This window comes from Anopheles cruzii, chromosome 2 (assembly GCF_943734635.1).
Source record: "Anopheles cruzii chromosome 2, idAnoCruzAS_RS32_06, whole genome shotgun sequence".
Taxonomy (NCBI): domain Eukaryota; kingdom Metazoa; phylum Arthropoda; class Insecta; order Diptera; family Culicidae; genus Anopheles; species Anopheles cruzii.
In genome coordinates this window covers 23,374,918-23,482,806 of record NC_069144.1, presented here as the reverse complement: position 1 = coordinate 23,482,806, position 107,889 = coordinate 23,374,918, and the positions used below count along the sequence as shown (strand labels likewise).

The 107,889-nt window shown below is 47.2% G+C and overlaps 9 protein-coding genes across 10 annotated transcripts; 6 read left to right on the top strand and 3 right to left on the bottom strand.

The window, feature by feature from the left end:
- The first annotated feature begins 1,754 nt into the window (after nt 1-1,754).
- Nucleotides 1,755-2,989, top strand: LOC128278699 (serine protease Hayan-like). The gene is made up of 5 exons (XM_053017430.1): nt 1,755-1,923; nt 2,024-2,052; nt 2,124-2,389; nt 2,460-2,569; nt 2,643-2,989. Exons 1-5 carry the CDS (start codon nt 1,755-1,757, stop codon nt 2,987-2,989), a joined length of 921 nt encoding a protein of 306 aa, XP_052873390.1.
- A 13,259-nt stretch (nt 2,990-16,248) lies between these two features.
- On the top strand, nt 16,249-44,931 carry LOC128278698 (uncharacterized). The gene is made up of 21 exons (XM_053017429.1): nt 16,249-16,338; nt 19,107-20,736; nt 20,875-21,109; nt 23,844-23,898; nt 23,970-24,902; nt 33,359-33,538; nt 33,619-33,777; nt 33,869-34,078; nt 34,155-34,308; nt 34,402-34,572; nt 34,650-34,827; nt 34,992-35,157; nt 39,334-39,720; nt 40,109-41,123; nt 41,213-41,562; nt 41,706-41,821; nt 42,464-42,551; nt 43,102-43,759; nt 44,424-44,562; nt 44,642-44,774; nt 44,854-44,931. The coding sequence occupies exons 1-21, from the start codon at nt 16,249-16,251 to the stop codon at nt 44,929-44,931; spliced, it is 7,125 nt and encodes a 2,374-aa protein (XP_052873389.1).
- A 3,676-nt stretch (nt 44,932-48,607) lies between these two features.
- Nucleotides 48,608-55,606, bottom strand: LOC128268191 (barH-like 2 homeobox protein). The gene is made up of 4 exons (XM_053005225.1): nt 55,540-55,606; nt 50,285-50,594; nt 48,995-49,090; nt 48,608-48,899 (listed from the first exon to the last, which is right to left on the bottom strand). Exons 1-4 carry the CDS (start codon nt 55,604-55,606, stop codon nt 48,608-48,610), a joined length of 765 nt encoding a protein of 254 aa, XP_052861185.1.
- A 2,525-nt stretch (nt 55,607-58,131) lies between these two features.
- LOC128277434 (box C/D snoRNA protein 1) lies at nt 58,132-59,507 on the top strand. Its single transcript, XM_053015887.1, has 2 exons — nt 58,132-58,246; nt 58,306-59,507. Exons 1-2 carry the CDS (start codon nt 58,230-58,232, stop codon nt 59,390-59,392), a joined length of 1,104 nt encoding a protein of 367 aa, XP_052871847.1. The 5' UTR covers nt 58,132-58,229; the 3' UTR covers nt 59,393-59,507.
- Nucleotides 59,508-59,619: 112 nt separating this feature from the next.
- LOC128277435 (vesicle-trafficking protein SEC22b) lies at nt 59,620-61,040 on the bottom strand. Of its 2 annotated transcripts, none has more exons than XM_053015890.1 (4): nt 60,863-61,040; nt 60,677-60,786; nt 60,323-60,578; nt 59,620-60,255 (listed from the first exon to the last, which is right to left on the bottom strand). In XM_053015890.1, exons 1-4 carry the CDS (start codon nt 60,938-60,940, stop codon nt 60,061-60,063), a joined length of 639 nt encoding a protein of 212 aa, XP_052871850.1. In that variant the 5' UTR covers nt 60,941-61,040; the 3' UTR covers nt 59,620-60,060. The 2 variants fall into 2 exon arrangements, with proteins under 2 accessions (XP_052871850.1, XP_052871849.1); XM_053015889.1 differs by having other exon boundaries at nt 60,866-61,040.
- A 441-nt stretch (nt 61,041-61,481) lies between these two features.
- Nucleotides 61,482-63,483, top strand: LOC128278697 (uncharacterized). Its single transcript, XM_053017428.1, has 6 exons — nt 61,482-61,511; nt 61,589-61,704; nt 61,769-62,641; nt 62,711-62,977; nt 63,036-63,188; nt 63,301-63,483. The coding sequence occupies exons 2-6, from the start codon at nt 61,615-61,617 to the stop codon at nt 63,481-63,483; spliced, it is 1,566 nt and encodes a 521-aa protein (XP_052873388.1). The 5' UTR covers nt 61,482-61,511; nt 61,589-61,614.
- A 963-nt stretch (nt 63,484-64,446) lies between these two features.
- On the bottom strand, nt 64,447-78,835 carry LOC128278696 (Ig-like and fibronectin type-III domain-containing protein 1). The gene is made up of 11 exons (XM_053017426.1): nt 78,820-78,835; nt 77,858-78,031; nt 72,796-72,930; nt 71,335-72,258; nt 68,708-69,822; nt 68,175-68,633; nt 67,172-67,418; nt 66,930-67,108; nt 66,363-66,859; nt 65,843-66,293; nt 64,447-65,626 (listed from the first exon to the last, which is right to left on the bottom strand). Exons 1-11 carry the CDS (start codon nt 78,833-78,835, stop codon nt 65,423-65,425), a joined length of 4,401 nt encoding a protein of 1,466 aa, XP_052873386.1. The 3' UTR covers nt 64,447-65,422.
- Nucleotides 78,836-79,486: 651 nt separating this feature from the next.
- Nucleotides 79,487-80,749, top strand: LOC128267282 (high mobility group protein DSP1-like). The gene has a single exon (XM_053004088.1). The coding sequence runs from the start codon at nt 79,487-79,489 to the stop codon at nt 80,747-80,749; it is 1,263 nt and encodes a 420-aa protein (XP_052860048.1).
- Nucleotides 80,750-93,430: 12,681 nt separating this feature from the next.
- Nucleotides 93,431-95,464, top strand: LOC128269426 (amyloid protein-binding protein 2-like). The gene has a single exon (XM_053006885.1). It carries the CDS (start codon nt 93,614-93,616, stop codon nt 95,105-95,107), a length of 1,494 nt encoding a protein of 497 aa, XP_052862845.1. The 5' UTR covers nt 93,431-93,613; the 3' UTR covers nt 95,108-95,464.
- The last annotated feature ends 12,425 nt before the right edge of the window (nt 95,465-107,889 follow it).

The following is a 107,889-nucleotide window of genomic DNA, read 5'->3' as shown; positions in this document are numbered from 1 at the left end:
TGGTGTTTCGGTATAAAAAATGTCCATGTTGTTTATTTTATAAGTAAACCGTAAACACAAAACTATGAATTAATTTATTTAAAATTAATTGCCAGACGATTGCAAGAAGTGGGTCAGATGTCATCCGATCTCGTTGGGGCTCGGGCGCGAAGAGTGAAGCGGCTCGCTTCAACGGTCAACGTTACCATATTCCTCATACAAAAAAGAGTACCCCTTTGCACACTAATTCAAGGGTTATGCCCAATAATGCACGGCTGCTGTTTCGTAATAGCGACAAGGACTATGTGGGGCACATCAAGGACGCTCGCTTTCGTGTGTTTCGCTTTGTTTCGAATAATGCTGTTGATGAATACCGAAAGGATGCATCGAGATAGAGAATAATAATTTTAAGGGCACGTGTCCCGGTTAAATACAATTTAATGACAACAGCAACACCCGGCGTAGAGAGGCCACCATGCATTATCGGATGGGAGAGTAAAACAAAAATTGATAAGCGCGTCCGCGAAGGTAGAGCAATTATCGGACGCGATCCGTACACGACACGACAATAGTTTCGCTCGAGGCATAGCAGCAGGATATGCCATATGCCGTTTATTTTTTCCACCGAGCTAGGCGCAGAGAGCTTACACGCTGCAGACAATTTACAGGTATAACGGCCACGGGGTCACAGCTAAAATTAACATAAACTCAAACGAAAGTTCGGCCGATCGGGACGTTGACTGAATAAAAGTCTCCTTTACATTACAATATCGTTACATGCCACATCTCATATTGGCGCGGGGAAGTTAATGTGGAAATTTCTCCTCATGGCAACGGTTTGGCCCTGGTAATTGCATAGTGGCGATCGCGAAACCTTTTGCGTGTTGCTGGACTATGGGAATCGGCGATGTCAAAAATTAGAAATATTTGTTTTCGATGATAATGTTTAAAAATCTTCGACCGATAGTACGACGGCAGTTCAATCGCTGCATTGCATGTATCCAATTGCAGCGAGTATCCAATTGCATTTAATATGCAATTATTTAATTTATTTTAAGTTAATAATGTATGCTTCTTCCGAGCCCACAAAGGATTACTTTGGCCATTTGACCATGAAGGTACCCTGTTGTGCGTTGGTCAACGTGTTTTCGGTAGCGTATGTAGCTGTCAGCTGCGTGGCCAAACGGCCTAACTAACCCTCGCAGGTTCAGCCACGAAGCAATAGCGGCGGCGGAATTGCATCGGAGCTGAACAATTGGCACAACCTGCTGTACGGTAAGCCACGGATTGAAGAAAGGTTCACGGGTAAATTACAGACGTGACAACCGGAGAAATGATTAATGATTAATGACCGTCTAGAAGGGTTTCTGATGATATGGCTTTATAATATATGATAATAGGCCTGTGGATGCATTTACCTTGGGTTGATACACAATTTAGAGATCAATCGTATCATTCAACCGTGTTAAAATTTTCTCGCGACGGTTTTAGCAAAAGGTTAACTTTTCTTATATAATTTTACAGTAGAAATGAAACACTATTTTGTAGCAAATATTGAAACATTACATCTGGCAGGCACCGTGGAATGTACCGATCTGACCAACAAGCTTGGATTGATAAGGATCAGCTGGTGATGAGCATTAACCTGTTGCAAAAAATGATAACAAGTTCACTGGCTTCCCGTGGCATCTGATGAAAATGGCTCGAGACTGGCAACGATCGTTTCAGTTCAATTTCAACTGTGCCGGAGGAAACCACAATCCTATTGCTTTAAAATGAGTCTGTTTTACACGGTAATAGTGTGCCTAGTGGCATCGGTATGCGGTGCCGATCCTCGGAAGACGTTCAACATTAGCCAAGTGAGTTCGGTCGATCCAACGCGTTACCATGCACTGCGATTGTTCAACAACGATCATCCCAACCATCTGAGACCGGCCTTGAAAAGTAAGTATCGCTCTCAGTCTGTGGTGTTAGTAGTACCAGAAGTTTACCCAGTAACCCAGCGGTGATTTTCAAATAATGCCCCATTTTCTCGGATACACAGAGTGCCCTCAGTCAAACTACATGTTCCCGGTAAGTCATGTGTATGGTCTGGTTCTTTCCTCTTGCATCCTGAATGCTAAACCCCAACGGGACCGTCGTAGGTGAAAATATTTTCTACCGAAGAGCCGTTCTTCTGTCCTGCTGTCTTCGTCAGTGCCGATTCCTTGCTGGCTTCTGCGCTGTGCCTTAAGCAAATGCAACCGTCAGACGATCACCCGTCGAGCCATATGTTTGTGATCATGGAAGAGGAACAAGTGTTCTTCTATGAAAACGGTCGCCGGTATGTGAGCAAGATCTTCTATCATCCCAAGCTGGACGACCAGCCGGCGTACTACAACATGGCCATCGTGAAGCTACGCAACTCAATGTGAGACGCTTTATACTATTGCAGGGGACTCGTCAATATGCTTACTAACCTTGAGCTTTCTCCTCTTAAGCCGTGACACTGTGTCAGCCAACGGGCAGAGCATGATTGCGTGTCTCTGGTCCGAACCCAAGCTGCGAAGTGATCAGCTGTACCTGGGCGAGTGGTTCAGATATCAGCCCGGTAAGCTGGAATTGGACCTTGTGATCTGAGTTCATCCATCTGAGACTGTTTGTGTTATGTGATGTCCTTGCAGAGCAAAATGCGGCATTCCGGTGGCTCGAATTACCGACGGTGACCCGGAAGGAGTGTCGGGAAGAATTGGCAAACGCCAAGACGGCGGTGCAGGAGCTGGATCGCGGTGTGACGGAGTCGCAGGTGTGTGTGAAGGATCGGCAAAATCGAACGCTTATCGACTTTTGCGAAGCTCGATCCTCCGGGCCACTGTTTATGGTGCTGGGCAACACGGTCTACGTGGTCGGTATGCCAACGGTCCACATCGATGACTGTAATGTACAGGTGGAGGTGTTCAACCGAGTGGCCTCCTTTCTGGACTGGATCGAAGCTATCGTTTGGCCGCGACTGGAGTCGACCATGCCGTGAAGCTGCTTTCCAACATCTGGGGCACTTTATTTGAGCTCGCAACAAGTAATGCTAAATAAAATCTACAGTGTAACAACATCTACAGTGTGAATCAAATTTTGTTGTTTAATTCGTTGCTTCTCGAATCGTTTGGTTTTGCCGTTAGAGAGTAGTATAGGGGATTCCAAAACCTTCCAGCAGTTGTAAGAAAAAGTATGTCAGTTGTGGATAAACAGTAGTCCGTCAAATAAACAATCTGAAATTCTCTAAAAACCATCCAGTGGTTGTGTTGTGTAAAGATTTTTGTCAAAAGTGTAAAATTAAAAGTGTAAAGTTGGGTTAAAGGAAAATCTTGAATCATACAAAAAGCTTAACGAGAAGCTTTTCGAAATAAAAAAACGTAAGGTGAAAGCTTTTTCGAAAGTATTTTTTAACAGTATACACTAAATTTTTATGCTACTCTTTTCTAGTCCTGCCTTTCCTTTCTGATCACAACGGAATTCAATAAAAAATACTTTTTTTGGTCATGGAATATCGATTTTTTCACTGCTGATTGCATGACGAGCGATGGTCCTAAATTAGATGTTCTCGATGGACTCCGTCACAGAAACGTCTATAATTAACATTTTCATTTTGGAATGAAATGATGAACGGAAGAATGGTTTGTCGGTACATTTCCTGAGAAGGTTATTTTTTGCTCTCAGGATAGTTTCGTCGATTTTAACGTTTAACGGATCGTTCGGATCGGACTCAAAGGCAATGAATCGCGAAATGGCATAGTAGCTGTACGGTTGGGTTGTTCTTCCTCGCAGGATCAACTAGGATCACCCGAAACGTTTACCAAAACCTATTAAAACTGGCCAAGTCGATTGGCAAGCTTAATTAGGCTCAAATTATTTTCACAACTTCACAACCACACATTCCATTCCATTTGGCCCGGTTTAAGCTGTGATCGTTGCGTAATTTTGCGCCTTTTTAAGTAGCCACTTGAAATATATTAATAAAATTAAACATCAAATAGCACAAGCCCATCCTCCACACTTCACCGGTGTAGCGGATGTGCTGCGGATAGTGCGGAAGTTGCTCCTTCCGTCGGTGGCGCGAATAGGGAGCCCGTTACGGCCCGGTGCGCATAATTGTTCTAATTGGTCTCTCCTTAATGAGACTTTCGCTACAGGTCCACATGGGAAAGATACACACACACACACAGGTCGACCGTTCGGTTCTGAAATCATGAACCTAAAACAAACGGTCATTAGCGGTAGCAGTAGCAGCCCCGGTTCGGTCCCCTAGAAGCAAGCGATTGATAAGGCGCGAGGAATCCGTTCAACCATTGCCACAGGTACCATTAGCCAGAGGGTCCTCCGAGAATGATCAACATTTTTTTAACACTTTCCACCGACTTTTCGCTAAGGATCGCGGAGGTGTCTAGCTGATGGGGGAGCCGTCCCGGGGTTTCCCTCGCTAGACGAACTAGCTCGGAGGGAAAGGTTCACCGCCTGGCAGGAAGGAGTGCTTGTTTCGTTTAAAATTATTGTACAGATTGGGGTCGATGAATTCTTTTTGTCGAAAAATAATAGACTAATGGTAGTGTTTGTACTCGAGCATTCGAATAAACGTTCTGCAGATTAGGACCGTTTGAGTGCTTAACATTTAAGCAATTTTATACATATGTTATTTGCACTAACATTTTACAAACAATTTCACACAAACGAATGATATCGCGGACAAATCCTCTATCGAACGCAGTCGAGCAGTCTAAAATCGCGTGAATTTAATAAACATGAAAGGCAACGAAGGGCAACCTATGAAAGTCTGAAGTGGACATTATCCTCTATTTCCCCTTTTTCCAAACATAAATTGTCCTTTTTCGGGAATCTGCCCTTTTTACTATGTTACAATTCTGCGATTGTATCCAAAGTCTGAGACAAAAGTTAGCTCTTTTCTAACCAACTATTCAACCTCGCTAGGCTTTGTGCGATCAGAGACCTAGGACTTTTGCAAACCGAATTTGAATAAAAACTTAAAGGATGTTATCTGTCCGACATTATTAGGTTTTTCTTAATCTTAGAAGAACGGACCGGTCCGTATCGATGGACATTATTAGGTATCCGCTTCCAAATTGTTTACCGCAGATGGTGGCGGCTTCTGGAACCAAGATCCTTAGATTCCAGAACACAATAACACGTAAACACAATATGTACCTAAATCTGCTGACCATAAATAACGTAGCCAACAGGAATTCGATTGCGCTTTAGCGCTTGATGCAGAAGAAGGAAAGTTCCGGCATGGAGCTTGTTTATTCTGGTGGTCGGTGTATGTAAAACGGTGGTTGTCATCGAATGGTGTCCTTGGTACCCAACAACTGTCCCCCTGGGTTCGAAAGCTGCTTCGAAGCTCGTTTCAAAGAATGTAGACAAGTTCAAATCAAATCCTTTGCTCGGGTTATTCCTCTTTACATCATTATCCTTATTTTGCATTTCGATACCATCGAAGATCTGATCGCTGCCATCTGGGGTTCTGCAGTTGCAAAGTGCACATCGGCCGCGGCGGCCAGGATCACCGACGTGCCAACGCTCTCCATTCTCTCTGAGTGCTCGCGGTTGAAGTAGCGGCCCTTGTCCCTTGTCCGGCTGTCCGATCGCGCTGTCCTCTTATCACGCGCCGCGGCAGCATTTTGACTGCTGCTGCTGCTGCGGTGCTGTACACCACACCTCTGGCTCCTTTCTGTATCCCCCCCGGTCGCGTTTGGTGCGCGTCCCGCACCGGTGAGCAGCGTTGCTTCCCCGTGGAACCCCTGTCCGTCCAGTCGTCGTCGTCGAGCTGATCACTTCCTGAAGCACACACACGCTGGTGGGCACAGCAGCACCTTTTGCCGTCCTTGTTCCGGGTGCCTGGGAACGCGGGTCGAGGTCCAAAGGGCCCCGAGCCGAAGAAAGGAAGGAAAAAGGAACCAACCGAACGTCGGAGAGCGGGTAGCGTGTGTGTTACGCACACCAGCGAGCCCACGGACGCAGCGCAGCCTTGCACGTGCGTGCGTGTGAGGAACCCCACTGAGGTGCGGTTGATAGACAGCAGCAGCAGCAGCAGCAGCAGCAGCAGCAGCAGGGCCAGCAGACTGGAGAAGGGTCACACACGGGAACCACCGGAACCGGCTGGCTGTCGGGACCTCGAGCGAAGGTAGCCGGTAGCCCCGTGGCTGCGCTCATACGAGTCCGGGCTGTCAGACCGTGCTGACGTGTGTTGCGGCGGCATTCAGTTCCTCTGGCTCTGGCACACATGGCTCTCGACGTACATTCGGTGGTTCGACAGTGAAAATGCAGGCAAAAACCGCCCAGCTGTGGAAGTACAACGCGAACCGTGAACCCAGAAACTGCGCCCGTGAGATCTGCACCAATCTGCTGGGGGTTGTGACTACTGACTGAACGTGCGTGGACATTACAATAAACCACCAGGCCAGGCCAGGCAGGGCTCCAGGCAAATTGCGGAAGATTCTGGAATCTAGTGTTTGGTGGCGCGCAGTGTTGGTATTAATCATTTCGGATCCGGGAAGGTGTCCGCGAGTCCGAAGCGGTGTGCATGGTTCTAAAAGTGAGCAGGACAACAGCACCAGCCTACGGTAAGTACCCCCGTGAGCAGTGGTGCGTGCCGGATAGTTCCGGGGCCCGTCGAGGCCAACCTATCCGCGTTCCGTTTTATCAATTATCCTTCCAAGCGCGAGTTGACGTGCGCTTCAAGACGTAACCGCGGCGGGGCAATGCGAAGTACGTGAAGTACGGGTCGGGCGTTAATGACGTGCAGAAAACTGCAGTGTTTGTGAGGAGGCCGCAGCAAATATTTGCCGTAGACAAGAAGGGGGAGCAAGTGATCCGCAAGAGTTCCACATGGTTGGAAGCGCGACAGGCGCGACCAGCACCAATGTTCACTGCAGAAACGCGAGTCGGTGGAAAGCGAGAGTCCGAGAAGAAAGGTTCCTCCGACAGGAAGAACGCCATTTTTGCCCGCTTATTTCTGCGCTCGGCGCTAAACCAGCAGCCAGGCGGGTTAGCAGCACGGCAACATACGGGTGACTCATATTAAAATGCCGCTGCCACCCCTGGAGGGCCGCGGCATGCGTGCGTGTCAGAGTGACCGGATGTTATAAACATGCACACGCACACACACACACACACACGTTGGTCATTTGGGTGATTGGTTCGGGGTGCGCAAGGTGGCGAGTAGGTGACTTTACTCAAGTAGATCGAGGTACAATCGTCATTATCCTAACTAATCCGTAGCCAGTCACTACGTAACAGTCACCACTGGGCCGTTAGGTGACCCTCTTTCGATAAACCTTTTTTTTCCAACGCAATGCTTAAGAAGGATTGGCAATAGCCAATCCTCCGCCGTCCGCAATAGCGGAAGGGAGATTCAGCTGAGTTTGAAGTTAAATGAAATAACAGTAACTGATCACATAGACTTTTTGCCTACAATTGAAAATTGTAACGTTCGGGGTTGTAATTTATTGGTCCGTGTCATCCTGGTGCTCATCTTTTTGGCCATACACGAAGGATGCTGCTGAATCGTTACTTTTGATGCTAATGAAGTACCAATTTATTCCATTGCCCTGTGTAGCCTACGATGGTCCGAAGACTTGGGTCTCCCTTCGGTCGGAAGTGATCCTATCGCCTGGGGTACGTCCCGGGTTGGGTCTAGAAAAGTAACGACCATGTCATTATTCGCTTCCAGATCACGTATGAGGTGATGTTCGACTCAGTAAATTTTGTAGATAGCGATTTTTATATCACTAGTCAATCAATATCTTTGGACCGTCTAACTAGAGTGTGACCTCTTTGGTCAACTTCGTTCGCAGACCCTTCGAAACATGGTTGTGTAGGGTGAGAAATTGACGTAAGCTTCTCTCTGCCACGGCACGGAATCTACTTGACGTTCCCGAGTTTCCGGTGACCACCGTAAGACCTTGAAAAAGAGACATCAATGCCGGCGAAGGAACGAATTCGGGACCATTAATTAAATGTCGCGGCACGGAAATATTTCCCCTCGTTTGTCACACGCTACCGCAAACGGCAGTCGCTACGCGTGGAGTGGCCTCTCAGGTACACACGCTACCCGTGAACCGTTGCTCTCGAGTGCGCGCGTCGCGCGGTCAGCGTGCTCTATAATTTGAAGGACCTCTAAACAGAGAGGTTACCACACTGTCTGGAAGAAAGTTGTCCCGCGCGCCGCGACCTACCCGGGGGTCGCGGTCGCGGCCGCGGAAACACAAATGAGGCACATTCACAGAAAGGGGTGCGTCGCGGGCTAGGCGTGAATTGAACAAATAAACCAAGACAAAAAAAACGGCCGCGGAAAACCGAGCCTCCGAGAGAGCCCATTAAGCGGATTAGCTGCTGGTTACACACTTACTTCGCTGACCTCAGGGATAACCGCGGCGGACTCTCGACTGGGCCCGCGACCCGCAAAGTGGGCTGGAATCTGGTGCCCAGACCCAATGGGTTTGACCTTTCCGGCGGAAGAGGGAGAGTGAAGCGCAAGGTGTACCGTTTCGGAGCCTCAGTTGGCAAGTGGCATTTAAATAGTGATAAAAACAAATTATCCGTAACAACGTCCGCCGTGAATGAATATGACGAGTGTAAAGTCTTGAAGTTTTGCTATAGCTCGACCTTTTCGGAGTGTCTTAAGCTATTTGTTTGAATATTTGTATGAACATAACGAATGCTGGCAATTAATTTAGTATCGAAGTTTGACATTGCAAAATTCGGCTTTTCGTTTGTTTTATCCTGTTTATCAAATGAATTAAATTGAAAACAGCGAATGTTAATTGAGACAAACAAAAGGTCTACAAAAGTCGCTTTTCGAATTGTACGAATGAATTGACTGTCCTATGCTAAAATAGCTAGGACATTTCTTTGGTTCTATACTACGTACAAAATAATTGTCATTCCTCAAGGCCAACCAGACATTAAAACCACGCCATCTGCAACGCGATTCACCATTTGAGGGAAAATAAATTTGATACTTAAACTTAGAAAACTGTAAAAATTAAAATAAAACAATTAATCGATTGCTGGCTGGCTTCCTGTGATACAAAGTGTATCAAAATGCTGAACCTAGATTAATTCAGACCTAGATTAGTTTGAGACCTAGATTATTTAAATTGTATTTTCAAAAGAGGCAACTCCGCGTGTTTGGCTGTCCGACTCTCGCGCGCAGTAATAAAACGAACGTGATTGTTAGAACTAATTCGATTTATTGCATCAATTCAATCGGCCGTGCGTGCAACGGTGAAGAAGAGAGGTGTGCCCCTTCTGGTGAAAGCTTGTTAATATGCCTCGGGGCCTCGTAAAATGGAAAAATTAGTTCAAGCTCGTGGGAAAACATCACGAACCGATCATCATCATCATCTCCGACGCCTCTAGAACGGGCCGGCCGCTTGAGTGTTCGTCCCTTCCAGGACATGTGGATACGCATACACCACCGGAGGCACCGTGTCCCGTTTGCGCCCGTCCCTTGGGCGGGCGCGCGCGCGCGCGCACGTCCTTGCATAACGGTGTGCCCCTTATCATCCCGAAAAGGGTAACTCCCAGATCAGCCGCTCGGCCCGAAAACCCGTCCCGGGAATGCCGGGAAAGAATTAAGAAAAAATAAAGATGATATTGAACACATTGTGTTGGGTGTGTTGGGTCTTCGTCCTGGTGCTCCGTCTTCGCTCCGAGAGGATGGAAGTGATACGGAGGGCGAACGACCCGGAGGCCTCCGTTTTTCTTCCGCGTTCGTCCGAGTTTGGCTACAAAACGCCCCGTCGACAGAGCGAGGGCACAGCCTGCCTTGATCGGTCTGGACCCGGCCGGCCGGCCGGCCGGAACTTCTCCGAGAAGGGTGCCGGCGACGACGGCGCCGACGACTCCGTATGAAGGGTTTGATTTGAGAGTGTACAGTTACACGTCAAACAACCGTCAGTTGGAAGGAGAGTTGTGAGAGACAGGCCCAAGCTGCCGATCGGGATGCAGGATCCTCCTATGGGTCGTCGCCCGGTTTCAAATATACATTTCGCCAGAAGCGCTGAAAAAAGCGTGTGCCGGTGTTGGATGTTATTTTTAATTACCTAAACATGATACGGATAAAATGAAGAGTAACGATCTCGCCCGGGTCCCAGGCGAGGACGTCCTACGAACGTTGACGCACCGATTGAAGAAGGTATCGCTGAGGTATCGCTTAAATCGAACGTTCCGGGAGCCGCCTGATGGTACCAAACCTGAATACCAAAAAGGTAAAAATACGGGCCCGATTCAATGCAACGTTTAACGCCTTTTCGTGACTTATTTGTAGCACAACAAGGATTCCTCTAATTTCTGCTTCAAAGCTAGTCGAACACATAATTCGTGAAGCCATTATGACAAGTGTGAATAGATTTTAAACAATTCCAGAGGATGCTACAACATTCTCTACAGATCTGGCACTTTCTGGCCAGCACTGGTCTAGCATTTTGTGTTTAGACGCAGGCATAACCAACAGTGTCACTTCGATACCAGGCAAATCATCATTAGTAAAACGTCATGTTTTGGGTCTTATTTTAAACGTGGACAGAACTTTTCAGTAGTTGTGCCATTGGCATAACGGTTTCGCTGGGCTGGGACGGTTGTACTCGCTTATGAAACTAAAACTGAGGAACCTCATCAGGACTTTCTCTTTGATAGCCTTGGGAGAGAAAAATAATGGCAGAACGTTTTATTAATTTCCATCTAATCCTGCGCCATATGTTGTTGGATTTTATGCGCGTTTTTCCATGAACGAGCTAAAAAAATTGTTGCTCACTGTTTTATGAACTAACACTATCCATGGGATCGTGGGGTCTCTCTGACGGGTGCGTTCATCGAATAATTTAAACTTTTTCTGTTCCGTTGTTTTTTCGCTTTTCACTGTCTTACGGTTGTTACTTTAATCTGAAGACTTTTTTCGATATTGTTTCCGTTTTTTTTGTTGCTTCACATATCATCGTGAGTTAGGGGTATCTAGCGTTTGTAAATTTATCTACAAGCAAAGCAAAAAAGAGGTCATGAAGAAGGAACCTCCCAGGGTAGGGAACAGCCAGTTAAATCAAGGACACGGCTCGGCTCACCCGTGAGTTAATATGAAGCCACCGCAGGACAAGACACTGCCAACACACAAAAAACTTGAACACATCGCGCTACAAGGTTTAAGCAATTTTTTCAGACGATCCGATGTTTCTATTGCTGACATTATTTTTTGGGGTGTCGTTTTTTTTTATTTTGGTGTAAAGTACCTAATTCAAATTACGAGGAGTAAACGGAGAGGTGCGCGGCAGACGCACAGCAGGACACGGCCCAAAGGTGCACTTGGTTTCGTTTCCTTTCTTATTCAAAGTAATTATAGGGACGTAAATTTTCGTCAATCCCCGCGGGATAATGGGCCAGAAATCGGAATCGTGCATTAAGGAACACATACCGGCGTAACTTTGGTCTTCTCGGGTGGCCCTCGGCTGGCTGGTAGCTTAGTTTTGTGTTTTGCACAGAAACGTTTTTCTCTCATTTCTTTTTTAAATTTAATCTCAGTAAAAGACGAGCGTTTTGTAGACATGGGCTGATCACAGAAATTAGGAAAACAGATACATTTGGGTAACCTCTTGATTTACAATATTAAGTTCTAATATTACTAAGATTGAAGGCTGAACATGAAGGCTTTGATTTGAAGAATGATTTGAAGGCTTAACATGATTTGAAGGACTAATCAGCTAGTACCACTCAGTACTACCAACGCAACCTGCTTCAAGAGTAATACAGTCTCTTTAACGCTCCCTGTCAAATTTTTCACAAACACAGTTCCTTCCAGTGGCGGTTAGTTTGATTTTAAGGTGATCTGCACCAAAAAGAACAACTAGCACACGAGACTAATCTCTGATGTAACCGTTAAATTTGAATCAACTGTTTAAAATCAAATGAAGCGTCACATCATAGTAAAGCATGTTATCGGAGTAACGTGAAATGTAGGTAACTATTGCCCGCAAGTGGAAACTCAACGCTCAGTTGCAGTTTTCTTGACAAAACAAAAACCAAGGCGCGCCATTGCCACCGGAACCGTAGCTTCCTTGGGCTCTCGGTTTTTAAGAAGTTCGCGTCCGCCAGTTTTCGGCGAACCAGCTGCTACAGAGCGGGCTGCGAATCTAATTGCCACTTCAATCTCGTCCGCTCGTGTGTGTGTGAGACAGCTTTTTGCGTGTGAGAATTTACATGCCTGCAGATAATACCATTTTAATAAGAGATTCCTTCAGCCGAGCGGACCGTAATTTTGTAAACGATCTCGCTGGCGCCGGCTATTGCCCTTTGTTAATTTCGCACATCTATTAGGATTCCGCTCGGAGGGCCCTGCCGATGGCTTGGGATTCAGAAGACCCGGTCGCCAACCGGTTGATCGGGTTCGCACAAAGCTTCGCGACGAAGTTGTCTGGTCTGGTGTCTTCTATTCGTTTCAGAAACCCTTTTCGGCGCAGACCCAAAGTTGTAGCTAGTATGCCAAAGAGACAAAAATGCTAATGTGAGTGTTGCATGCCAGCCGGGGAAACCAACCAGTTTCTTTTGAAAATGTACACGCCTGGGAGCGATCTGCGAATCTGGCAGAGTGCGCGTTGCGGATTCAGCGTTGTGTTTCGTGACGGACGGAACCGAGACTAAACAGGATTCCGCATCAACGCAAATTCAAGGTATATTCATGACCGTCGAGTCTCTGTATCCCCGGCTGCGTGCACAAAACCGTTTCCCAATTCAGATCCTATTCAATTTATATCCTAGTCTTCTCCGATTCCCCAGAGATCGATGGCTATCTTTGTATCATATTGCCATCCGCTCGCTCAAAACTACTGCAAAAAAAAAATCGTAATTTCCTTGTGTGGAATTCAATTTTATTGGCTCAAATGACCAAAACGTGATGAAACTATCTAAGATCCATAAAAAATGTCTTTCGCTCGATGTGACCTTATTTTGTACTGGAGTGTGATTTTCCGAACGGTCATAAAATGAGTTACACGTTGCACAAATGTGATCATGTGGTACTTTGGCCCGCTTTCACATCTAACTACTTTCTTCAGGGGGTCCATACTGGAATGATTTGAAGGCTTAACATTTTTTCTTGAAAATAAAAAAAATAAAAAAATGGGATCGGATCGGATCTATCTCGCGAAATGGACAGGCATTGTGTGGACGAAAAGAAACGATGGTTACTTATCCATTCGTGTCTTTTTACGTGTCTTTTTACGTGTTCCAAGAATGACGGGTACCAAATCACACTGATTTTGAGTATGTGTCGAATGCTTCAGTCGGACATGTTCAGTTCGATTTGCGCTACGTCCAGGATTGCATTCGAGCTGTCACTTTCTGAACCTTTTCATGTGATGCAGTTTGTTTTCGGTGAGAAGTCGGATTCGATGTAGCATTGCTTTCAGTGAAATTAGTTGGAAAAGGGTTTGGGCTCTAGTAGTTCGTACAATAAACTTTCCTCGCTGTTTGATAGGTACGATTATCAGAAGTTATCGGGCAGTTATTGTGTTGAATCCTGTACTTGCGAATCCTTTCTTTTGTAGTTGGCTGATGGACCTAAGCTTTTCTTACTACAACTGATCGAATCGTACCAAATGAAGCGTGGCCTAAAGAGATAAACGATCTTTATGGACTTGGACTCGGATATTAGAGAGTTCACATTCGCACAAATCACATCACTCGCGATCGCACGGTAGTCGTATATAGCGACAAACGATCACCTGGCTGTCAGAAAAACGGGCGCCCAAAAGCCAGGTCAAGCCAGACCAAGCCGCAAATTAATTGTCTCCCATTCGTTAACTTCGCTTCCCGTTTCCCGGGTTTCCGTTTCCCGATTCGTTTGCTCCAATTCATCCGGCGCACTGCAGTGTTGTGCCCCTCTTCCTTCAACTCCGGCTCCGTGCGTGTCCTTGCACCGAAAGTAACGCCGCCGCGCGTCTCGGACTTAAATGACGCCAAATTAGAGCACAATCGAAGTTCCCTCGTCTCCTCGTCTGTTGCGGTGAAAGCAGGCGTGACAGGGATCCGGCCAGCCGGCAGCGGCCGCCGTCAAATCAGTCGCTGTCGTGGAATCTCTGGGAAAAAAGGATCGCTTCCGTGTTCTCCAGCTCCGTGGTGACGCGCACACTGGGCCACGATACATTTCTCTTTCGTTGCGGGTTCCGTGTGCTTCTCGGTGCAGCGGTGGTTTCCCTCGGTTTTTAATTTTCTTCCGATTCTGCTGCTCTCCCGGTTCATCTGCGTGCGCGATTCCGTCCGAAGGCCTTAATCCGAAATATTTGTAGAGCGCGCGCGCGCGTACTTCTCCGAGAGGTCTGCCGGGAGCCCCCTTTTCCCAATTGTCCTCACACGCTTAGGTATCGGGCCATCTTGCTGTTTGCCATTTTTCCTTAGCTCATCCCATTTATCAGCAAGCTGTTTAAAAACCAGAGCAAGGCAACGCAACTGGCATGTTGGCTGGCTGCAAGGATGAAGGATGATTGCGAAAAATGGGTCCGTTCGCTTTTGGCACGCACACCCTTCTAAGAAACGGTGACCTTCGAACCGGAGCCGGAGCTGCTGCTGCTGCCTTTGATTACTGGCTGGCTGGGCGCGGGGATTGTGTAGTATAAATCATGCCGTTGTTCTCTTTCTTTTTCTCGATGGATCTCTCAGGGAGCCGGGGCTGGCGGCTGGGTCTGGTTTGCCCGGCCTGCAGCTGCAGCAAGGACCCCGACATGAAAGCAAAAGTAAAGTGAGATTAGTAATGGGACTTCCTGTCCGGAGCGCATTCGCAGTCCGCCACAACGGTCGAAAGTAGACACCGGTAGATAATATCGTGTAATTTCGGCCGGCCTCGCTCTCACCTTTCCTTTGATTGTTGTTGCGGTGACAAATTGCATCCGACCATTGTTTCATGGTTCAACCAAGGAATGCCAAAGTTCGACATTTCTACGCAACTCCGTTCCGTTAGACTTCCGTTCTTCTGTACTTTCAACGTTTCAAATTTTGAAATAGCAACCAGCAAAGGCCGTCACTAAAGAGAATGCCAAATCAAATGTGCGATACGTTCATTTCACAATTTTTGGCGAACGGAACGGGCTAGTATGGTCTGAGTTGGATAATTGGGCCTGGTCATGTTCTTATAAGAAGGTTTTCTTAATTAGTTCACAAACACTTTTAGTCTGTCACCGGTCCGAAAATTCACTTTCCATGAATGGTTCCACGTAATCGCTGCGATCGGGTTAGCGAAATTGGGGCTAGCGACAGCTGGAAAGGCCAAGGATAGGAAAGGAATCAATAACTCGAAGAAAATCGGCTCGGTAATTTCCCATTTGGTTCGGTACGGTAAACGTTCCAATCTGCACACATTGCGTAGACCATTTCTCGCGAAGGGAAATGTCTTTAACTACCCGTCACAAATGCATCCTGCGGGAAATGCGTTCCGGCCGGGTGGGAAGGTCACAAAAAAACCGAGTGAAATCGGATCCGAATCAGACGGCAATGGCGACGGCGACGAAGCGATGCAATTTACCGTTCATTATGCGCATTGTGTTCCGATTTTTGCGTCCCGTGCCTTCTGCGTTTATTGGAAAAAACAGCGTTTTCGGTCCCACGATGTGTCAAGGTCTTGGCAGAAGTTTCTCGAACAGTTTTAAATAGCACAATTTATTCGAGGCATTGAAGGTTTTGCGGCGCGGGCACAACAACCCCGCCACCGGTAAAAACACAACGGTACAGAAAACAACAGAGACTAACATTGTCTCTGGTACAGGCCAAGACCGCTCAGCGGTTGTTGCCGGATAAGACGAAGACAATTTTTTAGGTTTTTCATACCTCCTTATATTTTCGATAGGTACACGAGTTCAATGGTTCAATGGTTCGAAGTTCAATAAGTACACAATTAATAGTTTAGCCTTTATCACCGGTTGTGGGAAGTAGACATTAAAAAGGATATAGTTTTCCGATGCGCAAACGTTTCAGAGGAGTTGACTTAGGTGTTTATTGAACGTCTCGTATTGCTTCACTAAACTTTTTAAAGGATAACCTTGTTATCCTTTAGCTAAAGCTAGCGTCGTCGGATGCTGAAGTTCTCTCAATATCTGGAAACTAATAAGAGAAAACAGACCTTAAGGAACTACAGGACTACTACCTGTAGGAACGATAGTTTTTGCCAAAGAAGATATAAGTGAAATACCATAAAATCTATCTATGAAGAAATCAATTACAAAGTATATAAAATATGTAGAAATGTCGGATCTACGTTTTGGGCGCCACCCGGAAAGCAACATCCTGCGTAGCGGTTCCGTGAGCCAGCAGCAGGTGAAATCGATCGCAACAGTTCGTTAACGGTTTTGTTTATTTTGTGTCTGTTTTTGTTTCGCTCCTTTCCGATCCGTTTTGGTGCTGTTTATTGTGTAGGCGTTCCGACCAACCTGACATCCGTGCTCAGAGAGCAACGTGTTAAGTGATACATCACGCCTTAACGCGTCCTATCTATCGTTTGCCGCTTGTCATCTGGTTGATGGCGGTCCGACAGATCGTTTGATTCCTCCCGCAACGGCTCGGTTTATTGAATTAAAAATTAACACATTCGCTTCAGCCACTCGAAGACGCGCGCGCCTGCCCGTAACACGGAACCGCGACTCATTCCCGACAGCTGCTATGCTGTCATGGATGGATCTTGAACTACCTGAAGCGGTCCAAAAACGAGGGGGCGCGTGCGATAGATTATTTATTGACTGGTCGCCAAAGTCATTCGCTCGTCTGTTCGCAGTGCAAACATGGTCGTCCTTGCCCTGGACGTCCAACAGCCGCTCGTGTTAATCGATTAATCGCTCGCTCCTTGCCGGCCCGGCCGTATTTCTCCGAGAAATGGTTGCTCTGAACGATGGTTTCCTTCTCGGAGAACAGGTGTGCGCCACTTTTTGTTCTGCCTTCGAAGTATAGCATCTGTGTGTTTTGGGACCACATGAAAGGAAGTCGAAAAAACTCTCTTTTGTCAGGATGCTTTTTGAATGTTCAATGGTTTTCTGTTCTGGATTCTGGTCGATGGAACCAATAATAAAATGGAACCATCTGTAAAAGCTCGAACAGTGGGTAAATGCTTTTAGCAAAGGGTCATCATGGTTAGATTTCCACCAATTATATGACTTCAATAGTGTGCAGCTCGTTCGTAGATCATCCGTCTCGCTGCACCGATTAAACGGTGTCGATGTGAAAGACGTCAGTTCGAACCCTGTGACAGACCATCAACTTGAGTGCAAAACTTTAAGTGGGTGCTCTGCCCGTTCTAATAATAATAAAGAAATAACAATTGTGTGCAGCTACTTTCTTGGTCATAGGTCATATTTTGTTCAATCATTGAGGACCAGGCTGTATGATCTTCTTTATGTTTTAGTCACTCGAGAAAGATCTATCGGCCCAACCATTGATCAGTATGACTCTGTAAAAAGTAAAAAGAAGTTAAATAAAAGAAACATAACATGCAAAAGATAAAATGTACAACTGAAAGTGAACACCTTAAGAGGATCTATTTGAAGTTTTATTTTTCCTTTCACGTTTCAGAATGTTGTTCTGCTTGTCTGCCAATTACAACCACCGAGCGCATTCTTGGCCTGCACCAGAGACAATGTTAATCTCTGTTGCTTTCTGTAACGTTGTGTTTTATGAGCTGAATTGTTGGGCTCGCACAAACCCACTGTCACACTGCAACATTTTAGTATGTTAACATCGCTAACATTCCTCCACCCCCGATGATATTATAAAATCGGGCAATGAGGGTCGTCACATGCCATATGCAAAAAAATGAACTTGAATTGTTGTTTATTTTGTAGAACTATTTATTTTTGCATCAAAAAATAATCAACCAGCTGACTGCTGCCAACGACAAATGTATAATGCTCTTCGGGCGACTGTGTGGTAATCAGAGGCCAATGAATATTTAATGGATATTCTAATCGACGAGTAACATCTGTCATCGAAAGCCATATTTCATGCGATTCCCTCAGATCGGCCTCGCGCACATGGTTGTTTGGGCCAAGTCCATACCATCGTTGTGAATAAATTTGTTTTCCAAAAATCCACTTCTTGAGCAATAATTGTCTCCGGTTTCCATTCAAGGAATCACTAGCGTCGTCTGCGGTTTTGGAATTAGCATCAAGCCACCAGCGCAGGGCAGCGTCGAATAGGGGTGTCCCGTGTTACGGAGCCATGAAAATACTGAGCGTGAGGGTGCTGCTCTCACCTTCTGGAAAGGCATCATAAAAAAACAAGATCTTATCGCAGATCTTCGTTGTGTGCTTTCGCTTGTCGGTATGTAAAAAGTTGAACCAAGCGAAGCCGTTCGTGTCCGCGATCGGGCCCTGAGCTGAGCGAACGTCCATATGGTGGATCCGTTTGTTAACGAAAGCGTGACCTATCGGTTACGTGGCTTACCACAACCCCTACACTTAAACCACGATCAGCGGGCTAAATAATTCATAAAGGGCTCGAAAGGACATGTGGTGTTCGTGGTTAGGGGAGTCTACAGGCATTTCGCGCGGGCGCCACGATCGTTCGTATTCGTTAAATTTTGTTTTTTAAGTTTTTTGTTTATGCAACATACTCTTCTGTCCATATAGTTCAGAACGAGTATTAAACGGAGGAGCAGCCCTATTCTTCACTGTATAAATTTAAATAACAAAACGTATTACTGGATTCCAGTTTTTTTCACGACATTATTCTAACGATACGATCGTTAAGCGGGGCGGCATCGTACACGATCCGCGGCGGTCTCCTTTCGCAACTAGCAACAGATGATTCGTTCAACTGTCAACCAACCGCTCTGAAAACTCCATTTGAAGCAGAAAAAAAGGATTATAGATCTAACACGTGTTGACTGGCAAAAAATAAGTCTTTCGCTCGCCATGCAGCGAATGCGTAAGAGTTTCGGTAGGTAGCTTCATCTACGCTTGGCTAAATCTTCACACTGTTCTTCCAGACTATTCGGGGACACTATGGTAACAATGAGTTATTTGAAACGGGAACAACTAATGTCATACATAAGGACTTCTTCAAATGTTGGCTCCATTCTAACCTTCGCTACTCTTCGAATGCCTCATTTACAGATCATGTTAAAGTGGACGGTAACAAAACGTTCGGATGCGAGCGATCGAGGTAGCCTACCGCCGAAGCAACGTCGGCATTCGTTGCGGTCCGTTGAAACTCTGGGCGCCGACAGACATTCTGGGGCGACCACTACGGCCGCCCGGGCGGCAACCCACTACAAGGCGAGGGCTCGCCGATCTCTTGGACACGCCGTCCTCGCAAACTATGATAAGGAAAACCAGTGCATTACCTCGACACCGCATCCTCTGACGGGCCGTCTGACAGCTTCGCCCTACGCCATGGTCCTGCGGGATGTTAGCAATATTACGCCGAACGGCACGACACCGTCCCGAGCGGCGAATGTCACACCGTCTAGCCGCAAGCGCTCCCTCCCGGACGCATCGATGCTCTCGTCCGAGTCAAAGCCGGCAGCCGGCGGTAAGAAGGTGGCCGATGTGCACGAATCTTACGCCTCGACCCTGCCGACCTTCGACATCGAGTACTCGCCGTGTGGCGTGAAGAACGTTCCTTTCCTAGCGCTCCGTGGTCTGGGAGTGTCCGAGTTCCCGGACCGAAAGCCCGGTCGATACTTTGAGGCTGAGGGCACTGACCACGCACACGGACCAGCTGTCAAGCGGGCGAAAGCAGGCGACGGCGCGACGTTCGGGCTGCCGGAACCTCGGAGCCTAGAAGAGCCGTGCGTAACACCCCTGTCGTCACGGTTGTCCGAGTTGCGGTTCAACAAGATGAGCCAAACGAAGAAGCGGATCAACATTAGCCTTTCGTCCGCGTCGGTCGCACTGGAGGAGCACGACTCGTCGCCCAACTCGTCCGAGATGGGGGACATCACGCTCGATAAGATGATCGATGCGATTCTGGAGAGCGCCAAAAAGGACACGCGCTGGATTCGGCATGGACCGAAGCGCTCGTCCAGCGTCAAATCGAAGCAATCGCACGCGGCCTCTCCGACGTACACGCCGGCCTACGACCCGGCCGCAGATCTGTACCCACCGGAGCAGCACGGCCGACCGAAACGCCACGGTGCCAAGGAGACAACGATCATCCTGGAAGAAAGTGGAGGTCACGTTAATGAGCGCGAGGTGAAGACTCCGGAGGTGAAGAGGGGAGACCGACCGGTTGCCCGGCATTCGCTCGGTGGCAAGGTAGTGATAGCAGCTAGTCCTCTGGAGGCCGCATGTCATCTGCGGCGCCAGAAAGCGGTACGACGAAAAGCTAAGAACGAAGTGGCCTGCGAGCCGGCGCCACTCGCCAGTTTGACCACTCCACCGGTGCTGGTGTGCAGCCGATCGACAATGGATCAGATGGTGCTACTGCAAACACCAGTAGGCCAACAGTCTCCATTGCCACCAACAACACAGCAGCAGCTACAGGAGGAAGTATTGACCAATGCAGCGGCCACGAGCCTACGGTCGGTGTTCCTCCAGGATACCTCTACACCGACGATGCTGGGCCCGGGTCGCAAATTCTTGGCCTTCTCCCCAGCATCCAGCGAGGACTCGCTTGAAACGCGTCGCTCCAGCACGTCGCGCTGCTCCGGACGGGTCGATCCGGCCGCTGTCACTGCAAACGTGCGCGGTGTGCTCGAGCTCCGGGTAGCCTTCGAGTCGAGCAGACGTTTGCAAGTTCACGGTGAGTGGTGTATGGTATGCCATCGTTAGTGCCGGTTTTTTTTTGTGGGCTTGTGGAAAACTGTGTGGCCAGAGCACCTGTCATCGTAACGCTTATTTTGTTGTGATTTTGTCTCTTTCTCGGATGTGTCTGGTCCAGTGGTCCGTTGTAAGGATCTGCAGCGCGCCACTGTTGGCTCCATCAATGCGTACGTGAAAGTGGCACTAGTAGGCGCGACCCATCATCCGCCACACTCGGACCAGGGATTCCAGCGGACCGCCGTGCACCGGAACTCCAGCAATCCCCAGTTCGATCACCGGTTCTTCTTCGATGCAGTGCCGAACGACGAGTGCCGGGTGCAGCTGGCCGTGTGGCACCGCGATCGGGACAGCAAGTAAGTGATTTGTGGTCCTGATACTTCACCTAACGACTGAACTACTGTGTGGAATTCACAACCGGCAGCGGAATGAAGCAACACTTTCGCTGCCTCCAGGCACCAGCGCGAGGCCACTGTGTTTAGAGAGTAGAGACCAGCAGACACACTGGGACGGCTCGTTGTCTCTCTGTTGTCCTTTCTCTCTCTCACTCTCCGGGGGTTCCCTCAACCGGTTCGAAGGAGTAGGACTGGACCGCGCATGTGTCCCGCCGTGAGCGGTGAGCACGCACGGGGCGACGGTCCAACGAATGTGGTGCAATTTTCGGGCCGACACTCGTGCTCCTGATTGCTGCGTGGCAGGGTATCGAGGCTACAGTGTTGTGCTTTAGGAGTTTTTTTGAAATTCTGGAGTTTTTTTTCGGAAAGTGTTCCCACTGCGCGTTCCTTCTCAACACCAACGTCGTCCGTGCTGTGAAACTGTGAAACCAATAGGAAAGTAAAGTCACACAATGAATTGATGAACAGCACGCACTCGCGTACTCACCCGGATTAGGGCTTTTTCAGTAGCTCCCACTGTCAAAGTGGAGTCAAGCCATCACGATGCCTACTGCTAGTGGGCTGACCTTTTTTTCCTCCCGCACGTCCTTTGTATGTCTGCATTCGTCCGTGTACATCGTCTCCATCGTCTGGTGGTGAGCCTTCCCAAGGATGTCTTTCTGTGAGCATGGCCACCACTCATACATCGGGGTTGGAGTAGCTGGCCAGTAGCTGATGATAGGTACAGTGTGTGTCCTAGTGTAACAGGTTTACTGTGGAGAACTACAACATTTAAAGAGTGTTGAGCCGTTGACCAATCTGTTACCCTACCGCTTCTCCGGGTGCCGAGCATACTCCGAGTGCTGTACTACTGGCACGGTACTCCATCGTAAGATTCTTTCTAGGATAACGACCAAGGATAATCAACCGATTCGACACCGTAACACACATTTGTGTGTGATGCAGCCCAATACGCGGGCAGAGCGCCGAAACGGCACACAACACATGCGCGTGCTTGCGTTCGTGACGGTATGGCGTAAATGTGATGGACCCTTTTTTCTCCGTTTCCGTTGGGCTGGATGGTGAAGTGAGCTTCGGGTTTATATAACCTCTTTACGAAGCGCAAATGATAAAGACGGTGATTAAAAATTAGATAAGTGCCAGTGCTGGGTTAAGTAGCGTGCCTCACTCCTGCTGCCAGTTCCAACAGAGCGGCATCCTTAAGGAGAAAAACAATGCAGGCTTTTAACATAAGTAGCGAAGGTGTCAACCAACAGCCAGAACGACGTGAAAGGGTGCTACCAACAACTATAACTGTAATGCATCACAACGTGAAATCTTCGGTCTACGAGTATTAAGGTCATTTTTTGCATTCAGTTCGGGCCCATTTGCTTGATAAAGAGCACAGTACAGGCGTGCGTGACGTACTGTAAGCACACGATTCTGTCCGGTTCAGTGAGATAATTCCAAGTTGAAACCATGCACAGTCGTAACATCCTGTTACTCCGTAGCTAAAGTGTTACCTTCTGGTCGTGGAACTCACTATAGGCCGCTCTATTGATGGTTAACATCGGGGCACAGGGCCACACGCACCCCGTCTAACTGTTTTCTATGCGTTGTGTTTGTTGAACGGAGTAGTGTACGGTTCGAGATATCTGGTCACCAGATCTGAGCCCTCGGAGCTTACAGTAACATCCCCGTTGCGAAAAAATCCGATGCCGACAGAACTGGCTTGACAAAAAAGAAAATACAACAGGTGTCAACAGAGCAAAAGAGTTATTGTGTGTGCCATCGAGGTCGTGCTATTTCTCATTGGAATGGCACATTCGGGATTCGATCGAAAGCTCTCCATCCTAAGCTCGGCAGCGACCGCCTAAGCGGAGGTAACTTCTTTTGTAAAGACGACAGCAAACATAGGTTCGGCGGGTAGTGAAATGCAAGCATTATACTAACGAATAATTGGGACCCGGGGACTGGTCGGGCTGTTAGGGCTACGGAATCATAAAACTAATGATTGTGATGAGTTGGTTGCGTACTACCTCATGCTGTGAGTCGACGATGCCCTACTCCCTTATATCTTGATATACGTAAGGTGTTCCTCCATTTCTTCTCATCAAGTCTCATCAAGAATGATAAATGATAAATGGAAAAATTTCATTTGAAATCAATACCAGTGGTTGGCTGAGTGTTCTGCGTAATCAACCTAGAGCCTTGTTCCCGAAAGCACGATATCTTTTCCTCGTAGTTCCTCGTAGTGTATACTTTATGTTGTTGACTCGAAGAGGATCCTAAATATATACTCCTCTTTCATTGACTTCATTGACCTAAAGCAGATGGAACTTGGATCAGTAGATTTGAGTTGGCACCGAGACATAGTGATAACAGGAGTAACTTACAACAGACTTGGTTCGGGGGTATGCTATAGACTAGAGTCAAACATAACAGACAACTCACAAGGGAGGTGCTGTGCAGCCTTGATTGATAAAATTCGACAGCTGGGGACACAGTCTGGAGCGAGCTGATTAAATGTTGTACCGTTCCAAGACAACCGTGGACACGTGATCTTCAGTATCAAATCAAGATTCGGAATGCTTGATAAGTTGGACAACCCAACATTCTTGCTGAAAGACGCTGAATTTTTTGCTAACAGTTTCACCACATTTCGACTCTTGAACGATGTTTTGTTGACCGAAGATTTTTTCCTTTCTTGTTGCAGGCGAAGTGAATTCCTAGGATGCATCTCGTTCCCGGTAAAGAATGCAACTAAACAGGTAACGTACCGCAAGTCGTAATTGGCTTCCTCGTTTCGTCGATTACTGATTTTGTGGGTCTGTTGTTTTAGGATATTGAAGGATCGTACCGACTGCAGCCGCAAGCGTGTCTGACCAATCCTACCGCACCGATAGCAGATACCATGTGCGATAACTCCCGATCGAGTGCTGACGATATCGTGAGCATGGAAAACACCAGCACCAGTACTACGATGGCGACGACGATGAGCGCAGTGACAGGTCCTTCGGCTACCGAAACGGGGGCGGGGGCCGCACCCGAGCAGATCAGTCTGAGCAAGAAAGCGCTCCATCAGCGCGATGCCGATGAGAACCTCTTTCTCCGATTCCTCGAACTGGACCCGTCGCCCGATGCGACGGCAACCAGCGGCAGCGTAAGCGGCCTGCCCGTTCCGGCGACACCACGGCGTAGTTCCGTTTGCTCCGGCAAGCCCGCGAACTCGGCAGGGCGTACGCCGTTCACGATCACGAAGCGCTTAGCGCGGTCCGGTGACCGTGGGTTCGGGTTTTCCATCGTCTGGACACATCCGCCGCGGGTGGAGAAGATTGAGCAGGGCCTGTCGGCGGACAAGGCGGGCATTCTGCCCGGCGACTATGTGGTGTTTGTGGAGAAGCACAACGTCGTCACGATGCCCGAGCAGGACGTACTGAATCTGATCCGAACGCAAGGGAATACGCTGCTGCTGGAGATATTTCGTCGTCCACAACAGATACCGGGCCAGACCCCGGCAAGAATCGGTAATGGGCTGCGCCAGTCCACGGCGCCGGACATGCTGGGGAACACCACCTCGGCCCTCGTCACCGGTAGTCGAAACTTGATGAACCTCACCCAGTGCAGCGTGGCGACCAAGAATGTGGACGATCCGGACTCTTCGCTGAAGGCCAATCCGTTCAGTGTGGCCCTTTCGTCGACGGCCTGTTCGAACATTTCAATTGAAACCGCCAAACGGAAACTGCACCTACCGCAAGTGACGTTCAGCAAAGAGGTAGGTAAGGGCGTTCTCGTTTGAGCTTACTCGTTCGCCGTGGGGCCGTGTATCGAGATGTCGAATGTGGAGAGCCAAGCTCTCTCGGGCAGGGCCTTCTGGCCTAGGACGAGGACTTTGCAAAAATATTAGTTAAGAAAGCGTACTAGGATTAGAGAGCTAAGCTCGTCTCGCCGATGTGCTCAAGTTCATCCACTCCACCATGGCCCCCGTGCTGTACATTCTTATAGGACGCTGGAGCTCAAGATGATAGTCAATGTTGCGATCATATAGCCGTTCTTCAAATTGGCTACATGTAGTCTTGGCCGTTTTTAGATAGTTTTTGTTAAAACCTTTCTGAACTGTTCTAGGGGACCAGCGATGACGGCATTTTGTTCTATGTGAAAATAACTTATCTTCGTGAGTAATCCAATTTTAAGTGTTTGCGCCGTGTCACGTGAAAAGTCTTTATGGTGCCCTTTCCATTTTTTCAAACATTTTTAATGGTTTTTTGTTTAATGAGTTATTTGATAACTCCGGGTCGAAGCAGAACGTCTGTATTTGGTTTAACTTGTACGGCATTGAAATATCGAGCTGGTTGGTAAACTGCCATTAATGCCTTTCAAACTACATAGTAATCGTAACTGAATCAATCGCTTACGACTTTGGAAGTACACACCTCGAATCAACCTGTTTGAGCTTGGGCAACATATTTTATTTCTTTTAGAGTAACACTGTCTTTGTATGGAGGAAAATGTTGCCTCTCCAATGGGCTTTCGTTAGCCGAAAGCGGAGCAGCGCTGGTCGGTATTGAGGGCTCGCCAGAAACTAAGAGCCGCAAAGACTTTTTACAAGACCTACTTCAGCAACGGAGTCCTCCCCTCCATTGCTTCTGTTGGAGGGCGCCTCCAGCGAAACGTAGAAAATTATGGAAACATCACACGAGTAGCAGTGAAGACCTGAGAAGACTGATTTTGTTGTGGAAAAATGCAATAATATTATGTCCTGCTTGAGCACTCTGGCAGTGCCTGCATCGGTTTGAAGTACCGATTGAACTAATAGTTTTCGTAGAGATTTTGTTATAAGTTATTGTGCGAGACTGTTTGACGGGGTTTCTCTTCTACTTCGGCTTAGACCATTTGGGTTGACTTGGCTCTAACAAACTTGGGACTGATTGGCAAGCTTTATTTCGAAAACAATCAAAATTTAATTTATTGCGGGTGGGGTTTCGCGGTTATCGCCTTTAGTTGCTTTTAATGAAAAGAAATGGTTTGTTTTTTATTCGTTCCACAAACATGAGATAGGTGTCGGAGTGGAAGAGTTAGTAAATCGGGCATACCCGCTTTCTGTTTGTATGTTTGTAATTATCTTGCGTTTCTTTTATGTTTCTCCAACACACACCGAATATTTATTTTGTACTTATCAATTATGTCGTCTTATCATCTTCAGTTAAGTAATATTATTGTAAATAAAATTAAAAACAAAACATTGTTATATAATTAGACGTTTATTATTTTTGGTGCTTAATTTTCGGTTTCAACGACAGCTATTGGCGCAGTTTTTCCATTGATTAAGCTTATAAATTTTCGTTTTCAGCCAATTTTATCGATTGTGAATAGTGTGAAAAACAGAAAAGACTTATATGGTGTCTATACATCACCGATCACAGGCATGGATTACTTTTATTGCGTAAGTCTGAATAAAGTTTCACTTAGTCGTTGGATGGGTCTAGTTGGCCATAGTATGCAATCCTGGACATAAAGTCTACTTGCCCAGCTTTAACCCACCTCCGATACCTGCCTGAAGTACGCCCCCGAGAGGTCCTTGAACGCGCAGACCTGCCCCTGCTCCAAGACCGTTGCCCAGTCCTGCCCCGAATCCGGCCTGAAGGCTGCCACCCAGTGGTCCCTGAATGGAAAGACCTCCTCCGATACCGCCACCAAAAGCGGGCATGGGCATGGGCGCTGGGCCGGCCGGCAGGTTACCACCCATTGGTTTCGGAATTGCAAGACCTCCTCCGATACCGCCACCAAAAGCGGGCATCGGCGGAAGACCTATCGGCGGAAGACCAATCGGCGGAAGACCAATCGGCGGGCCCATCCCTAAGCCTCGCTGGGAGGGAATGCCGGGTGGACCTTGAAGGCCAAGCCCGAACCCAAGCCCGAATCCGAGACCCGTGTGCTGGCCACTGCATCCACCGTGACCAATGGGCTGCGGTTGCGGTTGCGGCTGGGGTGGCAGCTGGGCGGCCTTGGTAGTTTGAACAATCACTGCCGGTGGCTGCGTCGGGGCTGAAGTGGTGGTGGAAGTGATTGCCTCCTGAAGCACGCTCTGGAGCAACTGTACCATGTCCTGGCTGGATGCTCCAATGTTTATAATCTGTCCACTGATGTTGATGTTGATATAAATGGAGATATTGAGCGAGCCAGTGCTGGAGCCGCTGCCGGAGCTGCTGACGGAGCCGCTGCCGGAGCCAGTGCCGGAGCCAGTGCCGGAACTAGAAACTGTGGTTGGGGCCGCCGTAGTGGTGGTGGTGGTCGTGGTGCTCACTGTTGAAGTGCTAGGAGCTGCGGTTGGGGCTGCCGTACTCGTAGTAGCCACTGTTGAAGTCATCCCGGTGAGGGTTGCCAGAATGGCACTGATTGTAGCCTGATCGGCAGCGTCGACGTTGATGACGGCTGTATGGTAATCGACAAAAATGATGGATTCATTGCGTTTCAGTTTCAGATCACACTCTAGGCTGTCAGATAACATTACATAATTGAATTCGCAAGGGAGACCACACCCGGGTTTTTGAACGGGATGTTTTTTTACTGGCTTTTCAAACGCTGGTCAGCTAAAAAGCACAAAACGCGGCAGTGCGCATAGAAACGGGAGTAGTAACTAGGATCCTGTCAAGTTCTTGCGATGAAACAATGCTGGGCAGTAATAACCGCGTCAGCACAAGGCGCAGGTGGCCGGCTTACTGATGGACAGAAGAAATAGCGAAGCTGTCAGGAGCTAGCGGATTCGGTTGAGGACAACCCATGGTGAGATACGTACAGAGTCGTCATGAGAAGCATCAAATAGCCGAAGCTACACCCCAGAGGGAAATGATCACGAGGATCTGGGAAAGGTGGTGGACGAACTGTTTACCCAATATCTACCTGGGAACTGGCCAGACACGTGTCTATATGTGTGTCTAAATATGACACGTGTTGAACGTGTCATATATGTTAGCCCACAGAATAATCAGGCCGAGCAATGAAGGACGAAGAGATATTAGTTATCGAAGAGCGGCTAAACCTACGGAAAGCACCGGGGTTGAAAAACTCAGAGATGGACGTTGCATCGTCCCAAGTATCATCTTGAAAATAGCCCGGAGGATCCGCGTCTTTCCCCGAAGCAGTTCAGGTTCCGCTGGATGTCCGCTACGCGTTCAATTCAGCTAGCTGGATAGTTATCGGAGGAGGCCCTTCGGAGGAAGGGTATACCACTGGGTCTCCTACATATGATAGGCCAGTTCTACAGTGAGCGTAAGCAGATAACATCGTTTGCCGATGACATCGCATTTTTAGTCCCAGCGACTTCTCCGAGAAACGTAATGAAATGTAGACAGAGCCCTAGTCTTCAGCCCTGACCCTGAAGCCCTGATCCTCAGCAGTCTCAGAAGAGGACTGGAAGACTATGAGGTTGAACGCATTCATCTCCAAGTCAAGAGGGTAATCCGCTACCTCGGAGTAGTGCTCCAAGACCACTCTTCTTGGAACTCGAATGTCCCCTATATCGCGGACAAGGCGACCCTGGCAGTTAGGTCACTCCTCACTCTGATGAGGAACCAAAATGGCCTGACTGACGAGAATGTGACAGTCTCCACGATATGGTTCCAGTATGGGGAACTGCACTTAAGCATTAGCCCAAAGTAAACAGACTAAACAGAGTCCAACGCGTCTGGGTTCAGGAAGTGGCATCACCTTTCCGTTTGGTCTCAACCATCTGCATGTTGGTGACTGAAGACTAACGGCGCGTACATCCGGAAGAAGGTGCGTCAAACCACCATCTTTCCTAACGCTTGTAGAAAGCAATATATTCGTGAGGGGAGGTTACAAAACCTAGTCCAAGGAGAGTTTTTAGAGAGAAGGGCCCATGAAATTGCGGCGTTTGTGCGTGTTCTAACGTGTTATGCACGAACACCGTGCGACAAAAACATTCTAGGCTGAAGTTACTTACACCCATCAATATTGAACGAAACGGTAGATCCAGTCGGAGCTTTAGTAGTGGTGGTCGGCGCTGTTGTAGTCGTCGTTAACGCAACTGTGGTCGTCGCTGCTGCAATCGCTGCATTGATCGAATTAATGGTCGCTTGATCGGCAGCATCCACGTTGATGACGCCTGCACGAAAGATTGTAGAAATTGGACATTAGAATTGTAAAAATTAGACAAAGGAATTTGTAGGTAGGTAGGTATTTTGATTATAGAGACTTTGAGTTACAATAGCCTAACATTCGTCTCTTTCTACAACTACTTTAATTTAATTTTAATACTAATTTAAATCCCGGGGTACCCGGGTAAGTCAAACCCTGGCCTTTCCGAAAGACTTCTTGTGGCAGGGAGGTCGGAAGTATAAGAGCCCCGAATCAGAAGGAGTCGACAACTATGGGTCGTCAAGGCAAGGGCTCACAAAGGAAGTGACTGTATTCTGAAGTTAATGAGCCCTGGCTCTGAGGAGTGTGCGACTATGGATCGTCGGCAAAGGTTCGCAAAGTGAAGGGTAACTCTGAAAGAGTTTTTTACTCTTTTGGGGTAAAGTCTCTAAAAGAGTCTTATGCCCCGCTGGAGAAGGCCGCCTCTTGATGACTCAAACTTGGGTGTCCACGTCCTCCGCAGTTGGCCGCACCATCGCCGCCACAGGAAAATTGTTGGTCCGAAAACGGAGGATGGCATTTCACTAGAAGTAATCTTCTTCTTCTGTATATATAAAAATGGATGTTTGTGGGTGTGTACCGCATTTTCTTCAAAACTACTAAACCAATCCGCGTGAAATTTTGCACAGCGTAGTTTTGTGACCCCGGATTGTGAATAGGAAAGTTTGACCCTCCAACATCTCCGGCGAGAGGGGGCTCCCATGCAAACGTAACGTAACGTAACGTCCCATATGTAACGTTCCATACAAACGTTTTCGAGCAAATCGAACCAAATTCGGCAGATGGGAGTTTTGGGGAAGGTGAAATGTTCTGGTGAATGTTTGAAACCCCTCCCCTCTTTACAAAGGGGGGCTCCCATACAAAATCTGGGTTATGGTAGCAAAGCGCGGATAATTTTCAAGCAATTTGAGTCAAACTTAGGTGGTGCGAGTTTTGTCATGTATCCAACGGGAAGCGAAAATGGAAGCCGATCGGATACGTCACCAAGAAGTCCTCTGAAACGCCTCCCAATCGAAAAAAAGGATGAAATGAGGCGCAGCGACGCGCACCGAGAACAGCTAGTAAAATAATAAAAAAGGGGCGAAAATAACTTACTTCCATCGATGATGAAAGTCACCGTGGCAGTGGCAACAGTGGTCGTCGCCGCTTTAGTTGTCGTCGTAGTCGGTGCAACTGTGGTTGTCGGCGCAACTGTGGTTGTCGGCGCAACAGTGGTCGTCGCCGCTTTAGTTGTCGATGTAGTCGGCGCAACTGTGGTTGTCGGCGCAACTGTGGTTGTCGTCGTAGTCGGTGCAATTGTCGTCGTAGTCGGCGCAACTGTGGTTGTCGTCGTAGTCGGTGCAACTGTGGTTGTCGTCGTAGTCGGTGCAACTGTGGTTGTCGTCGTAGTCGGTGCAATTGTTGTCGTAGTCGGCGCAACAGTTGTTGTGGCAGAGCCCAGAAGTCCCGTTCCCAGCAGGCCGCTAGTTTGGCCAATTCCTGCGAACAACAAAGTAGCAAATATATAAAAATGAAGTTTGGTTTTGGTGGCCTCTAAATCGGATCGATTTCACTTTAAAGCCTTTTCCTTCCTTCTTGACCCTCACACACCTCCCGACAAACTGGCTCCCGTACAAACGTACAAGTAATCCCTCCCATACAAGCGTAATTCGGGTTGTTTTTAAGGTAGAGTTTTTGAGAAGGGGAAATGTTGTGGAGAATGTTTAAAACCCCTCGCCTCTTTCTCATACAAAATCTAGGTTAATTTCACTTTAACTAGGATAGCTTTCAAGCAATTTGAGCCAATTCAGCTGGTGCGAGTTTTGACATGTATTCAACAGGAAGCGGGAAAGGAAGCCGATCGGATACATCACCGGGAAGCTCTATCATTTGGAACAGAAAAATGGGAGGCGGAAAGAGAAACTGAACAAACAAATGCAAAGGGAAGCTGATCGGATACGTTACCAGGAAGTCCTTTGAAACGTCGGATAATCGAGAAATGATGATTAAATGAGGCGTGGCAACGCGCGCCGGGAACAGCTAGTGGTATGAACGTACTATGAACTATGAATGTAATAAATACATACCGGTACCGAGTAAGCCGCCGCTACCTAGTAGCCCGCCACTAGCAGTTGTGGCAGCTGCACTTGATGTGCCGGAGCTTCCGGAAGAAAGAAGGCCCGTTCCCAACAGACCGCTAGATTGGCCCACTCCTGCGAACAACAACAACAACAATAACAAATGTACCGATATTATGGTATTAAATACTATGAATGTATTATGTACATACCAGTACCGAGTAAGCCACCGCTACCAAGAAGGCCACTGTTAACAGTTGTGGCAGCTGCAGTTGTTGTGGCGCCAGCAACTGTTGTGCCAACAGTTGTTGTTGCAGAGCTTCCGGAAAGAAGTCCCGTTCCCAACAGGCCGCTAGTTTGGCCAATTCCTGCGAACAACAAATGTACCGATATTAAAAAAACATAGCCACCTTCGTTTTGCAGACGATATTGTTTGGATGGGAAATGATTCAGACAAAGCCCAAAGAATGCTGTAACAATTAAACGAAGAAGCATGCAAAGTAGGACTTAAAATGAATTTAACAAAAACGAAAATCATGACAATCAACTATTTGGGAAACTCAGGCTAATCTTCAAAAGTAAAATGAATTATAGCCTGAAACGCAAAGTGTTTGACTCGTGTGTCCTTCCGGTGCTCACATACGGAGCTGAAACTCTAACTCTAAGTAAAGCATCTGAAAAAAAGTTAAAAACTACGCAAAGAGAAATGGAAAGAAGTATGCTCGGAATGTTGCTCAGGGATAAAAAGACAAATTAATGGACCCAACAACAGACTAATGTCGTAGATGTCCTTGAATAGCGTCCTTGAAGTGGAACTGGGCAGAGCACATCACAAGAATGTCAGATGAACGTTGGACCAAGACAATAATGGACTGGAAACCTCCTACAACACGACCGACGGGCAGACCGCCAGAACGATGGACAAATGGTATTAAAAGAGTAGCTGGAAATAATTGGCAACAAAGAGCAACAGACCGCATGAGGTGGAAGAAGTTGTGGGAGGCCTACATCCAGCAGTGGATATTATAGGCTGAATAAGAAGAAAAAGAATATTGTTAATATACTATGTACATACCGGTACCGAGTAAGCCACTGCTACCGAGTAGCCCACCGCTAGCAGTTGTGGCAGCTGCACTTGATGTGCCGGAGCTTCCGGAAGAAAGAAGGCCCGTTCCCAACAGACCGCTAGATTGGCCAACTCCTGCGAACAACAACAACAATAATAAATGTACCGATATTGCCTGTACTATGAATTTACTATGTACGCACCGGTGCCGAGTAAGCCACCGCTACCGAGCAGGCCACTCGATGGCTTCCCACGTATTGGGATCACTATCCCCAGTACCACAATCCCGACGATTAAAGTTAGTCGCATGTTTCCTAAGTCCGTGTGTTCGTGGGGCAGTAACGTTTAACGGGGTACAAGGAAACGAAGTAGTTTTTGTACTGAGTGCTTTGCGAGCAGTGTGGCGCGGTTTTTATACTCGCTGCCAAAACCTGCGCATAACGTCATTGCGCACAATCCTTTGATCATGCCTTTCCACAAAAGTGCCATTCAGCCGCTTGATAACAGTGGGACCATTCACACAGTGGCTTCCAGGCACTAAACGTGTCCCTTGTCTAATTCGCCAAGCGGATGTTGAGGGAAATGAAAAATATGAAAAAGATCACAGAAAAAATGATCGATGAAACGCTGTAGACACACTCATCATTACATGCCGCACACGAAATGTAGATTATACGAAAAGCTGTGTCTCAATATCTTATGGCGTATCCAATCCTAGTGGAGAAATTTTACGTGAGCATTGCTCAGTTTCTACACCTTTTCTTGTCTAGCTATGCGATTTTTATGTACATGTTCTGTTTAGATGAGCCACTAGGACCGCAGCTTCTGTATTAAATCAGATTGGGAGATATTGATAGTCAGATATTGGGAGTTGCTCATTAAATGTCTTTGTCAGCATCATCTAGGTGCGTTCAATAAGTTTAAGCATTTTCTATCACACTTCTCCCACAGTCAACTGTCCACCAGTTCCCTGACCATCGCCGAAAGTTCCTGTACCAACTAATCAGTCGCGAGCAGCATTTCATCAATGCTATTAACTTTGGCATTGAGCGGTTTGTCAATCCACTTCGCGAAAGAAAAGACCTGATCTCGTCCAACGATCACAAAACCCTGTTCCAGAACATCGACGAGGTAAGTCTGGGCTGACGATCGTCCGTCACCTTATCTGATGTTTACTTGCTTGCTTCGGCATCTCTCTTGCTCCACCCTAGTTGTCTCGCATATCGGAAGACATCTTGGAGCAAATCGTACAGGACGAAACGGAACTGCAGATCCACTTCGCGTCGCGTGTTTATCTGTCCAAAAGTACGGCACTGTGTGCGGCCTATAGAAAGTACTGTAATGGTCTGAAGAAGGCCGATTGCGTGCTGGTGAGTAACCCCATTAGCGTTTCATGGACCATGAAGCGGGTTGAAGCTAAGGACAGTCCAATGATGCTCGCTCGTTCACGCTTTCTGATAGGTCAACAAATCGAGAAATTCAAACTGTGATTTTATGAAATTCATTACGGAGCCACCGGTACCACGGAAACGTCCAGACCTAACATCCTTCATACATCGACCTCTTCAGCATTTTAGGGAGCTACTCAAACTAGTCCAAATGATCGCTTCCCATTGTCGTGTAGATAGCGAAGAACAAAACAATTTTAACAGTATCATAAGCGAACTGCAGGTGAGCCTATCCCGGTACTGGCATCGCCCAAAGAGGTTATGTCTCTAAGATGATATCCCTTCATTCCAATGTGTAGATATCGTATCGTGAGATCACTGTCGGTGGAGGGCTCATGGAGCCGGTCGGAGAAGGTCGGCCACTGTTGACGTTGCAGGACCTCGAGGCAAGGATGGTGTTCACTAAATGCAAACCCTTCCAGCTGGCATCTCACGGGCGGCAGTGGATTTTCGGTTCGTTTTCAACCGATTAGCATTGGGGCAGTTGGGCAGTGGGGCAGACAGCAGCAACCTAAGTAACGTTTTGTCTTGGTCCACACGCTGCAGGTGGTGATTTGTCGCGCGTCGAGGGTAGGTCAGTGAAGCCCTATTGGACGTTGCTGTTTAGTGATATACTGCTGTTTGCGAAAGTTAGCCGAGACCGGGTTCTGTTCATTACCGAGGAACCGATAAGTCTCTCCACTATAACCGATTCCTGTTTTAACATTCGGAAAAAGAGTAAGTATAGAGGAGTTAGAGCTACACACCAGTATGTGCCTCACTATCGCTTCTATTCGCCTTACCTTTTGTCACAGATACCGAGTTTCGCATAACGATCGACCCGAATGGCCGTCAGATAGAGAGTCCTACGGTCCACTGCGCACCGGACTTAACCCGCACACCGAAGAAAAACTCGAAAAAACGCTACATCATACTCCGGGCACCGTCCACCGAGCTCAAAGCGGTTTGGCAGAACTTATTGACTCGGCAAATGTAAGAAAACGAACCACTAGTGTAATGTAGACTTCCTGTTTTATGTTACAAAACCCAGTACCAATGTTTGGAGCAAACATCTTCAAAGCAGCATGCAGTCTTTCGGATTCAGCCAACAACAATCTGCTGATGTGCCTTTGTTTTTCCGTCCTTTCAATTCGCAGCTTTCTGGTCAATGCAACGCTCGGCTCTACCCCGCTCAGTAGTCCACTGGATTCGCCGGACATTCTGCAATCGCTGGTACCTGCAATCGACATTGGCCCCACCAGCAGCTCGATGGCCTCGGTAAAGGTACCGTCGCTGGATAACCTTCATCTTAAGAACCCCCAGGTGTGTGTCCTAGGCTCTCTTACACCATCTATACCTAGTTATAGCAATGCGGGTAGCTCGAGCTTCCACAATGCGGCCACGACAATATTGAGTGGAATAGGCCTAAGTGCAGGGAGAAAGCATTCGGTGATGAGCGGTCGCAGCAACACGGTAGATACCCGAAGTTACCGTTCGCTGACAACCGTGCACGGTTCCATATCCGAGTTACCGGAATTGATACTGCTACACCAAAGTACAAACAATTCAGAAGTAGCCGCTCCGTCGGCGCGTTCCGGTGCAACGAACAGAACGACCCAGCTGAGGTCTGCAGGAGGGGATGAGCCTAGTCGAGGTCAGGGCCACTATACGTGTAGGGATGGTGGTGGCACGAACGAGTCCATCGAAGAATTATCGAAAAGCAATAGAACATACGGTGTTAATGGTAATACCCAGGGTGGCCAAGTAGTTTCGTCCCGGGATCGTATCGTGAACAGCTTTTCGCGCGGTTCCCGCGAAAACATGCGCTCGATTGTGGAGTTTAGCCTCAGTTCGGTCGGTCGATCGTTCATCGACAATGCGGACGATTCCGATTTGGACCAGGGCCAGGCGGGGACCGTGGAAGAGTGTTTCCCCAGGCCTGAGACGCCGTCGGCGAACATTTCTCCGTCGTCTTCGAACAGGATGGGGTCTGACACGCTGTCGAACGATTTCGAAGAACCGGCCAGTCCACCGAGTGCACTCGTGTCGCCGGAAAATAACAATCTGGAAGACTGCAGCAAGTACCTGCTGGCCAGTGGATACGGCGGCTCGTGGGACTTGCTGGAGCTCGACCTGGAGTTCCACCAGGTGAACTGCGATCCATCGTTTGAGAACGATGTGACCGAATCGGAGTTTCTAGGTGATGACGACCCGTTTGGGATGCTTCCGACGCAACCGACGCCGCCCAATCTGCTGGACTTGTAGTCCGAAGCGGATGAGTTGGTCTTCCGCGAGTACAGTCACTATCACCGTCGGTCGCAGGGCGAATCGGACCGTGCAAAATTGGGGGAACATGTCTGGCCTAGTAGCTTCGGTGTGGCCGATAAGTAAGGTCGGTCGGAAGATGGGTTGACTCAAGCCCGTGCGAATGAAGGACGAATTTGCTATAGGGAATCAGGTGTTCCAGTTCTCCAGTGACCTCACGGATATAATGTAAATAACTACAATCTATCAATCCATCAATTATTCAATCAATTAGTCGATCAATCAACTTGATATTAATTCCATCCAGTAGTTGGTGAGGCGAGAAACAGAACGCAGGATACTGTAGCTAGAGAGAAAATATAAGTTCATCATAGCAATAAGAAGAAAATGGAAACCCATCATGTTTATGCACCTTGTTTTGTGGCTCACATTACTATGAGGAGGTTAGATAGTATTGCTTAAAGCCATCAAAGCACACTGGTAAGACAGTGAAAGATTGTTAGGCGGGAACGGTGTGCAATCTGTGGTGCCCCGCTGGAAAACAAACGTTCTACATGAAGTGATAGCGCATCGATTTACTATCTGTGCTTATGGTGATTTAATTGCGCACGATTTATTTACTCGAAGTTTCTCAAACTTTGATTTTCTGCAACTCTCATTACGTTAAATACCTTTAAAGCATTGAAAAAAGAAAACTTAGAAAACATTAAGAATATCTGCTAGCACTTACTCACCATCGCGCGAAAACCTACTATGAATGTTATTAATTGATGCTATTGTGTGTTTGTGTGTGAATTGCAAGGATAAAATAAGGAACATACTTCCAAAAATATTGACACCGTTGAACCGATCCATCCTACCGTCAGACGAACGAAGATTTTAATGTATTTGCAATAACAAAATTAGTGTTTAAAATATCGCGAAAAGGTACATTCCCATGCACGCTTGCTAATGTAACACACCATCACCAAGATTGAATGCTAACGCCTCGTCTAGGATAGGATAGATTTTATATACCCACATCAAGGGACACGCCATCCATAACGTACCCACAAAGCTGGAGGACTCGAATGAATTGTTTGGTAGTTAATCGATATTATCGGTTTGAGTATTTGTACCATCGAACGTGTTATGAAAGTAAATTACAAATTTCGGATTTGTTTTACAAAAACAACAAATAGTTTCCAATACGATAAATACGATTTCTCAATTGACCGGTATGCGAACCATCGATTGGATAACAGAACAAATTGATGGAGCATTTTGAGTCGATTCAAAACTCCACCTATTTACAAATAGTAAGAAGACATTCTGCGTTTGTTAAGCCACGGAAAGATCCGACGTTGTTATACCTGATACAGTTCTATTTCTAGCCCTTTTAGCACGCTCGTACGAGAATGAGCGAAACGAGTAGCCAAACAGTATTATTTAAAACAATTAGGTACAGCATTTATATAAGTAACGAAAATAGTTAAAATACTCCGGTATAAAACGGAGCCTATTCGCAAAGTTATGTCAAAGACATACGATATTCGCGATATTTTATATCGCTTTTCCTTCTTGTTGAAGTGACTGTTCTGCTTCGTGCGGGGAGTTTTTGATCTTGCGGCATGTCAGAACTTTCGATACGAATTCGCTCAGGGGTTACCGAGTGGTTAAGTAGGGCTGTAACAGCTACTTTGGCTAACTCTTTTACATACGGTAGATTCTTCGAACGAAACTTGTGAACATTTAATAAAAATCCGGTAATCTGTAACAGAAGAATCTCCAAGGAATATTTCGATTGACGGATGTTTAAAATAGGTTATGATCTACTGAAAAGAAAAAAAAGTTTAGACATTGAAAGATATTAAAAATAGCGTGTGAAAAAACTGTTGCCAAAAAGGTGGAGAGGAATATGTAGTAGACGTTTCAAACGTTCTATGTGCGAAAAAGTACATCGGTGTTTGATTTAAAAACTTAACTTAACCAACTGAATGACCTACGGAAATGCTTATATTTTTTGGCTGCATGTCCGAAATTCCCTAAACTACCGATTAGGATTCAATTCCGAGCCTGTAACTGTATCTTGTTAGTTGAGACAATCGAAGCACTCGGAGCGTTTCCAACCCTGTTCAGTATTCCTACTAACTTGTGCGTAACTCGTGAAGAAAGTTCTGACACCTACTAAAACTGTAGCAGACAAACCATCCGCGGCAGATCAAAAACACAAAAAAGACAAACTAGAGATAAGGTGCACCCAAACAGGGATTTTGTTACACAGCGGGGAGACCCGTCAAGGTTAGGTTAATATCAGTTCAGCCATGCGTACAAACGTCAATCATCAGAAAACAAAACAACAGCATAAGATAACCAAGCAGGCGAAAAAAAATAAATGCAATTTTGTTTGAAAAATTAAACGCTTGTTAATTTTATTGCATCAAACCAAACCAACCAAAAAAAAAAAATAACCCAAAGTGATCAGGAAAATTCATGCTGACCTACATAGACTGCTATCCGAGATCACCAACAGAAAAAAGTGCCGCAAGTGCCCAAAAAGTAAAGCCCAAAACCGGACAAGTCCCGGGAATCGGAGCCGTATCGGAAGCCATTCGATCTAAGCAGCCTGGCTCGTTGTAAGGGAGGAGTAAAGGCCCTCTAGGGCGAGGCCAAGCGAAAAGCGCCAACTTTAAGAGACCGAACGAGTTATATACCTAATGGCAGCCAGACCGACAAGCGTTCAATTTTTCTTGCGAAATTTTTTGCTTTCACTACGTTTTGTTTTATTGAACTTCCTGTCTAGAGTTATGTTCCCAGTGTTTAGACGAAGAGGAAGCGAAAGGATGAAGAAAAATGCAACCAAGCTGCCAGTGAGGCTAGGTTGAAGAACTTACTAATTTAGAGCATAAGTTGACAGTAGTTTCGAACCGGTAGGTAGCGTAATCGAACTGTGGGACCGTGAGCCACAATTAGCGTTAGTTCCGTGCACTAGAAGCAACTAGAGCGTCTTCTACGGAAGATTCGACACTTGTTTTTGTTTGTCGCGTACGTCATTTTTCTTATTTTTAAATCTATGTCTCTTTTCTCTTTCTCTCTACCGGTTTTGATTTGCTATGTCGGATCTACTACTCATATGTGCTGCCCGCGCTACTGTTACGTGACCTCCGATTCCTGGCCGGATTGGGGTTTTTGTTATCTTTTTGGCGGCGCTCGATGGCCGGCAAGGGCGGCTCCACGCTCTCCTACGGCACACAGCCCAGATTGATTAGAGTCTCGAGGCAGGTCGAGGAGCTTATTGACGAGAAGTGTAGGAAGCTCAATAAGACGGGCGTTCCGCAAGGCAGTGCGCTTCACCTGGCGCAGTGGATGAAGGGTCAGTTGGACAAGCAGGTCATCGAGTCGGACCCGATCGACTCCGATCCCGAGCAGATCATCGAAGAGTGGTCCGTCGAGCAGGTTACCAACCGCTCGAAGGAGCTCAATCTGGTCGACTCGAACGGCACCGTGCAGATGCTAGCAACCAACAGCAACGGCAACGAAGAGCCGGTGGGCGACGCGCTACCTCCAGCCGACGATAGTTCAACCTTCGAGGAGGGCGATGATAACAAGAGTGTGTCCAAGAGTACGACATCCGATAGTCAGGTAAGTCGAGCACGAGCATTGGCAATGAATGGTTCAGTTGTTTGGCGTACAATTTGTTTGTCATGTTCAGCAATTCGTGTTGAACCGACGCTCCGTTCCAGGAACTAGAACGTGGGAATGTGAGCCTGAGTGGATATAGTGTTTTTGTCTCTTAATTTGCTTCACCTGAAAAGTGTTTTGTATCCGGGTAAGGTCGACGTCAATCTCATGATAACATGGCGCAGGCCTTGAACTTAAACCGGATTTAGAACCAGCTGCCCGAGGCGCAGAATGCGTAGAACTTAAACCCCTTTTGTAGAATATTACGTATCAAAATTGCTATCAATTATTAAAGGTGTTTCTTTTAGTTAATCATTTCTATCAAACCCCAACGATATTATTCTTGCAGATAACGGTACGATCGAGCCCCTTGAGCAATAAGGTAGACACCATATCCGTGTGTCGGCAGTGTCACAAAACCTGCAAAAATAGGCTTAGTTCCCTAAGCAACAACTCACTGACGGTACAACACAGCCAGAGCACAGTGACGAACCGGTGCTGTGTGTCGACCTCCACCACGGACAGCAGTCTGAACAAGAGTCCCAACTATTCGTCCAGCATCTCCTCTTCTAGCACACTAACCACTCACGGCGAATCCGAGGGGCAAGACCAAAGCGCTCCCAAGCAAATGGCTCCATCTCCCGACGCAACTCCGAACTTTGATGTGGCGAAAGAATCCCAAAAACTAAAACGAAGTCTGCAGCTGACGAGTAAAGGCTATAGGGCCATGTGCCGGACGGCCTGCAACTGCAAGTGTACGCCAAAAGACTTCGAAAAAAGTACTCTCAGTCCGGACGAGTTGCTGCACGAGCAAGTGAAGATACTGCAGAGCATCAGCGAGGTCAATGCGAACGGTGTCACGGTGCATGGGAAAATCGAGACGTACAAGATGAATGGGCGTCTGCCGAACAGCACGACAGGTCACGTCGAAGCAGCAGCGGACATCACCGACAACGCCAACGGTGACGATTGGGCACTGATGGAGTTGATAGGGCTAGCCCAGATCAACTCAGCTGCGTCGCTGGCTGGACTGGATCCGTTCGAAGCGCTCCCGACGATTGCCGTCGTGCCGCCTACACCGGATCTAGTAGGCCAACAGTTCGTCCAGCTGTCACCGTGGCCGTGCGAGAAGGGCAGACAGCAGTTAAAGCTGGATATGGGGGCTCCTCGTTCCGTGGACGACGTGAGTGATGAGTATTCTCCCGACAACTCGCCCGAGGACGAAGTTAACGAACCACCGTACCGTGCCCTGAACGCTGGCCTGAAGCGGTACGGTACCATATCGAGCCTGGAGCGTGTACCGTCCGAGGATACCGATGATAACCTGCCGACCTACAACTCTTCGGAGGAGGACTCAGAAAGTGGTACGGACCCCTTGTTTTGAACCTGCGGACCCGAAGTAAAGCAGTTTGAACTTGGTTTTGGCTTTTTTTGTCCGTTACTATTTCGTAAGATATCAAAATAGTTACCAAGGAAGTGTACGACAGCAACGCACAAACGATCTTCAACTGGACCACCAGGGCGGGCAACTTTATCGAAGAATCGCGCGCATTCATCGATCGCTACCTGGGACATGCTACTGCGCGCGGCACCAGCAACGCGGATGATGGGGATGTCAATAAAAGTGGAGCGGAGGGACACTCGAGGGACAAGACAATCGGATCCGGCGGCGGAGGCGATGAGGAGGAAATGATCGAAGCTGAAACGTCGGCAACCTCCGGCGAGGAAGTCTGGGGCACCCCGACGAGCGGTGGCGAGAATGACGATCTGCAACTCTTCGGCAGCATCGAACCAACACACTCGGTAGGTTTGGCACTTTAGTCGTGGCCTTTGAATTAAGAATTGTAGATCGAGCTCTAGGGCTTTGGTGTTACTTTAAGTAGTTGCTGTGCTTCATTACGATGGAGTTTGATGTTTTTGCGACTCTCTCTGGAATTTCTCGACAGTCCCCAACCAAATCATCTTCCTCGTACACGTGCGACGACGACACCGAGCTGATGATGGATGAACTGCTGATGGCACCGCCTATGACCGCCAGCGCAGTTCGGGGATTACTACCAAGGTACACAATCTAGCCTATTCTATGTAGCAAACCACCGTCTAGAAATAGCTAAGTTAAAACTGGGGTGTTACTTCCATTCATTAGTGATAGCCATGGTTGAAAGAGTGTTAAATAACTCGTCTAACTAGTCAGATTCATAGAGGTTCCAATGCGGAGCTAGAAATTAGATTATGAACCGCAACGCGCGTTTCTAGAACTTGTTTAGTGCCCAATTAGTTAATTAATTATAGTGATTAGAGCGTTTTATAGCAAGTATACGCCAGAGGTTTTAATCGTTTCATAACCGGGTCTAATGTTGGTCGTTTACTTTGCAATTTCTAAGAGCAGCTCAGATGCAGTTAGATTGACCTGAACTTGGAAACATGGTGGAGATCTCTAACAATTATATATATGGTATGCATATGCTCTACGAATCGCACATCTCAGATATTTTGTGGGAATATTTCGAGTAGGTCCACATATCCGCCGTCTAATCTATCTAATTACTTGCTAAATTCTTCCTTACAACCGGTTATGTGAGAATGACACACTTTTCTGACTGTTCCTGTGCTTAACGAACTATTCAATTTCATACTTTGCCTGATTGTGGGCCTGTGGATCGGCTTTGTGTCTCGTGTGATTAACTTTGTTAACGATACGCAGGCGAAAGCTAGAACCACTGTTCGAGGAGGAAACGGAGAGTTATGAGTCGGATGACGACAGCAAACCGCTGAGTGGTAGAGATAATCAGGTAGGACATGGACGGTGAACTAGGTACTATGCTGTTAACTTACATTGTTATCGATAATTAGAAATTAGTCATTAGTTCTTGTAGTTTGTTTGATAGACTTTGCGTTTATTCTGATTGCCTTCTTACCTTCTTGCTTCTGGTTGTTTCATAGTACTTGCTCGTTTAGTTATGTTTTATGGCGTAGCGATTCGTAATCGATGTATTACAGCACGTTAGCTAATTTATTTATTTGAATTAATCGATTATCTGAACCACACTACCTTTGATTTAACTTTTTTTGTTTCATTTGGTAGCCTTTCTCACATTTCTGTGCATGCTTCGGAATAAGAAAATCGTAGTAAAACTACTAGAAAAAGAAGAAAGGAAAAAAGACTACTTAAAATGATTGAATGAATTGTTGGATGAACCCACGGAATTGGTGAATGATCGTGTTCTGTAGCCAACACTAGTCGCACACCCGTTCTGTTCGTTGTACGTTTTGCTCGGTCGCTCGTTCGGTTAATTAGATATCTTATAATTAGCGGATAATTTACTTCCGATAAATTGGCAGGGGCAAGCTACGGAAAGAAATCGTCCGGCTTATGCGGATTTAAGAGGTTCCACTGGATCCGGGTCGGTAAGTACGACTCCGTCGTCGACGCCGCAAGTCGAACCGAGCGAAGCGATAAAGACTACCACTCCCGACGAAAACTATGGGAGTGCTGCTGACAGATGCTATGCGTCTGTACAGCTGCCGAGCAGGACGCGCTGTGCAAACGGTACCGAAAGATCCACGGACAGGACCGACTTGCTGATCGGGCTCAGTCCGAGGCAAGAGATGCGTCTGGCGCTCAGTCACGACATTCTCGGCGACGACGACCTGCGCACCTACAGTGCACCTGGGCCGGACCTGATGGCACTTCTCGGGCGCGACCTCTCCACATACCGTCCGGCGAGCGGGAAGGAGATTATCATGAATCGTATCGTGACTCATGTGAGCAGCTTCAGCAGCAATATCCAGGTGGTGGCGAACGCCTCGCCCAAACTGACCGAACCCAGAACGGAGCAGCCGCACACGTCGGCGATAACCGACTCGCCCCTGCCCACCCTGAGAAACGAAACGAGCTCATCATATCAACAAAACAATTCAAAGATGGATACTCCTACACCGAATCGGCGAAAAGCTATCGCTCAAGCTACCTGGAACAGTTTTGGGTATGTGGATCGAGGTGAGTGTGGGGCATTAGCGCCAGAATCGCGGCTTCTTTTATTGCCTACCGCTGCTTTGCTTTGGTTGCATAAATACCTCCGACTGGATGGCATCTTTTTGCATCTTATTGCTGGCGTATGTCGGATGAAACAATGTTTCTTCAACACGAAACAAAAAAGTACCGGGAGAACATTTGAGCTAGAGCAATGACATCCTGTACTCCGGTTTGCATACATTAGGGCGTATTTGGGAAAAGGACTTCAACACTCCTGCAAGACGAGAACTTAGCGTCGAGAACAAGCAAAGCGTTAGCACGCATTGCTGCTAAACGCCAGAACGTAGGCCAGAGCAAGGTGCAGATGGTGTTATCTCTTGTTTTACGTATTTTGCTAATATTTTTGTTTGCAAGTTTTTATTATACACATTCTGAGATGACATATTTGCAACACATCGTTTGTTTTGTTTACAAAAGTCCATCGTTGTGTTTTCACTTGCCACGATTGGCTTAACTCTCTTCATGGATGTACTGTATGCTATTTCGTAGCTTTGGTTTTGCGTATCTAGTCGATTATAAGTCTGGTATCTGGCATCGTCTGTTTCAAAGTTGGCCATCTTTAGTACAACTCAACAAATCAAACAATGCAACCTCACCTACGCTGCCATACGTTTGTATATTGTTGCAGACGAAAAGACTCTGTCGGACCTGGAACGTTTAGCAAGGCGGGAGAAAATCTACTGCATGACCCAGCTGAACCCAACCAGTTCAACCCATCTGAAACATACAGCTAGTTTCAACAGCAAATCGAAACATTCGAGCAGATTGTGAGTATCTGGCGAATGTCATCTTGAAGAAACCTGCCCCGAACGGATGATAGAAACTGATTTTTCCAATACGGTGCAGGTTCCATTTCTTATCACGGCGAAATTCGGAAAATCAGTTGGTACGTCTTTTAAGTACAAAAGATAGCACATCGCACGACGGTTCCACCTGCACGTCGGATTCAACCCGCCAGAGCTCGACACGAAAGGAAAGTGTAAGTAATTTCAATTGCCACTGATTAGTAATAAATTAAAAGAGTAGAGTAAACTCTCTTTTTTGTTCAACTGTCTTAGGATAAACCACTTGATCGGAGGTTTTGGAAGCAGTTGAGTCGACGACGCCGAGCCAGCTTTCATGAAGTTTCTTCATAAATTGGCGGTAGTGATCTGTGATTAGACACCATACACACACAAGCACGTCCTCATGCATACGAACCAGTAAACAAGCAGTTGATAGTGTAAGCTTTTGCTATTTGGCTCTCTTTTAACTCTGACGACTTTAGATTAGGACATAATTACCGTGTTACTGAGTTCAACCAGAGAGTTCACAAAGTCTTAGTGATTAATGGACTCAAATGAGAAGAAAGTGGATAGCTCTAAGCCCTATGACTAGGTAATCAAAACTTATTTCACCTCACTTTGCATCGATTTACGCTATGGTTTTGTAGAAGTAAATGATGGTGGGGCAACTCGCCACGCCAAGACGGTTATTGCGATATCCGGAACCACGAAAACAGAAAAGTATTGTATCCGTCGGAGGTGACAGTTTCGGGATGCTCCGTCGACAACAGTCCGGAAATTGCCTCCCTCTCTCTCTCTCACTCTCACTCAACAATATCGTAACAGCACTTGGACAACTAACACAGGAGAACGATTGTGCTAAACATTATGTTGTGACCCTAGGCTATATCACTATTTTGTTATTCAGGTTTTATCAAAGCAGAATGAGATTTTTTCTATACTGTATTTTATAATCACTCACACAGGGCGGCCGCCACCTGAAGATGGATCTACTGAAATAATTACTTTGATATAGCAGCAGCCGAATGCTGCTTCTTGTTTCCGTGATATACTTAGTACTCTACCGAAAGTACCCGTCCGGATCGCTTGTGATCGATTTCTTATCATAGGAAACTTTACAGTCCCCAAACCGATGCCGTTCATTCTGTTTCTTTACATGTTGGAACTGTGCATAAGGGCTTACTGCGCCACTATGCACTAGATTTACTATTTACTACTATTAAATTATGTTTATCCAATTGGCTCACAAAATAGGTAAAGTAAACGTATAAGAAATATGCAGTGCAAAACCGCACATTGCTGTACAATAAAACCGATTTTAGAGAATTCGTTTTGAAGTTTTGAAACTTTTTTTTAAATGGATTTCCCAGAGGTTTTCTCGCGGAAAAACGCAAAATGTGCTTGTAATCGGAAAAGCTTTCACCGCATTCGCCAAACAAGACAAGAAAAAACTAAACAGAAATAGTAGAAGCTAGCCGTAGCCGGCTCGCGTACCACTCGCGTTTTAATTCAAAAGAAAGAAGCAAACAAATAGTATTATAAAACTACTAACCGCAATAAGTATACAACAAAGGAAAGTCAACTACAACGCCAATTAAAAGCTTTATTAAAGAAAATTTGAAGAGAGAGGAAAACAGCCATCGATTGAAATAATACTATCAAAATAGTCTTTTGAGCTATGAAAATAACTAACTCAAATACACTAAAGGAGAAGCGAACGGGGTGATGCCTCAAGCGCAAACGCAGGGCAGTATAGTAAGAAAGTCCATTTTTTTAAAAACATCGTTCAATAGCATTTTCATTCGAAAAGTAAAATGACATAGAAGAAAAATAAAAAAAGACAGGCAGAGAATGTAGCGTAGAGTCGCCGCCAGTGATCGACGCAGTTACCTAATTGAATTCAATATTTCAACACCGTTATCTCGAATCCAGAAGCAAAGCATTCCATTGTTGTCCCGTCGCTTGATAGCGGCGGGAATGGAAAAGTCACACAAATTCAAATTCAGCATTTTAGATCAATCTTCCTAACAATTAGTAGAGCAGCCACCAGAAAAGGAATAAAAAAAATTGTTACATAAGGTTAGATAATCGTTTGTAAATAGAAGCAACACAGGGACAAAGAGTTAATAAATCCCTTTACGTACGGAGAAAGTTCGTAACAGTGTACAGGGTACACGTTTGTCCAATCGAAAAAACAGACGAGAAAATTAGGCCGGATGCTCCGGTTACGAGAGGGTGAATTAAACGAAAAGAAACGTAAAAATCAAACACTAGATTGCTTGAATTCGAACCGAATCAAATGCGTACATCCTAAATGTATTTTAAACTAAATTCTCTGTTTTACTCACATTCGAAACATGTACTTTGCCTTAAAACTATGACGAAACGAACGAAAAGTTGGTAGCGAATGTAAGTAAACCGATTGACTACTGACTCGAAGCACATTTGCCAAATCCTTCATTAACGATATGGACATAATGATTGATTCACGGAAGATATATTGATCGAATTTGTTTTCAATAAAAACTTACTCTAGCAAGACTTTCTTCTTTTCTACGTAATCGAAGTTCGTTGGGTTAATGTTTTGTGTACCATTGAAAAGCGTAAAGATGTTGTGGTGCATAGCTTTTATTCCAATCCATCTCCTTTTAGTAACGACGTACGTGGTGTGTTCAGAAAGGTTTGATAATTCTGACAAAATTGTCAGAACTTTTTGAACTCACCACGTATATGATTTTAGTGACATCTAGTGAGTCTGTCGAATAGTCGTCGCTAGAAACGAAGGTAAAACCTCCGACAAATCGCAATGAAGTAGCTCAGTTTCGTGAAGAAGCAATACTCCGTTGATCAGAGTTACTTTTTTGAAATCTCTGTCATCTCTGATTTGTATCGATGGCACGAATTTTACATCGTTGACCAGCATGCGATCAACTCATTTGGACCTACTCAATAGCAACTGAAAGACCCAGTATTATAGACAAGTAATTGTTTTCAACCATTTGTACCTTGATTCCACAGTGCGCGATGTGCATCTAATCCTTTCAGGCCTTTCTTCCAGTTTATCATACTTCCTTTACCGAGCTAGCAACGCTTGAAATCAATCACAGAAAACGATTCTCTAGATTCCTGTGAAGTCTGATAACGGAGGTGAATCTTTAACGGAAAGTATACGCCAGCCCACCGATGGTGGTTCGCTGATATCACCGGAGCGGGGCAGGTCAAGCACTGCACGGAAGATTACCCAGTCCGCCACGCCGCAGTGCGGTGTCAAAATCGTTGATCAGCCAAGTTAAAAGTGTTTCAATTCCCTATTTGACGGAAATTGACAATCAACATATACACAATTTGCACACCGCACACCGACCCGGTAGCAGAACAAACGTAAGCGGGGATTACACGCCCGGCGGCATGTAATCAAGGGTAATTTGGTGGTTGAGGAGCCAGACCCCGGAAAGAGGTACCCACTCCCACCCTGGCCGCAAACTTAAAGAATAGCTGTTTGCCCACGGCCACCGCTCGGCTGATTGTTCATTAGCGTGCTTATGCGAAGGAGGGTGTGCCGTTGCATGCTGTACGCGGGGCGGTAGAGTCCTTAAAAAAGGAAGTCACATTCGGATCGGCCACAAACACTTAGCGCACTGATTGATCCGTGATGCTGTCACGGCGAACATGATAGGGGACCCGACTCGAGGACGAAAGTCAAGCGCGTTATGAGAGATTGTGGCCATTGTGTGGGTTACTCTCTCGCTATCTCTCTCGGCGGGAGGCTAATTAGATAATTTGTTGTTATTTTTGTGGGGGCACATCGTCGGCGATGGGCCCGGCGGGCGTTTATCGTCAAATCAGGGCGAATCCGGAAAAGCCGTCGGGCCGTCCTATTCATCGACGTGCGTGTTCGGTAATTGATGGCGATGATTTATTTGTCACTAAGAGTCTGTAATCAACACTACCATTTACAAATTTACAATGTATACACGGCGTTTGTCTCGCGGCCGTTGCGATCGATGGCGGCATGTGGCCACCGAGACTACATGGGACAGCCGTGGGCGTAGCTCACGTTGCGAAAGATGGCCGCTGCTGCGGCCGCGGACGTCAGGAAGTTGCACGGATTTGAGGCGACGAACGCCGACGAGACGGACAGGGCCGACTGGGGCGGGCAGCACTGCAGCGTGGCGCTCCCCACGCCAGCGTCGGACTGTTGCTGGTGCTGGTGGGTCTGGATGCCGGCACCGGTCGCGGCATTGATGATGTCCTTTTCCAGCGACGCCTGGTGCCGGAGCTGCTCGAGGCGGAGCTGATTTTGGCGCTTCCATTTGGTCCTGTGTTGGGATTGGGACAATTCAGCGGAATAGTAGGGCTGTCTAGCTTCGGTTAGCGAAGCTGCTTACAGTTACTCGTGGCGATACCGACTTACCGACGATTCTGATACCATGTTTTTACCTGTGTTTCGGACAGATTCAACGCATCGGCCACATCGCTACGGTCTGCCACCGACAAATACTTCTGACACCTGTGGGGATGGGATTGCCGAAAAGAGTTGCTGTTTAACAATTTGATAATGGTTCCTGTTTCCTGCAGTATGTGCGTGGTTAAAAGACGCAGTGATTATGATAATACGTTGCTGATCGTAAACACTTGAATCCGCCAGTTAAATGTCGCTTTGGGGATGCCATTTTCAGGCGGTAACGTACAAAACAATAATTCCAAATTCGTCCCAAACCCCTAGGTAAGGTTGAAAAATGAGACGAGAAACCTGTGCATGCATAAACATCATTTTGCATGAATCATTCGTTCTGAGAATGCTTGCCACGTTTCATCATAATTTCAGCATATTATTCGAGTGAATGTGGAAGGTCTTATTGAATCGGTGCCCCCAATTAGAACTCCCGCTTTAGCAGCGTTTTCCTGGAATCTAGGTCTATTAAAATGACTTTCGATGTCAAATATCATTTAAAAATAACAAGACATTATCCTTAAAGGGAAACTGGGGTTTTCTTTTTACAAAATAGGGTTGGATATTATTGGGTAGTTAGGTAGGCAGATTACTGCTTTAGGTAGATAGATTACCGGTCATTTACTTGCAACATCCAAATATGTTTTTAGAATTTTTAAACCATTTTGAATTGTTATTAGTACCGGAAGTACTACATTAGTTTGAGAATGAACATCAAAAGAACATCAAAGTCAAAATCGGTGTGTAGAAGTTGACTGGAAGAACTAGACGCCGAAGTTGAAACAGATAAAAAACCCAATAATAGAACTATAGCATAGCGTTTGAATTCGAAACAATCGATTATTCTTTCGTTATTTTTGTCTGAAGTTTGATACTTTTATTTAGCATAGGTATAGTTATCCTATTTCCGGTCCATTTCCATTGTGCGATTCAAATATGCACCATTTCGCACGTTAACTAATCGTGTCTTCAAAGATAGCTTTATTATCCGTAAACGCGTCAAAAGACGAAAAAATGTTCAGCAACTTGGGATTGCCCACATCGGATGAAGCCACCGAAAATATGTTTTCTTTTCGCATATGTTTTTCGGTTTTTTTTTTCTTAAAGTATTCCTCCTTGGAGCGACTGATGAGAATCAATTGCTTAGTCAATAAAAAGCAATAAATAATGGTAAGCTGGTATGATGGTAATTTGATTTGTGTGTACGCATACATATAAACCAATCGGAATCATAGTGAAATTCTACTTTACCTAAATTTCCGCTCCAAATACGCCAGCTGGGCATGTGTGAAGGCCGTCCGGCGGCGCCTGGGTTTGCGACCGTTTTTGATGATTAATCCTGTGTGGAGGTTTGAAGTGGCGGGACCTAATAAATTACTCGCGCTGCACACCTGTCGGATTGATTCGTGCAACGTTTCGGGCGGAACATCGATGCCGGGGTCGTCCATGAAAGGTTGGTACGCTCTCATTACGCTCGAGTCCGGCGAGGATCGATCTTCGATATCGATGTCACTGTTTTCTTCATCCTCCGATTCGGACGTAATAAGGCGAATCGTGGGGTCTGTAAAAGAAAACAAGACTTCAACAAGTTGCCCGACGGTCTATGGAAAAGACATATTTTGTGTAGGAGTTTATTCAGTTCTCTTTTGTGACCTCAGACGAGCTTTTATTTTTATTACTGCTAGCGGAAAAAAGGCTTTCGAATAATTTACAATCAAAGCACGAGGCTTGACGTGTGAACAACTGCTATTTCAAAAAGGACAAATCAATGGGACAATGTACGAGTTAAAAGATAACTTGTGTTTCAGTTCATTTAAAACAGTATATTAAGCGCATATTGCCTACATTTAGGCGCCGTTGGATTTTCAGTCTAAATTTATATTTTTATCAAAACTGTGTATGTAAAGTGATCTGAATTTTTCGCATTTTAATTCAATTTGATTTGGTTTCTGATAGTTTAGGAAACGTTGGTTGATAAACACCATGGAATTCGATGCACAAGCTCCTGAAGCTGAATGTTTAAATCTAAATATTCATTAACTCTTTTTCAAGGCGGCCTCCAATGAAAACTCGGGCGGTTCTATATCAAAGATTTCGGAATAGCATTAATTGCCCTTCAATAACGAGCTGCACTTTTGGAGTACACGGCACGGCAGCGGCATTCTTTAACGATTCGCGGATCATCTAACTCTCCGGAGTGCTCGAATCACTGCTTCTAAGAGCCCCGAAGATGTTCGTTACTATTGCGCGCCATGGAAGAGGAGCACGTGGCACGAACCAATTTGTGTCCCACACACACGCACCCACCCACAGAAGGACTTTATCTCTTTCCCATTCTATGGTTCTACATATCTCTGGACCCTTTTTGTTTGCCAGTCTATTCGCCTACGTGTTATATCCTGTACGCAGCTTGTAGTTCGCTCTTGTCTGCATACGGTTCGGATCCACTTGCGGGAGGTTACCACTAAAAGTAGCACTTCCGATCGGATCGGAAATTGGCAAAATCGGTTGTTGATACGATAATCGTCGGATAACGGAAGTCACGGAAGGAATACCTGATTTGTCGAATCCCTCAGTCGTCCCCAGAATCTGAAGTACCAACACGCTCCTTCGCGGTGCTGCTGGGAACAGAACAATGGGCTAGTCTTATTAACGGGGCGAGTGGAAAGAACAGACACTAAACAGGTCCATGTGTGTGCTTGTGTGCAAGGACAAGTGTCAGGGATAGTCTTTACGATTCACGAAAGTCACGAATGGAAGGACCTCAATAAACCCGTCCATTATGTTTTTTTCTCGATTGTACTTGAACAGATCTTCCAACACAACTGTACGCCATTCGGGGGAAGGGATGCCTACTTCTTCACCGCTAATGAGACACCCCATGGCGGTGGGTTCCTTGCGAAAGTGAAGAAAAAAAATATATCCGTTTCAAATGGTGCAGGACGAGGCCATGTTCACCTCATTATATTCGATATAGTACGCTTTATCGGCAATACGTGTTAAATTGTATGTCCTGAGTGAGTTATTTAAACTTATATACCCCATTCAGTCTGACGGTGGAACAAAAAACTGTTAATTTATATACAGTCACGGAGCACCACTTAGCCTCGCGGAGAGTCCTTGCTCCGCTGGATGGTGCCAGTGAAACTATGAGTCCCAACATTCTGAACCCATCCGTGGTGCGCTTTGGCGTAAATGAATCCCCATTAAAACCCGCGCCAGCAGAGAGCAGGAGCCCAATGCAACTCTCGTTGCTTTCTGTGTGACGCTGAAAACTGCCAAGATGTTTTAATCAGACTTTAAGATGTTTTTTTATAATTTTAATCATCAACTTTTTAACATCACAACCGGGAAAAGGCCCTCGGCACTCGGCACTGCCTGTAATTTGAAAGTGTGTGCTTTTTTGTCCGACCTAACCATACAGCACACGCGTACTTAAAAACTAAGGAGCACACGGCTAAGCGTGAGTTTGCATCCCGCTTGGCCTTAGCAGGTGGTGAAAGGTGTCTGCCATCAGACTTAAAAGTTCCGACGGGCGATGTTAACAAAAGTGTACGGTAGCGTGATACTCTCGAAATCATCTTCATTATTTTGAATTTTAGAGTGAACATAATGCAGGACTCAAAGAGTGCACGAATGTGCACAGGTATCCTTATGTGTATTGAATGTTTATAAAATGTTTTCATGTTTATGTTCAAACATGTTTCAGAGAGAAACGGGACGGATTTTTTAAAGAAAGACAGCATAGATAAAAATGTTATTAATGATATTATGAGATGAAAACGAAGAAAAGGCTCAGAGTGCTAGAAAAATAAGTTCTTATGGCATGGATAAGCATGTTCTAGCATGTTTATAAGAAGCCATAAGAAGCCATAAGAACATAAGAACCTAATTTAATTTAAACAAGAAACAAAGCGTTAAGCAAGAAATAAAAATTCAAACTACAATTGTTTGATTAGTTATTTACTAATTGTTAAAAAGTTGAACAACTATTGTTTGTAAGATTTTTTTTTCTGATTCCAAATTTTCTTTCATTGATTAAAAAATCATTGTTGAGCCATATTTAGTATAGTTTAGTTAGTATAGAATGATTATAATACTTTTCAAAGATAACGCAAACCACCGTCCAACTGTTACATCATTGTGTAATTCTTCTATTCTTAATTCTAGGTCGATGCGTCGAGATTCGGAATTGGTTTGACACACAAAAATGTTTATAAAATTTGAATGCGATTTTCTACATTGTTCAAAGTATGTGCCATTGCTAGCTATACATTTCTCCTATCTCTCTGCTAAATCATGGATTCCCAGAGGAAAGAATTCTTCGACTTTTTAAGTAAACTAATTAGTCTTCCCATTTCGACTTCCTCGTAGAAAACGAAGAGCTGCTCAGCCAATACGTGTCCCATCGATGAAAATGAATGATATTCGGAAAGAACCATGTCTGGTGAGTAACGCGGGGAGGGATAGCAATTCCCATCCAAGTGATTTGATAGTATCCTGAAACAGTTTTGTTTTTTGGGGCGCATGGTGCTTGATTCCACGGGCCACCAGGCGCCCCCATTGCAACCCACTAGAATTGCATTTTGGTCGTTTTTCGATCAATGCATGGTTCAAATTGATCATTTGTTGTCAGTAGCGATCGGAATTAACGTTTCCATCAGGTTTTAGGAGCTTGTGAAACACCACACCTTTCTGTCCCATCAGAAAGTCCGTTTTTTGGAGTCCTTTGACGCTTTGTTTTGTTAAGTCAAAATCGCCATTTTGAAGTTTTTTAAACCACTTAAAGCACTGCGATCTTCCAAACACAAGTCCCGACAAGCATTTGGTGCGATTCCGAAGCAGTTTTCTTCAACAGGGGCTGAAAAATAATAATCCCCGCAAAACGTCATTTTGAGGCACAAATGTTGGCATGGTCTAACCCTTTCAAAGATGGGTTGCAAACCGAAATATTTTTTTCTTCGACCTGAAATCATTTACCGGATATCAACACAATCGACCTAGTAAATAATCGTTTTTCCAAAATATAATGCTCCGTTAATGACAGCAAAGGTTGATAAATGATAAACCAGCAGGTAGCTAAAATGAGGGTTTCAAATAAATAAATAATTTACTTTTGAAAACAACAAACCTTTTTAAATATATGTCAAACTGTTTGTTATACTTTGAATTATGTAGTGCCAGAAAAATATAATTTCATTTTACTATGCTGGCGGCATTTTGATATGGTAGGCGCTTCAATTACTGATTTATATTGAAATAGACGTGTAGGTGTAGGAATGTTTTAGAAATACTGTTTATTATCTTGAGTGAGCCTAAAAAAAAAAAAAATGATAAAAAATGTTATTTAATATTTAATATTTAATATTTAATATTTATTAAACCTGGTTGCTTAAAGCTATACAGGAATTGCTTAAAAACTAAGGAGTAGAGTGGAAACAGTTGAGAGGAAGGGAGAGCAAAACGGACAACAATGTCGAGCGAAACCCGTGTGAGGCAGAATTAACAACACCTAGACGGGGTAAAGGGATTGTAGAAGGGCGCGTCTAAAGGACTTTAGAGGAAGGTGAAAGTCAAAGAAAGTCAAGTGTTATGTTTTATTAAGTTAATTTTTTGAAAATTATGATACATTAACAAAATTATCAAAAAAAAAATCACTGACCTTGTGCAGAATAAGCATAAGAAAACTAAGAAACCAATTAGTTGTTTTCTCTGCTATTTCAGAAACAGTACCTTGGACTGACGTAATATTTCATAACAGGGCTCAGTATCGTCACAAAAACAACGCACCACGATCGTTAATTGTACAACGCTTTATGTTTTATTTCCACGACAAATGGCTACTGACTTCTTCGGATACAAACCCTTTCGAACTGTGCTGTTGAAAATAAACCCGAATGGCGCAATAAAAATACCACAGTTTCGACATGCTCAATTGTCACACGCACGATGTCACAATTCATCAATCAATACTTGGCCTAATAACATTAATCAACTAATAAAGAAAATGTGACAATCCAAATCGGACAACCATGTTTAATTGGATCGATAATGTATTCTGCATGAGCGTTAGCTCAGCCCAAATGTGTGCCACCTGTTTTGAATTACGGATTGAATTGCATTCCCTTAGACAAAGGGAACATGCTTCGGCACAGGTATTGACCATTCGGATCACAATTGAAGACACTTCCCATCCCCTAATGGAAGAAGCTGATGATGCTCCTGTTTAAGCCCTATTAGAGCCCTATTGAATCAAAATGACAAATTATAAGAACAAAAACTAGACAATTGCTAGACACAAGGCCAAATGCTAGACCGAAAGGACACAATTTTTCTTTTTTCACCAATTATTCATTTATAATACTCGCAAATATAGTTTAGTTTTAGTTGTTTTCAATTTTTTCTTCAAAACTTTCAACAAACACTATTTCAACACTCGCACTCAAATTCCTTTGCGGTGATACACCTTCAAAGAACGAATTATTTTGAACTCGTGATAACTTTACCAGTATCGCGGCCGTTGATCAAGTCGCCCAGTATGTCCCGTATGAGAAACGATTTGCTGGAATCCATGTTTAACACAATATCTTAGCCCTTAGCCTGGTTGGTTACTAGAAGCAAAGCAGACTTCCGTGTTTGCTATTCTCGCCATTCAAACTACAGATAGCACCACTTGACTGTAAGTGTGATTTCTTATGTTGCCCAAAGTAGAACATGTTGCGTTTAGTTTTCTGTTTTAATTTGCGGTCAAATTGGAATATCGGATTCCGTTCACAGGGCCCACGTTCACATTAATCCTTTAATCGTTCCTAAATATTCTCGACACTAAACTCGTCCAGTCTCGTGTGTGTGCGACGAAAGCATTTATGTTACTAAGTGAATGTTGAACCGCGATCACCGGCCGTTTTGCGCGTGGTACATAGTCCGCACTGATACCACCCTCCCGAAAACACGCCCCTTTGGGTGGTGTGGGTGGTCAGGCTGCAATCAATGCCTCCAGCATCCTGCATTTAAATACACGTTCTTCCTTGGGCCAGGACGAGCCATACCTATTGGCTCGACAAGGAGGCAACACGTATGCGAGAAAGAGCCAAGCAGAATGAAGCAATATTAATGCAGACGACGTAGAAATGGCGAGAGCAACCTAGTAAGATAAACAAAAATTGGAAATTAAGGATAAATATGGGGACTTGGGGACCTGGCGCCACATGCACATAAGTACGCAGATTTGAGATGAAAAACTGATTTACAGACTTCAAGAACAGCTTTGGGCCGGCACAAGCGGCCTCAATCTGCTTTCAAACAGCTTTCAGATAGATAGTGAAAGCCTCACAAAATGTTGTCACTGTACCATGCAATCGTTTGCCAAACTGCAAAAGATGTTGTAAGTGTTGTAGGAGAGCGAGCGTTAAATTTTTACAGCGAAATTAGGCTTGTAATAAATACATGGATAATGGAAAAGTATAATCTTAAGGCAGCATTGGAAAAACTGTGATTGTGAATACTCGTGTCTCGAATACCTTACAGTATTGAATGGACATAAATCGAATTGATTTAGGCTCTTGAAGCGATTGAATTGATTAGATTTAGCACAAATTATTGTAGATATGCCCACTCCTTGGGAATAAGCCAGGTAATTATGCAAATTTATCATGTTTGATTGCATCGAATCTTTCGAAGAAAACACTAAATCTGGTGCATAAACATAAAATAAGAAGATCCTGTTCATGTTCGATATTTGTCCAGTAAATATTTCGATATCAGTTTGGAGAAATCGTACGAAGTAGGCAAATAACTTGAGCAATTAAGGTACAGTTTTGACAAAAGGAGTTTCCTTTTTTATGGTAAACAGCAGGTCAGAATAATCCAAATCAGCCGTAAGAGAATGAGCCTCTTAACGGATTTTATTGTTGGGTAGTCACCAGATGGTCGTTAAAATTATTCGGACCAATGAATCTGTTACGCTTAACGTTGTGGCGCTTAAAGTCGCCTTAGCCAACCTTGTCAGACTATACTTCTGGATCTACTTCCATCCGCAATTTATCGCCGGCCGGACCTTTTTGTGCCCATTTCAGTCCGCAAATAGTTATCGTCTTTATCAAACGCAATTAAAAATAGAATTTGCCTTCGCCACTACATAGTGCAACAAAAGGTAGTAATCTCGGCAACGTACTCCCCGAAAAAGCGAATGCATCCTTACAAAGCCACCCCTTTCACAGGGAAAAGTAGGCGTGGTAAATTGTTGCGGTGCGCCTGCGCTCGTTGTGTCACAAGCAATAGAGACCTTTGTCTGTACTCGAAACGGAACCCCGCAAAAGCGCTACAGTCAGTATTGAATCCTGTCCTAGACCTCGCCACAGTGAGTGGAAATTTTAAACCATCAATTACATTTCACAATATTACAATCCCCTTTCAGAGGAATTAAAAGGCAAACGTTTCATTTTCTACGAATCTGAAGTCGAAATTTTGCATTCTTCAGAAAAGCTTCTGATGACGAGCATTTCTAAGCAGGTTTGCTGGCCGCATAATGGATGGTTGCGATATAGCTTTTCCGCCACGAAAAAGTTAGTTTTGTTCAAACATGCGATTTTTGTTCAAACACACTTCAGACGCGATTTCGACTCTCTAATTTTTCAGATACTTTGATAGCCTTTATTAACTTTCAGAATAAAAAGATTGACTGGGTTCAGTGCCGATATTCAAATTTTTGCTTTGGTTATTATTGGTGGGCTTCCTCTTTGCTTTGCAAACTTTCGGTGAACATTTGTTTTCATGTTTGCAAAGAGTCAGAAGATATAAATCGATCGAAAACATAATATTGTAAAAATTGATCATTTTATCGCAACATTCGGTGTGTTTGTTTCGTTGGCGGCAAAGAATACAGCATATTGACAGTGTTGTACAATAAACCATACCCGGGTAGTGTTTATATTTGAATTTTGCTTGGATTGATGTTTTACTTTATTGAAGGTGCTGAAAATTTTAGGTAGCTATCAGTGATCCACTGTGGCAATAACGGTTTTGTGAGTACCTTGGGCATTTTTAAAGCGCCAGCAAAGAATCAAATATCATAGCTGTCATTACTTCTGCCGGGCCATGCTTTGTTTACGTTCCGTTTGGCAACATTTTCAAGAGACGTATCGTTGACCGGTGCGCGGTTTTTTGTTTCTTAAAAAGTAGATGTTGGATTATTGCGATGTCATCGGATCAAAGGTGATTGCTACTTCTCGACTCATCGTTTTTCAATAACACTAATAAGCGTATCCCCACAGGTTGGGAAACTGTGAGGCATGCAATGCGCACCCAGCAAAGTACACCTGTCCCCGCTGTGAGGTTAGAACATGTGGTGTGCAGTGTCTCAACATTCACAAGCGTGAGCTCAAATGCAACGGCATACGGGACCGTACGAAGTACATTCCGTTAATAAAAATGACAAAGACGGAACTGATGAATGATTATTGCTTTTTGGAGGAGTGTACGCGTTTTGTCGAGGATCGAAAGCGGGACAGCAACAAACGTTTTACGCGTTACAACAAACTGCTGCCCACTCCATTGTTCCGTCTGCGCAAAGCTGCCCAGGAGCGAGGTACCACCTTGAGGTTTTTGCTGCAGAACTTTACCAAGCACCAAAAGAATTCCAGTCAACTGGACTTTCGCAGTTCCGTCATCTTCTGGCGCGTGGAATGGTGCTTCCCGGACGGAACCGGTGCACACATGTTCGTCGACGAACGGGTCAGCGAAAACTGCAAGCTGTATGAGGCGGTCAGCAAGTATTTACAAGCAGGCAACGATACCAACGTTCCTGAGTCTGCAACGCTCACCTATTACCAAGCGTCCGGCATAAATGGAGTCCGATTGCTTTTAAAAGCAGAAGGAATTAAACAGTGTAGGAATCGGTTTTTCCCACTGGATGTGAACAGCACCATTCGTGAATGCCTGGCTGGCAAGACGGTCGTGGAATATCCTACTATTTACGTTGTGTTCAAAGATCGACTCGACGAATTCAATGTGGTCGACAGCGACGACGATGTGGAAGGCGAAATGCGACAGTACCAAAATTATATAAATCAAACATACGTATCTACGAACGCGGAGCCGATGCGGAACATCTCTACCGAGATTATCGAGAACAAACTAGATCGCATGGGAATAGACAAAGGCACGCTACTAAACGATAGCAGAACTCGGGAACAAAGTGGACAACCGTCGAAGCTAAACTATCTTTTCAGTACTGAAAGTGCGCTAAATTGTTCTTCCTCCGACACGGAAGATGGTGAATTGACAGAGGAAGAAGTTGAAATGGTTTCTCCGAAGCGTACTCGAATGCTGGATGTAGAAACTCCTGCGCCTGGAAACTGAATCTGATTCTATTAGTTTGCAGCAACTGTTTGCAACGATTGGCTGAAACTGTGTTCTAGACCTATGCTTGTCCGAAAAAGGCCTTTTCACTTTGGTTATTTCAAATTGTATAATGGAGAAGCTGATGTTAAGATGAAATGAAATATGGAAGAAATAAAGCGATGAACTACTTTATTTTGCAATCACTCCGGCTTATTAAATACTGATTGCAACTACTGGACCCACTGCTGTCCTCTGTCACCATGCCAGACCAACTATATAACCGGAAAATTTTCGACAGACAGAATGATTATTTATCGTTACGTATTGTCTGCCAAAACTGTCTTAAGATTATAATAATCACAGCTACGATTCCAAGTTGTAGACAAATATATTGCGTAAAAAGTCAAACAAGGAAGTACGGTAATACGTGCTGCAATCAATGTTCCATCAAAAACGCTTACACTAAAAACATAGGTAAAAAAGCAATTTTGTTTTGTTCTCGTTGGGCCTAGTCTAAGACAAAGTGGTTCCCTGTTTTTGCTGTGTGTTAGCCGATTTGTAAGGAAAAGTAGAATATAAACTCAAACTCATAACAGTTCCGAAATGTGTGGCAAAGATTGACGATTTGCCTGTTCTGAATCCACTGCCAATGGTATAGTGATGGTATTCCTTCATCTAAGAGCTTATTAAATAACCCAAAAATAAAGAACAAACACAATCAACACGATGCTAGCGACGGCTCCTTTTACGTAGAGTGATTTCCGGTTCAAGTAAGTGGCATCCTTCTTATACTTTTGCGATAGCATTGACAGATTTTGTGTTTTCGTGTCCAACTCCGACAGCACCGTGCCTCGTTGTAGAACGTCGTCGATGTTTTGAACCTGCAGAGAAGGAATATAGCGAATCAGCAGGTAGAGACAAGTGACTATCAGCCAGCAGTCCACGCACCATTATTCTTTGCACGTCCTGCAGTTGGGTGTTGATCGTGTTGATGTTTCTCCTCCGGTCGGTGAGAGATTTTTTGGCCTTCTGAATGTAAATATCGAACTCGATGAACGCGTATGGTCGCGTTACCGAGTTTACCCTGCGACCGTAGTTGTTGTTGAACTCTTGAGCGATGTCTTCTAGGTAGTTGAATGCATTACGTTTGGAGAATAACTTATCACACATGACCAAATAACACACATCATTCTCAATTAGGTAACTAAAAAGAAAATTATGACAACGTGTTTACCAAATCTCTGGCTTCCTCCAACGGATAAAATAAGGAAACTGAGCTGAGAGGACGGGATAAATACTCACTGGAATAGGTACGGACCCGTTTCTATGCTACACCGGCTAGGCGAATTGTGGCTCAGCTTGCGAAACAGCATCTTGGCTTGGTTCTGGTACTCCAGCACGCTTCTCCCGGACTAGAAAAAGCAGAGTCCAACGGTCACTGAAACTGTCTTGCAATCCTTAATTTATACTTAATCCCGCGGTATACGCTACCTGTTCATCTTCCTGCATCGTCCCCACCAAAGGAAGACCGTCGACGACCCGGGCTATCATCGTCATAAGAGCCATTTTTGTCTTTCAGTGGCTTCGTTTCACTTATAATATAGCTAAACACCACGGCTTAAGTCTGCGATTCTGTACACCTAATTTAAGGAATAGAAATCAACACGTCATGTACACAAATGCCTAGCGAATGTCGAGCAAACGAAAATACGAATTCGCCCAGCCATGAACCTCACACGTCATCTGCGGCGCGACATCGGATGTCTTCTCGCAATCTTGCTTTGAGTTTGTTTTCTCGTTCGAAAACGTATCTGCCTGGTGGCGGTTCTCCGATTCGGGATCTCTATACGTGTGCAAACACGCAACGGAGATTAAAAACGTAAACTCTGAAGTTATCTGTAGTAAGGATCGATTAATATATCTATTGTTATTTATTTAGCCATGTTACAGAGGTTTTAAGCCGGTCTTTTATATTTCTTTGTTCACCAAGTGTATAAATATTGTAGATATTTTTGGTCACATACACGATGGAACAAGCTCATAGTCCAGATGTCAAAAATGCGGCTTTTGTATTGTCATTCATGACGGTCTTTAATCAGGCGATGCAAAAATACACTGATCGTCGACAAAATACACTGTTGGTTTGAACTGTTCTTTAAATTGTGGAAAGCTATTTATAATCTGTATTTTCTCGTTATTATTTATGTTTTTCAGGGTCTTCAGTCAATGAGTGTAGTTAAATGCCGTCGCAATTCGATGGAACAATGCAACAATTGGCCAGCAAAGCACATGTGCCGGCGAAGGCTCAGTTCTGGGATCTGCCCGATGAGGTGAGAATGTTGAAATTTGAAACAAATTCGGTTCGATAGCTTAAATAAGTGTTGCGTTTTACAGATATTGGGCATCGTGTTCGACAATCTCGATGTGTACGAGATGAAGACCATGTCGCTCGTATGTAAACGATGGTGTAAAGTAGTGTTTTGTGGCCCAAGAATGGACAAGGTGTGCATTACAGTGCGCTGTGATATCAACGATCAGTATTATAAAATATTGCTTAAAACAACGAGAATTTATCGTCACATTAACCTATCACCTGGCAGTGAAAGAATGGTCTTTGATGATTTGATACAGTTTTTGCGGAAATTAAAGAATTCAGTACATTCGCTGAAAATATGCCCAACTTTTCATGTCACATTGAATCAGTTGCGCCTAATCTTGCTTGAAGTTTCTAATTTGCAGCAGCTGTCGGTACACACCATTGCTCCCTATGCCAACTTTGAGCAAATGAATGAACGACACGAACCGTTTCCTAGCTTGTCGAAGCTTACGTACCTTTGCATCGGTAAAGAAAGCAGTGAGTTACCTTTTGATGAATTCAGTATACGCACGATTGCCTTCCACTTGAAATGTCTCGACATGCACTGTGACTCAAAAGACCAGCTGAACGTTTTCCGGCATTTTAGCGGTCAACTAAAATTTGTTCGAGTGGTTTTTGCCACCAAGGACTACTTCGATCGCTTTTTTGAGTTAATCTTTGCCGATTTGAATGAGTTGGAAATCCTGGACAATTGCTACGAGAAGAAACCGGATTGTGAGTTTTTTCGTAGCCTCACCAGTCTCCGGAGGTTGACTCTTCGATGCCACCTATCCAAACGTGCAATTCAGATAATCACGTCATGCTGCCCCGAACTAACGTTCTTGCATATCCACACGCAAATGTTAGATGAAAAATCACTGACATCCCTCGCAGAACTAACCAAGCTTCAAGTAAGTCAGAAGAGAGTAGGTTTCTGCCGCTAAATGGGTTGTGTATTACGACGAGTGTCTTTCTTTCAGACTGTTAAATTGGAAGGATGGTTCCCGAAGGACACGTTCTATGGCTGCAAATTGATTGCATCCCTTGAATCGCTCCATTTGCACGATGGTGTATTTATGTTTAGATACATTCCGAAAGACTTGAATTTCTTCAACGATCTGTTAAAGGTGGCTCCACAACTATCGCACCTGGAAATCGGGTGTCCATTGAGCGACGATTCACTGCTTCTCTTTATCTGCGATAAGTTTAAGCATCTTAGGTGTTTGAAGCTGCGGTTTCGTTTCGGCGTAAGATTAGTTATTGAGCCTTTTTCCACTTGGAAATTACATTGGAATCGTATTACAGATCACCACAGATGGCCTTACAAGAATCGATCAACTGCCACTGCTAAAGGAACTGCAACTAGGCCCGTGGGATGTGTCGGTAGCTTCGAGAAATTTATTCGTTCGTATTCCTTTGAATAATGTCCAACGCTTATCACTTGTTGAGAGTACTGATGTAAGTATGTCGTGAGTATGTTTAGAAAAGCAAGGACATTTCAACGAACTCTTTATTTTGAACTGTTTATTGTTCTCTTTATCACAACATCTTTCATTATCATTGACTGAAGCTAATGGATGATGACCTTCTCAAGATACCTGAAGTTTTCCCGAAGCTCCAAAAATTGTGCGTTGCACGTTGCCGCTCGATATCAGAGGCTGTCGTCGTCAGGCTACGAACATTGCGCCTAACATGTCGAATTGATATAAACGGAAAGCGGTTTTACCCAGATCATGCTAGTATAACGGAATAAATTTTTCAAACTGAGTCCTTTTTGTGTCTGAATAGAAAACACTTTGTTTTCATTTAATTTATTTTTGCTCTAGTGCTTTATAATAAAAAGTTTATAACCGTTTGATGTTATTTAAGTTTACTTCTATTCGACACATTCAGGAGGTTCGATTGTGTTCGCCGATAATAAAGGGTTGTCTTGTGCGAATAGCTTTGACTGCAATATAACAGACAATGTTCGCATGTTAAATATAAGGCTGGAGAAAAAGTCATTCGTTATTTTTGGGTGAAATTCAAAAGTTTATTTAAGATACTTCCGATGGTCCAAATCACGTAAAATATGTACCGTTTTGTTGAAAAATGTGTTGTCTTTTCAAAGCTAGGCTTATACTACCTCTCTTCTAGAAGTCTTGGCCGTTATTGGCGAAGCACTCGAGCAATCCTGTTTTCACATTTTTTTCTTGATTTCAATTTCTTATCATTCAGGAAGTTTTGCAATGCGTGAAAAAAGTGATAATTGCTTGGTGCAAGGTCCGGACGGTGGGTTGCATTAAAACTTCCCAACCAAGCTCCCGAAGTTTTTGGCGAGTCACTATAGACGTGTGTGGCCTTTCGTTGTCCTGATGGAATACAACATCTCTTCCGTTGGCCGATTCTGGCCGTTTCTAATCAATCCTGAAATTCTGGAATAGCAGTAACCTGAATGAGAATAATGAAAAACGGATGATGTTTATATGGAAACGCAAACTGTCGACCCCCGATTTAGTTTCGGGAAGTTCCAGGCTGCGATCTACCCTACGCAGGATATACATGGGGCTCTCAGTATGCGCGATCGTGAGGCGGTTAAAGTTCCTCGCAAATACAGCATCTCTTCGGCACGATGTGTTTCTTTCAAATGGTGATTCTCTTAGCGTTACCCATCTCTGGTGGCTGGTTTCTCAAGCGTACAAACTGGTTCTGTTTTTTATTATAAAACTATCGCTCAAATTTATTGCTTCCATCATCGAGCACGAGTTATCGTCGTTTCACTTGCGGGGCAGGGTTTTCCCCTTACATACGCCACATACCGGGGTTGTTGGTGGCCTGAATTGCGCTATGGTTTGTGTTACAGTACAATAAACAATACCCCAGTAAACTACAATCAACGGTCGGGAGGCGCGGGCATCTGGGTTTTGCGCGTGTGCGCTCGTTGCGTTGATATTTCAGGCAAATGGCAAAAACAAAGTAAAGAAAACAGCGACGTGGTAACAATGTGTGCGTGCGAACTAAGATTCAAATGGAGAGTCCTGCGGCGCGGTACGACGCGTTTTCGCTTCCGGACGGACGGGTTCATGGTTCTGGGCCAGGGCAACTTGCAACAAGTCCACTTGCGTTCGGTACGGACGAGGAATCCATCACTGCCGGCTGTCAGGATCAGCGCACTTATCCTAGGTCGCTTGACTAGAACCGTCTAGACTAGGTTGCTGCCCTGTGGCCATCCGCCCGGAATAGATCGCCGCGAGCCAGGAGAAACATATTCGGCCACCTCTTTCGGCCGTGGCTCTCTGCTCCATGTGCCAGTGGTGGTGCCAGATATTGCCGCAAACGGTAAGCTGTCGCCGTTCGTTTCGTTTCGCTTCAAAAACCAACCTGCCCTTTCGCCGCACTTGCGCCTTGTCGAATCTTTGCAGCGGTCCCGGGAGGGTGCAAAGACGGACCATTCCGACTCGCTCGTGTTCTGCTCTAAATTCTTCTAAAGTCTACGTGTACTGGTTCCTGTGTGTGTTACTGGTTAACGAGGTGAGTACAAAATACAAACACCCACCCGCTCTCTGGGGCGCTCTGACTCTCTAGCGGGCCCTTTTTTGGGTTGGGGGGAGGTCTAGTGGGGTCTAGAGTCTCCCGGATCACATCTAAAACTGTCCAGTGGTATGTACAAGGACTACGCTGCTGCTGCTGGGGCGCTGGTGGAGCAGTGCGCCCTAGGAGACGAGCCGCTTGAAACCGGCCCGATCGTGGCCCAGCTTCAGCTCTTCGTACAGCGACGGGTTGACTTCGGTGGCCATCGGGACGACGGCGTTCTCGTGGCTCAGCCCGGTCGTGGCGGTCCCGTTGGCGGTGTGGAGCGACTCCTGGCGCCAGTCGGCGCCCGCCCCGGCCACACTCTGGCCCGATACGGCCGGTATCTGCGGAGAAGCGGAGATTTATTTATTGATTTGTTGCAGATTAGGTCAACGAGTCAACGGTAAAGACAGTGCACAGTAAAGAGATTTCAATCACCGTTCGCCCAATTAGAATCTAACCCAACACCTAAGTGACGCACGAACTGTGAGGACAATTGAAGCCTGGATCTGATACGAAAAGAGCGCTGGAAATTTGGTACGCGGAAAGGATGCGCTTACCTGCACGTGCTCGACGTTCATCTCGCGCAGATAGCTAGGGTTCTCGAAGGCCACGCCACCGTTCGCGGCCTGCTTCTGGCCGACCTTGCGCTGCCGGACGATGAAGATCGCGGCGACGGCGAGGACGATCGCGAGCAGCCCGGCGATGATCCCGCTCACGACGCCCGCGTTCGTGGCGTGCGATGCGCTGGTGATGTGGTGATCCCCCAGCGTGAAGCGGAGCGGCACCGACAGGACGCTGGCCCCGAGGTGGTTGCCGGCCTTGATCACCAGCTCGTACATCACGTTCGGCTTGAGGCCCTCGAGCCGGATGCTCGTTTCCTTCGCGTCCAGCCGGCTTGTCGCCAGTCCGTTGATCACGTTCGACAGGTTGTCGCTGACCGGCTCGAGATCGTGCCAGAACACCCGGTACCCCTCGACGGTGGCTGGGTTCTTGAGCGGCGGGTCCCACCTGGGTGCAAGAGCAGAGGCAACATTGAGCTGGCGCGAACGCTACACGATCGCCGACTGACGGACTGACCTGATGAGCACTTCCTCGTCGCCCAGCACCTGCATCTGTAGGTTCTGTGGCGGTCCCGGCAGCCGGTCGCGGTTCTCCTGGAAGCAGCCGACGATCGTGCGGGTGTGCTGCAGGGCGCATAGGCCGGGCGGAGTGATGGGTTCGCCGCGGCACCAGTTCAGGCACCGACGGGGCACCTCCTTCGTCGCGCAGCATCCGCGGTGGTCGGATCCGTCGGCCGCACAGCGCATCAGCTTGTCAAAGTCCACGATGCACTCGGGCCGGTCGATCACGCTTTCGATGTCCAGGTAGAACGAGCAGGCGCTCATGCAGCCGGCGGACACGTTCTGCGCCACGCAACACTCGGAGATGTTGGACGCGGCGGCCGTGTTGCGAATGCGCACCGAGACGGCCCGTGTCGACGAGCCGAGCGCGTTCTCAGCGTGACAGAAGTAGTCGCCGACGTCCTGCGCGCTCAGCTTGCTGATCGTCAGCGTCATCACGTACAGCGAGTTGTCCTGCGGTTGGGGCGAAATGGGGACATTACACAACGGTTGACCGAAGCCCGGTACGGGCCCGTAGCCTTACATCGACATCGTTCCGCATCGACATGTCGTAGTTGCCACCCTGGATGACCGGCACCCGGCCGTCGTGGTCACGCCAGAACATCGTCTTCGGGATGGGGCGGGCCCGCACGGTGCACCGCAGGTCCACCGACTCGCCGACGGACGCCACGGTGATACCGGCCGCCTGTATCCGCGGCGCAACTGAAGAAAAGACCGAGCGGGTGAGTCCTTTTTCGGTCAGACGATTGGCCCGAGCCTACTTACAGCTAATGTTGACCTTCTTGGCGGCCTGCATCGGTATGCCGTAGCCGTTGTCGGCGTAGCACGAGATGTGCTCCATGTCGGTCGTCACGTTGTGGATCACGGTGATCATGTGGCGCGACGTGTCCTGCCGGACCAGGTGCCCGCCCACGTACAGGGAGATCGTCGGGGCCGGGTTGCCCATCGCCAGGCACAGGATCGTCATGGAGCCGCCCTCGGAGATAATGTCGGACGGGTGCACCGTCGGTGGCTGTGGGGAAGCGAGAGGAGACGGTAAAAGAACAGTGAACGATGGTGGCTCCAACGCCACACTACGTCGGAAAAAGCGGTCATAAAACAACTTTAAAAATTAGGATTTTAGGTATATAGGATTTATAAAAATTAGGATTTTAGGTAAGATCCGAACAAAGCTGTGAACGATCCGAATTTTTAACCGGCCACGTTGCGTAGATTCCGAAAATTTATCTGTCAAAGTCGAAAGAGTGATAAAAATTACTCTTTAAACCAAACGTTTATCGTCTACTTTAACGCGATCGTTAGCACAGTTCTGCGACGGTAATGTACCGATATTATGCATCATTGGAAAGGTATTGGATCTTTCTTTGATATGAACAAATCAAATATTCACGTTTGGCATAGCTTATACATTTTTAAAGGGAATTAGTATAAAATTAGTCTCTAGTCTATGAAATGGCCACACAAAACATATTGTCTTTATGAACTTTATGCCTTTTCCATTATTTAATTGAACTAGGTAAAATGTCTATCTTGTATTCGAACAACCGAATGTCCTTATATCCTAATACCCATTGCATTAACACATTTCAGTGTCTTGCAAATTGCATAGCTCAGGAGTTTAAGTAACTTAACGAAAAAGGATATTGAGTGTTACACATAAAATGTTGAGGTTAATCAAAACAAACCCAAAGAGAACAAAAGAAGTAGAGGAGAGTTAAGAAATGTCGGTAGATTCTTCCCAAAACCCATTATCCCGGCCGAGACTTACATCGACGTAGGCCGGCAGCGCCGGGTCCGTCCACGCGACGAGCGTTTCCGAGGGCAGGCTGGTGCCCTTCGCGCCGATCGCCACCACATAAATTATGTGCTGCGTGTTGGGCAGTAGCCCGTTGATCCGGACCCACAGCAGGCGCGTATCGATCACGGTGTAGTTGTTGGCCACCTTGTGGATCACGCGGTACGTGATGGGCTCGTGCGGGTGCGAGAACTCCGGCGGCTGCCAGGCCACCATGATCCAGGTGGCGCTGTGCGCCGACACGGCCAGCGAGTGCGGCGGCGAGGGCGCCCCGTACACCGTGCTGGCCGCCTCGGTGCGAGACGTGTTGATGAGCAGCATCGACGAGGGCAACGACAGGCCGTACTCTCCGCGGGCCACCACCGTGATCCGGTACAGCGCCCTCGGTTCCAGCTCCTTCAGTTCGATGTCCGTCTCGGTGGTGTTCAGTTCCTTCGAGAGAGAGAGAAGGAGAAATGGTGTGTTCCGGGACAACTGATCACTCGGCCACTCCACTCCTCACTTACATGCTCCAGCTTGATCACCGTCTCGTACATGGTCATGTTGTTAACCTTGCCGTACTGTACCAGGTAGCCGAGCGTCCGCCGCGCCGCGTTGTCCGTGCCGTTCGACGGCGTGTCCGCCTCGGTCGGGACCCAGGCCAGCGAGATCGACGTGTTGGTGACGGCGGTGACGTGCAGATCGTCGACCGGTGCCGGAATGTGGCCGATGCCCTCCTCGAAGCACTGGATGATGTTGCCGGCGAACGGCAGGCAGTCGGCGGGCGAGCTCGTGATCACGCCCCGGCACAGCGACTGGCACTTGGGTGGCACGGCCCGGCGGGCGCAGCAGGACGTGTGGTCCCGGCCACCCGCACTACAGCGCACGATCGTTCCGATCTGGCCGCGGCACGTGTTGCCGAGCTTCTGGATGTCCGACATCTTCGCGTCGTAGCTGCAGAGCGGCGCACACTGAGGCAGCAGGCCCGAAGCGTGGCAGCACGCGGTGATGTTGTAGTGCGGGGAGGATGGCTGCGACAGCGCGCCGCCCGCTTCCCGCTTCGTCTGGAAGACGAGCCGCGGCGACGGGCCACCCTTGCCGTGCGCGTTGACCGCGACGACGAACGCTTCGTAGTAGGTGGCCGTCTCCAGGTCGTCGACGATCACCGGCCCGTGGTCCTTCTCCAGCACGCTGTACTCTTCGCCGCTGCCCAGCTTCCGGAAGTGCAGATGGTACGCGGTGACCGTGTCGGGCAGGATCTTCGGAGGCTTCCACTCCAGCACCGCGAAGTGGGCCGCCACGAGGGGCGCCTTCAGCTTCGAAGGCGGCCCCGACAGCACGCCATACCCCTGCAGGAGGCAGCTGCTGTACTCGGACATGTACTGCAGACACTTGAAGTAGTTGAAGTTGATCGCCCGCACCGTGCCGGAGCAGAACGACAGGCAGCCGTCGGGAATGCCGCGGCTCTTGCAGCACGGCGTGTGGTCGACGCTGTTCGCCAGGCACGCGAACGTGATGTTTGCCCACGGGGCGCACACCATCAGGTCCGGCACCTCGGTGAAGTCCGCCTTCACCGGGTCGCACATCTTGTCCAGACACGTCCGGTGCGTGATGCCCTTCTTCACGCAACACCCTCGCACATCTGTTTGGGGAGAGAGCAGATATACCAGGTCTAGAACTCGAAAAGCGGACTGTTTAACAGATGACTCATTACGCTCTTTTGGCAACATTACCTTGTCATGTCGAAACAAAAATATACATTTAGTTTGCAACTTATCTTTGAAGAGGGTAGAGACCATGTCTACTTTTGTGCCTGAAAATTACGACTGGCGGACGGATCATTGGTTTTGTGCTACGTGCTGAGGAAAACGGTTACAGAATCGCACCAAATGCTTGTCGAAGGTTGCTTTTAAAAGATCGTAGTGCTTTGATCTTGCTGTAGAGAGAATACTGTGCTCAGGTCCGCTGCTTTCGGAGGGCGCTCTTCGGGCCTCCAACTTTCGCCATCGGCATGGTGTGACAAATAACGGGAAAGTAATTGAAATATAGATTGCCTCCGACGTGTGCTGGATGTGGTAGCGACAGGAGGATGGGTCGGTAGCCGAGGGGCTGAGTCGGCCTCGCTCGGGGAAGAAGAAACAATCATTCCAGTGCTCCGGTGTCGGATCGAACTCCGGCAAATGACCCCATACCGGGGCTGACTTTGGTTTGATTTGTGTATATGGACGTGCCGTGAAGGACGTGCCGTGAAGGACGTGCCGCCCGAGAGTCTGGCGGACGCTACTGACAGCGGGGTTTTGTCCTTTGTCCTTGCGCTTCCTATCTCAATTAGGCTTTCGATTCCAGTCCGAGCGCGGGACGTGGAACATGGATCGGCCATTAGGGCGCGACGGTCGATGACGGATCCTTTGATTCGCCGGATAATGGATGCCCGAGAGTGCGTGACGCGCCTGTGTTGGTCCACAGAGAAACTTTTCGCCAGAGCGTCCGCCTCCGACTGCCTGTGCTGCGGCCGATGGCTCGCTTCAAGGGCAACGGAGGGTTTGGTGTAAGTTTTTTTAAAATGGAAACCAATCTTCCGGCCAATATTTCCGGACCGTTTCGGGAACAACGTAAACCTGTACCGAAGAGTGACGTTGTAGTCAATGTAATCTGAAAAGAACTGCCTGACTACTGCAGAGCCATTTGAGGTCATGACTAGTATCGGAATACCGACCAAACTTTTCGGACTTATGGCCATGACCAGCCTCACAAGACAGGTGAAAGTGGTTGGATAACTCTGTAATCCCTTCGGTCCCACCAAGCGATTGCACCAAGGGGACGATCTGGCTTGCGTCCTGTTCAATATCGTGCTGGAGCGAGCCATCCGGGGTTCTGGAGTGGACACCTCAGCGACCATCAATTTCAAGTCCAGCCAGATCCTGGCCTAGCCTATTGTAGAGCTTCTTTCTTCTTATCCCGCTACAACCGTCGAGCGGTTTTGGCCTGCACTAGAGACAATGTTAATCTCTGTTCCTTTCTGTAACGGTGTGTTTTTTACGGTTGGAGTTGTTGGCCCCGCGCCAATCTCCCCTTCTCGTCGGTATCAGGAATCGCAATATCTGTCAACGAGGGAACTTATAGAGCGAGAGGTTCCCTGGGAACGCCACGTTACCTGGTAGGACGGGCACGACGGCGACGCTGGTCTGCTTGCTGGCGACGCCGCTCTCGAGCGTGAGGGCCCGGATCCGGGTGCTCGGCAGACTGGAACCGTGCTCGTTGACGGCCGTCACGGTGACGGTGTACATCGTGAAGGGGCTCAGGTCCGACAGGATGGCTGTCGTTTGGTTGGCGGGCAGCTGGAGCACCTTGACGGAACCGGCACCGCCACTGGCCGGGTCGCTCGCGTTGACCAGATAGTCCTGGTCGAAGGCGTGCAGCATGGCGGCTTCGATGCGGTACGACTTGACGCTACCGGCCAGCTTCTCCGGTGCGGCCCAGCTAATCTGGAGCGATCGCTCGGTCAGCGGTTCCACCGACACCGACTGCGGTTCGGACGGCAACCGCTGCACGTTGTCCAGGATGCACTGCAGGCCCGGGAGCGTGTGCTGGACGCAGGAGACGCGCGACTTGAGCAGATCGGTGAACGGGGTGTACTCGCCGCGGCACATGTCCTGGCACAGGTCGGGGATGCCCTTCTCGACGCAGCACGGCACGTGGTTGCGCCCGTCCGCCATGCACCGCACGATGCCCGGGAAGTCCTTCTCGCACAGCTCCGGCTCGACGCCGGCCGACCCGTCGAGGATGTTGTGGAGCACGCAAAAGCCGATGCAGGCCGCGGACACGTTGTTGGCGTGGCAGCAGTCGGTGAAGTCGTGCGTCACCAGCGGCACCCCGTCGGCGCTGACCTCCTCTTCCGAGTCGGTGTACGCGTCGAACGAGTCACCCTCGGAGTCCTCCTCGGAGGTGGTCGTTGCTGCCGGACTGGCCGGCGAAGTCGGCGAAGCACCGCTTCCACCGGGTGGCCCAGGCGTCGCGCTGGTGTCGGTCGCGTTCCCGACCCGCCCGGCCGTCGCACCCTTCCGCTTCGCATGGCGCACTGTAAAGTAAACGAACGGCAAGAATTCAGTAGTGTTCAGTAGCGCTGCCTTCGACTCTTCGCCAAGAACTTCGCCACCGCCACGGATAGTTCCGGGCGGTGGGCGGAAATCGTTTTTAATGGAAAAAGTTGTCAGAAAACTTTTGCGTGTTGTAAAATGTTCACCCGTCGAACCCGCACCACCGTTCGGAGGAGGGCGATGATAGTGCCGGATGGTGGCGCCGTGTGGCAAACTTCTGGTGATCCTGAGCGGCGAGGGGTTTTGCGTAGTTCCGCCCAACCGAGACGGTGGCTCAACCTCCACGGGCGCCACTAATTCTAGATTAGTCCGAAGCAATAATATCGTTCGCTCTTGGAGAGCCGCGTAGACGGTTGGTTCCTGCGTTCCTGCGACATCCAGTAAATCTTCATCCGCCTCTCACCCGACCGTGTCCCGCCTTCGGAGTCACAAGTGCTGACGGGGCGACCGGGCCGTGGCCGTGGGCGACAAACAGGCCCCAGCCGCCTGATCTTGGCCGGCCCGCGCGTGGTAATTACCTGTCAGTGGATGGAAGCTCCTGACAATCGGGTCGCTGTTCACCTCGCACACGTACACGTCCGAGTCGTTGAGCCGGGTTTCCTTGATTAGCAGCACCCACACATCGCCCCCGAGCGGCGTCCGGCCTGCTGGTGCTGGAAAGAGACAAGAGACAGGAGCCCGCAATCAGAAGTCTGTGGCAGCAAAACGGCTTTCGATAGTTTCTGTTTCTTGTCGTCAATAAGTGCGTTCCCGAAAGCTGTGCGCTGGAGCAAGGACGCGAAGTTGAATTTGATCAAATCACATACACAGCAAACAAACAAGTTGAAAAAAATCAATAGATCCCTCCTGAAACCATCAATGTCCACCTGCCCCACAAAAATTCCCCACAGTGTACCGTTCCCTTGGCACAATCCCTTGGCAGCGAAGGGATTAGAGAGCTTGCCGCCTACCTTCACCTGGTTTGTGAGGTTGGTCATGGTCACTCTCACAAGGGTGGAAAGTTTGGCCGGTATTCCGAAACTAGTCATAGTGGTCATGGTTCCGTCGACCAGCCAATATGGCTCTTATATGGCTATGCTATGCGTATGCGGCCTTGAAATCGATAAAGTGGTTGTAGGTGTTCTCAACGAAACTCAATCAGCTTTTCAAGGATCTGCCGTATGACGAAAATCTGATCAGTGGTAGACTTTTCTTTTCGGAATCCTCCTCCTGCCTACCCAAGAGCTAAATATGTTGGCATCTTTGGTAGTAGTTTTCCAAAATTTAAATACTCTTACATCGTACAGTTGTGAAAACCGGCTGCATTTAGGACACTTTTACACGTAACACGACACGCAATACATAAACTTTTGTCTATTTTTAATGTTTATGTAAAAGAAATCGATGTTTTGGACGAAAATAAATTGAAAAAGATTTTGGCCCATTATTTTAACTCTCACAAAATGGACGTCAATTAAGTTGTTGGTGCATTCGCGGGTACCGAGAAATGGAAAACCAAGTCCTAGGGCAGTATAAACGAATATCTAGCATAAAAAAACCGAAGGAGGTCGTTGGGCATCGTGAGAAAGTGGAAAAATCACTCCCACCGACGAAAACACACACACGCGTACGTTGGCGCGGATCTTGAACATCAAAAAGGCGACGACGTTTAACTTTCACTCGCTTGCTGCCAGCCCAGGAGGAAAAATTAAAGATCCTCTCGAGGACTCCGCCGTCGCCACGTTGCTCTCGTGGCCGCCGGTAATGGATTGTTGCGAGGCAGCGCCATTACTTGAGTAACATCGCAGCCGCCGTCACGACACGACGGAACTCGGCTCCGAGGGCTCCGTATATCCTTCGCGGGATGGGCAACGAGCGAAGTGATTTCGTTTGAAGTGCCTCCGCTTCCGGAACTGATCTCGAGCCACGACCGGTTCGCGGCGGATCCGGGCGAGTATCACATTCCCGACGGCTGCCTCCGATGCCCGCGGTGCGCTTGTTAAGGATGCCTTCCTGTGGGCCAGAGGCGTCAAAGGCAAACTCTGCTGGCAAAATAATTAGCGAGCTCCTTTGAAACGATGCATTCGTTGGTGCACCTGTGTTTCCTTCGCGCTGGGACTGCTGCGCTTTTTGAGTTCGAAAAGCAGTGAGAGACAGAGAGAAAAAGAGAAAGAGGAAGCGAGAAAAAGAGAGAGATAGAGAAGCAATCGAAACTTTTTCGCACGACTCCTGGGGCGAAGAATCCGCGAGGAACGAGTCCTTTGCGTAATCACCACTATTTTCGCCGCCTCGTCCCGGTGTTCTGTAGTTGTTGCGGGTGGCATTTTTTCATTTTTCAAACACAAAGCGGTTTGCGGAGCCGAACCGAGCTGCAGGTGGCCCACGTGGAGGGATTACAGTTTACAGAAGCAGGAACCGAGGAGAGCAACCGTCGGATGGCGCCTTGTGTTAAAAAGATACGTATTGTTACGGGAGGTTACTGGAAATGATTTAAGAATGGTCGTTTTGCTTCTTCCGCGGGTCGACCTAGTCCGTCAGGCTGACTGAGGTTAATGATTTGGGTCGATCGAAAAGTTTCACACTTTTTTCGGTTCCCACTTCACTGTTTTTTTGGTGAACGTTAGTTAACGGTTTCATTTATGGAGTCTCGATTTGACCTCGATATTGGCCACATAGCAAATCTGTGGCATTTCACATTGACACCAATTGATTGAAGTTATTTCAACGGGCAAACTTTATTTCAATATAAAGTTATAACATTAATTATTGAAATCTTTTACTGGATCCGATTGCTGGAAAAATTGTAAATTATGCAGTTGATATCAAAAATGGCAATCAAAATTCTGGAAAGCCCAGCAAGGAATTTTATTAAAACATGTTACATTGCATAAATGGAGATCGATGTTTCAGAAACAATGCATTAGTTTTCCCGAGAGTTTATTAATTAAAACAGGGGTTGGATATTATAGTCGTCTTCCCAAACAAACAGGGATATGAACGGGTTTTGTAAATGTCAGAACCGTCTTCAGAGAATCATTCCATTTGTAACGCTCGAGTGCTTGTGTGGGGGACCCGAGGTATTCACTGACCACGTTTATCGAGGCGTCTCGAAACGGGACCCTTGCGAAAAAACAACCGAATCATTGCGATGGTTCTTTCCGGGGGCGTTCCGCGGTTGTTCTTTCTTCGACCAACTAAAAACTACATCGAAACCAGTGCACGTTGGCGATGGCGACGAAAAACGGTTGAAGCGAGTCGTCGACCAACCAAGCCGAAGAAATGACAGCTCTTTGATCTTCGGTCGCTCGGTTGCCTTCTACGTACGTAGTTGCCAGTGATACGGCCTTTAGTGACTAAACGCTTGGCGTGTGGGTTCAGCAAGTGGACGGAAGCCGTGGAAGCTGGAAGGACCTGCACGGTGCGGACCGAAATGTAGCAAACACGGGGAAACAAGGGAACCAACACCACACAACGGCAGCTACGAGTTGCTGAGTTTACCATTGGTGGTGCTGCATGCCCGTAATTTGATAGCCCGTGTTTTGGGGATGCAATTTAAGTCGGAATCAAAACGTGAGGTCCTTAGGGAGAAACACCGATTCCGGGGTTCTATTGTTATGATCCAGAAAAGCGAATTTTCATTGCAACTTAGACAAAAACAAGTTGAATTTTGTTCCAATTAGTAGTGCCTCTAGCAATGGCTTTTCAATGCGCAATTATATTGAATTAATCCTCCTTTAGTTAAACTAAATGACTATCGTCATTGATGTTGTAAAATTAAACACATAGAACAATTATTTCGAGGAAAATTAAAGAGAGTTGTGCTGTCAATGTAGGAAAACTTACACTAAGAGTTTCACGAACTAAAATGAAATTAAAGCTGTACATAAAAGCTCACATTAAAGTGTAGTTAAACGTCAAGAAGATTCAAGCAAAATTTTGAGAATTCACTGGATAACTTTTGTTGCATATGTTCATTATATAATCTTTAATAACATATCATTTGCTTAGTGATCACGTTCTAAGTCAATGCAAACAACTTCTTGTTATTGGAGTATTACTATTTTTTAGCTCTTTTCAAAATTTCCAGTTTTTTTATTATTCGTTTCTACTTTTAACGGCTAAATTAGAGTGCGAGGCTAATAACGGCTAAATTAACGGCTAAATTAGAGTGCTAAATTAGAGAACCACGAAGTACTTGCGTCACGTAGTATGATTGATGTATATGCGTACCGCAAAAAGAGTGCTCTAATCAAAGCGCAAATGGCCAACCAAATTTTTTTCCAGTAATTTTATCGTTGAAGATAAAATTAGAAAACTTATGCTGCGGGGTCTCCATAGGGTAGCACAGTGGACATAAATTGTTCCCCAGTTATTGGCACACACAGCTCGGTAGTGTTTGGCCAACGGGTCTATGTTTTGTTCCGGGGCTACCCTAGAGCTGGCCGACGTCTGACAGCTGGTGTCGCCAATTCGGGGACCGAAGTGCTGCCGATAAATTCCCGCTCTTTAAAGCAATCAGCAGAGGCCAAAGGGCCAAATCGAAACTCGGGCAGTGGCTAGAGCCTCTACGACGAACCCCAAACTGTGCATCTGAGCGAAACGGGTAGTCTAATGTTTAATGTCTCCAGTCCTTCTATAGCACGCTCTCTCTCTGCACTAAGCGAGCGAAGCATAAATTACTCGAAACTTTCTAATTAAAATTAGGAAAGACTGTTCGGGTGCTGCTTCGGGTAAAGGAAAGCGCGCTCCAAAGCGAGGACTCCAAAAGAGTTGGGTTTGGTGTGGCGTGAAGCCCAGGACATGCGTGTGTGTGTGTGTGTGTGTGTAGAGAGACCTGCGTGCGTTCTCTGGTGGAAAACAATTTAAAATTCAATTGTTTTCACTTTATTTACTCCCTTTAAGGGTGTCGGAGTAGCAGCAAAGGTGAGAAGAGATGATCACGACGCATGCCGTGGTGTTGACAGCGCCCACCAGCGTCCGGGCTGGCGCAGGATAATGAAGGAAAAGAGTGTACCCGTAAACATGCTCGGTCCCCGACCTCGCGACAGTCGGCGGTGTTCCGAGTGGGAAGAATGTGGCCAAATACCTTTCGCATTCGCTCGGTGACTTCGCAGCAACACTTTGCGGAATGTAGCAGGCAATTCCAGGCAGGCAGGCAACCTACGTGGCCAAAAAAGGACCAAAAGGATATTGTAAGAAGATCGCAGGTTTGGCACTGTTTCCTTGTCCAAAAAATGACGACCCAGAACGAAATCAACCCCACGAGGTCGTTTAGCGAAGAATTCCGAACGCCCGAGAATGTCTTTGAATCTTTTCGGGGCAGGCTCTTGGGGTGGACCGCTGTGTCCCTGTGTTTTCTCGGTATTTTGTGCTTCTTAATTAAATTGCTGAATTATTGAGCGGGCAAGGGCGAAGGTGAAAGTGTTGCCAGCTAATGTCTACCGTCGACATTATCACCCTCGGAAACCCACGGGCACGGCTCCAGGCGACGGATAATGAGAAGCGATTACCGACACACGAAATAATCGTCTCGCGGAATGGGCGACGAAAATGTTTGTTCGCTGTTCCCCATCTTCCCCGTTTCGTTGGTCCAATACTTACAGTCGTCGTGTAGGACGCTGATCCGCCGGTCGCCCGTGACCCGGTTCGTGCCGGCCGACAGGATCTCGTGGGGCCCTTTGCGCCACAGCACGGTGTCGTTGTTAAAGGGGGTATTTACGACGCAGGTCAGCAGCGCGTCGTCGCCCACGTGTACCATCGCTGGCCCTCCGGTGCCTAAAACACAAGAAAAGAGGACACATTAGTCTACCAGTGGACCACACGGCCGAAGAAAAGGGTGCCCCATAATTAGACGTTTTACAACCGAACGGCGACGGCGATGATGACGATCTGGATGAAGAAAAATGGTGCAATAAGGTCCGGTCGCCCATCACAATTAAACTAAATGTTTATGGCACACCAGGGGGGCACTTTTTAGCAGCGGCACCACCAACTTTTTACTTCAAACTCGGGCGGTATTCCTTCCAGGGGGTGACGGTGCGATCCATTTCCGTTTCGTAATGCCTCTTGTAATATCGCGTCGCGTCACCTTGGTCCCGCGAATCTTCAAAACGATCTGGCCATCGCAAAGGGGAACGATCGCTCGGTGGAAAGTGTAAAACACAATTAATCGCCACGTTTGGTTTGATGTGTTTCGCAAAGCGCGCGAAACACGGTTACTATGGTAATGTCAATTTGAATCAATAACGACGTAACGGTTGACGAGCAGATAGAGAGCACAACTCAACAAAGAGGTTGAGTTGTCGCCAAAAAGAAACTTAAAGCAAGGTTTTGTTGGATTCGAGTTTTTGTTCCGCGGCGGATCAATTGGTTTAATTTTGTTGCTGAATTTTCAATCTTCAACTCTCGGCTTTTCTCTGGCATCTACCATTGCAAGTTTGAAGGATATTTTGGGCATGAAACGTGTAAAATAAAGTCCCGGAATAGGAGGTCCTGCCGACTGGTTTGTGGCGTGAGATAGGTTCGTTAGCGGAATTCCATGAACTGTTTCCGTTATCACCAACATAACTGCGTTGTCATTTTACTTTTATATGGAATTGACACGGCCGTCAGCCGCGGATGACGGAACCATTTGTTTACGTCGCAAATCAGTTCTTGGAATCGTATTTTAACGAACCTGGTGCGCGCCAAAAATTATTCGGCGGAACGCCCTATCTAGAGACCTGAGTTCAAAACTTCACCACACAACGAGCGTAACAAGGACATCCCGAAACGCAGTATTGAGTATCGTTTTCAGAACTAGACAAACATCCTTGGCATAAGTGTGTGCCGGTAGTGGATGACTTCGAAAACGTGAGGTGTGTAAGAACAATTAAACAGTGTTCTCGACTCGAAAACATTGTTGATCCGAAGAAAACACGATATAGGGACCATCGGCTGTCAGCTATTGGCTATTGCATTTTTCGGTCCAGTTCTGGTACGGTGCAACTATTGCATCGGATGCAAGTTGAAAATTGAGTGAAGAAGCAAGCTCCAGAAGTGGCGTAGTACTCTGAAATCCCGCACACATTAATCGAACGGAAGAAGACTGGAACATCAGAAGCAGCGATCGCGTTGATTGAGGGTTGTGTGATTGTACCTCTGTGTGACAACCGGAAGTGGTACCGACGCAGGATTGTGTGTGTGGCGCGAACGTGCATGTACGCGTGTGTCGATTAGAAGCAGAAGAAGATGTCGGAGCACCATCGGGCTGCTTGGGGTTCGCGTGAGGACGCCGTCTGGTGGCCGAATGGTATCACGTCGACGGAGCAACAAACATTGCAGCACCATCAGCATCTAATCAATCAACACCACCAGCAACAGCATGCCCAACTGCAGCACCAGGCCGCTGTGCAGCAGCACCAGGCCGCTGTGCAGCAGCAGCAGCAGCAACAAAACGATAGCGCTCGAATCAACAGCACAACATCCACATCCATAACGCAGAAGCTGTTGTCGTATAGAATGATCAACAATATCCAGAACCCGATCAGCACCGATGTGACGGTGTCTACTTCAACCGCACCGTATGACTATGGGCTCGGTGTGAGCACGGTGGTTGCACGTCCCGGTGACCCACCTACGATGGCCAGCACAGCTCCCACCACCCAGTGGGTGTACCCGGGTGGCCAGAACGCACTCGATAACTCATTGCAGCAACAGCAACCAGAACTTCAGAATCAAGGTAAGGTGAAGGACGATAAGCCAAAACGGCGCTTGACGGCGTACACATTTTTCGTACAAACCTGCCGAGATGAGCATAGGAAGAAGCATCCCGAGGAACAAGTCATATTTGCTGAATTTTCGCGGAAATGCGCAGCACGATGGAAGACAATGCTAGACAAGGAGAAGCGCTGTTTTCACGAAATGGCCGAAAAAGACAAGCAGCGCTTTGAGCTGGAGATGCAAAACTACGTTCCGCCGAATGGCGCAGTTGTTGGACGCGGAAAGAAACGGAAGCAGCGCAAGGATCCGAACGCACCGAAGCGATCGCTGTCGTCATATTTCTGGTTCTGTCACGATGAGCGAAACAAAGTTAAAGCCCTCAATCCAACATACCGCGTGGGTGACATCGCTAAGGAGCTGGGTCGAAGATGGTCAGATTTGAACGCTGAAATCAAGCAGAAATATGAACAAATGGCAGCGAAAGATAAACAGCGATATCAACAAGAAATGACCGAATACAAGTCAAGGTGTAAAAATGAACAGGGCGGAGGAACACCAGGACTGAACTTGCCGCAGCAATTGCAACAGGCCGGTCTTCAGCCACACCTTCCTCCTTCCTTCCTCCTTCCTCCACTAGTGCCACAAGTAGCGGCGGCCCAGCTTCAGGCTCATGTCGTTCAGGTGCATCATGCAACTGCTGCTGCCGCAGCAGCCGCCGTGCAACAGCAGAACGATGACAACGACGACGATGACGACGATGATGAAGATAGTGAAGAGGATGATAACGAATAAATTTATATTTTTTTTATTGTTAAGAAGTTTAAAAAAATGATGATATTAAATCACGAACTCCACCATATTTCTTCAACATCAAGAAAAATGCGAGAACATAATCAACTCAACAAAATAATTCTGCAACAAAGAAGAGTAGAGAGAACTAGAGGAGGATTAACTAACACTATACAGTATAAGATAAGACACTACTATAATAAGCATATTATAGTCCGTCGAACATCGTCACACAAGTAATAACAATAAGTCAAGTAATAATAGACACAGACAGATAGAAAACCACAAAGAGGTAAAAGGCAACAGAAAAACAGTGAAAGAATACCGCTACTAACTTTAACCAAAAATTAAAAATTGTGGAAGGAAAGAAGTAGTTGAATCTGCCACAGCAGAAGCGAAAAACCAGTTGGTGCTGTGTACCCTGGAACGGGGAACGTGGAATTCAACCGGCAGAGAGACTTACGGACGCTCGTATATCAGTTCTGGTCGAAAACTTTCTATCTGGCGTGTAAATAAGATCACGGCAAATATGATTGTGGTCCGGTACCCCCGCAGTGGTTGAGCCTAACACAATATCGCTGTGTTTGTGGCGGAGATTAATCGCGCCAAGAGATGAGCCCAGAGCCCGGTTCCGAAAATTGATTTCGAAATTAATGTTTGCCAGTGGAAATTGATAAAGTTTCATCGTTCTTCCAACAGCCTAGGTCTAGCCCGAGGTTCTTGACAGCGCCGGTCCCGATATTGTTCGTGTCTGCAGTCGAAGAATGTCTAGGTAGTCTGGCCGTGGGTCAAGAGAAAAACCAGATTCTTTTGCAGTTTGTTGCCAAATTGTTCTGCTGGTGAGACATTTATCTACGCCGGTCCGGCTGCCGGAGTAGATCCACCGGTGGACAGCCCGCCGACAGCTTCTCGGACTGAGGTGTGGCGAGTGATAAAATGGTGTCCGGAAAATGTACGCTCTAGTGGACGATGTGAACCCAGAACCTGTCGTCGTCCTCCGGTACGGGCCTTTGAAATAAAAATAACGACAGCCGGAGACCATTTTCGGAACCCGCATTCAGCTTCCCGGAGATGCCGTCGCCCAAAGAAGGCGAACCACAAGAGAACGAATAGAAAAACCAACCATTCGATCGCTGGCGCGTCGGTTTTCTTGCGCCCGACCAGGCGGCCATTCCGATGTCCGTCGACGGTGACGACATTAAATGATGAAAAACTGTGGCCACCGTCCCCCTCAGCTGTTCCGTTCCATCCCAGTGCCAGTTCCGTTTCGTTTCGCTTCGTTTCGGTTCTGAAGATGGTCCCGACTTGTGCGCGAGAGACGGCTTCCTCCTTCGACCGAGCCGCAGGAAGTGTAACCTGCCCAGGAATGTCCGTCCTGATAGGATTATTATTATTTTTCTCGACCGACGGTGGGGTGGCACGTAATTTTTCTGGCCACGAAAGGCCTACGGGGGCGGTGACAGAGGGTGCCGAGCTGGTGGTGTACAGCGATTGGTTTCTTGTGCAGACACTCAGCCAATAATAAAGGACAAATGGGCGAAATGTTGCTCCAGAGCATTTGGGAGGCATTGAAAAGAGGTTTTCGAAAGGTGAGACTCACACACAAACGCTGCTGCCGTTCGTTGTGAATGTTGTGTAGGGAACAGTGGGAAAAAGATGATGGCCAATAATATGACATTCTATAAGCAGCAACATTCGGAAATTAATCATTTTGTATCGGTAAATTAAATGGAATAAGAATTGAAAAATGAAACGGTTGATGAAATGTATTTGACTTTAAAAGTTCAACTCTACTTAATATAAAATGTTTTGCAGCATATAACATAAGTAAGCGGAACGATGTTCTTATTTTAATAAAATATGGAGCCTTTAAACAAACCATAACACTCATCTTGGGAATACTATTTCCTGTACATGTTTGTGGATTTTACGAATGAATTTCGTATTTTGTTTCGTAGTTGCCGAGTAAGTATTGTTTTCGGTTTTCGATTTAAGGTCTGTTGTTCGCTGTCTTTTCGTTTTAATGTTTGCTCTGGCAAATTTAACTGAATGAATAAACGTGCTTAATCATAAATGCTATTAATCTCATCTCAATCTATTTCTCAAACACATGGCCCAACATAAATTTAATAAACATAATTATAATCAAACGATAACTATGCGGCCATATTTGTCCACCTCAGGAGACGCCAAGCTCAGTTTGCACGAGAAATAACATTTGGGCTTTTGCGCGAAGAGCAAAAGTGGAAAGCGAATCGAACACGGCACCACCGCAGTTTACGTGATATTATTGGAACGTGTGAGAAAAACCATAATTTGCCGACCGACGGATCCAGCACCAGTCGTGCCTTTTTTCCTTCCGAATGCCAGGATCAGTGAAGTGTATTGTGATTTCACGTTTCCCGACCCGGAATAGGAAGCTTTCACCTCGTTTTGGGAGATTATTTTCAAACGACACGCCGAAAAGGAATGAAAAAAATGAATCGAAACCCTTGTTTCGTGATGACTTCATAAATCATGGTCGCTACAAATGTGTTGCTAAACGAGTTGCAAGTGGAATACATTTATCATTTCTCCTTTTCGTACTCCGACGACGGCAGAAGGCAACAGGCAGAGGGCATGTTTTATGATTTCTTCATGTCATGTACCTCGTGTAATGCTTTAAACGCGGGGGTTCGGTATTGATTTGATGTTGTACTCTTTAAGGGCAGCATCGCCAAACGCTGCAGAGCGGTTGTGGTTTAATGCTTTAGAAAGAAACCCGGAGGTTCTACGGGAGCATTCTGTACGTCTGAAAATTACATATTTTGGTAACCTTGCTTGATGCATAAGCTGTTTTCGTTTTCTGCCAAAACTTCGTATCCCCTTCCCCTTCGTATCCCGTAAGAAAATGATATGTATCGATTGCTACTGGAAAAGATCGTTAACGATACTCCAATTTACAGCAATAAAATATATCGCGTAACTGTTCTAACCTCTTCTGAATAGAATCGAATGTGTTGTCTCGTTATCCTTTTGAACCGATATGAACATTGAGCGACATTAGTAGATGACGTCGGTATAGTATATTTTTCTTTTGGTTTTTCAATCAGAGGTTTCTGTAATTAGAATGTAAATTACGTCAGCCCAGATTAAACAGAACCAACCATACTCTTGAACCGACCATATTCTCGACGATATGCATCTCCTTTTATTAAATTGCACTTCAAATGATTACAATATTTTATCCTGCACCTTTTTGCTGCTCGGGAAAATCTTATCAAAAGCGGTCGCTTTACTTGAGAAATAAGAAAAACATCGGGCTCAAAGAGGGAACGGATGACGAACAACTTTTCCATTTCAAATGTTTTATTATTCCTCTTCGCGCGCGAATGAGTACTTCCCGATCTCTTGGGCTTCTTAAAGAAAACAGCTACGGTTCGAAAAATTAAAGGCCGGCCCCGTCCGGAGGTGGAACAGAAAATTGTCTCTAGGGCCCGAGCAAACACACGGAACACGATCCGAACGGCGCGGGCGTCGGTCGGGGAACATGACAACACTTCACGTCGATCCGTCACTTCGCGACGGCAGCACACACAAGGCACAACAAATTAAATGCTATCTCCGTTGCTTTATGTTATTTTTGCGCCCTCCTCAGAATGAACGGGAGACTGAAAAATGAGGCAACATAAATAATATCCGTCCGAACGGATCCGACGGAGATGAGGTTTCCTTACACCGCGGAAGGAAGGCCCTGACCGCGGCCCCGGCGACAGGAAGGTGACACAGGAAGCGCCGGAAATGGAGTGGAAAATACGCCTAATTTTCTTTGCTCGCCGCCAACTTGGGCCGCCATTTACCATTTTCAATCATTCTAATTACGGAAACGAATCAAACGATCCAATCAATGGCGCCAATGGTTCGTTTCCTTGAGCAGCAGTGGCAATTGGCTCCTTCTCGGCCGGCACGAGAGTAATTTTTCTTTTCGTTCGCGCCCCAAAGATCAGAAGGCCGCCTGTCGCTGGTCCGTAGAATGGCGGCGAGATTGGATCATTTGCGAACGATTAGCTCGACTGTGGTGTCGTTCAGTGTCGCCTAAAATACGGATAAACACGGAACTGCCTGAGGGCGATTGTAAATCACATCCTGAAAACAGTAATCAATGAAATGTGAAAGGCAGACAGTAAACGAACCTACGAAACCCTCACTGGGGCTAAGGAATCAATGGAAGCTGCGAAACTATCAAAATTACACGATGTTCGGTGTAAGTGGACATGGGATCTATATAGCAGATTGAATGCTTAAGGAAGATGATTAGAAAATTTAGAAAACAAGCAACAATCAAACCCAATGTAGTAGCAAAAATTGCTTGCTTGCATAAACAAACAAAATCGAAAGCAGATAAATCAATTCATAATAGAAATCATGAACCAATTATCAAAGCAGAAATAAAAAAACGATATGCGGCGAGATTAGAACTAAACTAGAAAAAACACTAGAAAAGAATTGTACAATAAAACATTTTAATAGAAATTCTCTACATGAAATAGGAAATTTGGTACTAAAAACCAAACAATATAGAAATGATTCCACACAATGGGGAATATCAAGCGATATTACCGGGATGACAAGACCCATAGAACAATAATATCAATACAAGGAACTATGAAACATTAAGCAATCCAGCAAATACAAAAACTAAGAGACGGTAACACGTATTGGTTGGTTTTGGTTGAAAGGATTGTTAGGAGTCCCTCCTAGGGTAAAAGCACAGAGGGATGATCAGATTAAAGCAGCATCGGTAATAAAATTCGTCGGAATCGGAGGGTAGAACTGTAACGACTATTGACATAGGCTACGGCATAAAACAAACACACATCCCGGGTCAGATGTTAAAGCAAATGTGAAAAAACGATCATTTACGCACGGGCCTACCAAAAAACCCACCACCAATCGAAGCACGCGGTCGCATTGGCCTATCTAGCAGTACCTACGATGGAATTTCAAAAATCCACAGTGAAAGATTGTTGCCGAAAATTGACGAGAATCGACAACTAAAACGGTACATTTCAATTAGGGCTAGGCGTTCACCGAAGTGACCGCAGCAGGTACACTGGCCGGATCAGGTAGGTTTTGGAAATTATCTATTCCAATAAAAGCCGAACAGGAGTAGAAACGGACACACGGTGGGTCAATTTCCAACGAAGAATCTGAGTGTGTGTGTCCCGAGAGTTGATCCTTCCTTTTGTTGGGTTGTAATCTTCTGTTCCGTTGCTTTTGCGGCCCACGGCCCTATCAGTGTTTGCTTTGGTCGTTTCCTTCTGGACCCTGGACGATCAACCGGTTGGTGTGTTAAAGGATGGCCTGGAGCAGATCGCACATTTCCAGCAGTTAAAGTGCTCGTCTGTGGACCGCTTTTGGGCAAAACTAAAATAGGGAGCACCAAAACAAATTCTGCTACGGTCTCGGGACGGATGTTTGCGCTCATAAAACGCAATCATTTTTTGGGCTCACATTAGTAGTTTACATGTGATCAACTGATACGAGGGGACGTCGCTGCCATCGTGCGTAAGCGTTTTCGCAATCTGCTAGAGAGGTTTGGGTACAAATGAGTACAAATTACTATTTCATCGACATACAAGCGCTGCTCGAAACCACAAACACACACACATTCGCAGCTTCTGGGACTCGGTCTCAGCCGGTGGGGTTGGTAGATCCTTCCCCTGGAAGAAAGGACGTCCAAGAGCAATCCAATTTGCATAAATATCTTCACTCGCTTATCGCCTCCCAGAACTGGGGGACACTGTGACGTTCGGTCCTTTTTCGCTGTCCGTCTATCTTTATCTTTCCTTTTGGCTCCAACCAAAACGGAAGGATTTCCCATTTTCGGCGGGAGGATTTATTCAGGTCCGTTCGGCTCGGAGTTCGCCCGAGCTCAACGTGTCAACGATAAGCCACGTAGAACCCTCGTCTGGCCGGCCGTTGAGGTTACGGCCTCGAAGCTGGGAACTGTGGGCGACTTCAATCGGTTGTTCACCCGTTCCCATTTGCAAAAAAAAAAACGCGGTGACCAAAACTTCAAAAAATCGGTTAGCTTAAGGATCTGGCCAAAAATGGGTCGGACTTCAATAGAAGGGCGAGTTGGGCCAGACGCCTCTACGAAACAGTCCCACTGAGGTGGCTACCGTCAGTCACAGTCTGTTTCTGGGTTCTTCGCCGAAGAACTACCGGCTGACGAGGGTCCAACGCACGGTACAGCTTTCAGCCTATCATGCGGGACATTGTTTTTTCCTGTCGATCCTCGTCCATAATGGTAGTAACGCATTTCTTAAGGTAGGAGTAGTTCCAACGCAATTTCACCTGTGCTTGAAGCCTACAGAGTCACAGCATCTACCATTCCCTTCATGAGGTGGAAAGGTTTACCAAGAGTTTTGGGATAACCTTAAAGTGATGCAGTTTTTATTCGTTCCATGCTGAGGGAACTATTGGACCTAAACCTAGAAGTGGACTTAAACCTCTCTACAATGTCTGTCTTGTAGTTGTACCTCTTCGTATTAGCTTCGAACAGTAAGGACGATCATTTTTAGTGTTTGTCAGTCAGTCGTGCTGGATTCAACTTCACGTGACCCATCAAGGTGCGGATGGAAACAACGCAACGTTCAGATCAACCTAGTGGAGCAAACGGTGTACGAAAACTGAGATTAATCTATCAAAAGAAAATGTTGGTAAGGGATCGAAAGGCTTCGCTGTTTCACCGGTTAGCGTAACCGGAATGGAGCTGGGCCTCATTTTCGCTGAGCACGATCTGATGACACGCGACATGTACAACACAAAATGGCAGCTGTTTGTGGCGTGCTGGAACCAGCTGGTTCCCAAGCTTCCATGGCCCCCGGCCATTTTCGGCAAGGGTTCTCCGGCACCAATAATGAAACTTTTTTAATTTCGTGCCGCTAACATCCGTGCGGGACCTTCGCACTGGCCGGGGGTTAATTATTGTGCCGTAAAACAGGACAAAGTTTTGGGAGACGCGCAATCCGCTGACGGCGGCAGCATATGGAAAACCCGGTCGCGACCGAAGGTGTGTAGCAATAAATGGTCGGATCCTGTGCCGTTTTGCTCCGGAAGTTTTATTGTTTACCACACACCTTCCTCGGCTGACTTCGGGCTTTGATTGCCGCTGGCTGGCTGATCGTATTTGTAATGCGACAGACTTGAACGATTGTAACGGTTGTCGGTGTAGCTGGTGACCCCAGAATGATGTTGTGGTTGTTGTGGGCCCAAAATTAAGCCGGACACAAAAAGGTTCCCCGCGATTAAGGTTCAGGGCAGAGTGTGAGCCCGACTTACATACTATTTGCTCGGGAATGTTGAGCACGGAAAACTTTGTTCTAAACGCACACCCTTGTTGTAATTGAGAAAGTTACAGCCAAAGTGCCTTAAAGCCCAAAGTGGGCGTTCGTGCTTGGTCCGGTGTCGATTAAATTGTATGGACAACGGCGAGAAATTCTGGATCCTTTCGTTGCCGATTCATCGAAATCGGCACAAAAAATATTGCTCGAATTCGCTACTCGAAAACTGCGCGAATGGCAGTGAATATATCATCGGCGATTGTATCATCGGGAAGAAGTGCCGAGTGATTGAATGAAAGCAAATCTGCCCCAATCGACGGTAATAAGCGTTGAAATGGATTGTTGAAAAGTTAAATCCCTCTTGGAATTTGTGGAAACTTCCAGCCGAGCCAGGCGAGCTTAGAACCACCACGCGAGAGGTGAAAAAGCGTGCTCCCGAAAGTACCGTAAACTTTATTTATTATCTATTATTTAGAGGATAACTTTCAGCTCGCCGACGGGATTAGCCGGGAACTTGGCCAGGCCCAATTAAGCGGACTTAACGAGGCTCGCTGGCTAACGCCGCGGATTCAATCGCTGCAAGTGCCAAGCGGATAAAAATATGAAGATTGACTTTCTCATCTTATTAGCCTCGACGACGGTTCGCGCTTGGGGCTCTCCCCCGTTCTATGTAACTCCATTCGGTCAACTTTTCCACGCCCCGCTCTGCTGCCTGCCGGCACCCGCTGATGTGATTGTCGCTGGCATAGTAGCGCAGTCAGAACCGCTAATTTTAAATTGATTCGCCACGGGCGTGGGTTGGCCTTTTTTGGAGTGCACGAAAAAAGCGAGACGCCAGGCCCCGGCGTTGGCCGGACGCACCGTGCTAGCGCAGGATGATAAATATTTAACGAAGTCAACCTCAGGTAAGTGGACGTACCGATGGGGTCGACGGCTCCTGCGCCGGTCAGCAGGACGAGAGCGATCAGCAGCAGTGTCCACCGCTCCATCGTTGGTTGCGCCGCGGGCTGTGCCTATCAAGCGAGGACCGTGCTATGCCGCGGCAAGCAAAGGCTACTCCGGAAGTGGGATGCCCGCAGGTTGGTGGTAGAAGCGTTGGGCTACGGATGGGTCCCGTGGTAATTCATTCAATGCTCCCGAGCGCCTATGGGGGGCAAAAAAAAAAACAAAGGATAAATAGATTAGGTGCGTAAAAAGAGTTAGAGATGTTCGAGTCCAAAAGGCGGACCTGGAGTACGGGCGTCCAGACCATTAGAGGGCTGCCGTGTGGTTTCAACAAACCCACAACACACCGCAGACCTCAATCCAGGGTAGGAAAGTTAAATTAACACCAGCATGTCGAAAGGTGCGCACTTTTTCCATTACACCATCCTCCTGTCCTCCTGTCCTGTTGCTAGCCATCCGTCACGTACGCCAACGGCAGACGCTGGCGCTCGAAACAGAGTCAAGTTTAATAGATTTGCGATGACCGATTGCAGCACTTGTTTTGGGTGCAAAGTGGCAAACGCCGGCTAGAACCGGGTCCAGGTACCCGGTCACGTGGGTGTGTTCGTGCCAAACGACACGTACCTCCATTCAGGGTACCATCCTTCCCCTCAGAAGTCACGGATTCGATGGCATGTTATGCAGCCCGAATCCTCGGAGGAAATCGTAGGAGTTAGAGACTTGTTGTTCCGGGTAGGATCTTCGGAAGGTGTGTGGGCGCCTCCAATGGACGAATGGACCAAATTTCGGTTTCAATCTCAAATGCTATCATTCAATGCGGGGCGTTGAGTCACTTTGCGAAAAGAACGGTAAGCATATAACGCCAGAGGCTTATTTGAATGATACAAATGAGCAATAGCCTAGTAAGGGTAATGGAACCCCGCATGAGAGTACTCGACTCCGCATACCGAAGCACCTGAACAGAGTAGCGACGTGCAACCATTTAAAGCGCCATTATCATAACTTTTTAGCGATCTAAAATTCAAATCGCGACTCGGACTTCCCCCAGCCTAAGCTAACGCCGCGCTGGACCAGCGAACCGGTTCAATCCCGTTCTGTGGACTGTGGCTGATGTAATTTCACCTATCAATTGCCTGACGGACTCGACCCAAGGGCGTAAGGGCTCTTGAAGGCGCTGCTGCTACTGCGGTGTGTGGGATTCTTGTCGCCGTTTCCTTTTGGGCCACCTTGATATCGACATCTCGATCGAGATTTTGGGCATTCGATCGGCCACTTCAGCGGGCCAGCAGACCAGAAGGCCAGAGGTGTGTTGGGTGTGTGAGCGATGTTTAATATTCCACACAGCCGGTAGAGCGCCGCGCGCACAGCGGAAGCTGGTCTCTAATTCCTGGTTCCACACAAGGCCATCACGATAGGGCCGCCGAAGGGGAGCGTCATGCGCGGCTCGATCGGCGCCGATGGACGGGATGCATATAAAGTACATCTGTTTTGACCTTCGCACGATTAAGGCGCCCTGCGTCCTGGTCCCCCGCGTCTATTGTCACTCGGCACTCGCTACATTCTAATGCGTCATCGTTAACGAGCAGAGCGCCTGAATTTATGGCCCACCCAGCCCGGTTGCAGTAGTTGCCGCTTACAGCGAGCACGACTGGATGCAAAAAGGCCAACTGCAGCTCTGTTCCATCTGTCAAACGTTGTGCCTGCAAACCAAGCCAACAGTCTGTCCTATTCCGAACCGCCAAGAGTAGCTAGCGGTGGAGCCCACGATGCCTGGTACAAACTAGGTGGCAGGCGGTAAGTCAGTTACCGTTAGCCCAGGCCACGTCTCGCTGCGGATCGTTCCGTGTCGAGATAGGCGTTGCAAGAGCCCACCTAAAACTGGAACAGAGCACCGTTTTGCGCCGATGACGGCATCGATCGTTGGCTGCCGTCGGCACAACTAAACCTTAACGGCTCGGCTATGCTACTACACTGCGCAAACCGGTCAGAGTTCCGATCATAGTTCCGATGAATGCCCTGCTACCTCCGGTGGCACTCGCTCCTCTGCTTCGTCCGGTTCCGGAATGCCCGAGCTGCACTTTGTTGCTTGAAAACAACTTCCCGCTTCGGCGGAGTCCATGGCGGACCTGCCCGGGAAGAGTGGAATAATTTTAGTTATGCTAAACTCCCGCTCCCACTGATGCCATCGGCAGCCGATGTGTCGTCATGTTGTTTGCCGACCACGCCGGTCGGACCGGAACGGCATCTCCTCCAGCAGCGCGACAAGACTAGAACCGAGCCCCACTACTACCGTAGCGACAGAGGCTGGCTGAGATCAACACGGCTCTATGGAGCAGTACACGATCGAAGTTAATCATCCCACGTGGCGAGCGCCGAGATCGCAGTGATGGATGGCGCCCCGCCGAACGGCCCCGGGAACCGGTTCACACCGGATCGGCTTTTGCGCGTTGTTTTGCTCTTTCTGTCTGCCTTTCCCGCGAATGCGATTGTTGTTTGTTTACCTTTTTTTGCGCCGCTCCTTCGCGCGAGGGTGTTTACAGTTTAACCGCCCGGCACGCCACGTCACGCTACGCGGACCGGAATCGGTGAAGGGAACCGGGCACAGTGATGCGCAAAAAATGGCAAAACGCTCAGTGACCCGACCCCCGCCCCCCCCCCTAAGCCGATCCGATCCGGACCCTCGGCGGTTGTTGTTGTTGATTTGTTGACCTTCTTTCGGCTGTACCTATTTACGGCTGCCCCCGCCAACAATAAACCGTCACCTTCACTGCGCGGTTTGGAAAATCCTTTGCGGCATTTGCGGCAATTACTATCGATTACGGCGCCGAGAAAGCTGCGGCACTCAATGCCGCGCATTTTTGCGCATGTGAAAGTGGAGGTTAACCGGCGATACGAGCCCAATCTCATCGGACGTAGAAGTCTCTTGCCATTCGCTCTTCCGATCCTTCCGAGATAGGATGTGACGGTTGCCCTGGGGCATCGCGAAAATCCAGTTTTCCAAACATGATCACGAAAATGTGATCCCGAAACATCACGTTTTTGAGCACCAACGAAATGGTTTCCACTGATCCTTTCGATATTCCAACAAGGTCATCAAGGTCTGGAAGTGTCAACCAACGATATTGAACCACTAATTCTTTGATTTTAGTGACGTGACATCAATTGCTCTTGATGGTCGTCCCGGTCGTGCCTCTTCGAACATTTTGTACCACTTATAAAATCTTGTTTTCGATAGTGCTTGCTCACCGAAGGTTTTCTACAACATTTTCAACCTTTCTGGCAGCAGCAATTTCACACCGCACACAAAGTTTAATGGAACTGCCTAGCTGAACAGTCTCAGACATTAAGAAAAACCAAGAATTCCCTTTTACTTTTCACTAATTAACGTTTTGAAGCATAGTTTTATACAGAACTTATGCCAGTGACTAAGAAATAGAAACCATTAACATTCTCGTTACCTTTTGGCCACAGTGTTATGTGTGTGTAGGGAAGTTGTTGGCAAGAACTCTTAGCAACAACCATAATAGAGTAACTATTTCAAATAGATTGATTGTTTTTTTTGTATGATGTCGTTTGCTGTTCTTTTCTGATCCAAGATGGAACGTCATTGAAGTATTAGATTTTAAAATTAACGAACAATACTTCTATTCTAGCACTTTCCATCGCAATTGCCACTAACAAACAGCAACCGAATGGTGGTGTCGCAATGTTTCGTATTCCTCGTCTTCCGTTATCTCGTTTCGCAAACGGAAAGTGAATCATGCATTCCGTAGGTCTTGCACTTCAAACCGCGTATCTCCTATCGGAGGGCGTTAGTGCCGGTAGCTTGAGCTCGTTCGAGAGATTGCGATTTGGGACAACCCTTTGTCTAAAAGTCAAAGCCATCGTCTGTCATTTGCCTGGCCTCAGCAGACGCCCCGTAATTAGCATAAGTCACAGTCCATAGCATATAAGTCATCGTGACCCGTTAATCGGGCAAACGACCTTCAGAGGTCGAGGTCGCAGAATTTTTGGGGAAAAAACCGCGTTTTCAGCGAAAACAAACGAAGGCTATGGTAGAGAAGGAAGGAACGATCGAGAGAGAGAGAGAGAGAGAGAACGAGTGCGCGAGAAGATCTGTCCCTAGTATGCTGGTGTTAGTGTGGGTTCGGCCGAGGATCATCCAAGCCTGACGCTACGCACACGATCGTTCAGGTAGGTAGGGCCAGAGTGAGACAGTGAGCTGATGGGCGCGCACAGCGGCGAGAGCGAGAGACACAAGAAAGAGGCACGACGCACTACGGTAAACAACCGCGCAAACTCCAGCGTGTGTGTGCGTGTCTTTGGAGGCCCGCCGGGCGTGTGTGCGCCAGAAAGCATTAGTATAAAGCGACGTAGCAAACGCACTGCGGAGCTTAGTTGATCAGTGATCGCGTGAGTGTGTTTGCTTGTCCGATAAGCCCCGATATTGTTTGCGAACCAATCTGTCGAACCAACAGGAGAAAGCCTGTTAATCCTAAGAAGAAACGGGGAAACCACGAAAGTTTGCGGTCGAAGTCCTAGCTGGCGTGTGCGCGTGTGTGTGAATGTGCTGTAGTCAATCGATAGCACGACGATGATCTCGGAACTGTTCCAAACGATGCACAAGGCCCGCTTCAGCGGCATCCGGATTGTGCCGGAGAACTCGCCCTCGCTGCAGCAGCAGTGCGTGCGGGCGTTCGTCGAGAGCCTGCTGCGGGCCGAGCGCAGCAGCGAGCAGGTGATGCAGCAGCTCCAACTGCTGCCGGCTCCGCTGCTGACGTCGATCCTCGATCGGATGTGCAGCTATCCGCAGCTGCGCGGGACGCTGCGCGCCGAGTTGACCGACCCGGTGACGTTCATGAAGCTCTTCAACGGGTACGCCCCGGACCAGGGCACGCTCGAGAAGTGTCTGCGGGAAGCGGCCCTGGGCGGACGCCCGCAGGTCCTGAAGGACCTCGCTAACCGCTACTGTGATATGCTGCGCACGGTGGTCCTGCCCACGGTGCTGGGCCGGACCGCGGAGACCGGCGATGGGGCGGCGGCGGCCATCACCATCATGGGGCGCGTGCTGGAGACGCTCAAGTTCGGTGACTACCTGTGCGAGGCCGGTTGGTGCCGGTCGGCGGTCGATGTTCTGACCGTGACCGAAGAGCTGGTGAGCCTGCTCGATGCGCACCGCGGAACGTCACCGCGCGGCCACTTGGCGGCCAAGTGTCGCGTGCAGCTGCTGCGCGCCCAGATCGGCGCCTGTCAGACGGTGCGGGCGGCCAGTACCGTCGAAAAGTTGCTGTCCTTCGTTCACGCAACGGAGCAGCAGCAACGGCGGCCGGATGGTTCACCACCGCCCACCGGCACCCTTCTAGTCAAGGTGTTCCTGCAGCTCGGGAGCTACTACTACTACGTGCACGATCTCTCTCGCTGCCATTTTTGGGCACTGCGCGCCCTCGCGACGCTGGACGCGAGCGCGGAGTCGACGCCGGCGGCGGCCGGCGATGTGATCGAGGTGCTGCAGCTAATCGCCCAGTTCTGCATCGCGAAGGAGCGCCACGACCTTGGCAACATGCTGATCAGCCAGGCGGTGCGGCGGGCCCGGACCCACTACGGAAGTCTGCACCGCCGGTACGCGGACGTCCTTCAGCAGTACGGGTTCGCGTTGCTGCGCATGAACGCGACCGGACCAGCGACCACCGCGTTTACCGAGTGTCTCGACATTGTCGGCCGCGTTTACGGTCTGCTCAGCCCGCACGCCGTCGTCCTGGAGGGCTACCTGGCGCACTGTCTCTACCTGCGGTCGCACACCACGGGCCGCTTCGATATGGCGCTCCGGCACGCCAACGCTGCCCTAGAACTGGTCCGCCAGCTGATGCCCACGAGCCGGCTGATCCGCCGCCAGCTGGAGGCGACCCGTGATCTGATCCTGCGCGGACCGGACCGTAACCGGGAGACCAAAGAGAGTGACCCGGCCCGCGAGCGGGACTATCGTCCGTTTACGCTGCACGAAATCCGCGAGAAGTTCTTCGAGCTGGACTCGTTGTTCGAAAGGGAAGCGGCATCGGCGACGGCGGCCTCGAACCTGCTGGTGTGCTGATGGGGTGGTGTGATGGAGCAGAGCGAAAATCTCGAAGGACACCGAGATCAGTTTATTATGTCTCCTACGTTTTTCTTTTTATCCATTTTGTTCGCCACTTTGTCGAATAGGAAGTAGGAAGGCGCGCAAGGTCCCACCAAACCTCCCCGCCGAAAAAGGCCCCCTAAAGATAAAGCTAGACCCTAAGAGAGTGAGTGAGCGGGAGAGGAAGCGAGTGGTGGAGAGAGAGAGAGGAGACGTTACCGCCTAAAGTCCAATCTGAGACGTCTATTTTTGTAAGACGCTTCAAGTCTAATAAAACGTAAGCATTTGAAAACAATCTTGATAAAAACAAACAAAAGCTCTTCTCGCTTAATTACGTCAATTTCCGATCGGATTTTGGAAAAAATGGAGAACGACGTCATTCCGAGCCGGTGTGCCGTGCTCGAATTGGTAAGATGTTGGTGGACCCTGTTTTCAACCTTCGCAAGGTTCAAGGTTTGCAGAGGCCAAGATCAGGAGGGCACCGTGCTGACGTGTTCTGTTTGTTTCGACTTTTTCTCAAACATCTTCCACAGAGATTCGATCGTAAGAAATCTGAAAGGATCGTTCCCTCGAACGATGGTACCACTCCAAACTCGTTGCAGCTTCGCCTGTCGGTGATTTTCAAAGAAACTCACCGACGTGCAGTACTTCGGAACCGGGGTCGACAATTTGAGGTGAGGATTAGTTTGCAGTATTTTGCTTCTCTGAATTCCCGGTATGCAATGCTTGTTTCTGTTGTTGCAGGTACGAAAAATGTTGGTTCATTTTACATCCAGTGGAAAATGCTACGAAATGCTATGAAAAAGGTTATCTCACAACGACAATCAACACGAACAGTGATCCTACGAGCTTCGATTTCATTTTCTATTTTTTAGTTGCTGCCAATATGCCTTACAAGCAAAGAAGGGCGTCGTAATGGAAGGTGGTGGCATTAGGAGGCTCAGAGTAATTTTAAGTTTAGAATAGGTTAGTTGAGTCCAAATGGTATACAAATTATTGTTTCGTTTTCATTAGACCATCTCATTTTGCTATTCAAATTGCCAAACTGTCGACAAAGAATACTATTGGGGTGTTTTGTGTCGTTTTTTATAATTCTTTGCGTCATAAAGGACCAGATTTGTTCATCAATGATCTCATTGATCATTATGATTGATTGATTGTCTCTGTTGATGTTGAGTACCGCTTCAATTTTTCGAAATATTGCTATCGACGGAAATGAGGTACTGCTGAAATTATCATTACTGTTCAAATTGTCTTTGGCCGCTCAAACCTATATCACACACATGTTAACTGACTACGATATGTCCAAAAGATTTTGGTTAAATTATGCTACTCGTTGCTATTTCATCGAGGTTATTCCACTCCAAGTAGAAGCAACATCGGGGCATCGATAGTTGGAGTTGTGTTTCGGAAAAATCGAAACTTTCGACGGGACACTAATCGAATTTTCATTATACTATGGACCTCGTGCTCTGGTTGGTTGAATTTCCTGTTGGTTGAACCCTCCTTCAGTGGAGCCAGAGAGCAGCAGGATCCACAGAACTGACGAGCGGTACTTTCGTAACATTTTTCCGCCCGCCACGCCGGTTGGTCGGTCGCATATAAATTATCGACCCCGGCCATATGGCTTGGACCGTGAGTCGAGCGGTCAAGTAGTTAATAATTCAATTTTGTTCCCTGCTCCAACACACACACACGCAGCCCGGCCGGCCGGTACCGGCAGTTCCGGTTTCGGTGGGGTAGAATGTGGCCACCATTTAAATTATGCACTAAAATGATGTGCACTACCACGCTCTATGTCGCTCTCTATCTCTCTCTCTCTCTTGCTCTCTCGGAACATCATTAATTTGCAGTTTGTTGACTGTAGCAGCCAAACGGACCATTAGACTGCAACAAACATATGTAAAACACGATAACCGGAGACCGGCGGGCGCCAGCCTTTGTTGGCACGAGATTGTTAATTTTGGGCCGAATCTCCCGTCAGCTCATTGTTGCGGGCCTTCCCATCCCAGAGCAACAATGTGTTGATGCCCCATTTAACCCGCGAGTGTTACTGACAGCGTGTTCTACCGATTGACGGTTTCTGCCATCCGGGGTTCCGGACTGCCCTGCCTGACGGTGGCGTATGCAAATCGAGGCCAAAGGTCTGCGACACTTTGCCCATCAGTCAAATTGTGGGCCACCAGTGTCGCAGCGTACCGAAAAAGGATGTACCTTTTCATCGGCACTTCGGGCGCTGCCATCGCCATCAGGCGGCGAGCGAGATAAGCGCGGAACAATCGCCCAAATCCAGTCCCTCAGGACCAGCGAACACCCGGGTTCGTTACGATAAATTGAATAACAATTAGGCTAATCGTCGAGCCGACCAGAATCACCGATGCAGCAGATGCACTGGGGATAGAGAAGGTGCAGCACAACGACCCTTGGCTGGGAGCGGTAATTGCTGGCAGCGGTATTTCAAATTGATAGCTTTAATCGGGAGCAGAGTCGCCACAACAACCGCCGCGGACTAATTGGGCCCCACGGCACAGGAACTAAATCAAATCGAATCGCAATGGATTGGACCCACGAACATCGGACTTGTGCTCCGAAGTGATGTCTGCATGTTCAGCACCAACTTGTCAAGCTTTTGGACCGGGCATTTGGGGCGAAATCGTTCACCGGGCTTGTCGACGTGACCCGTCGATTGAGTGTAAATTCGATTCTGGGGCTACTGTAGTATAATTTGATAAAATACTCAAACGCTCTGCAGCGCCGCGGTGTACGTAACCTAAAAGGCTTAACTTATGCCCTAGAGGGAGATCTGCCCTGCGGCACAAAACCGTTAGGCGAAGAAGACGTATGGAACGGCGAAACACTACCGTCCATCCAAGGCTTTGCCGCTTCCTGTTTCCAACCGGTTTCGACTAGGTTCCCAACCTAGACGGGATAGTTTGACGAGATATGCACACACACGGCGAGCCAGCCATCAGCCGAGCCGTGTTCCGGACTGCACCGGAGATTGTTTATTAGCCACACAAATCTCTACCCAGTCACGCCCTGCTGCTGCGTAGCGCCGTGTTTTGACGCCTTATCAAACACCGACATCGATCCGATACACGGGCGATGCACGTGCCGGACGACGGTATCCTCCGCCGGACCGAGACCGGCCACCGGGACCGGAAAACTAAATATGCTCCAATAACGATCGAAAGTTGCATCAGACGAACTCTCGTTGTGGTTTCCCACAGGAAGACTGCGCTGCGCGCTCGGTCGAGAGTGTTTAGCACACGTTGTTCGCTAGAATAATTTAATACTGGCGCCTACGACCTCTCCGTCGTCATCAGAATCGTCTGTGGAATCGATTGCGCAATCAGCGTGGGGTTGCGTTTCTCCCAGAATAAGAATGCCACGACTCTGCCACCTTCAAACTCCTTGCCATCGGTCCTTTCCGTTGCTTTGGTCAGCCACAACCTGCAGCCGGTTCCGATTGCAGCTCGTTGCGGACCCTCTGGCTTACGTGGCCACACACGTGTGGTATGCATAGTCCACAGGAACTATTTCAAGAGCAACGTGCGGCAACGTGTGCCAACGTGAGTCGCTGTTTGTAGGACAACCACTGATGTAGGTGGGTTGATCAGTACTTGACTTACCAAAAGACACCATCACCGATGGAAAACAAAAACAAACAAAATATTTTCAAACAACAACATCGACTTAAACACTCAGTCCCAATTCATATCAACCCACGTTGTGATGACGGTGCCACAGGAACGAAGACACAGAGGTTTATCGATTCGATTAAACATTTACTCTCTTTCATTAGTCGGGCAGCGTCGGTGGCGGTGCTATGCCGATTGCATACCCAGCAGGCGCTTTTGCGCTCGCGAAGCCGAAGACAAAACGGTTATAAATCAACTTTAAAAAGTGAGGATTTTTGTTATATTTTCCTAAAATAAATCAGTTTTCTATGACCAATCCGATATTTTTTTGACTGGATAAGTTTCTATAAAATTGGTATGTTAAAATGATTTCCCTTTTTTCAATAGAAGACTCTTCCCACACTAAAAAAATCAGGTACAGTGTGTATCAAAAGTTTGTATGATTTTAAATAATACTTTCGAGCATCAATAATAATAATGCAATGCAATAGGTTATTTATTATACTGGAACGTGTGTATTACACATAAAATGTTCAGTTTAATCAAAACACATGCAAACAAAACCAAAACCAAAGTGCCTAGATTCTTCCTAAAACAAACTATGTCCGCCTTCTGCATACAAATTCCCCACAGTTTGGCAGTACGTCTATCCGATTACTGATAGTCAATTATGATTAATAAGCCTTTATTAGGCCACCCTCGAGCCTCGTTATGCGCAGTGTGCAATCAATATTCAATTTCTGCCTCCCCCGTTGTATCTGAGGCGCACTTCGGTGGTCAGATTGGAAATGTGACGGTTGTGAGCCACAGAGTCCGTACTTACACAGTGTTTCATTGATGTGGCGGGCTCGCGGGTTTTTTCGAGTGCGGCGAGCAATCTGCAGAGACAGAAGGCAAGAGTTATAAATTAACAAATGTCTTGTAGCGGATGCAATACAATGTATTAGCGATATAAGCGATCACCGACTCGCAGCGCGAACATGTTTCGCGCACATCTTTGGCAAAGTTTGCACAACTTTTCAAACATCAGCATGGGCCCGATACGTCATCGCACGACGGTTTTGCACTTTGGTGTAAACCCCTTATAGAGAGCAAACGGTGGGAAATGTGAAAGCTTCACCGGAAGTCAACCGGATGACATATATCGATTGGAACTTCATTTTCCTAATGGCTGGACCATCCACTTCTTGGGCCGGAAAAATCAAAAACCCCTCCCCGGTCCGCGGGTTGATGAACGTGAATATTTCATGAGAGCAGTAACAGCACGGCGCGGCTTGCGTATCACGCGAGTCCACCCGGGTCCTGCTGCTCCGATTCTGACGTTTTATGTTGGTGGAATTTTTCTTTTTTTTTCCCCTAGCCAGCGCACGTGGAGGATGATTTATTCATGAATGCTACCCGCGAAACATGAACGGGATTTTTACATGAGAATATAATTTCGGCGATGCGTTGTGGGCACGCGCGCGCGTCAGCCGCGAGAATATTTGGCTCCCGCTGTCAAAAGCTCCACTTTGCACGGTTTGAGCGATGTTTGAGGCTTTCCCCGTTCTGTTCTGAGCAACGGGCCTAATCTACCCGTTAAAACGTAACCGCCTGATTGATAATGTTTCAATTGATGGTCCGCTCGCCCCGTTAATGGAGTGTGGCCGGCATCGCCCGGACCGTTTCACTTTCGCTTCATTAAGTGCAACGACCAACTCCCACCCACGTACGCCAGCGGTGGCCAATTATGCTGGCCAGCAACGCTAAGCGATCATACACGCGTGGAACAAAACTCTGATGCATCGCCATGCGGCCATCGACCGTGTCGTTATGTTGGGCTCCCAATTTTCGATTTTCACACTCGTGTTCACACGCCCAGCAACCAAACGATGCCAGCGGGCATCGATTGACAGCTAACGGAGTTCAATCAAGGCTTAGTTTCTCGTGTTATAATTACCTGTCACCAACTAACATTGAAACGTGTTTTCAAGGATGAGTATTGGGAAACTCAAACAGTATTGACTATTGACCGTTCAATCTTTTAGTTACAATAAAACAAAAATGCTCCTTAAGTCACACACACCATAACCGGCTTTCCATCATCCATAATTATGTTTCAGACAACATCATCGCTTGCCACAAATGTTACAGTTCGCCCCGTATTGCTCGTACCTTTAAATTGCTCTATCTTCCTTCACGGGCCAGTCTTGCTTCCGTTGAAGCGTTATGAGATAGCGACACACGTAAAGTGAAAAAAATCACAGTTCCAAAAGGAAGCACGTGCTGTTGGTCGGCGCAACAGTCGGAGGGAGGAAGATACCGGGCAAAAGAATGCAATCCAGCATAGAGTTGGTAGGCTAACGCTTTTGGCGCACTCCGCCGTGCATGCTGTTCTACTTCGGACGAAGATGAACAACCCATCGCTTCGGCCCACGGACGGAAGGTACGTGATCTCGCGCGCAGCGGCAAGATTTCCTGCTTTTCTGACAGCCAAACACCGGGGAGCCGTCAGCGAAAGTTACGGCGCAAAGTCCAGGGGACCGGCAAAACGACGTGCTACACGCCCGCAAGCATCTCGACGCTGCATGACGTTGTTGAAGTTGATGGACTGCAGACAAGTGGGAGCGTTTAGAAGAGTTGAAGAATGGGCTCCCCTCGGTTGACATGGGATTGGAAAGTTTTGTGCAAGTGTTCTACCGGTGACTCTGCGCAAAGAGGAGCTTAGCCTACGGTTCACTACACGTTCAGGAACAGTACAAGCGTGAAACATGCATGTGATAAGTAACGAAAGAATTCCGCCGACAGTTTTCGTCATTGAACAAAATCAAGCAAGTTACTTTGTAACAAACTGAAAAATTACAACTAAAGTAGGTTTAGTTGTTAGTTTAGTTTATTTAGAGATTTATTTTTCTATTTTTGTGGTTGACATTGAGATAAATCTTATTTATTCATTACTGTCAACAAATTGTAACTTTCATAAATCCATCCAACAGTTGCTCCATTTTCTCATTAATTTCGTAAACAATGCAACTATACATTATTGGTTAATGCAATACAAAACTTTAAAATCTCACGGCGTCTAAAACCAAACCACAAAAACCTTTTGCGGAGCACATTGAAAGCCATTTGCTAATTTATGGTTTCCATGCACACTCGCAGTATTTGTCAAACGCCGGCTTCGCATGTTCACCACATTTTCAGAACGTCATTATCTCTCTGTGAACGAACGATTCCGTTCATTTTATGTGCTACATGCGTAGGGCAGCAGCAGTGGGGTAAATGCGTCGAGGTTCCACTAAAAACCGAAACCGATGAAAATGTGTCCGTGAAGCGCGTACCAACTTCCTGTTAGCGAAGAAAACGGAAAGGTTACTTGTGAAACACGGCGAGACAGAAAGAGAGGCGAACTGATGTTTCTGGTAAGACATCTTCCGCCTACGAAGCTGTGTTTAGGTGAGGGACACACTTGCCATCTTTCGCGAATGGAAAACTCAACATCCGGTGTGGCCGGATGAAGCTCCTTGTGTTGTTTTTTTTTGTTGTTGGAAGGACGTGAAAGGGTGTGCCGGTGATTTTTCGTGTCGTACGTTGCTGTATGTGGCCGTGTGTGCCCAAAAATATATCCAAATGGAGAAATGGAGGAAAGATATTTCTAAAATTTTAAAGCGACTTGCTTTAAGCAATTATGACGTGATGAATCAAGAATCAAAGTAGGAAAAAATAAAAAAAAACATAGGAATAAAAACAAGAAATAGGAATGTAGAGAATCACTCCCAGTCCATTCGGGAATTTTGTAGTGTACTTTTCGGTCTATTTTGTAGTGTATTTTTTAAGCTCCATCTGATTTATTTCGGTCCAGACTTTTCACTATGATACGTTTGATCGAAAGTGATGAACCGCAAAAGGTACACTTATTCTCGAAGCCAAAAACCGGATTACTTACGGCTTACGACAGGATTGAAGGGGTTTTTATGCGATCTGCAAAAACTCTCGTCGCTGCGTGGTCTTACAAATGTTGTTCTTTTTTACTTACGTCGGTTTTTTACTCCGTCAGTATCATTAGCGGTTGCGCGTGAAGAGAGTTATGTTTTGTATACCGCACACTTTTGAGTAAGTTTGCGATATTTTTTTTGTCTTTTTGCCGGCAAACCCACGTGGGAAGAAATGCCTCCTGCTTGCTATCGGTCGCTCAAAGGATGCTGGCTGCTGGCAGCGAGGCAATATGCATAATCCGCCGGCGTTATTGTTTGATTTGGAAATCTTCCACACGGTCTTCATTTTCGTAAGGACAAATATTGAAACGTGCCTCCCGGCAGATAGCGTGACGTTTACAAGGAACGCGAACGGAAGCTTTTGCCGAGCCGGATCCGAATATGCTCCGGCGAAGGATGATGGATTGATGGTAGGGTAAAAATAATGCCTGCGCCATGAGAATAAGAGTGGCACGCGAAATGCTTAAACATTATGCCATTATGCAGCACGGGCATGATTTCTTGTAGTGGCACCGGTTGCACAACGTTTTTCTTTACGGGGCCGGGTGTGGCGAGAACCGGCGATGCTGGCGGCTTTTCTTGAGTTTTTCTTTTGTTGGACGAATTTTTCGGTAGAATAAACACCTGCCTCCCGACGTGCAAGGCGTGTGGCTTGTGTTTGCATTTGCTTAAAATCCGAACAACGCGAAAATGCGAAAAGTTACCCTTCTGGGACCGCCAAGGAAAAGGGAAGCCAAAAAATGAGGATCCTCTTTTTTTCGCCCTCCCCGAGACGCTCTTGGCTGGTCTTTAAAACTCTGCCTCGGTAAGAACCGCGGCGCACTGAACGTAATGCTGAGTGGCACCCGTTGAAGAGCTGCCATCGTGAGACGAGGTCGACGAGCATTTTTCTCGTAATTGCTTTGACCGCTTCGAGCAAACTTTAGCTACGAAGAACGAAATGGAAAGAAAAGCAAAATTTTACGAGGCTAGTTTTATGTTGCTATGTTTTACAAAATCAACAGGAGATCACAGCAGGTCAGAGGTACCATTTTGCTATTCTAATTGCATACTGACAGGCGCTTTCAAGCAGGCTCTGAAATGCTGTATGGATTCTTCGCATTACAAACCGAACTGGCAATCCTAACAATGTTACGATAAGATACGTTGAAAACCGTTTGTTGTAATGTTGGGGCGTTCCCATAGGATTCGTTTTTCTTGTTTGCCATTAAAGAGGTCTAAATTTGAATTTTTAACTGTCGAATCGATAATCCTATTACTGGGTTCGTCGGAACCGGGTTCTGTCGCGTTGGTTTCAACTTCCACTTTCTCTCTCTCTCTCTCTCCAGAGCCCTAATGAGTTTTTGCGAACATAAAATGATTGCAAGAAGTGGTATTTACATCAAAGAGTTAGTGTTTACCTCACAACCTCAATAACCTCACAAAATCATCATTTAGCACACACGCTGGAGCAAACGCACTATTTTGCAATGCCACAGCCGGCCAGTTGTGGCGGCCCCATCATTACCTGTTCTTTTTAACGACGCAATAAGCCGGCTTGTTCCGGGGCCGTTTAGCGTCACGTAGTAACTTAGTCCACAGGTTACCGGCCACCAGCAGCATGTGTCATCGTTGCCTGTCTCGTTGTTTCGATGCGCAAGACGAACGCACCCGCATACAAGCATTGCATTGCTGTAGTTGCATTCGCCGCTCCGCTCATAATGGACGGTCGTAACACGATTGCATCAACATGGGGGGGCCTCTGAATGGGAATGATACTTGATGAAACACTCGCCGACGGATCGGGCTCGATGATCCACGATGCGACATTTTTATTATTTTTTCTCCTTGCTTGCGAAAATGGCGCACTTTAATCTAATTTCGTTCGCCTGCCACTCTGCGCGCCTGCTTGGTTGCAACTTGTAAGCGTTAAAAGCATAGTTGAAGTAGTAGCAACGCCAGCATAAAACACACACAGCTCCTAGAAACTACTAAGCATAGCAGGCCGGTTCCTTTCCGATCGACACACGTTTTCCACGCTTTATTATTGTGCATCGCAAAAGGATTACAATTTTACTATTTGGGGATTCGAACTCGTGTCGTTCGGCGTACTACCCAACGTGAAGTAAAACACAGCTTATCACCTCGATCGAACTATTTGCTTGTCTTGAATGCCTTCGTCCAAATTGACCGCGAACGAAGAGTTTCTCGGAGGTTGATTGGCTGTTATTTTCAAGAAATTTCCAACATCGCGGTTGTCCGTCGTCGCGAAATCGAAAAGCCAGATTAAATCGTCTTGCGACAGACGAGACACTCGCGGTGGCATTTGGCCAAGCCGGCCGCGGGCCAGGTCAGACCGCAAAAGGTTTCCATCTGATTTCAACAGCTCGAGAAGATACGGAATCCAGTGGCCAGTTTTGATCTACGTGCGAAACGCTCCCCACCAGCAGATGGCGCACGTTCGAGCGCGCGAATTTTAAATTCGCATCGCGAGTCCTGGGCCAGGGCAGAACACGCGGCAGCACAGCTCGTGCCCCACGCGATCAACATTCGATCGGCGCGCGTTAATAGTGAGTGTTGCGGTTCGGTTCCTGTGGGTTTCCTTTGTTTGCGAAGTGACAACCCGTTTTTTTATGACCCGGAAGCATCGTGCCAGACTAGGCAAACGTCGTCGGTAAAATTGCAAGCAAAACATGGCCGATGCTACATACTGAGCGGGTGTAATGTGCGTGACAAAGTAAACAGTCAATCCGGGGCGGTGATGGATGGACCGGGCTTGATTAATTTTGGTTTTCGTAGCTTACATTTAACAACAGGACCCACACCAAGCTTTGAACTACTCTGTCAACACGCGTCGCAAAGTTATGGCTACAAGTAATGTGATTTATTTTTCAATTTAAACATGTTTACATGCCACTTTATCCAACTCGGCTGTGTGATTGTGAATAATTAAGTAATGCAAATATTATGTTTTATTTCCAAATACATTAACCCTCTGTGAGGGATGCGTCAGCTCGGTTTGCTCAATTCCATTCCATTGTTTAAGAATTAATAAACTCTGCAACATCTGCATTAAACACTTTTTGCTTAATTCAATATTTTTGAATTAAGCTTATGACGTAGCTTCTCCATCAAGGCCCTGTGGCCCCTTTCGGAGGCCCCTAGTTCGTTCGTTCTCGTTCGGGGAAAAACAATTTTCATATCTCGTTTTCAGCGCTCAACCACCAATTGGACTAATAATAGGTTCTGAATGAGCGCTGTGTCCGTGTCGTTTCCAACCAACAAAACCACCAACTTTGCAATCGATATTGAATAATTTCATAACCTGACCCCTGACTGTTGGACTGGTCTTCCCTGCGCGGTGACTGTGGAATAGAACTTCGGAGGTCACGGTGACCGCAAGTCAATTACTTCAGCCTGTACACTGCGCGACTGTCACGGGCCCTTGGCCCAGGTGCGGTCGGCCGGAAAAGCGTCAACGCGAATCAAAGTTTTTCCTAACGACCGCAGGCTACTCCAAGCGCCGTAGAGGGAGTGTGTGTGAGGGAGAGCAAGAGTCGTTGGAATTAGTTTTCCATTTCAATCCCTCGCGTTTTCCAAACTCGGCCCGGAGACTTGGATTACGCTTACATTAGCATACGAAAGCAGTTGGTGCCTCCGCGGGTCCGGGACTCGAAGTCCTACAAAGGGGCCATCTCGGCAGGAGCGGTGCTTCCGCCGGGGGTGGTTGTTTTGAAGGCTACGTGCCTTGGCCACCCGAGGGACCCTGTGGTGCTGTGGTGCTGTGGAGGAAGCGGTTTAATCGCTTCTATCGACAATTTTTACGTAACTCTCCGGCCGTCGTCGATGTCGTTCTCGGGCGGTTCTGATCCACGCAACGGGTGGCTCGCGTCTCACGTTACTGGCTTCCAGCTCCAGAGTGAGGCACGATAGGTAGCGCAGGGCAAGCCCCACCGGTCGAAGTGTACAATCCCAGTGTACAGTTCCACAGAGGGCGCATCCTTCCCGCATCTTCCCCGGTGTGGGCGTAATTGGGCGAACTACTTTGGGACGACAAACAGGATCATAACCGCCACAGTTTAGCTGGCGACGTGAGCGTGGAGCTTATTGGCTGCGCCTTCGGGGTCGGATTCGGATTTGTGTCGGAGGCGCACGTTATGAAATCACGCGAAAAGTTCGACACCGAGTGACGGCAAAGAGGCCACAAACAAGTTGATCTTCCAGCGAAATGAGGAAATATTCACTACGTAGGATTTGGAATGTCATCTGTGGCCGGGGTCGTTATAACGAGCAGAGGCCTGACTGTGATATATGGGCCGTTCTCCTCTGTTGCGCGTTTAATAGGGTACGGCGGGAGTAACGGGAAGAACTATTTGGGAGAGATTGTTTTTAGTACCTAACGTAGCATATTCTCTGCGAAGCTCGTTTCATCGCAGTACCGTCATACGACTTACGAGGGACAGTAAAGTGGCTTTATCGCCGTCTTTATTCCCTGGTGTTGTAACCCATTGGCCTATATTTAGCTTTCATTAGCTACATGACTCATAGTTATAGGTGCCAACTTGCCAAACATTGTTGTGAATGTGACAACGCATTTCAAATTATTAGTTAATTTAAAAAAATAGAAATTTCAGACTTTTTGACCATTTTTCTTTGTTTCTAAAAATAGCACATTGGGTCTCCACATCACAGTACCTTTCCGGAGTTCAATTTTGAAACATCAATTATAGTAGCTTATTTTGAGACCTATATCTTGTGTAAAGAACGCACATCTTACAGAGTTTTATTTGAGGTCTAGACGGTGTTAGTTTGTGACTAGAGAACTTTTCGCTTGACCTGGGCAAGCAATTGTAGCTCACATTCTGGCATTTGCAGGATCGAAGTATTCATTTTCCATTGTTTGTTCCGATAACTTACTCAACGTCAAACTCATTTGCACGTTGGTGTTGGCTATCTAGCATATCTAACAGTGTGCCCCCCGGAGTCGGGTCGGGATGTACCCAAAAACAAAAAAATTGTCAAAAACCAAACGAACGGTGCAACGCGGAAAGATTGGCCGGTCCGGTGCGGCGTTACAGGAAGTAACGCAATTTGTCATCACTCGCAAACACTCGCACCAGAGGGCGCTGCGCGCACCACGGCGCGTGCAACTTCCGTGCTGGCA

What these genes read in the sequence shown, in the direction of transcription:
- LOC128278696 (XM_053017426.1), bottom strand. An exon ending in CAGCGTCCTACACGACGACT is followed by an intron (nt 72,931 to 77,857) that starts GTAAGTATTGGA and finishes GTCTCTTTCCAG; the next exon opens with CACCAGCAGGCCGGACGCCG. An exon ending in CGTCGTGCCCGTCCTACCAG is followed by an intron (nt 69,823 to 71,334) that starts GTAACGTGGCGT and finishes CTCCCCAAACAG; the next exon opens with ATGTGCGAGGGTGTTGCGTG.
- LOC128278697 (XM_053017428.1), top strand. Translation starts at nt 61,615, where the DNA reads ATGCCGTCGCAATTCGATGGAACAATGCAACAATTGGCCAGCAAAGCA. An exon ending in AGCTGCGGTTTCGTTTCGGC is followed by an intron (nt 62,978 to 63,035) that starts GTAAGATTAGTT and finishes ATCGTATTACAG; the next exon opens with ATCACCACAGATGGCCTTAC. An exon ending in CACTTGTTGAGAGTACTGAT is followed by an intron (nt 63,189 to 63,300) that starts GTAAGTATGTCG and finishes CATTGACTGAAG; the next exon opens with CTAATGGATGATGACCTTCT.
- LOC128278698 (XM_053017429.1), top strand. Translation starts at nt 16,249, where the DNA reads ATGTCGGATCTACGTTTTGGGCGCCACCCGGAAAGCAACATCCTGCGT. An exon ending in TAAAGAATGCAACTAAACAG is followed by an intron (nt 23,899 to 23,969) that starts GTAACGTACCGC and finishes CTGTTGTTTTAG; the next exon opens with GATATTGAAGGATCGTACCG. An exon ending in TCGAAACATTCGAGCAGATT is followed by an intron (nt 44,563 to 44,641) that starts GTGAGTATCTGG and finishes AATACGGTGCAG; the next exon opens with GTTCCATTTCTTATCACGGC.
- LOC128267282 (XM_053004088.1), top strand. Translation starts at nt 79,487, where the DNA reads ATGTCGGAGCACCATCGGGCTGCTTGGGGTTCGCGTGAGGACGCCGTC.
- LOC128277435 (XM_053015890.1), bottom strand. Translation starts at nt 60,940, where the DNA reads ATGGCTCTTATGACGATGATAGCCCGGGTCGTCGACGGTCTTCCTTTG. An exon ending in ACGGGTCCGTACCTATTCCA is followed by an intron (nt 60,579 to 60,676) that starts GTGAGTATTTAT and finishes TTTTCTTTTTAG; the next exon opens with TTACCTAATTGAGAATGATG. An exon ending in AGGACGTGCAAAGAATAATG is followed by an intron (nt 60,256 to 60,322) that starts GTGCGTGGACTG and finishes CCTTCTCTGCAG; the next exon opens with GTTCAAAACATCGACGACGT.
- LOC128269426 (XM_053006885.1), top strand. Translation starts at nt 93,614, where the DNA reads ATGATCTCGGAACTGTTCCAAACGATGCACAAGGCCCGCTTCAGCGGC.
- LOC128278699 (XM_053017430.1), top strand. Translation starts at nt 1,755, where the DNA reads ATGAGTCTGTTTTACACGGTAATAGTGTGCCTAGTGGCATCGGTATGC. An exon ending in AGTCAAACTACATGTTCCCG is followed by an intron (nt 2,053 to 2,123) that starts GTAAGTCATGTG and finishes GGACCGTCGTAG; the next exon opens with GTGAAAATATTTTCTACCGA. An exon ending in GTGAAGCTACGCAACTCAAT is followed by an intron (nt 2,390 to 2,459) that starts GTGAGACGCTTT and finishes TCTCCTCTTAAG; the next exon opens with CCGTGACACTGTGTCAGCCA.
- LOC128268191 (XM_053005225.1), bottom strand. Translation starts at nt 55,606, where the DNA reads ATGGATTCCAGCAAATCGTTTCTCATACGGGACATACTGGGCGACTTG. An exon ending in GATCAACGGCCGCGATACTG is followed by an intron (nt 50,595 to 55,539) that starts GTAAAGTTATCA and finishes TTTCTTTTACAG; the next exon opens with ACCCCACGATTCGCCTTATT. An exon ending in ACATGGTATCAGAATCGTCG is followed by an intron (nt 48,900 to 48,994) that starts GTAAGTCGGTAT and finishes ATCCCAACACAG; the next exon opens with GACCAAATGGAAGCGCCAAA.